This window comes from Talpa occidentalis, unplaced genomic scaffold (genome assembly GCF_014898055.3).
Source record: "Talpa occidentalis isolate TD23 unplaced genomic scaffold, MPIMG_talOcc4v2.1 talOcc4.12, whole genome shotgun sequence".
Taxonomy (NCBI): domain Eukaryota; kingdom Metazoa; phylum Chordata; class Mammalia; order Eulipotyphla; family Talpidae; genus Talpa; species Talpa occidentalis.
Window position 1 is genome coordinate 55,478,622 of NW_023601212.1, and position 134,081 is coordinate 55,612,702.

The window sequence follows — 134,081 nt, forward strand, 5'->3', positions numbered from 1 at the left end:
GCCTCTACAGCATGAGTTTGATTCCCTGCTGGCCAGGGAGCAACCCACATGGCGTAGCAGACCTCTCCTGACTCGCCCACTGCTCCCTTCAGCAGTGTACTTCAGTCAATCTGCCTGTTCTGTTCCCCACTCTGACTCTGGTGAATCTTCTCAGCAACCCCCACACTTCTGGCCTGTACTCCAGCTCTTGTATGCATAAATAAATAAATCTTTAAAAAAATAATTCATGAGGCTTGGAGGGTTTGTTACATAGCAATAGATAAGTGAAACAACCCCACTTCACATAAATTCTAAACCAGACCTGATTTCACTACATGTTAAATGGATTAAGTCAGGGATTTCATTATTACCCTAGAAAAGGAATGAATACTAATGTATTAATTTAAAATGAATAAATGTTATTATTGCTATTGGTAACATTTATAGCACTGCCAATTGCTTGAAATAGTCTGTTAATAATTTATAAACTTTTTTAATCAAAGAAGTATTGAATCATAGACCCCTGGGGTTAACAAGAACAACAAAAGGTCATTTAATCTATCCTTCATCTTCAAAGAGAATGACTTCTTATCCCAGCCAGTTAAGAATTCTCCTCCTCCTCTTCATTGTCATCCAAAAAAACTTTTAAAGCCTTGATCTGTTGATGTGTAAATGGAATTGTATTTGGCACTCGATAGGCCTTTAAAGATTTAATACATTGACAATGCAAAGACAAACCACACAGAAACAAAATCCAAAGTATTGCATGTATCAACAACTTTAAAAAATGGAGGTAGATATAGATACAAACTAGATGTGTCTGTCTATCTGTTTATATATCTATCCATCTATCATCTATCTATCTGTCTACCTCTCTATCTATCTCCATTTTGTAAAGCTGTTAGTACATACAGTACTTTGGATTTTATTATTATATATATATTACACACACATATGGTGTCTCTCTATACATGCAATGGGATGTACAAGTTCTGGGATGTAATGTCGGGCATGGTGACTACAGTTAACAATATTATATTATAGCTGGAAAGTAGATGTTAAATGTTCTCCTACAAAAAAGAAATGGTAATTGTGTGATGTGACAGAGGTGTTAGCAGATGTGATCATTTTGCAATATTTAAATGTATCAAATCAACAGTTGTATACCTTAAACTTACACAATGTTGTATGTAAATTATATCTCAACAAAGCTGGAGGAAAAAGAATATTGTTACATATAAATTTTTTTCTTCCAGTTTATCTATATGTATAGTTTCCAGCCATGTAGATACCAGGGATAGGTAAACTGTATAAGCATATGCATATGCATAAATAAGAGAAAAGATTTGGGGAAATGTGATAGGTCTCAAATACTTGAAGGGCTGTTTTATAGAAGAGAGGTTATATTTGTTCTGTGTAGGTAGTAGGTAGAACTAGGACCAGGGTGAAATAGGTGGAAGTTTCAGGGAGATACATTTCAGTTTATCTTTAGGAACCACTCTTTAACAACTTGAGCTCTTCAAAATAAATGGGCTGCCTCATGAAGAGACTGCAGAGGAGGTTTCATTAGGCCCCAGTGATCGTTAAGGTTCTTTTCAATCCTATGATGCCCAGTCACATGTTGTAAGGGCCAGGACTGGACACAGTGCAGGTTTTCTGATCCCATGCAGACCAGGTAAAGGAGGAGTCAGAGTCCTCAGTAGTTTTGCAGGTTTTTTATTTGGGGTTCACCAGGCATATGGCAGGCAGGGGTGCTGGCTGGGGGGCTGGGAGGCTGGCAGGCCTCCCAGCCCCCAGCAAGTCTTCACTCTATCTGGGCTCTCTAGCGTTCGTTCTGCTGCTTCTCAGCTTCTCTTTCGGCTTCTGCTTCGGCTTCTGCTTCGGCTTCTACTGCTGCTTTCTCGGCTTCTAGCATCCCTGTGACGCCGCCCTTAAAAAAGCACAGTCTTAGCTCAGCTGAATCCCATCTACCTATGCCCACACCCTAATCCAGGTGCCTGCCATCAGGCATGCATTCAGGACAAGGATCCATCATCTATCCTGATGGCGGGAGGGCAGAAAAGCCTGATATTTTCTTTACCCTACACATGTCAATATTAAACATATCAATATTTGTTGGGATGCAAAGAAAGATAATTGAATTTTATAGGCAAAGATTGTTAGCAGCAAGGTTGCTTTAGGTATGGATGGATTAGAGACCAGGGAAACTGTTAGGTCTCTATTGAAGCATGGGAGATTCTCTTAAGAAGGAGGGAGTATATGAGCAGAACCCTGAATATTGTCAGGGGAGTCACTTGGGAGCCATATTGGGGAGAATATGTATTGAAAAAGTCATAGCTAAAAAGGACATCCCAGAAATAGGTTAACTGGGTAAAACAGACGTGCCTGCCATAGCAGGGGTGGGGGGGTTGAGGCACAGGAGCTGATGCTATAATTAGTCAATTATAACCCAGTTTGTCCTGGGAAATAATTCTGAAACATTACATGAACATTTTAGATTTTGTTCATAATGAAGGAGAGGAGGCAAGAGAGCAAAGCCATGAGAGGAAGAAATATATTTGTTTTCGTGAATTGCTTGGTGCTAAGCAAGGGTGAGGAACTGTAGGGTAAGTAAAGTATCAGGTTTTTCCGCCCTCCCGCCATTAGGACAGATGACAGAATCTTGTGGTCCCAAATGCATGCCTGATGGCGGGCACCTGTAGGGTGTGGGCATATGTAGATGGGATTCACCTGTGCTGAGAGACTGGGCTTATAAGGGTGGCATCACAGGGACGCGAACAGAAGCAGAACTACGAGAAGAAGAACCACGAGAAGAAGAACCACGAGAAGCAAAGAGAATGCTGGAGAGCCCAGAAAGAGTGAAGACTTGTTGGGGGCTGGGAGGCCTACCACCTTCCTGGCCCCTCAGCACCCCTGCCTGCTGCTTACTCGGTAAATCCCGATAAAAACCTGCAAAAGCCACCGAGGGCTCCAGGTCTCCTCCTTTACCCCGTCTGCATATAATGATATGCAGAATGATAATGGCTCTGGCCATTCCTGCACCTTACAGAAACCTAGAAAGAAAAGGCTCTGATTATTGGAAAGATGAAGATGATGCCTATCTTTTCTGTGCCTTTTTGTTGGTGATGTGTCTGGTTTTTCATTCCAGCTCCAGGCTATTGCTTGGGTGAAGCTGTATTGAGCTATGATGCATTTTTTCACCTAATTTCTATTCCTACCTGGAGCTCACAGCTGCCCTTGATTCAGTTTAGGATGGTACTACTTGAGATTATTTTAAATATTTAAATATAATTATCAGACAAGTCACTTTGGCTTGGCTATATAGAGGTGAAATAATTTCCTATGCCTACTTAGATTTCTTCTTAGTCTCACCCCCATCCCAATTCTGAAAGTTCCCATTTCACTTTGAAAGTGAAAGAATGGAAAACATTACAAGATAATGCATATTTCTTAGGATATTTGCTTTCATCTAGATAGGATCTTAAAAATCAAGGGCAGAGGAAATTTCATATGCAAAACAAAGGTATTATGTAATACTTTACATGTGCAGGTAACTGGTGATAACCAGGTAGGAATGAGAAAAAAAGTATATGATTCTACAAGTTTTCATTGGTTGATGCTTTTGCTTTTATTAAATGTAGGCGGGTGAGTGGAGGAGAGCTTATCTGAATAAACATTGTAGAATTTATTCCATGATCTAAGTATATATTACTTGAAGAACTTAGGTTTGGAATAGGTAAAGAACTTCTGAGAATATAACATTTTTTCTACTAATGTGAGTGCTATATGCCACTTATATGCCTGTAGGGTAAGTAAATGATATCAGGCTTTTCTGCCCTCCCACCATTAGAATTGCTGATGGATCCTTGCAGTTCTGAATGCATGCCTGATGGCGGGCACCTGGAGTGGGGTGTGGGCATACGTAGGTGGATACACCTGTGCTGACAGACTGGGCTTATAAGGGCAGCATCACGGGGATGCCAGCAGAAGCAGAACCACAAGAGGAGCAGAGAACAAGGCCACGAGAAAATGCCCGAGAGCCCAGATAGAGTGGAGGCCTGCCAGCCTCCCGCCCCCGCAGCACCCCTGCCTGCTGTGTACCCAGTAAAATCCCAATAAAAGTCTGCAAAAGCCACCGAGGGCTTCCAGGACTGACTCCTCCTTCACCCCGTCTGCATATATTATAGAGATCCTGCACTGTGCCTATTCGTGCCGCTACAATGCCAAATGATTGTTGTAGAATTTAAAAAAAAATATATGAACTAAATTCCCACAAACCTTATAAGGCAGGAAGTAATATTATCATCACTTCACAAATAAGAAACTGAGGCTCAAAAAATTTATGTACTCATGTCCAAGAAAAATGACTAATAAGTATTAGAGCCCAGTTTTGAACCCATGCTATCTAGCTTGAGTTCCTCCTTAATCACTGCACCATACTTTGCTCATCAATGATCTAGCTTGCCTGAATTAGCAGAGAAACCAAATCATTATCCTCAAACAAAAATTCTCCTAGATAGTAAAAATCAACAAATTCTGTTTCTATGACCATCTTTACTCCTTGTGAATAATATTTTTCCAGTAGTTGCAAAGGTTTGAGACTTAAAAATTTGGCTGGAATGGTGAACAAGTATTTCAAATGCAGGAATGCTTTGATCCAAATGGAAAATTTGTATTCAATTCAGTCCTGAAATATAGTTTTTGTTCTCATTTGGGGGACAATTTCAATTATTTCTGGCCACACTCTGGATGTCAATGGAAAAAATTCAGAATGTTTGTATAGTAGAGAGAATCTGTCCTGTAGGGTCAGTTTGGTTCTGTGAGAGGTAGAAGAGAAATGTAGCCCCCTTTTCTCCCTAATCCTGTCATCCTGTGATGTTTTTGTACTTGCAAGGGTTCCCATCCTCTCAGTTTAATTTAAAGCAAATTTTTGGTGTGGTATCTGCAATAACTGATACTTTTTAATAAAGGAAATAGGGAAGGAAAAGAATTAGTAGGAGAATAACTACCAAATTCTTTGAAAATTAAGAATAACTGGATCAATATTAAGATGCAAGAATGTGCAGGGGGATAATGATGAATATTTATACGTATAAATGCATGTGTGTACATGTTTAGAAAATATTTTTCTTCTGCTTGAGTCACTCTCTTCAGACAATATAAGTTAAAGATGAGTAAAGTTCTGACTCAGACTCAGGGTCAAGGATTTTTTTTCCTCCTTTGTCATCAAAGGAAAACCTTACCGCGTGCACAGTATAGAAAGATTGTCAGTGTGAAGATTAGCTTTACTGCCAAACATTGCACTGCTAACAGAAACACATGGTTAGATGGTGAAGGAGTTAAAGAGAAATTCATGGTAACAATACATGCAATGGGACCACACCTGCTTTACCAATGAGACTACAGAGTGCAGACAACTGAAACGAGTGCATCTGAACATCACGAAATGATTTCAAAAAATTAACGATGAGAAAATAATGCACCTTTTTACTACCTTCAAGTTAATTTTGTATAATTTTAATTTTGACTCTAGGCCTGCTACCATGGCTTCTCCTGGGCTTTTTAGGGATCCTCACCTGGGTGGCAAGGATCAAAAACCTTGTGATGGTTCCCAATTGTGTTTACTAAAGACTGTGCCCCTGAGGCGCTCAGCCCCTCACGGATAGACTTGACAGGTGGAGGTGAGACAGGGAAGGCTGCAAACCGACCATCCCCCAAAGGCTGTAGCTCGTAGAGTCGAGCACGGGAGGGGTCGGCTAGGGCGGATTCCGGCGTGGGAGGCCGAGGCGCGTGGCACTAACCGAGCGGCCCCAGCAGCTGTGGACCCGCCAGCGAGGTGGGCACTGGGAGACCCACCCTGAGAGGAGGCGCGGGCGGCGCGGGGCCGGGGGCGGGGCGAGGCCGGCGCGGGGCGGGGCCTCTGGGAAGCCCGCCCCCTGAGTAGCGGAGGTGACTAGTCGGGTTGGGGGCGGGAGACGCTCTGCCCCACGCTCTCCCAGCGCTCGGTGGTTTAAAGATGGCGGCGGCGGCAGCAGCGGCAGCGTTGGGGGCGCGGAGCCGCGGGAGGGGGAGAGAAAAGGAGGGTCTGTGAGTCGCTGAGCGGCAGCGCGGCGGCCGCTGTGAGGAGTCCCGGTGCGGAGTAGCTGGGCCGGGGCCTGGGCTAGAAGGAAAGGCCGGAGCCGCGCCAGGAGCCCGAGGCCGGAGTCGAGGAGGAATGTGACCGGGGGTCGACGGGGGCGCGGGAGTACGCGAGCGCAGGGATGGGGCAGCAGGTGGGCCGCGTCGGGGAGGCTCCCGGGCTCCAGCAGCCGCAGCCCCGTGGGATCCGGGGCACCAGTGCAGCCAGGCCCTCCGGCCGCAGGCGGGACCTGGCTGGGCGCTCCACAGAGGCCGGCTTCAATATCTTCACCCAGCATGGTGAGTGTGAGCAGGAGCCCGCGTGAGGGCGTGGGGGAGGCCGGGGGAGGGCGCGGGGCGGGGTGGGCGTCAGACGGGCAGCCTAGGGGGTCGAGGGGTGGAGGGGTGCCCGAGAGTGGGCGCGGAATCTGCTGCCATCTGGGCCAGTCACGGGAGGCGAGTCACACCCCTCCCCCCTCCCGTCTCCAGCCTGGCTGGCAGCTCCCGGGGGCGGAGGAGGAGAGAGATGTGGTCTTAGGTGCCCTGGAAGGATTGTCCTCTGCCCTGGGACGCGACACCGTGTGTCTTGGAGGAAGGCTGTGGCCAGGGTCCTCGGGTGGGGGCGGGAGGGGATGAAGCGAGGTGTGAGCGTCATCCAGGTGGTGGTGGTATAAATCAGTCGTTAGCGGAGGGAACTTGAGTTGTGCCTGCAGGGATTGGGAAATAGGAACTGAATCTCACGAGGCAGGGGCGTATGAAATGTAGGTGTACATCAGTAGATGAGCAATTTTTAGGAGAGTGAATTGTGAACAGTGCCTTTCTAGGGGAAAGATGAGGGGAGTATCTCAGCACTTTCGGATTTTTTTTCAAATTGGGAATAGCTTTGCCAGACTAACTCACTCTTTGGAATAGGTCACAATTCTGAGGCTATCTAGCAGGGCTTAGAGATTGATGGGCATGGTTAGGACTTTGGTGTGGACATGAACGAGTTTTTTCTACCCTATGTGTACAGTGCATATATAGGTTGTATATCCTCTGTATAGCATGGAACCTATTACTTTACCCTCATTATCAATATATTTTTAGAATAGCTATTCCCAGACTCGCTTGATCATCCATCCTTATCAGAAAGAGAGCAGATACTTTAAGAATTTATGTGTCTTTATTAATTATTTACATGTACTACTGTGCTAGTATGTTATATAACATTAACATTTACAGAAATAGAATTTTAGAAAGGATGAGATGAAAAAATAAGTGTGAATTCTAGTATTTTCCCCCCTGTAGCCCAATGGATCCTTTTGCACTTCTTTTGAGGTGCTTTTGAGACTACTTTTCTAAAAGAAGGAAGATTGGAGAAGGGAAACACAAAATTGAGATTTCCTGAGAGGGGCTGGGGGAAAAAAAAAAGACTTTTCTGTAAAGACTGCATGACTGGCTTTGGATGAGAGGTAGCAAACTGGAGTTTGAGGCGGTATGTAGAAAGCAATAAAGGGAAAAATATACTACACAAAATATACCACACAATTTAGGGCAGAGGAGGAAGAAAGAAGTGTTAGTTCTTTGTTAGAAATGGAGTTTTGGCGGAAGTAATGATAGATGGCAGATTGCAAAGAGATGAACCCAAGGCGCTATGGCTATTAAATGGTGAGTGGTATCAGAGTTCTGTTTGGACTTTGAGAATAAGCTGAGTTGTTGATTAATGTAGGAGATATGGGTGATTTGGGAGCATTCACATCATTCAAACTTTACAGTCTGTTAAAGATGTGAGTGGACTTCTTTTCCAGGTATGTGAACATTTTATGAAGGTGCTATATGAGTTAGTTTTACATGGAATAATTTCCTAAAGCACAGGGGAAAGAATGGATGAATAATCAGGGATGAAATCATTCCTGTAACTTTGCTCTGATGGAAATGTTAATATGCATTAAACTTAGCCCTGTAGGCACTGGTGAGCCTCTGCCATCTTTTGCAGGACATAAGATTTTCAAAGGAGGAGGAAGTCATGCAGAATAGAATAGGAAGGGATTTTGAAGGATAGATAGTATTTGGATTTATGGAGCAAGAAAAAGAGGGCAGGGGGCCTCCCTCATGGCTCAAGGGGTTAAGTCGCAGCACTATGAAGCTATCCGCAGCCACTGCAGCTCAAGTTCCATCTTGGCTAGGGAGCTAACCCACATGATGCAGCAGACCTCTCCTGTCTCCTGCTGCTTTCCTCAGCAGTGTATTTTGGTGGATCTGCCTGTTCTGTTCCCCACTCTCTCTCTCTGGTGAATTCTCTTACACCCTGCACCTCTGGCCTACACCCCAGTTCTTGTATGCATAAATAAGTAAATCTTAAAAAAAAAAAGAAAAAAAGAGGGCAGGCTGGGTAGGAGAAAACTTGAGCATGAACAGTGGGAATGAACATATTGATAATTTGCTGATGGGATAGTGAAGAGGCATCTGTCAGGAATGAAGCAAGTTCCCTAGGAATGAATCCTGGAGCAAAAATGGTTAGAGTCAAATTCTGGTCCTGTCTCTGTCTGACTGGGTGATTTAGACACTATCTTTGCATTTCTTTATCTGTAAAATGAGGAGGTTGGATTGGATGATCTTTAGGGCACCTTTTGGATCTGAGATTTTGTTTCTCATTGAGAAGTAGTGGGGAGAGAACAACATTGAATACATTGAATGGGGCTGGGTTATGGAAAATCTGGCAGAGGAGTTTCCAAAATCAGTTTACCTGATTAGGCTAGTTTATAGGATACATCAGCAGACCCAAGTATGAAATGCTGAAAAACTAACCTTGAGTGGAGGCAATGGAAATAGAAAGGAAGGGTAAGTTGAAGGGATATTTTATATTCACTCAACTGTCAAAAGTTTTTTGAGCACCTGTAGGTACCTGGATCTGAGGAAGTTACTGTGAGCATAACTGAATTCCTGTCCTTGGGGAACTTAAAGGAGTTTAGGATTCTATAAAGAAGTTGAAAGAATAATGACTAACTTTGGGATACTTATTATGGACAGGAACTCTAGAGCCATTTTGCTTGGGTTTGAACCTTGGCTCAGCTCCTGATTACCTTTGTGACCTTGGGCAAGTTTTTTAACTTCTCTGTGCCTTGGATATTCCATTTGTAAATTGGGGGTGAGCCTATCTAGTTAATAAAAGTACCTATCTAGATTATTCCTAAGGACTAGTATGAAAAGAAAGGAATTAGCAAATAATATAGGTAAGAAAGGTGACATGAATACTGTTTTTAGACAAATGGGTGTTTAGAAACTTCTGTGGATTAGAAGTTTTCAACCTTGGCAGTATTGACATTTTGGGCTGGATCATTTTTAAATGTGGGGGATTGTCCTGTGCTTTATTGGCTCTCACAGCGTTCCTGGCCTGTACTCACTTGGTGCTAGCAGCACCCCTTTCCACAACGCCAGTGTGACAAGCAGAAATGTTTCCAGACACTGCTAAATCTCCCCTGGGAGGGATGGGGGGTAAAATTGCTTAGAAACCCATGGTAAATTCTGAATTGAATAAATAAGTGTATTAGATTCAAACATTCCTTCGTGGACCTATCATTTCACATTTACACAAAAATTCTGGATCTTTGAACTAGTGTCCAAATCACTGACTTTTGAGTATCAGTGTCAGGTATTTTTCAGTTTGAGATAGTAACATATCATTTCATATATGAATGTGAGGTCTACAAGCTGGGTTTACATTAGGTTAAAATGTAGATTAAATATTGTATTTAATTAGTACAGATATATGTATACTATAGAATGGTTATCAGTCCATCATTTTTCTTTAGAAAGAAGCAATAGTATTTTCTCATTAAAAATGAGAATGGTAGGCCTCCCCGGTGGCGCAGCGGTTGAGCGCTGGGTTGCGAAGCTGCCCGCGGCCTCTGTGCGCCCGTTCGATCCCCGGCTGCTCCCCGGCCACCGGAGGAGGGTCCCACATGGCGTGCAGACTTCTCCTGCCGCCCGCTGCTCCCCTCAGCAGTGTACTTCGGTCCTTCTGCCTGCTCTGCTCCCCGCTCTGGCTCTGGTGAATTCTCTCACCCTCCCGCGCTTCTGACTGTACCCAGTGCATGTATAAACAAAAAAACAAACAAACCAGCAAACAAATAAATAAATAAAGCATGCCTCTATAAAAAAAAAAAAAAAAAAAAAAAATAAAAATGAGAATGGTATTTTTTTCATTGTTACTATGTAGGCAAGCTGTTATAATAATTTGCCTTGCCAAAAGTGATTTTTGTGAATGTAATTGAGAAAAGGAATAAACATAATAGAGCTCTTTCGGTATGAAAAGGTAAGTACTGTCTGACTTTTGAACTCTGCTTTGAACTTTTTTGGTGAGCTGATGTTTTGTGACTAGTACTCTAGGGTTGAATACTTGTCTTTTTAATATTTGGTATACCTCATAACAGTTGAGCGATGCCACTTTATTACTTCCTTCTCTCATACATGTGCTGAAATACTATAAAAATTAACCTTAAATTATGAAGACACCCTCCCTCCCCCCAGCTTTTACTTTTATTTCCATTTATTTTATACTGAACTTATTCCGGGCCATAAGTTTTTGTTTTGTCAGTTTCTTCTGGGCTATCTTTTCCTTCTGTGCAACTTCCTTTTCTGGTTTAGGAACAATTTGCTCTTTCTCAGTGTGGATTATCTCTGTAGAAGGAAAGCTCATGTAGAGGTTAATCTGACCCATGAGCTCTGTAAATTCAGCTTTGTTCACCTGGATTTACTAATTGATGAGAAAATCTACCTCTCAACCCTGAAGTTCTGCATTACTCTCTGCCTTTTTAAGCACGTGCAGTAAACACTCAATGCTTTTTGGGCCACTGACCCTGCATCCAGTCCCACACTTTGGCAGGGACACACCTACCATCTGCATCATTGTAACAAGGGAATGGCACGCACTTTGTAGAGTGACACCCTTCAGATACTTGGTGGCTTTTTGGATATGCTTTTTGGCCGTTTTACAAGTGTTCTTAAAAGGAACTTGAAGATTTGAACCTCTTGATTTGCAGGATTCTGTTGGGTATTTCTGGTCAAGTGAGTAACAAACCATTTTCAGAGATCACCTAAGGTTGCTGACGGGAAGAAAGAAATTATGAAGTTTTGAATAATAAACATTTTCTCTTAAACTTTTCATTTTTAGTAGTCTGACTTATTTTGATCTATAGTTCATATTTTAATCTTTGAAAGATATTGGCACCCCAGGTTGAAATTGATACCATAGAATAGAGTAGGAAGCTGTTGCAAGTCAATTAGGTTTATCTATTAGTATGGTTGTCACTGATTCCTATAAGAACTAAACTTTGTAAAAAGAAATTGGCTGTTAGCTATTAATCTCCAAATCTGCTTAAATATAGACATGCATCTTGTCTCTATATTTAGTAAAGCACCAAAATAGGGCCTCCCTGGTGGCCTATGGGTTAAGTCTCAGCGCTATTACTGCAACAGAGCCTGAGTTTCTCCCTTACCATGGAGCTAATCCACATATGGCTCAGCAGATCTCTTCTGTCTCACCAGAGATAGAGTGGGGAGCAGAACAGGTGGATTTACTGAAATACGCTGCTAAGGGAAGCAGTGGGCATGACAGGAGAGGTCTGCTGTACCATGTATGGGTTAGCTCCCTGGCCATGGATGGAACTCAGGCCGTAGTGGTGATAGCTCTGAGACTTCACCCCTAGGCCACCAGGGAGGCCCTGTGGCTTTAAAACTTCTTATTAAAGACATGCTTTAGGAGGATTTTATATGCTTGATTTTGTGAATCTCATATATATATGTGTACATGTGGGATTTCAAAATAATATTAATTTCATCAATCTTAATAGATTTCTTCTAGAATAGGTAAATTGAAGTCTCATTGTAGATACTGTCACCAAATTATATAGTTCTCAAACTTTAGTGTGGAGAACTTCTTAAAAACAGATTTAGCAATATTCAGTTTCAGAGTTTCTGATTCAGGTCTGAAAATTTACATTTCTGACAAATTTCCAGGTATTGCTGATACTATTTGGGGGGCATATTTTGAAATCACTGGTTATTAAAAAGAACAGTGGATCAGGGGTGATTCAAATTATCAGTTGCATTAGAAAACAGTTTAAAACTATTTAAAAAGTACATTTTTTCTAATTCTAATGTCTGTATGTAAATGTCCATGTTTTGCCTTGGCCTAAGCGGTTTTTTCACCTCTAAAGGTTCTTAATGTTGACAGTGTGTTGAGAGGTGACACTTTGAAAGAATCTTGAGTTTCAGGGAAAAGGAATGGAGGGCACATAGGGAGCTGCTGACAGATTTAGCTCCAGTTGGGTGACCTTAGTTCCTAGAAGAAACTGTAAAGAAATAATTGCTACCTACTGAGTGCTGCCTGCTAGGCATATGCTAAGTTCTTAATATCTTTTTTCATTTAAACCCCATAAACCCAATTTGCTCAAACTGAAAAACATTACAGACTAGAGAAATTGGAATACCTATATCTGATTTTACAGTTTTTGTATATGATAGTGCACAATTGCCTTTTGTGTGTATATAAATGTATGTACAGAGGTTTTTAGGCTTTCTGAGCCTTTCTCTATTGAGTCCAGTGATGAGGTTTTCAGAATGGTCTGCCTGGGTTAGAACTGTATACTCTGGCTGCAAATTGAGATTTAGATATTATAGTCTAGTGAAGGGGACATTAGGCACTCATTGCTATTTGGAATCTCACCATAGTTTTGAACTACTGTCTTAAATCTCTGAGCTGGTATTACAGGTCTTATTTTAAGACTTGCATTTCCCTCTCTCTGTTGATAGAATACAACTCTCCTTTTCTCTTGACTTTTTGGAGAATTTCAAGATGATTTAACAGCTATCTGCGATATCATATTGGGCTACTTTAAGAGGAAGAATGCATTAAGCCATGCTTCTCTGTGAATGTGGAAGAGTATAAAATGTGAACTATACATATCCTCTAATTGATTTGATAGACCATACTGGTAGATGGTCTTTAGAGAAGTGATAATATTGTGTACTGATTGTGATTATTTTGTGTAAATGACTCTTGAATTTCTAGGGTTCTAGATTGTAAGGATTGATTTCATTACCTATACCTGCCATGTAATAGGTATTTTTAAGTAATTTGGGACACTTTTTTCCCTATATCCTTTTACATATTTCTTTAATAGTCATTGTCAGTTAAAACCATTGTCAGTTAAAACCTTTTAAAGGACTGTGTGTCTAAGAACCGTTTTACTTGATAAAACGGCACATGGAACTGTTTTTTCCCTCTGGAATAATGTAGATGTAAGAATTTATATGGTAGAGTGTTTGTTTTGAGGCTAACAATAAATTCTTCTAGGGAGACATTATCTTACAGAATGCTAATGTTAAAAATGAAGTACTCCAATGATCTTACATTGGAATTTGTGTAGCCACATAGAGTGCTATATTTAGTTTATTATTGCAATATTCTATTTATAAGGATGTCACCCCTCCCCCTTTTAGGTAATATGGCAGAACTAAACTTTCAGTTTAACACTACAGAGTGTTTTCTATGTTTATCCTACACTAATTGCCTATGTTAACATCTTGGAGAGGATTTTTAAGTGTAATTTAGACAGAATGATGCTTAAGTAGATGTTGGTGAACATCCTCATGAAACAGCTAGAAAACTAGTCTTGTTTCGTGTGTCTTTGTGTAAATATATATTTTGTATAGTAATTCCTGGTTACTCATCTCTGCTGTTTTGGATTTGATGTCAAATTTCAGTATGGAAATTTGTGGTCACTATACTAATTAGAAAAAATTTTAGTACTGTTTCCAATTGAACTTTTCAATAAAATGAATAGGTAAGTACAATTAGTAATAATAATATGATTCCAAATTTAATTGTGATTGTTTAAAAACATAAGAACTGTATTGGGTTCTCCTTCTGCCCTTTGGTTGGTGCGTTAAATGTGTTGAATCTGTAGTAGTATTGCCTGCTCCTCCATACTGAACTCTGCCAGTACTGGCTTTTTTTTTTTTTTTTTTAAAGATTTATTTTTATTTATTTATACAAGCACTGGGTACAGTCAGAAGCACGGGAGGGTGAGAGAATTCACCAGAGCCAGAGCGGGGAGCAGAGCAGGCAGAAGGACCGAAGTACACTGCTGAGGGGAGCAGCGGGCGGCAGGAGAGGTCTGCGCGCCATGTGGGACCCTCCTCCGGTGGCCGGGGAGCAGCCGGGGATCGAACCGGCGCTGCAGAGGCTGCGGGCAGCTTCGCAACCCAGCGCTCAACCGCTGCGCCACCTGGGAGGCCCGGTACTGGCTTTTGATCCAGCAGAACACAAAGCTCAGCAGGCCCTGGCCATTTATATTCCTTGGTTTGCTTTCTGAAGAGAGGGAGGGTTTAGAAACCTTTCACTTGATGTGGTCAAGGTCAAAGAAAATGTTCTGTGACTTAAGATAATATACAGTTTTTACATACAGTTTTGTTTACATGTGTCTGTGCTAATATTGAGTTAGGACTGAAGATTGCCACTTAGCATTTCGTGGTTCCAGATAATTACTAAAAAAACATTTCTCTAGAACTAGCAAAGCTAACAGGCACAATTTGCATCGCCCATCTGTTTCTTATAGGAAAGAATTCTTGATACATTAAGTTTTTTGTTGAAGTATCTCTCTTTAATTAATTTTGCATTTTGCATTTTTAATTACATAAAAATATATGAAGTGGTGTCTAAATGTTAAAATCAATACAGAAGCATGTAGACTAGTCTTGAAAGCAGTCTTTGATATTCCTACCCTGATCTTTATTTTCTTATTAGAGGACACTATCATGGTTTGATGTGTATTTTCCCAGGCCTTTCTATGTAGTTACATATTTATGAGTATACATAATAGTACTTCCCTTGTCATTTCATAAATGACATCATATTTTGTGAATTTTCCCCATAGACTTGTTTTTTGTACTTAATTTTTCTGAAAGATCTTTCTATGCCAGTATGTGTAGATTTCACATTCTTTTTCACTACCTTTGTAGTGTTTTCTTTCTCTCTATATATACATGCCATTTTTGCTTAGATATTATTATTGATGAATACTTATGTACAAAGTTATTTGAAAAGATATTTTTTTCCTAAAGATTATATTACCAACTTGAATCTATCTGAAAATTTACAAACATTTCTATATTGGAACCAACTTAATATTTTTCCATTGTGCTAATACTAATTAGTGAATCATTTATCAATTCCAACTTGTTTAAAGAGGACTATTTCATATATATTAAATTCTCAGATAAAAACTATGATTTCATTGCTCTTTACCTCCTTTTGCATAATACTACAATGATTTAACTATAAGCTTAATATATATATATATATATAGAGAGAGAGAGAGAGAGAGAGAGATGTAACTTTGCTTTATAATGCTGATATGTTTCAGGTGTGCATCATTAAAACTCAACTTGTGTATAAAGTGTATATATTTATCTGGATAGGGCCCCATGATTGTTTTCTTTTTTTGAAATGTATTTGGATGTCATTTGAATACTATATCTTCCAAAGATCTTGAGGACTAGGCTGTTAAGATTTAGAAATCTTGGTGGGGTTTTGATAAATGATTGTATTGAATTTTAGGTTAATTTGGGGGTGAATTGACATTGTTGGTTCATTCAGTTCTTGTATCTAAGAACATGGTGTCCCTTTGCCAATCTAGGGCATCTTTTGTGTCCTTAAGTAAAATATTTTCATTTTCTTCATATTGTTTTTTGGACTTTTCTTGTTAAGCTCATTCATGGACATTTTATTATTTTTGTTAAAACTTTTGTGTATTTCCTGCTTATTTCTTTTTTTTTATTTTATTATTTTTTAATAGAGGCATGTTTTATTTATTTATTTGTTTGTTTGTTTTGTTTATACATGCACTGGGCACAGTCAGAAGCGCAGGAGGGTGAGAGAATTCACCAGAGCCAGAGCGGGGAGCAGAGCAGGCAGAAGGACCGAAGTACACTGCTGAGGGGAGCAGCGGGCGGCAGGAGAGGTCTGCGTGCCATGTGAGACCCTCCTCCGGTGGCCGGGGAGCAGCTGGGGATTGAACTGGGGCCGCAGAGGCCACGGGCAGCTTCGCAACCCAGCGCTCAATCGCTGCGCCACCAGGGAGGCCCTAAGTGCTTATTTCTAATATATAGGATAGGAAAACTAATCACTTTTGTATGACAATTTTGGGTCTGCCTACATTACTGTACTCATACTGCATCTAATAATTTTTCATTTAATTCTCCTAGGTAGGCAGTCAAGTTTTTCTGCATTAGTAACTTTCTTTTTTTTTTTTTTTTTTTTAAAGATTTATTTATTTATTTATACAAGCACTGGGTACAGTCAGAAGCGTGGGAGGGTGAGAGAATTCACCAGAGCCAGAGCGGGGAACAGAACAGGCAGATTGATGAAATACACTGCTGAGGGGAGCAGCGGGCACAGCAGGAGAGGTCTGTGCGCCATGTGGGACTCTGACCGGTGGCCGGGATCGAACTGGCGCTGCAGAGGCTGCGGGCAGCTTCGCAGCCCCGTGCTCAACCGCTGTGCCACCAGGGGAGGCCCTGCATTAGTAACTTTCTATCAGCATTTTTATTAGTTTAAAACTAATGTTATTAGAAGAGCTTTTTTAAAATATGAATTATTCTGAACATGTTTAAGCTATTAGTATACATCCTCATCACATTTCTGTGATACATAATATACTATAAGACATTTGGTTGGAGGAGGTAGGGCATAGGTAAGAATAGGTTGCAAGGAAACATCATCTATCCTGGGCCTCCCCGGTGGCGCAGCGGTTGAGCACTGGGTTGCGAAGCTGCCCTCAGCCTCTGCAGTGCCGATTTGATCCCCGGCTGCCGGGCGAGGGTCCCACATGGCGCGCAGACCTCTCCTGCCGCCCGCTGCTCCCCTCAGCAGTGTATTTCGTTAGTCTGCCTGTTCTGTTCCCTGCTCTGGCTCTGGTGAATTCTCTCACCCTCCCGCGCTTCTGACTGTACCCAGTGCTTGTATAAATAAATAAATAAATCTTTAAAAAAAAAGATCATCTATCCTTATTTCTTTTTTTCCCCCTTATTTCTTAATGGAGTCTGGCTATTATTAATAGGAGTAACAGTACATGTTTTGCCCATTTTATGTAAAATACCAAACATACAGGTATCTAAAGTATATATGTATATATAATGTAATCATATGTGTACACATAATGTAAATGTATACATACACATAGAAAATACATATTACAAATGTGTTTTTAGAGAAATTTGCTGATACATTTTAATTAGGCAGTTAGAGAAATAGTTATGTCTCCACATTTTGTGTAAAGAAATGTGAGTACTGGTGGCATTTAGAATAAAGCATATAATCACTGATTAATTTATGTTCTTTTGTGTTGAGGGGAATGTTAAGTTTGGTAAATACATCCCTAATGTTGACAATTCATAGTTACAATTCTATATTAATAGTTGAGCACATTTGGTTAGAACTCATAGCATAGATTATGGCAAGTGTAAACCTTTTAGCAGTGGAAAAGTTTTCTGTGGATATTATAGAGGAGTTGTAGATTCTTTCCAGATTGTATCTAGACTTGGGTTTGTTTAGCTTTTGAATTGATGTATTTTTTTCATAACTGCTTATAATCTTAACTGTAAGACTAGATTCAGTGTGAGGTAAATAAAACTGTGAAACTGATTATTAACTTGAAGAAGGACTTGAGAAAGAATGTTTTCTTTATAAAATTGTTTGTCAGGAGTTAAGTTTCCGATTCCAATAAATTCTTGTTTTTTCATGGTATGAGAAGAAAGCATGTTTTTAAAAGGAAATATTTCAAACTTACAGAAAAGTCCAGCCTAGGGCCTCCCAGGGGTTAAAGTCTCAATGCTATCAAGCTATGGCCAGCCACTGTGGCATGAGTTTGATCCCCAGCCAGGGAGCTAACCCACCTGGCGTAGCATACCTCTCCTGTCTCGCCCACTGTTGCCCTCAGCGGTATATTTCAGTAAATCCATGTATTCTGCTCCCCATTCTGTCTCTGGTGAATCCTCTTACCCTCCGAACCTCTGGCCTACACCTCAGTTCTTGTATGCCTAAGTAAATAAAAATGAATCTTAAAAAAAGAAAGTAAAGCATGTAACATAAAAGAATACCCATATACCTGCTTTCCCTTCCATATTTATTCTACTTGTTATCGTGTGTATGCTGTGTGTGAGACAATTTATCGCTTTGTATAATTGATAGATTTTTCATACTTCTTTGCCAGATATATCATGCAGCTTTTTCTTATAGTATATGTTTTTAAGGTATATCCATGTTGAAGTAATGTAGTTCAGTGTTCCATTGTATAACTACAACAACTTAATCAGATATTTTTTCCTTATTGATGATAGGTTGTGTCTAATTTTACTAAATAGATGCTTGGAGTTTCTATTTGCTCTGATCAGAAAATTCTTTTTAGTTATTTTTTCATCAGAGAAATACATGCAGTTTAGTCAGTCAAAGGATATAATAAGGTTTGAAAGGGAAAAAAACAGCAGCCCCTATCTGTCACCCTTCCTAGAATGGCACTGTCTCTGTATGTAGCTACCAGCCATATGTAATTATGAACAAATACCCTTTGTCCTAATTGAGAAGAGCTGTGTTAAAATACACACTAGTTAAAAAAAAAAAAAAAAAAACTTAGTATGAAAAAAAGTTCTTGTATGCATAAATAAATAAATCTTTAAAAAAATAAAGAAAAGGGCCTTCCTGGTGGTGCAGATGTTGGGACGCAGCACTATGAAGCTATCTGCAGCCACTGCAGCATGAGTTCTATGCAAAACCAGGGAGGTGACCCACATGGCACAGAAGACCTCTCCTGTCTCACATGCTGCTCCCCTTGGCAGTGTATTTCAGTCAATCTGCCAGTTCTGTTCCCCACTCTTGTCCCTGGTGAATCCTCTCACCCCATATACCTCTGGCCTGTACCCCGTTTCTTGTATGCATAAATAAATAAATCTTTTTTAAAAAGTTAAAAAAAGTTTTCCTTTTTATTTTTCTCTGGTTTTATTGGGATATAATTGACATGTAACATTGTGTGAGTTTACAATTCAGCTGTTGATTTGATAGTTGTAAATTACAACGTGATTAACACCATAGGATTAGCTGACACCTCCATCTGGTCATATAACTATCATTTTTTTGGTATGTGTGGTGAGAACATTTATGATCTACAGCAAATTCTAGGTATATAATATAGTAGTATTAACTATACTCAACATGTTGTACATTAGAGCCCCAGATCTTACTCCTCTTAGAACTAGAAGTTTGTACCCTTTGGTAACATATATGTTAACATGTAGTATATATCTTATTCTGACTTATTTGGCTTAGCATAATGCCTTCAGGATTAATGCAAGTTTTCACTAATGGCAGGGTGTCCTCTCTCATGGCTCAGTAGTTTATTATAACACACACCTCACACCTTCTGTACTCATTATTTAAGTAAATTTGTTTATTCGTAATTTGTTTATGGTCACTTAGGTTTTCATAGTTTGGCTATTCTGTACAGTGCTGCAGCGAAAATAGGAGTGCAGATACCTCTTAGAGATCCTGTTTTCATTTCTTTTGTATGAATATCCAGAGGTGGAGTTGATCACATAGTAGTTCTACATTTAATTTTTTTAAGGAGCCTCCATACTTCTTTCCATAGTGATTATTCCACCAGTAGTGCACATGGGTTTCCTTTTCTCCACACCCTCACTCTTTTTAAATACATTTTTTTATGATGGCCATGCTAAGAGTTGTAAAGTGATGTCTTATTGTGGTTTTGATTTGCATTTCCGTGATGATTAGTGATGTTGTACCTTTTCATGTGCCTGTTGGCTATTTGTATGTCGTCTTTGGAAAAATTTCTATCTGTTCCTCTGCCCATTTTTAAAAAAAATTTATTATTTATGCACGCAAGAGCTGGGTACAGGCCAGAGATGCGGGAGGGTAAGAGGATTCACCAGAGACAGAGTGGGGAGTAGAACAGGCAGATTGACTGAAATACACTGCTGAGGGGAGCAGTGAGCAAGTCAGGAGAAATCTGCTTTGCCGTGTGGGTTGCTCCTTGGCTGGCCGGGGATGGAACTCATGCTGCAGAGGCTGTGGATTGCTTTCATAGTGCGGTGCTTAACCCCTTGCATCACCAGGGAGGCCCCCTCTGCCCATTTGTAAAGATTAGATTTCTTTTTCTTTACTATCAAGTTATATAAAGTTCTTTCTCTTAAAACATAGGAGCTTGATAGTAGTCCTAAAGGTTTATTTCTGAATCTTAACATATGACTACCTATGTCTTTGAATTTTGGTTTTCCTTCTAATTTAAGATATTTTGATTATTTCCCTGTTTCCACATTATTTGCCTTTTCTATTTCCTCTGATGTTCTTCTATTTATAGATTAATTTTTATTGATTTTTCCCTATATAATTGTTTTTTCATTATTATTGAATTTCATCAAATTTATTTTTGAGTTACTTGTGTTGAGCTATTATATACTGTGTTGTAGTTGGTTCTCTTAGCAGTTTATGTGGGTACATATATGTGAATAGGACTTTTGGTTATAAGTAATAGAGATCAACTCTAGATTATGTAATACACAGAAAATTTATATGGAGATTTATATGAAGTAGGGGCACGGGGTGCTAAAGGATAGGAATGCAGTTAGGTCAGCTAAGAAACATGAAATGGAGGACGATAGAAACTTTGGAAATATTTATTTATTGTCTCTTTTTCTCAATTTTTTTTTCCTTAGACATTCAATTCATATTACATGTCCCCATATTTTTATTTTTATTTTTTTTTAAAGATTTTTTTTTTTTATGCATACAACAACTGGAGTGTAGGTCACAGGTGAGGGAGGGGTGAGAGGATTCGCCAGAGACAGTGGGGAGCAGAAGAGGTGGAGCCACCGAAGTACACTGCTGAGGGGAGCAGTGGGCAAGACAGGAGAGGTTTGCTGGGCCATGAGGGTTAGCTCCCTGGCCTGGGATTGAACTCATGCTGCAGTGGATAGTGAACCCCTGCACCACCAGGGAGGCCCACACATATTTTTAAACCTCTGTTCCTGATCAAAAGGACAGTCTGTTCTAAACTTTAATTTGCTAGTCTTTTTTCCCAAATTCCCAGGAGCCAGTGTGATTGGAGGTCAGATCACTGATAACAGTTTCTCAACCTCTGTGATAATGACTTTTTTGGCTGAAATGATTCTTTGTTGTGGGGACTGTCCTGTGCATTGTGGGATGGTTAGCAGCATCTTTGGTGTCTGTCAACTATATGCCAAAAGCTTTCATTTCTAATTCATTTTGTAATTGTGGCGAGCAAAAATATCTCTAGATACTGCTGGAATCCTTTTGGGGGCTAAAGTCTTCCCTGGTTGAGAACCACTGACCTAGAATGTATTTGACCGCTGTGAGCCTACCACTGTCTGAGGACATCTCAGGAGAGTCATTACAAGTTTGTAGGCAGGTACTCAGAAAGCCTGGTAAATATTTCTCGTTTTTCTGTAGCAACTATAAATTTAAGACTTTTTAAAAATTTTGTTAGGTTTTCATTTAAAAATGTTTTTTCCCCTTCATTAAAAATATTTGCCATTAAGTATGTTTCTTATTAATATGAGTCTGCCAATTTTGGTCATTTCTTCGAATCTCTTATTTATCTTCCCTGAGAAAGTGTGTATATGTGAGGGTATGAGTTGTTTTTAAAATAAGATTTGTGATTTTTGTAGCCAGACAGGCATAGGTATGAAAATTTAGACTGGGACGAAGCCTTAGAAATCTCATATTCTAATGTACTTGATTTACAGATGCATGTTTAGGGGGACTGAAACAAGTTGATCATGGATGCAAAGCTTTGTATTGGAGCACAGAAATATTAGAACTTACCTTATTTAGTTTCTGGTTATCTTTTGCTGGTGTCTACTTTTTGCTTTGGGTGTTCTTTACATAATATTTGTTGAGCATTTATCTGGCACTCTGTGCTGTGTTATCTCATTTAATCCCTCTCCAATAAATGAAGAAAATGGGTCTCAAAAAAAGGCATGTGTAGCTCTAAAAGTTACGCTTCTAGCTGTTATGAATTGGTACTGACACAATGATATTGGAAGGACCAGGTGCTTATGTGCTGGATATTTATTCTGCTATTTCATTTAATCCTCAAAACAACCCTGGGAATGGTACATTCTGGTTTTATAGATGAAGGTGTTCAAGAGTGATTAAGTATCTTGCCTTAAGGTCACAGTCTTTGACTTAAATTTTATGTTTTTCCCAAGTCTTTGTTGCATCTAGGGGAAGATTCCTCTAAGGATGCTTTGCTGTCTTCCCAAAGCCTTCATGATAATAAAAAAGGATAAACAAAATTATACACAATTCCGCTTTAGTAAGGATTCATAAATTACTGTTTTGTTCATTTTGAAAGTAACCTTTCAAGTACCATTTTTATGCCTTAGATGCTTTTTAGAATTGAATTTAAAAGAAATAATAAAAGAAAGCTAGTTACTATTACCAGGAAAATATTTCTTAAAAACTAATATTTAAGAGGAATGACTTTGTGTTTACTGCCTGACTTTGATAGTAAACAATTTTTTTATATTTGTAATTCTTGAAGCATTTGGTTTTTTTAGTTGAATGCTTTCAATTATAACTCAGGCTAGAACTGTAACCATTTATGAGCAAGCTGTTAACAGCAAGAATTCTGTTAAACTATGTGGGTTTAGATCCTGGATTAAATTTATGATTTTGGTATCTTGACATAGTACAAAAAATTTAGAACCCAAAAAAACCTTAGAAATTATGTATTTGTGAACAAGTTATTTTCTATGTGTGTTTCCTTATCTTTAGAATAGTCATGCTAATGCATCTACCTTGTAGAGTTGTAAGAATCAAATTATTATTACATGTAAAATTGCAGAAAATGCATGGTGAATGTGAATTTCTCAAAAGGTGATAAGTTATTTTTTAAGTTGCCTTTCTAATTTTTTTAATGGTTGATGCACTTACAATTCAGATAATGTATTTAAAATAATTATGATAATGTTAAGATTGAGATCATTCTGAGGCCTTAATACAAGGTAATATATTGTTTTTAGACTTGTCCTGTGCCTAGTTTAATAACCAGATTGCTTCTGGATATATAAGTAATAATGTATAGTTCTATTTTGTTTTGGTGCAGTGTCAGCATTCGGATTGGGTATTTTCCGCCACCTAGATAAATCATAATCTTTCCTCTCTCACAAAGAACAGTTTGAAATTATCCTAAAGTACTTTCCCATTCATATAGATAGAAAAGCTATTTATAGGGACCTAAAGGGGGAAAAGAAGGGCAGTAGAGCTAACCCAGTGATGCTAACTCCAGAAGGTGGTGGTAGGGAATGGTATTGTATGTGGGTGATTTGGGCATCATGAAAGAATCATTGTATAGCTGGACCTCATGGAAACTGGAACTGGTAAATTTCTTTGCATATACTTCCAGAGATAATTATGTATAAACACGTGTGCATATATCTACACGTTTCCCATCTTTTTTTCTTAAAAAACACCAATAGAAGCATATTATATATGATTTTAAAACTCATACTGGAAATTTTTCCATCTCAATATAAAGAACTTGCTTTTTTTTTTTTTAAAAATGCATGCAAAGCATTTCATTGTATTAATGAATTATTTTGTATGCTATCTTCAAACCCTACTGCAGTGAAAAACCTTGTAGGTATCATTTTAAGCATGTGCTAGTGTAACCACAGAATAAATACCTTGAATTGGAATTGCTGACAGAAAGGATATAGGATTTCAAAATAAGAATTCATTGGATAAGCTATCATTATCTACCTTTTTGTATGTTAAAATCCTGTATGCATTTGATTCAATTTCTGGATTTTCTGTTCTATTGATTTGCCTGTCTGATTACATACCATTTTCGCAATTTTAATTATTTCACTTTCATATTAATTGCAGTATGGTATGGTAGTTCAGAATATAGACTTTTGGGTTGACTGTGCAGTTTTGAATCTCATCTTCAATACTTAAATGGATGCAGGTTACATAACAACTATAATTCTGTGTCCTTATTTGCAAAATGAAAATGATGATAATGCCTGTCTAATAAGGTGTTATGAAGATTAAGTGAGTTAAATTACATAAAGTGCTTTTAGTGGTATTTGTCATGTTATTTTGGTTTATAGCATTAGCTCTTTTTCCTATTTTTGCAGTGACCTGGGAGAGCTAGTTCTTTATTACTCTTCATTTTCAGAATATTCCTGGCTATTCTTCTTATTTATTTTTTTAATATTAACTTTAGGATCAGTTGGTCTGCCAGAATAGACTAGGTTATAAATTGGCAACAACAGCTCCCCTGCCACCCCAATCCCAGTGGATTAACACATCAACAATTTGTCACTCATACTGCACATTCAATGTGGATCACTGAGTTGGGGGTGGGGTTTGGCTGGCAGTAAGAAAAGGGCTGATATACCCCTTCATTTATCACTCAGAGACTCAGGCTGACAATTTGCCATCATCATTCTAGAATTCTACCTGTTGCTATTGCAGAGGAAGAGAGTGAGCAGTAAATCAAGTACTAGTGGGAACTTTAAAACCAGTAGATACTTAACATTGCTTTGTCATATACTTCCTTGGCCAAAACAAGTATGTACTCCTCACGTGGTGTAAAGGGGTTGGGGAAAGTGCAGTTTTGCTGTGTGGCTGCAATAGTGGTGAGAGTGGAAATGTAAAGAGAACTACCACTTTTTTTTTTTTTTTAAGATTTATTTATTTATACAAGAACTGAGGTACAGGCCAGAGGCATGGAAGGGTGAGAGAATTCACCAGAGACAGAGCAGGGAGCAGAACAGGGAGACGGACTGAAAGCACTGCTGAGGGGAGCAGTGGGCGAGACAGGAGAGGTCTGCCGTGCCATGTGGGTATCTCCCTGGCTGGCCGGGAATCAAACCCACGCCTCAGAGGCTGCGGACAGCTTCACAGTGCTGCACTCAACCTGCTGCGCCACCAGGGAGGCCCAAGAACTTCCACTTTTAACTCTACATTTGTATTATTTAGATTTTTTTTAAATAGTGAGCAAAACTTGTGTAAAAGAGCTATCTTAAGATACCCTACCACAGAGAATCCTCTAATCTGCTGTTCATACTAAATTAAAGAATGGATAATAAATGGCTTACCCAGAGCTGGAACATATGACTTGCTCAAACCCACTGTGCTTAACTAATATACCTCTCAGTGCATGGACTTCTGTGGACAGTTTTCTAACAGTAGAAGTGTTTTGTTGTTGCTCCTATTTGCAGTGAATGTAAAAAGAAAAAAAGGATCATCTTTGGGAAAATAATTGAAGTGAAAAATGAACTAAGAGCACCTCCCTGGTGGTGCAAGGGGTTAAGACACAACCTATGTAGCTGTCAGCAGCCACTGTAGCATGAGTTCAATCCCTGGCTGGCCAGGGAGCTACCCACATGGCGCGGCAGACCTTTCCTGAGTCTCTTGCTGCTCCCCTCAGCAGTGTATTTAAGTTCATTTGCCTGTTCTGTTCCCCACTCTGTCTCTGGTGAGTTTTCTCCCTGCAACCCGCACCTCTGGCCTATACCCCAGTTCTTGTATGCATAAATGAACAAATCTTTAAAAAAAATGAACTAAGAAAGTTAGATCTAAGGAAGTTGAGAGGACCTCAGTAAGACAGCCTGCACTGACAGGGAGGATGATAGTACATTCTAATTGGTTTCTAACTTGAAGATCTTTCCTGGAGTATTTAATTTTATTTATTTTTTAGCAGAGTTTTAAGGGGATAACTTACAAAGCCAGCAGAAGCATGGCTAAGTGTAAAACATTTGCATTTTACATTATTGTTTGCCTAAGTATAAGCCGTTTATTAAATACAAAGATCTTGCTTTGTCTTTAAGCTAGAAAAAAAAAAGTATAAGCCATTTACTTACTACTCTCTCCATTTCTTTAAAGGAAAAGGAAAAAATGAATTTTTCCTTATTAATACAGGAAAAGAAAATAAGAAAAAAATAAAACAATCCCCCAAATCTATCTTTCTATTTCGAGACAATAATCATTAAAGTTCTGCTTTATCCTTTTTAGTCTTCTTTCATGCATGTACTTTGTATTGTCAGCCAAAATGTATACAAAACTTTCGTGCAATTTAAAAAAAATTATCTTTTTTCATTTTATATATTTTGGATCTTGTAAATTTTAAAGGAAAAAGGTTTTTTTTAGCTCTTCTGAGAACTTCTTTTGCATTTACTCATCACAATGTTTAATATCCAATGCTTTCTGTCTTACAGTTTTTATTGTTTTTCCTGTTTATCCTCAGTTAGATTGAGTTCTTTGAAAGTTTATGTGTTTTTTATTCTGCCAAGCGCATTAAGTTTATTTAAGGACAGGACATATATTAATGGACGAGATTATAGGGGGAATAAAAGCAAAAGATAGTCCAGCAATTATTTCAGAATACAAATCAGTCACTAATTCGTTTGCAGTCCATCATAATTTGCTGATAAAGAACAAAGAAAATAACCATTTCATTTACATATTTTTAACATTCTTTTCTTGGAAGACGAAGTAAAATATTCATAAGATGTTAATCTTTTTACATGACCCTTTGAACAGAACATACTTAGTCTGAGGCATTAACTTTCTTGAAATAAAAAATGTGGAGGAGGACAGCAAGGTTATATTCTATTCCATGTAAAATGTCATGACTTCATTTCTTTCAAGAAGAAGGAAGCGTGGGTTTACTGTCTACTTTTTAGGTGGTGATTTATAAAAGACTAGTACTCCCACATTGTTAACTGCTAATTTGTAAACGTATGTATTAACTGGTAATATGTAGAAGTCTAATGGGACTGAGACCCACTGTTTTCTTTTCCTTCTTTAGAATATTAACAGCTACCAATTCTGTTAACAGTATAGATGATCAGTAATAATCTATAATGTTTTTCCTAATGTGCTACGGTTAATTTCTTCTCTTTTTTAAGCCTAAAAATGAACTTTTTTCTTTTCAGGTCTCTATTTTAGGACACATATCAAATCATAGTGTATCTAGTGTATATGTGTTTTGTAAAATAGTTTTGAAAGTTGAGCATAAGTAGCTGGTATGTTACAAAAAACTCAAATATCAAGAACTTATTTTAACTAGAATTTTGAGATTTATGGGGTTTTTTTTGTAACTTACTAGCTATTTATGTCCAACTTGAGTGTTTCACTGTACCTAAACTGTGCAAATAGCTTGGTTTCTGCTGAACACCTGCTTTCCTGGAGTGTGGAATTTTCATGTATGGTTGCCAGAGGGTACCCATATGACTAGCTCTCAAGGAAAACTTTGGACACTGAGTCTCTAATGTGTTCACCTGTCTGTAGAGAGCATATTACATATGTTATAATTAATTGCTGGAGAAGATTGAGTATATCTTCTGTGACCCCCTGGAAAAAGATGCTTGGTCACTTGTACCTGCTTTTCTCTGGACTTGGTTCCATGTACCTATTTCCTTTGCTGATTTAGCTTTATATCCTTTCACTTTAATAAATTATTGCTGTGAATACATCTATGTACTAAATCTTCTGAGTCCTCCTGGCTGGTATTGGGAACCCTATGATATAGCAGTGGGATCAGATAAATTTTTAACTGGAAGCCATCATGCTCACATAAAACCTTTACATGGAAACATCCAATGGATAGATGTCATTTTTTTGGTTTAAGTTGTGTCTAAATAGGGTGAAAGAGTAAAATGAAACTAAAAGTTTGGGGTCTGTAGGAGAGGGGAAAAAGCTCTTTGTTACTGAGAAACTAACTTCTGTCTAAGGTTCTATTTTTGTGTAAGTGGGTCTTGATGTCAGACTGTTTGTTAAAGTTCTGTACTTCATAGAAATATATTCTGATAGGAGAACTTTAAAATAAGACAGTAGATGTGACTTAAGAAAGCACTGTGATGTGGAAAGTACAGGATTTTAGAGTTAGGAAATTTTTGGTTAGAATTCTGATTTACTAAAAAAAAAAAAAAAAGAATCCTGGATTATTTCTTCAAATAAGGATGATAATGCCTGCTGTATTGAGCGGTTTAAATATTAAAGAAAATATTAAGTTTTTACTATGTCTTACACATAGTGACTCACAAATTGTACAGTTTTCCTGCCTTTCAAGATACAGAGGGAAAAAAAGAGGGGAGAAAGTTTGTCTCTCTTCTCCATTCTGGTTTGATATGAGGTTGCATAGGAAGAAAATGGGAAGAAAAATTAAGTAGTAGAAAATGAAATTAAGAACTAAGAGTTAGGAAGGAAATAGGTGAGGCATAGAAACATTTATGAATGTTTTCTCTATCTTTATGGTAAGGTTGTATTGAATTAGTTGATATATGGTTGTTAGTTTCAGTTAACAAATGCATCCAGTCTCTATTTTTGTCGTGAATACTTGTAGTTATTAATGAGACAATTTGGAGTAATAGATAGGCACACAGTCTATTAGAATCTTTAGTATTTAGAAAGATAGCATCTTAAAACTGAATTGCATAATTCTGGTATGTGTATTTTTTATAGCTTTTTTAATTTTTAGTTTCAAGACTTAGAAAAGTTGCAAGAATAGCATGAAGAGCTCTATGCTCTTTTACCCAGATCCCTAATTCTTAATGTTTTTTCATATTTCCTCCCTCTTCCTTTTTTCCATTTTCCTTAACCAAGAATGTATATCCCCCCAAAAGTGTATGTATCAAAATCATCTGTAAAACATCTTTACAAATTGTGTGACCCGGCAGCTCTTCTGCCTGCCTGGGACTATGCCGGTGCCTTTTTCCTAATAAACCTGTCTTTTTAAAATGGAAAAAAAAAAAAAAGAAAAAAAGGTATGTGACCCTGCTTATCCAAGCAGGTATATCCTGGAGGAAAAGCAAATACCCTCCCTGCTGATTAGGTACACAAGTTGAGAATTGATTCATAATAATGTGCTGGTGAGAATTTGAGAGAATTTATTTTAAGATTTTTTTTTTTAATTTATACAATAGCTGGGGTACAGGCCAGAGGCTTGGGAGGGTGAGAGGATTCACCAGAGACAGAGTGGGAAGCAGAACAGGCAGACAGACCAAAGCACTGCTGAGGGGAGCAGCGGGTGTGGCAGGAGTGCTCTGCCGCGCCTTGTGGGTATCTCCCTGGCCGGCTGGGAATCGAATCCGCACTGCAGAGGCTGCGGAGAGCTTCACAGCGCTGCACCTAACCTGCTGCACCACCCAGGAGGCCCGAGAGAATTTATTTTTTGTGGGGGCAGAGATGCCCTCAAAATCATAGGAGGCTGAATTGTAAAGCCTTGAAGTGTATCTGATTTAGTGTTCAACCTTTTCAGTTTATTATCCCCTGGGTTTTATTGTTGCTATTGAGAAGCTGGCTGAAAGTATATTTCAGTCTGTCATTTTTGTTTGGTGGTTTTATAAATCTTTTAGTATTCTGAATTTTTACTACAAAGTAACTAGGTATCAAATTCTCATTATTTATCTTGCTAGTGATTCTTTGTGCTCGCTGAAATTTCAGCAGTTCTGGAGAAATAGCAATTATATCTTTAGAAATATCAGCAATTATATCTTCAGATCTTGGCTTTTTCTCCCTTTCTTAACTACTTTTTCCCTGAGCATTGTTTAGGCATATATGTTGGACCTTTTCTTCTGTCTTTGTTTCTTTACCTCTCTTTTCTATATTTTCAGTTCTATCACGCTGCTCCATTTTGTATATTTCTTCAGAATGCTCTTTAGTTGGTCTAGTCAGCTGTTAATATGGTCATGGAACTTCTGATCTCACTTAATTTTCATTTTTGCAAGTTCTGTTTGATTTTCTTTAAAATCTGTCAAAACAATTGTAAAATACATACAATATAAAATTTACCATTTTTAACCATTTAAAAATGTATAGTTCAGTGGCATTAAGCACACACTGTGTAACCATTACCACCATCCATATCCAGAACACTTTTCATCTTGCAAAACTGAAATTTATTATTCTTGGTGATTGGCTCGTTTCATTTAACATCATGTGCTTGACATCCATGTGGTATGTAGCATGTGTCAAAATTTCCATCCTTTATAGGCTGAATGATATTTCATTGTATGCATGTACCATATTTTATCTAATCATTTGTTCATGTACCACTTGGATTGTTTTCCACCTTTGACTATTGTGAATAATACTGCTGTGAGCATACCTATGTTGCTATGAGATGCTGCTAATGTTGCTGTAAGATACCTCAAATACCTCTTTGAATCCCTGCTTTCACTTCTTTGGGACATATCCAGAAATGAAATTGTTAGATTATATGGTAATTCCAGTTAATCTGCCAGCTGCAGTCATCTGAAGGCTTGTCTGTGGCTGGAGGATCTGTTTCCAAGGTGACTCAAATGGCTGCCAGTGGAGGGCTATGTATGCCCCTTGTCATGTGGACCCCTCTGCAGGGATGTGAGTTTCCTTAGAAAATGACAACAAGCGCTTGCCAGAGCAAGTAATACTAGAGTGAACAAAGTGCCACATGACCTTTTTTAAATAAAAAAAAAAATTGAGCTTTTTTATTTTCTTACATTGTTCATTTTTGTACAATATTTGATTTCTTCTCTCAGGTGTAGTCTCCATGAATCCCCCACCGTCACATCCCCCATGAACTGTCATGGTAGTCCCTGGTGCTCTTTGCTCCCCGTTTTGACCCTGCTCCCCCCCTCCCTTGTACACCTCAGATCTATAGTTTGCCTGCTAGTTTTGTCCTTTTTTTTTTTTTTACCCTTTGTTTGGTTTCCCTATATTCCTCTGATAGATGAAACCATCTGATATTTTCCTTTTTCTTTCCAACTAATAATCCCCTCAAGCTCCATCTGTGTCGGCATGAGTTTATCTTTTTTGATTGCTCAATAGTATTCCATCATGTATATATATACATCGTGTATATGTATACATCTTTTGATCCGTTCATATATTTTTTTGGAATTTAAGTTGTTCTTATATTTTAGCTGTTGTAAATAGTATTGCAACAAACATAGGAGTGCAGGTTTCCTTTTGAATTAATGTTTTTGTGTCCTTTGGGTAGATTCTTAGGAGTGAAATCCGTGGATTAGATGGTTGGTCCATTTTTTGTAATTTGAGCAACCTCCACACAGCTTTTCATAGTGGTAGGACCAGTTTAAAATGTCACAGGACCTTTTGACCTAGCCCCCAAGTCACACAGCTTTATTTCTATCTTGTTCTGTTTGTTTAGACGTGAGTGCCTGATTCTATTCAAGGGTAGGGAATTCAGCTCCATCTCCTGAAGGGAGAGGTTTCAAAAAGATTTGCCAATGATAGATTATAACAACTCTAGTACTCTATTAATAGAGTGGTTTTTAACAACAAAATGAAACTAAGAAATAATCTTAGGTGATAGGAGCACATTTTCTGTCTTGATAGGTTTAATGTTGCTAACATTGGTGACTTGCATTGTTCTGGCTGGTTTACATACATACTACTAAAGCTTTCCAACAACCCTTTATGATAATAGAATTCTCTAAATAGTCTTCTAATAAACCAAGCAGCCATTACTTAAATAAACCAGTAAAAGGTGAGAAGTAGTGCTATGAGAAGCAATAATAGTGGAACTTTATCTAGTTGGGGAGGTTGGTGTTGACTTACTGAGATTTGAAGGATGGGTAGGAATATACGAAGTCAGTGGATAGGAGTGGGAAGTGTTTCAGAGAGGGAACAGAATGTGTAGGAAGCATGGTAGCATTATTTTCAGTTACATGTTCAATGTGTTCAAGCATGATGGAAAAAGTTTTGTATACTTTGCATTCTTCAGTAGATTTTGCTTAATTACTTGCAAAAATATGAATTGTCATTGTTTGTTTACAGGGTATTGAGGCCTTAAAATTTTTTTTAGTCATTCTTATTATTGCACATGTTACCAGAGGTTATTTGATATGTAAAAGAATTATTTCCAAGGCCCTATCAAATTCATTTTTGTTAACCACTAGCTCTTTAGAAAGCACTCTGCTTAATAGTCATACTTTGATTTTATCATTTTTATCGGTGAGGTAGTCCGGATTATTTCCATAATAACTTCCTTTGGTTTAAATTATATTATTAGAAAGCTATTAAGGAAAATTGGTTTTAAATTTCCAAATTCATGCTCATCTTAGGTTAAAAAAAAATTCTTGGAAGAACATTGGAAATAATATTTCATTAAGAAGCAGGTTTGTTTCTGTCTTGTAGGACCATGATTGAATTAAGAATTGTGAAATTTTAAAAAGCCAGTGTTACTTTTGTTTTGACCTTGGAACAAAAGATATTGATACATATAGAGTAGGATTTTAAGTAATAATATGATCAAAGACTAAAATTTAATAAGCAAAAAACCTGTTCCTCACCAGTCCACTAGGGGATACTCCAGTGCTTAGGAAGAAAAACTAGTTGCTACTGTAGTTAAATTATTTCCCACTCAACGCAGACCTTATCTCTGGTCTTGTCTCCTGTTCTCTTGCAAAATATTTCAATAAATCTGCTTTTTCTGTTCTCAAAGCAATGTTAATAACAACAACAAACAAAAACAAACTCCCACTTAATAAAATTATTACTTTTCTGTTTATGTGAATAAAAGTGAACTTTAAGGTATGGTTGGGCTATTAATTTGATAATATTTACCTGTGGAAGAATTTACCACATTTTCCAGCTTTATTAAAGTATAACAAATAGGAATTGAATATATTTAATTAAAACATGTTTGCTGTTTTGATAACATTGGTACAACATGCATGGTGTTTTGAGATATACATAGATGGTGAAATGAACATCACAAGCTGATTAACATATCACTTCACAGTTACTTCTTTTTGTTTCTGGTGAGAACACTTAAGCTCTATTCTCTTGGCAAATTTCCAGTATATAATAACATTAACTATATCACCATACTGTATATTAGATCTTCAGAATTTATTCCTTTTGTAAAACTGAAACTTTGTACTATTTGAACAATTTCTCCATTCTCCCTCTCTCTCTGCATTCTATTCTCTACAACTGAGTGTGGCTATTTTAGATTCCACATGTAAGTGAGATCATGGAATTTGCTGATTTTTAAAGTGTAGAAATTCATAATATGATTTATTGGTCATTTTTTGGGAGTGGTCTTGCCTCAAATTTTTGGAGCACTTCAGAAATTTTTTTTTTCTTTTTAGTACAGGAAAGTAATGATTCTCATTTATTTTGTAAGTTGTGCTCTTAATTGAAAGTTCAGAAAAGTTGATACTTGATTTGAGTTTGTTATAATTTTGTCCATTATATATATTATTCTAAACATTGTATCATATATGTTATTCTAAACATTTATCTTAGAAAGTGTGAAATGTGCACATGTAATGCAGACGATACATCATGATGCTATTAAAATAATTTAACATAGCTTAATATTATTTCTTTTTAGTAATTTAAGTAGACAAGATACCATATGATTTTATGTTCTAAAGAAAAATGTGTAAGCTATAGTCAAGTTTCAAGAAAAGAACTTAGGCTTTTGTATTTGTTATGGAAAAGCTGTCAAACATGGTATTTAAGAAAATAGTTAACCAGGACCTCCCCGGTGGCGCAGCGGTTGAGCGCTGGGTTGCGAAGCTGCCCGCAGCCTCTGCAGCGCCGGTTCGATCCCCGGTCACCGGGCAAGGATCCCACATGGCGCGCAGACCTCTCCTGCCGTCCACTGCTCCCCTCAGCAGTGTGCTTCGTCAGTCTGCCTGCTCTGTTCCCCGCTCTGGCTCTGGTGAATTCTCTCACCCTCCCGTGCTTCTGACTGTACCCAGTGCTTGTATAAATAAATAAATAAATAAATAAATAAATAAATAAATAAATTTAAAAAAAAAAAAAAAAAAAAAGAAAATAGTTAACCAAATGTCATTTATTTTTCTAACCCATTTTAAAATTTTTGTCTATGTGATATAAGAGTTTTGTTTGTACCAAATTCCTTTATATCTGGCAGATAGGTACTTAAAGATTAAGTGACTTGTCAGATTTTACTCAGTTCACCTGACTTCTGCTATTTATATCAAATTGATAAAGTCTTTTGCCATTTTGTCAGCATGATTTGGAAAAATGGTAGGGTTTTCAGGGATAGGAAAAAGTATTTTTGGGCCATCTTTCCAGCCCTTAGTCAGACAGGCGTGGAGACACTTCTGGGATTAACATCACCGTGGCTACCCCTGGAGACCAAATTCAGTTCAAACTTGTGGTGTTTGGTGATGGTGGCACTGGGAAAACTACATTCATGAAATGTCATTTGATTGGTGAATTTGAGAAGTGTGTAGCTACCTTGGGTTTTGAAGTCTATTCTCTTGTGTTCCAAACCAACAGAAGACATACTAAGTTCAGTGGGATATAGCTGGCAAGGTGAAATTTGGTGACCTGAAACAAATGGCTATTAATATACAACCCCAGTGCCATTGTAAGGTTTGATGTCCATTAAGAGTTATAAAAATGTACCTAACTGCATAATAACCTGATATGAGTATGTGAAAACACCCCTATTTGTGTTGTATGTTAACAAAGTGGTTTTTAAGAACAGAGAGGTTAAAGCAAAGTGTATTGTCTACCACCAAATCAAGAATCTTTAGTACTATGATATTTCTGCCAAAAGTAACGACAATTTTGAAAAGCCCTTTCTTTGACTTGGCTGGAAAACTAATTGGAGATTCTAACATCAAGTTCTTTGCCATGCCTGCTCTTGCCGCACCAGAAGTTGTCATGGACCCAGCCTTGGCTGTACAGTATGAGTATGATTTAGTGGGTACTTCAACAACTCTCTCCTGGATGAGGACAATGACCTGTGAGAGGATGAACCTGGAGCCCAGTGTCAGAAATCCATTTTCATAGGCAGCTGTCCTGTGATGTCAGTAATGCAGTGTGTTAACTGCTTTATTATGTAGCTAAGAGAACATGTGCTTTGGGATGCCGAAGGAGATGAATGGACTTTGGAGTGAATATGACAATGTAAAAAAACCTTCATTTTTTGGAACTGCTATTTAACTGTTTTGGAATGCTGTTGTTTCCTTTTCCTTCTCTTGTTTCAGATATAAGACTACTGTAGTCACATCAAGATATCCAGTGGTGAAATCTTGTAATCTTGTTTTTTACAATCACTTCCATTCCTTTTTGATTAGTCAGAATAAAGTTGTATTTTATTTATTTTTTAAACAATATTTGCTTCCCCCCACCCTAAAGTTGTATTTTAAATGTCTTTTAAAAAGTATATTTGTTCACTGAAGATAAAGGTAGTGTAGGAATTACTGCAAATTTGATTAGAGTTTGGTGTTAATTTTATATTAGAGAACCACAAAATAAAATTACCGAGGGTAATAATTATGACTTAAATATTCTATTGTGATAACGGTGTTGTGTGGAAGAACTGCATTTGACATTATGATATTGTAATTTTATGTTCCAAGTGAAATGGGGAAAGAGCTAGAATGTTAGGATAATGAGATCTTTTAGTTGTGCATCTTGGACAGGATGACTAGAATGGCCAAGACACCAGCTATGTGTACCTGTGGTAAAGAGAGCCAGAGAATTCCTCTTTTCCATAATTAGTACTGTACCTATTGAGTATAGTTAAATTCCCCTGCTATATGCAATGACTGATTAATAAGTGAAATATGACTGATTCATGCTTTGTTGTGTTTTGACTACGCAGGAAGGACAAAATGTCACACACTCATAGTTACCTTTTTGCTTCTAAACTTTTTTGTTTTCAATAAAGCGTGTGTTTCTTTTAAAGAAACATAAAAACAAAGGAAAAACCATTTATGATGCTGTTGCATTGGTCCAAACTTAACTTTCATATGACAGGTTCCAAATGATTGTAAAATTTAATAATTTCACTTGAGGGCATTATTGTTCATCTTTCATATTATACTATATAGATTATTTCTTAGTAATTTTGGGGAAAAATTCTTGTGATTTTTGTTTTTTAATCTTAAGAGTAGAGACTATGATGAGTAGAGAAATGATGTATTTCATACTATGATTAATAGTATGAAATAATAGTATTTCATAGTATTTCATACTATCATCATGTTGGAGCTCTTCTTTGAAAAGGGACTATCTTCATATGGCTTTCATGGCATTCAAGAGGAGTAATGTTTTTATAAGAGAACTAGGATGACTGCCTATCCAAGTATGGCATTTGTAATGAGTGACTGAATAGCTACTTCTACTTTTTCCACCCAGTCTATTCCCACCCAAACTTATTTCCAGGGTTAGGACTTTAAATTTTGGATGTACTGAGCATATCATGGGAAATTTTTGTTTTTGCCATCTTCGGTGGCTATTTCTGACAACAGTGTCCTTGACATACAGCACCAATAATTAGTGAAAGGCATTATTGTTCTTGCTGTTTGTTCTACTCTGAAGGAACTAGTGAATATAGCACACAAATTTCTAGTGACTAGGTGATTGCTAGTTAATATGATACAAACATAGGGGAACATTTAAGAGGAGAACATATAACTTCTTAGGTTCTGAGAAATTCCTCCCTAAAATTTTCTTTTTTTTTTTAGCTTTTTTTTTTTTTATTTTTTAAAGATTTAATTTATTTTATACAAGAACCGGGGTAGAGGCCAGATGCGCGGGAGGGTGAGAGGATTCACCAGAGACAGAGTAGGGAGCAGAACAGGCAGACTGACGAAATATACTGCTGAGGGGAGCAGCGGGCGAGGCAGGAGAGGTCTGCCACGCAATGTGGGGCCCTTGCCGGCCAGCCAGGATCGAACTGGCGCTGCAGAGGCTGTGGACAGTTTTACAGTGCAGCGCTCAACTGCCTGTGCCACAAAGGGAGGCCCACCTCCCTAAAATTTTCATTAAAACATTCCAGAACAATAGAATGCCATATTTTTGTCACTAGTACTGCATGTCTTGAAAATGCAGAATTGAACTGGAAAACTTATGTAATTGAATCATTGATAGTACTATTAAATTTACTTTTTACATTTTATTTTAATTTTGAAATGTTGACACATTAATATAGTTCAAAATTTAAGAGGTATACATTTAATTTCCCTGTTTTTCTCTCAGTCACACATTCTCTTCCATAGAGGCAATCAATATTCTCAGTTTAAATACACTATTCACATTTATTATTTAAAGGACTTCTTCAGTATGCATAAATAATTAAAGTTGATAGCATGGATTCTAGAGTTAGACTTTTTAAATTTTTCATTAACAGTTACTGAGCACTGGGCCTCCCCCGTGGCACAGCGGTTGAGCGCTGGATTGCAAAGCTGCCCGCGGCCTCTGCCGCGCCGGTTCGGCCCCCGGCTGCTCCCCGGCCACTGGAGGAGGGTCCCACATGGCGCGCAGACCTCTCCTGCCGCCCGCTGCTCCCCTCAGCAGTGTACTTCGGTCCTTCTGTCTGCCTGCTCTGCTCCCCACTCTGGCTCTGGTGAATTCTCTCACCCTCCCGCGCTTCTGACTGTACCCAGTGCTTGTATAAATATAAATAAATAAATCTTTAAAAAAAAAAAAAAGTTACTGAGCACCTATCAGGCACTTTTTTGGCACTGGGAATACAGCACTGAACAAATGAAACACCCTGCCTTCATGGAGATTATATTGTGATTGGAGACAGGCATTGGATGCTTATTTACTATATCACGTGGAGGTTAGTTCTAAGAGAAAAGCTAAGCTGGGTTAAAGGACAGAATGATAGGGAGATGCTCTTTTGTATAGGATGGTCAGAAAAAAATCTGATTGTGTGATGTTTTAACGGTGAATTGAGCAATTTGAAGAAGTGAAATTTATGACTTTCGAGGGGAAGGTATACTAGGAAGAGGATTGTTGAAGACAACATTCTGAAGAATATATATTTTTAAAGATTTATTTATACAAGAGCGAGGATATAGGCCAGATGCGCGGAAGGGTGAGAGGATTCACCAGAGACAGAACGAGGAACAGAACAGGCAGACAGACGAAATACACTGCTGAAGGGGAGGAGGGGCGAGACAGGAGAGGTCTGCCTCGCCATGTGGGTTGCTCCAAGGCCGCTGGCAGGGATGAACTGGCTCTGCAGAGGCTGCGGACAGCTTCACAGCACTGCGCTCAACTGCCTGTGCCACCAGGGAGGCCCTGAAGAATATTTTTAAAGCAGAGGCATTTATCCTTCAACAATGGTGGAGGAGGCTAGACTGAAGAGATAAGACTAGAGGGGATTGACCCAGAGGGAAATGCTAGGAGATGTAGAAGAAAGAAGGTAGAGAAAGTTGTGTGTTGTGTGAAGGGTGTTGCTGAGGACCAGTTTGTAGAAGGAACAGTTTGTATACCATTGTAAGGAATTAGGATTTTACTCCAAGTGGGGTGGGGGGAGGGTTAAATTTAAAAGATTCAGCCTGGTGGTTTTGTGCAAAATATACTGGGGCAAGAATGAAAGCAGACCAGTTAAGGGTTTAAAATGTCCATAGAATTTGAAACACTGTGCTAGGTACATTGAACTTTATCAAATGCAGTCATAGCTCCCTGAGATTTGACTTCTACCGCATTGAAGAATACAGTAAGAAATAAAAAGGAATTCATCTTGAATATTTACATTTTTAAATGGTAACTTTAGGAATTGTAGTTAAATTTTGTAATGATTTAAATTTGTTTGTTTAGATTCCCCCAAGTATCCCTTGCATATTGAAAAATATAAAACTATATACCTCTACCAAATAGAAAAACCAAGAGTCTAATAGCCTTTTATAGGTATATACAATAATTTTTTTCTTAGGCCTTCCAAAAAAGGCTGTGTTGCAAAATACTGACAAATTAATATTGGGTACTATTTTTTCGTCTCCAGTTTGACCAAGTGACATTTTGATTTTGAAACTACTTTGGTTTCTACAGAGACACTTGAAGCAAACAGTTGCTAATGATGAAAATAAAGGAAATATAAAGATGTCAACATGAAAAATTTAAACTTCTGAGTGACTGAATAATAGGTCTGAATTTGCTAGCAAATGTTCTGTATCTGACATTGTGAAAAAGACTTGCATCATGAGAAACAAATCTGAAATTTGAGTATGTTAGAATTCTTAATTTCTAAGTGGAAGAATAGAGGCACTTTGAATCAAAAATGGAATCATAGATAAAGGAGACATAAGGAACAGAGATGTAAAGATGTATGAAATAGGCAAAATGGAGCATACTGAATGTGTTAGAGGAAGGGGAATGGAAAATGAAAGTGAGGGAAAACCTAACATATCAAGAGTTTAAGAAAAATTTAAAATAAGGAATGTTGGTTCCAATCAAATTAGGGGGAGCATGTTGAAATGACAAAAGTAGTCATATACATACACTCCAAAAGAATTCTGAAAATGAATTTCAAGACTATTACACATTATGTAGTTGCAGCCTAGAAAAGCATCGATAGTTTACTCTTAATTTCTATTGACTTGATTGCTTGTATAGGTTTCCTCAAATAGGATTAAAAAGTAGCTATCAAGAGTTTCAAGTTGATGCTTTGAAAAGGTGATTTTTCGTACTTAGAATGCTTAACGGTTGTGGCTTTATCCAGAGTAGGGAGTGTGCATTCTCATTAAGTTCTCATTAAGGGTTTTTTTCTTCCTTGCCACAATCTTTATCTACAACTTTCAATCAAAAATGGTATAATGTTACCTTTAACTACAATTTCCATAATCATTTATTTTTATTTCTAATTAAGAGTATAATACCTTAGGTTGGTTCATAGAATCATGGATTTTTGAGCTGAATATAACCTTAGAATAACTCATCCCGTGCCTCTTCATTTTTCAAATGGAGAAATGGAAACAATCATATCTAGCTAGAAGGGAGAAAAGATTAAAACTTAGTTTTTCTGATTTTTGGTTCACTGTTCTTCCATTTTGCTTTGTGTTTGTATTATAGTTTTTGACTATTCAGTTGTACTTTTATCAAGACAAGATTTTCTTTTTGTGAAAAATTGCTGCTTTGTGATTAATCCACTTGAATGCTCTGTGCATACATGTAAAGATGCTGTCTTTATATTGAAAACCTAACAGCCTGTGATTATCTTCCTCTAAGTAAAAGTCAACCTGTAATTTTTAGGAATGTTATTTATTTACACCTCTTAATTGTGAGCTTTCTGGTTGTTCTTACTACTTTATTTACTTTGATTTGAGTTAGCATTTTGCATAAATTTATTTAGAAATTTATGCAAATATAAGTGGAAATTTTTTGTTAAAAGCTTGTAACATTGATGAGAAGTTAAGAGCATTATTAATTTTAATAAGAAGGACCAGTTTAACTTTATAGGGTGTCTGATTTATGGACTATTTTATGATACTGACCACTATTTTATTTGAGGTACAATTAACTGGAAGTAGATTATGATTTGCTGCTAAGAATTGTTGGGACAGTTGAGTTAAATAGTAATAGATGCTTTTAGTAACATTTTAATTTGCTTAACAGTTTAAATGGAGACAGTATTATTACAATTTTTATATTTTAATTATTGCTCACATCTGTTGACATTTAAATTTAGCAAGTCATATTTTTACAGATTATAGAAACAGACTTTATTAATTCCTAACAGAATATTTAGTTTACAAAACCTTGATCATAAGGCTGTTATAATATCCTAATGTGTGTTGAATTATGAAGTGATAAATTGGTATATATAATGATTCCAGCTGCCTAGAACACACACAGTGTGTTCTTTATGGAAGACTTGTGAGAGAAATTGCTTTCCCCTTCAGTGTTTCATCATAATCAGAGGTAAACGTAACTAGCTATACTGACAGTTGGGGAGAAAGTCACAGCTATCAGTGAAAACTCATAACCAGCTTCTGTGTCTTTTAAAATGATGTGCACATGCCATTATCTTTGATCATGAATTTTAACCAATATCATCCTGGGTAATATTGTGTTTCTTCATTAGTCATATCCAGTTTAATTCTAAAAACTTTTTATAGGAGAAAAACGTGTGCCCATCTCATTTACTTGTGAGATTTTAACTGTGAAACACATTACAAAAATCATTTGCAGTTATCGATAGGTATAGCACAGTATTGCTTTGTAGATAATTTTCAGTAAAAAGAACAAATAAGCAATCAGTTTCTCCTGAAACTGTATAAAACCATTGCCTGTTATATAGTAAATATAGTGAAAGACCAGGCATGTTTAGCATCTATGTATTATTAGATACAGTATTTTTTATAGTTTAAAAATTTAGACATTGTATTATTTTCTTATTTTTGAGATATTTTTCCTGTCCCTTGCTTATTAATATATTTTTAAATGTATTTTTATTTATTTATGCATACAAGAACTGGGGTACAGGCCAGAGGTACAGGAGGTAAGAGGATTCACCAGAGACAGAGTGGGGAGCAGAACAGGCAAATCTACTGAAATACACTGCTGAGGGGAGCAGCAGGTGAGGCAGGAGAGGTCTGCTGAGCCATGTGGGCTATCTTCCTGGCCGGGGATCATGTTGCAGTGGCTGGTGATAGTTTGATAGCACTGACTTTAACCCCTGTGCCACAAGGGAGACCCTGCTTATTAACATTTTGATGCAATAATTTTCTTGTAATATCATACTTTTTTTAAATTTTTTTTTTAAGATTTATTTATTTATACAAGAACCGGGTACAGGCCAGATGCACAGGAGGGTGAGAGGATTCACCAGAGACAGAATGGGGAACACGAACAGGCAGACTGATGAAATACACTGCTGTGGGGAGCAGAGGGCACAACAGGAGATGTCTGCCGCGCCTCGTGGGACCCTCGCCGGCTGGCCGGGCAGGATTGAACCCATGCTGCAGAGGCTGCAGACAGCTTCACAGCGCAGCGCTTAACCACTTGCGCCAGCAGGGGAGGCCCTGTAATATCATACTTAAGAAAAATTAATGTTTAATGTATTATATATCTTATTTTGGTTTGTAAGTTTTTTTTTTTTTTTTAAAGATTTATTTATTATTTTATGCAAGCACTGGGTACAGTCAGAAGCGCAGGAGGGTGAGAGAATTCACCAGAGTCAGAGCGGGGAGCAGAGCAGGCAGACAGACAAAGGACACTGCTGAGGGGAGCAGCGGGCATGCCAGGAGAGGTCTGCGCACCATGTGGGACCCTTGCCGGCGGCCGGGGATCGAACCAGCGCTGCAGAGGCTGCAGGCAGCTTCGCAGCCCAGCGCTCAACCTCTGTGCCACCAGGGAGGCCCTGGTTTGTAAGTTTTATCCTAACTCTATACTGTAGATGTCTTAAAATAGGTTTTTTTGGTAGATGTGTTTTAAGTTACTGAATCTGGTTAAACTTCAGTTTCCCTGTTAATAAAATGGTGATAATACTAGTGCTTAACTCACAGGATTGTAAAGATTTATCCTCTTTGTTCAGTACTTTTTGAGTCTCCTTTTCCATAAAATGTAGCTTGCATTGCATCTGAATAATTTTTTCTTAGTCTGTTTCGTGCTCATAAACTGTAAGAATCCAAAAGCCTGTTTTCATTTTGTACTGTCTCTGTTCTTTTTAGTTCTTCTGCCAATGTTTCTGCTAGTACAGTAAGTCCCCACTTAGCATAGTTGATAGGTCCTTGGGAACTGCAACTTTCAGAAAACAGGTCCTCAAATAACATAGTTTTATGTATACTATTGGCTAGGATTCTTGTTTTTCTCATCAATGTTACAACAAAGTAACAAAGTGAAACGATGTTATTTGAGCCCCACTGTACAATTTTCGTATATAGAAGTGATAGAAGTTACAGCATTTTAGTATATATTTCGTATGCTCATGGAAATGATCTGGGAGAGAGAGAGGGAAATTCATGGTACCAGAAGAGTGAATTGTGGGAGCTGATAATTGAGTTGATAGTGGGTATTGTAGCTAGTGCACAAGAGAAGGGATTTGCTTGAGAAAAAGAATAGATAGTACATTTAGGAATACAGAGCATATATGTGTCAATAGATGCTGATAATGTGGTTGGATATGTAGTTGTCATTCCTGGAAATTCTCTTCTGATTGCTTGAATTTTCCAAGCAAAGTGGGATTGGGAAAGGGGTTGAAGATTAGGAGGAAATAGAACCTGAAATTGCCATTTAGAGAACTAGGAGAGTGATTGAATTAGGCATATGTAGCATGGTTACCAGGCAGAATTAAAGACTTACTTGAGGTTAAAGCTGACACTAGTCAACTTGGTTGTGTGCTTCTCCCCTCTGTGCGTTTTGCAAAGTGTGTGTCAAAGCAAGAGAAGAACAAGTGATTATAATGATAGATCCTGGGATGTAAACTTGGGTAAGGAAAGAAGAGAGCACTTCAAGGGGTGAGGTACTGTGAAAAGATAGTTGAGTCAGTAGATTGGAGGTCTTGGTTGGATCAAATGATGGTAGTAGTTCATGTACCAGAAGGATAAGTAAGATGGAAGATGTATTCAAAAGTCATTGTGTGAAATTGAGATTATTGAGAGAGTGCTTTGCAATGTGTGACTTGAGGTTGAACTATATTTAGGTCTTTGATCTTCACAATAATCCTATGCTATAGTAAGCATATTCACGTTTTTAAAAAATCTGTTTCTTTTATTAACTTTTATTAGCCTTTATTTTGATCCTAAAACATGAGGTAGGTACTCAATGAATTATCCTCATGTTACAGATATAGAAACCGAGGTACTGAGAATTTACATGACTGGCACCATGTAACGACAGAGCTGTGATTTGGTGACTGTCTGGCTTCAAAGCCTTCACAAATTTAGTAATCTGCTTTTCTCTCATTATTGTTCATGTTTTATACATGGAAAAACTAAAGCTTAGAGAGGTTGGACAGTTTTCCCAAGTCCCATGCTAGTAAGTTGGCCACCTAGGACTGAGAATCTTACTGTGATTCTTTGTATTTGTTCATCTACCATACCAGCTAGTGATTCGTTGTTATCTACTTTTTGAACCTAAATGGCAGCCTCAAGTCTAGACTTTTGAGAAATGTACATGAACAAAATTTTCCTTTTTGGGAACCTTTAGAGACTAACTTTGGGGTAAGGCTGATGTTAGAGAGGTTCATTACTACTATTGTTACCTAACTGATGCTGTCAAACACATACATGTGTGCGCACATGCATACACGTTAGGGGCTTAAATATGACAATTTTCTTTAAATTCCCTTTTGTAAGGGGGCTTAAGGTGGGTGGGGGGACAGGACACCTAGGAATGTATTATTCTTTCAGCAGCATGCCTGAACAGACAGCTGTGCTCTTTAGAATGTCTGCCCAAATCCATGTACATTCTTTATGGTGGTTGTTTGTACTATCATGAGTTTCTAGGAAAAGAAAGTTGACTGTTGAATGTCCACTTGGGAAGTGATTCTGCTCTCTTCCCCCAAAAGATAGTAATTATCATACTTTTCCTTTGTGTTTTTAATACATTTAGCTTTGTGGTGGGGGGTCAGACTCTGAAGAGTTCTTTGAGTTAAGGAAGAATTGAGAGAATTATAATGACAAACAGTGCCATTTTCAGTGTTTGCCAGAGTAGAAAAATGATATGCCTTAACTTCAAGTGTGCTTTCTTTTTCTAAAGATTGTTTTTAATTGTGGTAAAATACACACAGAATAAAATACACCATCTTATCAGATAATGTTTTAATATACTCTAGTTTTATTTTGCTCGTATAGTAATTTTATTTAAAATAGGAGTATTTTAGTAAATCTGCCTGATGCTCCTCACTCTGTCTCTCACCACGCCACACCTCTGGCCTATACCCCAGCTCTTCTATGCAAAAATAATAAAATATATAATGAAGTTGGATGGTATTTTAAAAAATAAAATGAGTAGTACTCTGTGGATGACTCTTACTGTACTTTGGTCAGAAAACTTCCTTTTCGCCTGTTATTTCTCTTCCATCTTCTAACTGCAACTGAAATTCTTTACCTGATTAGAGTGGAGTCTGATGACAATACAAGGGTAGAGAAGTGGTAAATCTTTGGCCGCAAATGTTCCCTCACAGTATCTGTGCAACATGGGTTGTATTTAGCTTATCCTGTTCTTTCCCTATGGAGCCTTCCTGTCAGCTCCTCAGAGAGCATGTCAAAGTGTACACAGAGTCCCTCAGTGTTGTGAATAAGCTCTTGAAAACTGATTTTAAGTGAAATGACATATCAAACAAGATTTAAGTTGCCATTGCATATTTCTAGTTACAAAAACATCTGTAAACTTCTTAGACCCAAAACACTCCTAATATTAGGCAATCATTTGTATCAGTCAATCAATCAGTCAATGTTCTGTTTATTCCAGTTCAGGATCTTAGGTAGCCAGAACCTATCCAGGGCGCTCAGGGTGAAAGGTGTGCACCAGCCCTGGAGAGGACGCCCTTCCATCAGGGGCATATTCACACACGTGTGCTCACTCCAACTGGGACAGTTGAGACATAGCAGTTGAGATGAATGTGCACATCTTGGGATGTGGGAGGAAGCCAGAGTACCCAGAAAAACCCACGCAGACATCGGGAAAAGATGCAAATTCCACACAGTGGCCCTAGTGGGAATGGAATTTCTTTTCTCTCATCAGTGTTATAATGACATTATATTAAAAGAAATGAGTTTGTTCAAGGACCTGCTGTGTATCCAACTCTGATTCTTGTTATTACTTTAACAGGTTTCATTGATTTCTTACCATCTTTAGGATGAGGTCTAAGCTCCTTAGCAGAGCATCCAAGGCTTTTCCTCTGGTGCCTGTCTACTTCCATGCATCCTTTCTAGGCTTCATCTGTACTGAAACACGTGTAGTGTCTGACACATAGCAGGTGGCCCAGAAATATTTCTTGAATGATTGAATATATGTTACAATATTTTATTTTTTAATACATTTTTTCCATTTATTTTTTATTTATGCAATAGCTGGGATACAGGTCAGAGGCCGAGTGGGAGGGTGAGAGGATTCACCAGAGACAGAGTAGGGAGCAGAACAGGCAGACAGACCAAAGCACTGCTGAGGGGAGCAGAGGATGCAACAGGAGAGATCTGCCGTGCCATGTGGAATCTCCCTGGCCGCCCGGGAATCCAACCTGCGCTGCAGAGGGTGCGGACAGCTTCACAGTGCTGTGATCAACCTGCTGCACCACCAGGGAGGCTCCTGTTACAATATTTTACATGTTAACATGCTTTTATTCTATTGTTAACTCTTGACTTAAAGACTTAGGCCAAGAATGCTCTTTTGAGAGACCTCTGCTTTTATCTGTACTAATAGCATTGTTGTTTATGATACCAAAACATTCAGGCCACATCTCTGTATATAATAGCTGATATACTTTTCTGTTTCTCTCATTAGAATGTGGGGTTATTGGGGGCAAGGGATTATGACTTAATTACCTTGTACCCCTGGTCTTGGGCTTGTGTTTCATAGACTACTTACGTTATAAAAAGCATTCAAGGTACCTGTTGTTCTTGTTTCTTGATATTTATATTATGTAATGTTATATATTGACTGTTCCTGGATTTTAAAATTTCATTTCTTTGCTTCCTAAAGTGAAAATTGCTTAGATACTTGATTTATGAAATAATCAGTATTCTAATGAATATATATCTTACTTTTTTTTAAAGATTTTTTTTAAGGATTTATTTATATAAGCACTGGGGTACAAGCCAGAGGCTTGTACCGTGAACGGTGATTTGGGATGTTGGTCATAATTAGTATAGTATGATTGTGTACTGTGATTTGGGATGTTGGTAGGGGGATTGAAGAATTGCAGACTTCATCTTCATGTGGAGGAATTAGCGGAGCAATTGATAGTTGGGTAAGATTATGTAAGCATTCCACTTCTAGATAAGTGCAGCAGAGTTTGTACATTTTATATTGGTGACTCATTAAATTGTTCCTAAGATGTAGCTGTGGTTAATGTACTTGTGTTTCCTAATTTTCACTCTCTTTTATCAGTGTTGCTTTTCTTTTATACTCTTGACATCAAAAGTTGTACCACCTCGGTATGCCTTAGAATTAATGACTTAGTCAGTGGGTAATGTTATTCCTGTAAGAAATCTATTTTAAGATAATCTTTTTTTCCAGAATCTTAATCATTTTGCCATATGTTTTGCATTTCTGTTTCAGTTTTTTGTTGTGATATCATTTAAGTGAAACAATAGTTACGGAAACTAAAAGCATACTAAAAATTTCTTGATTTTTTTTTTTTTGGCATGGATTTAAGTACCATAAAGATTTATTTTATAAAAAACAATGGCTTAAAAACCTACATTTATATATTTTTATTTTGTCAAAATTTTTATGTAGATTTATTTAAATAATTAAAAAATAATAAATTAGGGTGTGAGATTGAAGACATCTCTGATTGCCTTTTTTCCTAGTGTAGGCCTGCCTTTGTATGCCAGAGCTGCTTACCTTTACAGCTGCTTACCTATATGGTCGTTTATGGATTCAGTCTTTCAAAACAATTTTTTGGTATTGTTGTAAAATATACAACATAAAATTTGACATTTTAACCATTTTTAAGTGTACAATTCAGTGGTATTAATTGCATTCATACTATTATGCAACCAATCATCACCACTATTTCCAAGATTTTTTCAATGACGTACGTGGAAAATGTCACCAGTGTTCAATAACTCCCCATTTCTCCCTTCTCACAGTCCTTGATAGTCTTTAATCTGCTTTCTGTCTTTGAATTTGCCTATTTTAGGTATTTCATATAAGTGAACTATGCAGTATTTGTCATTTTGAATGCAGCTTATTTCATCAATCTTAGTGTTTTTAGGGTTTATTCATATTATAGCATATCAGAACTTAATTCCTTTTGATAGCTGTTTGTATTACTACGTTTTGTGTTTTTCCCTTTTTCCCCCCATTTCCTGATGAGTACTTAGGTGGTTTTCACCTTGAGCTATTGTCAGAATGTATTTTGAGGAATCACCAAACTGTTTCTACAGGGTCTATACCATTTTATATCTTTACCTGAAACGTATGGGAATTCATTCTTCGGAGATTATTCTATCTACAAGTTCTTTAAGTAGTTATATCACCTTGGGTGAGTCTCTTAACCTCTGGATTTCAGTTACTTTGGCCTTGAACTTGAGCTTGAATTATTATATAAAGTTTCTTCTCTCTCTAAAATTCTGTGAATTGCCATGATATTTACACTGGCAGTTCTGATCTCTCCTATCCCTTTAAAAAGAGCAATTTGACTATATAATGGGAGCAGAACATTTATATGCCTCATGATACAAATAGACTCAACTTTCCAAATATTTTCTGATTCTTATTTGTTAGATATGAGCCACTTTGTAAAAGTTAGTTTATTGAAGATTTTCAGGTACATTAATATTGAAGTATAAGCTTCTATTAATTTGTACTTTGGCTACAAAAATTATAACCTGGACAGAAATTTACATTTTTGACACAATCTGTGTCAAAAAAGGTCTTGCTACACACTATTTTACATTAGTAATAGACATAAGATTTACATATATATATATAAAATTATCAAAGTTATATAAATATATCATATCTAATATGAGGAATCACATAATAAAATACTTAACACTCATAAGAAAACAGGTTGTGGGCCTCCCCTGGTGGCGCAGTGGTTGAGCACTGGGCTGCGAGGCTGCCCGCGGCCTCTGCAGCTCTGGTTCGATCCCCAGCCACCGGTGAGGGTCCCACATGGCGCGCAGACCTCTCCTGCTGCCTGCTGCTCCCCTCAGCAGTGTATTTTGTCCTTCTGCCTGTTCTGTTCCCTGCTCTGGCTCTAGTGAATTCTCACCCTTCCGCGCTTCTGGCTGTACCCAGTGCTCATAGAAATAAATAAATAAATCTTTAAAAAAAAAAAGAAAACAGGTTGTTTTTAAGAGTGTAGCACCATTTGCATAAAGGTAATTATTTTTAGATGCTTAATGAAATAAAGGGGAGAAAGGAATCAAGGATAACTGTAAACTTAAACCCAACAGACTAGTAGTTGTTCTCATTATGAAGAAATAGAAAATTTGAAGTAGAAGTGAATGCACAAGAATTTAAGTCAGTACAAGCTTTAATACAGTTGTTACTTTCAGTAGAATTTTGGCACATTGGAACTTGAATCTTTTATTGCCAAAATTTGTTCCAGTCTATGTAATTATGTCCCTGATGTTGTGTGTGTGCGGGTGTGTGCGCGCCCATGCAGGAATATTTGCATACCACTTCAAATGACATACCAGAATGTATTAAACATACAATAAATAGGAAGACCAGAAGTCTCCAATTCTGTGTTATGGACATTCTGTAGGAAGACCACAACATCCCAATAGGCCATAATGGGCTAAGGAAAATAAGTTTAAGTAGGAAATTTTCCCTTGGCTACCGGTGACTGATCAGGGAAAACTACGAGTACTATATCCTCACCAAGATCCCATTTTTAATTTGCTTTTGTAACCTGTTAATACACATTCTACCCCAGCTTTGCAAGAAAAGGGTGTATTTATATGTAGGTATTTTTAAAAGTTGATTTTAGCACACACTTTAAAAAAAGGATAGTTCCTGAAAATAAGATTTGTGGAAGAAAATAGGTATAGCCCTGGAGGCGCAGGAATTAAAGACAGCACTATCAAGCTATCGGCAGCAGCCGCTGCAGCACGAGTTCAATCCCCAGCTGGCCAGGGAGCCACCCACATGGTGCAGCAGACCTCTCCTCACTCGCCCACTGCTCCCCTCAGCAGTATATTTCTGTCAATCTGCCTGTTCTGTTCCCTACTCTGTCTCTGGTGAGTCCTCTCACCCCCCACACCCCTGGCCTGTACCTCAGCTCTTGCATACATAAATAAATCTTTTTTTTTTTTTTTATAGAGGCATGTTTTATTATTTATTTATTTATTTGTTCGTTTTTGTTTATACATGCACTGGGTACAGTCAGAAGCGCGGGAGGGTGAGAGAATTCACCAGAGCCAGAGCGGGGAGCAGAGCAGGCAGAAGGACCGAAGTACACTGCTGAGGGGAGCAGCGGGCTGCAGGAGAGGTCTGCGCGCCATGTGGGACCCTCCTTCGGTGGCCGGGGAGCAGCTGGGGATTGAACCGGCACCGCAGAGGCCGCGGGCAGCTTCGCAACCCAGCACTCAACCGCTGCGCCACCGGGGAGGCCCCATAAATAAATCTTTAAAAAAAAATAGTTATAGCCTATTCTCATCAATTGCAATTGCATGGATTAATTGCTGTTAAATGAATGACTAGGTGTTAAACTCAAGATTTCCTATTTTCCTATTTATTTACGTTTCAGTAGATATGGAACAAAGCATGGTAATAACTGATTATCTTTTTCAATTCTGCATTTAGTCCTAGGGCAAGATACTCCCAAAGACTGACAGCTTCCTTGAGGATGACTGTAGTTGGAAGGGGATGGTATGTCATGACTATTCTTGGAACTTGACTTGGCTGCTGCTTTGCTGCTTTGGCAGAAACCAGAAGGGTTGGGCAGGATCTCAGGGCATCTTTGAAATAATCAAGATGCTTAGTGTAGCAGTCCAAATTGTGACTAGTTGTCAGTCTTCTTATAGTGTTGGTTTTTTTCCTAATGTTTTATAGTCTTTAATCCTTGTTTTTATCAGTAATAGAAGCTTGTTTCTCATTAGTTTATCTTTTCTCCTAGGCCTGGATATTCAAGCTCTTTTTTCCTATTGGTTTACTCCTAAACTTGACTCATTAAAATCAGAGATTTGTTTCTGAAAAATGGCTCCACTGCTTGTTTTTGTGCAATAGGAAAATCTAACACTAAAAACTAAAACATTGGCTGTTAATAAGAGCATTATTACTTTCGTTTTCTTCAATAGCACATAAATAATACAGGTGTGATTTCCATCATTTCCCAATGCAAGATATTTTTAGAACTTTAAGAACTCTTTTATGCATGTAGTTAAAAGGGAGTGATTATTTTGATCAATTTCATATAACCTTTTGCATATGGTAGGGACTATGGTAAGAATTTGTCTAGCCTGTAATTGCCTTTATTAATTTGTTCATCATTCCTTTTCATCAGCCTTTACGTCTTACTGCCCAGGGCATGAGCTCACATTCCCATTTATTAGACTTAACAAGACAGTGGCATGCTGGACAGTAGTAAAACTTCTTAGGATATCTGTCTGCCAAGAGACTAAAATTAAGAGCTAGATGTTTATTCCTTAAGGACATCCATTTAAGGAGAGTTGTTCCCTCCTCCCATCCCATCCTCAGACAGCTAATTTATTTCTTTTAGGTAGCTTCAAACCTGTCTGGTCTTATATTCTCAGTAAGCCACCAGATACTTACTAAGCCTTTACTATTGTGAAACCTTTTGGCAATGGAAGTCTGTTCTGTCAGCTTTAAGTGACAAGTGGTGACTGTTCTGTTCTGTAGCAGGAGAGAAACACAAGGCCAATTCAAGGGATTCAGAGAATAGGGTAAAAGAACTAGCCAAACATCTATCACCCTGGTTAACACTCTGCCCCCTGTTTATTTTTTATCTGGCTTTCATATCCTTAACTTCTGCTGCGGTGGTCTTGTATGTTTTCTACCTTACCTGTTAATGTCCCCAAAACACGCCCCCACTCCAATCCCAAGCACATCTCAATAGCTTTCCTCCTATTCTTGAAATAAAAAGTGCTCTAAGAAATTTCACAGGGAGTAACAAAAGGGATAAGCACAAAGGTCGTCTAGGGATAATCTCTTTTCATATTTCTCCACCTTCATTTTGCTTAAAAACAGAATAGCTGAAGGGTATAAAAAATTTGTAGACATTTTAAGATTGCACTGTAGGCTGAATGAAGTAATAATCTTATTTATGAATACTTCATATATAATTCATATATTTCAAACTAATTTTCAGGTATATATATACGGGTGTAGGCAGTTTTACTAAGGAATATCAAAGAGGAACTATTCTATAGGAAAGGCTGTGGGTTCATTATGGGTTTGCAGGTGTGGGGGTGGGACAAGCTGCTGCTTTGATTCAAGGTGAGGAGGTGGAGAAGGGAGGCTGTCATATTCCCAGGACATGCAGGGTAAGGAGAGTGAAAGTCAGAGGGAGACAAAGAGAACCTGTTGGGAGTCAAGGGAGGCTCTGCATCTGCTTATACATAGGTTAGCATATTAAAGATGCACTAATAATATAAAAGGGGTTTTCCCCCTGTTACTTGAAATTCGATATGAGCATATGTACACTATAATATGACAAAAGTGCTGGTTTAACAGGATATTCAAAACATTTTTCTTGCAATAATCTCCTGCTTCATGATATTTTTTGAGAGAGTATCTAAATTATTCTTTTTAAAAAGTACTTACTTTGCTTTTATATAAACACATATCTAGTCAGTGTTCAAATTGTTAGGGGAGTGGATACTCATGGATCTGGGTGTGTACGTCAGTTGAAGAATAACAGCCTCCATACCAAACGTGAGAGCAAGCAAGTGTGGATTTGTTGAAGCAAGAGGAAAGAACTCTTGACACCAGGAGGTGGCCCAAGGGAGGATGCCCGCTTACTCCAGCCGTGTCCATGACTATATACTGTCAGACTTCTTGTTGCCCAATGTGCCAGACTATTGATTAAGCACTAGGTGGCTGGGAAATTTCGTGTTGGTTGTTTTTCTTTCCCTTTTTTTTTTTTTTAAGATTTATTTATGCATATAAGAACTGGGGTACAGGCCAGAGGTATGAAGGGTGAGAGGACTCACCAGAGACAGAATGGGAAACAGAATAGCAGACTGAAATACATTGCTGAGGGAAGCAGCGGGCCAGACAGGAGAGGTCTCCTGCGCCATGTGGGTCATCTCCCTGGCTGGCGATACAACTTGTGTTGCAGTGGTTGCAAATAGCGTTATAGTGCTGCGCCTTAACCGTTTGCACCACCAGGAAGGCCCCTCTTTTATTTTTTAAAAGATTTATTTTTAGGGCCTCCCCTGGTGGCGCAGATGGTTGAGCGCAGCACTGTGAATCTGTCCGCAGCCTCTGCAGTGCTGGTTAGATCCCGGCCTGCCGGCGAGGGTCCCACATAGCACAGCAGACCTCTCCTGCCTCTCTCACTGCTCCCCTCAGCAGTGTATTTCGTCAATCTGCCTGTTCTGTTCCCGGCTCTGTCTTTGGTGAATCCTCTCACCCTCCCACACATCTGGCCTGTACCCCAGTTCTTGTATAAATAAATAAATAAATCTTAAAAAAAAGATTAATTTTTATTTTTACATAGAAGAGCTAGGTGTAGGCCAGAAGTGGTGAGAGGATTCACCAGAGACAGAGTGGGGAGACAAGAAAGGTCTGCTGTGCCATGTGGGTCACCTCCCTAGCTGGGGATCAAACTCGTGCTGTAGTGGCTGTGGATAGCTTCATAGTGTTGAGACTTAACCCCTGTGCCACAAGAGAGGCTCCTGGTTGTTTTTCTGTTCCCTAATTATCCTGTAACCAGATCTTATTCTAGGTAGTGGCTCACTGAGCAACATTTCAGTAAAACACTTCTGTTTTCCTGGGAGCTGTATTGTTACTTCTTTTCCTATATTGTTTAAAATCACTGTCCTGTGTCACAGCCTTTCCTGTTCCCCAAAATTCACCTGGTCTCAATTCCTCTCAAAATATCATTCTTTTTCATTTTATTTGAATTATTACCCAGATAAAATCTCTTTTCACATTGATGTACTTAATACTTGGTATAATAGTATTTCTAATGGGAATACATATATTTCTTTTGATCTGTAAGTTCTCTGCTTCGCTCTTGATATTATTTTACATAAAGCAAAGGTTATTCATTCTAAAAAACCATGAAAAGCCTTTATAGCTTTAAAGTTTGTTGCTGTGTTACTGTATGAAAGGAATTACTTCCTAGAGCATGCTTTCAAATTTCTTGATGTTTTTAGAAGAATGCATATGAAAGTTTTTTTTAGCTAAGAATTTTCTTTATAACATGATTTGTTATAGTTTCTAAATGTCCAGATGAGGGTTGTTATATCCATATTTTCCACTACAAAGTTCACCGTAGTATTTTGGGTGGACACTTGTCTGACCTTGTTAATTTAGTTTCATCAGAAGAGGTTTGCTTGTGTTGTGGTCAGAATTAAAACAGATCGAGCTTATATGTATTTACATTAGGAATAGACTCAATTTTATGTTATGGCATGATCTGAGTAACACCAGCAGGGTCTCTGTGCCTACTTATTAATGCTTAAAATTCTTTCTTTGAGGAAATTTATTTTTAACTGTCTATCCTATTAATGTGCAAATATTACTATAGTTGGGGTGGTGGGATTCAGTGTAATTATTTACAAATTAATATCTGTTAATGAATTTAGTGCCATTAAAGTCTTAGTAAAAGTTATTTGTCAGATTGTATTTAAGTTGTAAAGAGTAAGGCTTTAGCCCACAATTATTCCAGAGGCTTTGCCTGGAGGGACAGTCCTTATGTGTATTATTATATGTGTGCATACAGAGTGGTGGGAGTACCCTGTGGGGTATGGGTAGGTATCGTGGACGAATTCACAAGAGACCAGGGAAGAGGAGCATCTACTCACCAAGGGCACCTTTATGATCTTCCCTAGGATAAGGTCTGACTAAGTAGTTCCTTTTTCTTGAAGTGTAGCATGTAGCAACTTTTTCATTTGAAAATGCTGGTAATCTGTTATTTATTCTTGTTTGTTATTTTTTTTTTTTTAACTTCGCCATCAATTATTTGAGTTCTAATTTTGTAATTAGTTTTAGGGAGAAGAAAGGTATTTGTGAATGTGCTTGGAATTGTTTTTTCTTTTTTTGATCTCCTTGGGGAAATGTCAGCAGTCACTAAAGAACATGTGTGACCAATGGCAGTTAGGTTTTATTTTTCCAGAAAGTAGAAAATAAATAATGCAAGAGTTTTCTGAGTACATGAAAATATAAATGTGCAAACTCATTCTTTGACATTTCACAAAATTTGACATTTCATACAAAATTTATTTCTATTTCTTTGTACTTACGCATAGCATAATTAAGTACATATACTTTATTTCATAATAGTGTAAAATGAACTTATTCTGACCAAATCTGTAACTTCTCAAGAGTAGAATGTCTATATTGTTCATCTTTGTATTTCCAGTAGTACCTAGCGAACTGTTAAACCCTGCTTTAAGTGTCCAGCATGTGATGCATTATTAAGGGACTAGTGAAATTATCTGTGATTCTGTGCAGATGGCCAATACTTATATAGCCAGTTACCAATCATTATATTAGAGCTATCGGCTTTTGATCTGAGTAGTTGTTCAAAAAATTTGCGTGAATAAGAATTTCCATTTGTGTGACTTAAGTTCTCACTTCCTATTTAATACTTTGTTACTGTGAAGTACAATTGTGTTGGGGATTTGTATGTATATATACATTTTTAGAGAAGCAATTAAAATAATCTACTTTGTTACCAGGTTTTCTAGAGTTGGATAGAATTAAAACAATGTTCAGCCTACATTTGACTTTCCCTGCTTGTATTTTTCATAACTGCTTAAAGTCCTTTGGTTTTGACTTGTTATGCTCTTCTTGGTATGCCTGTTGTTAAAACCCCCTTTTTTTGTGTGTGCAAAAGTGCTTATTCTTGTTTGTATTGTACTTTAATTATTTTCATTTGGAATTACTCTTTAGAAGTTATATTTTTCTGTCTCAACTGTCACAAAAATCAAGAAAAGCAGAAAATGGGAGAAAATTCTAACTTGGAGATCTTTTAGTACATTCTAGTATAGCCAAACAAATCTGAAACTAGTTTCCAGATGAAATTAGTCTGTATCATCCTCTGTGAGTCCACACAATTTGAAGCTTTAATAGCTGGCCTCCTAAGTCACCCTAGTTAATGTCCATAGCAGTGATCATCAAACATTTTTGTTCACATATTGGTTTGTCGGAAAAGTCATGATGTATTTTTTCTAAGTTTTTCAAAGCAAAAATGCTTCACGACTTATCCAACAACCCAATATTTGCTAAAGGAATTTCTAAAAGATACAGTTGAACAAAGGGAAATGTCTGTAAACGGATAGCATGAGAGAGGTCTCTCTTTTATTATCTTCTATAAACAGGTAGTAATTACATGAATATATACATGTATCAAATTTCATAGAACTAAAAATAGCTGTCCACTCTTGCACTTGTTTTGGGTGACATCTAAAAACTTGTGGCAAGTTTAAATAATTATAAATTATTTAATTTTGAAAGATGAGATTTAAGACAGAATTATTACTACATTAAGAAAAATGTATCCAGAAATCTAGATGCCACAGTGATTTATAACTTAGACTGGCCATTTTAAAAAGTACATGAACAGACTCATTTTTAACTGCTAAAAGCAGTAAATTATTCCTGTTTTTCTTTGTATTTCTGTTCCAATGCGCTTATAGAATTTTATCTTAATGTATTTTATTGATCACCTAATTACCATATGATCGGTCTCTGTGCCTAAGATAGGGGCTACAAATCGAAATTGAATTGAATTTAGTTTGTTTAAAAATTTTATGGATTTGGGATTTTGACTACTGGTTTATAAACAAAATGATATAAATATAATATATTTTTGATAGAATGTGTTTCCAGTAAACAATTACTCGATCAGCTGAGTTTGACTGGGATCAGCTGTATTTGTCTCTAAGCTTGCAGGTCGGCTCTGAGTGTCTGATAATCTTGTGGAGAGAGTTAAGTACAAGAGGGGTGAAATACATGAAGCCTGTTTAGGCCCCAAATTAAAATTGGCACACCACCCACATTGGTAGGGAGAGAAAGTCACATGACTAAGCCCAATACCAGTGGGACAGGGAATTGCCTTATGTATAGAGACTGCCAGATCTTTTGGCTGAAGATGTGGATGTATAATTCTACAGCAGGGAAGAATGAAAAAACTGGGAACAATAAATCCAACCTATTCTGTGCATCTTTTAATGAGTTTTTTTTTTTTTTTGGTTTGTATATGTTTACTAGAATGCGGTATCTGAATCAAGATCTGAAGCAGTAGGAGTTAACCAGGCAAACTGAGAGTGGAGAAAATGGGTAGAAATATTTGGGGCCTAGGGAATAATATTTGCCAAAATAAAAGAGGGTTTGGAGAACTACAGAATTCATTATCTCCAAAGCATGAGTTAAGAGGTCAGGTGTTTGCCAAAAGACAAAGGGCAGGAGAGTAAAGCTAAGGTAATACTGCAAAAGTACTTTTATGTCCTAGAAGGGTGATTAGACTGTAACTTGAATGCAATGGAGAAATCATTGGAAGGTTTTAAACAGGGCAGTGACGTGATCATATTTTCTTGTGTTCTACAAAAAAAACGGTCATCTTTGGCTGTTTATGCATATTGAATTGATGTTAGATAAGACCAGAGACTGAGAGACCAGTGAGACCATTGCAAAAACCTAGGTGAAGAGGGGCCTCCCTAGAGGTGTAAGGGGTTTAACACTGCACTGTGAAGCAGTCCGCAGCTTCTGCGGCACAAATTCGATTCCTGGCTGGCCAGGGAGATTCCCACATGGGGAGGCAGACCTCTCCTGTCTTGCCCGCTCCTTTCAGCAGTGTACTTTGGTCAGTCTGCCTGTTCTGCTCCCCACTGTGTCTCTGGTGAATCCTCTCACCCCCTGCACCTCTGGCCTGTACTCCAGCTTGTATGCATAAATAAATAAATCTTAAAAAAAAAAACCAAAAAAACAAAAACCTAGGTGAAGAAGGAAGGTTGTCTAAACTAAGGGAGTGGAGTTCAGACCAGAAAGATCCCTTGAGGCATAGAAAACTCATTTGAACTGTTTTCAGCCAATGAGGACGTTGGTCACATTCTCTCATTTATATATAATTTGAATGTTAGAACAGAAAGAGTTTTTCAGTTAACATATGTTCTGAAATCTTTTTAAGTTTATAAAACTGAATGTTAGAAGTGTATATTAAAAATGATTTGGAAATAGCAAAATTTAATACAGATGGATTATTTTTATCCAGGATATGTCCTTTGAATTCTTTGGAAAAGAGTTAATAAATATGTTGTTTTATTAAGGGTAGAGAAACACTATCTCAGCGATCTATTGTGTGTTGTGTGTGTTTTTTATTTCCTTGCTTTATTTGTCCCTCCCCCAGAAAATTAAAAATACGTTTGGGGGGGGGAATCCTCTCCAAATTGTTACTGCTTTTTAATGGGTTTTAATTGCCAATGAGGTAAATCTGAAATTCCTAGTGTAGCTTTAAAAGTTTTTCCCAGATCCTCTCCTTTTATGTACATGCATGCACTGCATAAAAATAAACAGAAATTGTGGGTTCACGCTTTCTTTTTTTTTTTTTTCATTTTCTAGAATGTATTTAACTGCTTACTTTCATTAATCACCCTTTACTTGGAATGTTGTTTTTTTATTTTTTTACTACATATTTCATATGTGTTAGTACAGATTTCATCTCCCCAATTTACTGATATATTGCTGTTTGCTTGTTGTGCTTGGCACAAAGTGGATGTTCAATATATATTTGGATAATTTATATATTAATGAATTATTTTAGAATTACCTCTGAATTATTTTCTTTATGTACACACAGACACAATCGTATACGTTCCATGCACAGAAACTATAGAGTATATGTATGTTTGTGAATAAACAGTTGTTGCATGCTTCCATAGTCTCAGTGAAACAGCTGATTGCTCAGATTACAGAAGATTGTATTATAGATCTTTAGGAATGATCTAGTTTTGTTTGTGAGTCCTTCCCCAGGAATGTCAGCTTTGAGCTTGCATTGAAGTCATTGTACCAGGTGCTAGCTACATTGACTTTGGGAATTCCATGAGGGAAAGAGGATTGGCACATTCCTTTCATCCCTTAGATATTTCATTATCTTTTGCCTAAACAACACAAGCAATGATGTGTTCTTGCTAAAATGCAAAGATCTTGGAATGCTGAGTTCCACACATTTTATGTGGTTAGGAAGAATCTTACTTTGTTCTAAACTTTTGTCATAGTTTTGAACAGAAGGGGATTAGATCTAAAATAAGTGTGGTAGGTGACATGCATCTGAGGAGGTGTGATACTATGCCTCTGGACCACATACAGTATTGTAAACCAGTTTTACCACAATAAAACAAACAAAAAAAAGAGGCGCCTCCCTGGTGGTGCAGGGGTTAAAGTCTCAACACTATTAAGCTGTTGCCAGCCACTGCAACATGAGTTTGATCTCCAGCCAGGGAGCTAACCCACGTGAGGAGGCAGACCTCTCCTGTCTCGCCTGCTGCTCCCCTTAACAGTGCATTTTAGTAGATCTGCCTGTTCGGCTCCTCGCTCTGTCTCTGGTGAATCTTCTCACCCCCAGCACCTTTGGCTTAGGCCCCAGTTTCTTTCTTTCTTTTTTTTTTAAGATTTATTTATTTATGCAAGAACTGGGGTACAGTCAGAGGCACCGGAGGGTGAAAGAATTCACCAGAGACAGAGCAAGGAGCAGAACAGGCAGATGGACCAAGAACACTGCTGAGGGGAGCAGTGGGCGAGACAGGAGAGATCTGCCTCGCCATGTGGGAATCTCCCTCGCTGGCTGGGAATCGAACTGGTGCTGTGGATGCAGCGGACAGCTTCACAGCGTGGTGCTCAACCTGCTGTGCCACCAGGGAGGCCCAGGCCCAAGTTCTTGTATGCATAAATAAATAAATCTTTTTTAAAAATATGTGGAATATTTAGATTTAAGTTAAATTGCAAATTTTTATCATAGGTGTTGCCTGTGTTCTGTGATGTGATATTCATTGCATTTTTAAAAAAATATTTATGCATAGAAGAACTGGGGTATAGCCAGAGGTGTTGGGGATGGGGGTGAGAGAATTCACCAGAGACAGAATGGGGAGCAGAACAGGTGGATTTACTGAAATACACTGCTGAGGGGAGCAGTAAGCAAGACAGGAGAGTTCTGCTATGTCATATGTGGGTTAGCTACTGGTTGGTATTGAACTTAGGTTGTAGCGGTGATAACACTGAGACTTAATGCTTACTCCATCAGGGAGGCCCCGCCATTGTATGTTTTTTAAATTTGTTTTTATATAACTGGTGTGAAAATGTACTATAACCCATTTTTTGCCTTTTTCCTCTTCATTTTTTATTTTTAAAATTATTGTGCAATAAAAATGACTTCCTATTTGTTGTACAGTTCTAACACCTATAGATTCATGCAGTCCTTATGATCAGCAAAATCTATCATCCCCAAAAAACTTTCTTGGGCAATTCTTCTGTAATCACATCTTTTTCACATTCGTATTCTCTGGCAACCACTTTTTTTTTTTTTTTTTTAACATTGTGGTTTTATCTTTTAAACGGTGAGGCTCTCCTTTGCCTGTTTTTAATGAGTTTTTTTTCTTGCCTGTTTTAGTGAGTTGCCTCAACTCATTTTTGTTTGACCTTTGCATGTCCTCAATTATTTTTCTTGTTCTCATCAGTTCTTATTTTCTCATTAAAAGACAGCGTCACAGGACTTGAGAAACAGACTAGTAGCTGGGTTTTAAATATGGTGTCCTCTATAATCTGGTGATCTTGGACAAGTTGTTTACCTCACAAGATTGTTACGAAAATTAAACAGTTCTAATTGTGTATAAAGTGTTTGACACATAGCCTAAGCTTTCTCTTCCTCTTCAGTTCATATCCCAAGAGTGCTTTCCCTGGAATAATCTAATCTTTTCGAGATGTTCAGTGAAGAGACCAAGAAAAAAACCCTGAGTTTTATTGTATATTGTAGCTGCTTTTTGGAGTCTCTCTCTCCCCCATCACCCCTGTGTATGTGTCTATATATATAGGCACACACATACACACAAATACACACACATACGCACGTATAATTTTTGAGCAAAACTGGTTCTTTGCTTTTTACAAGGTTGAGTTGCAGAAATTCCTTGTTTTTTCTGTATTCCCGATTCAATATTGCCTGTCAAAATCAGACAGACAGGAAACCTGAAGATACTTTTTACTTGCATCTCTAATGGAAACTTTGACAGCAGACTTGAAGACAGTATATTAATGATTCTAATAATTTAGAATTTTCTTTGTTATAGGACTTGTTTTATTTAGCATTTTCTAATCTGATTTAACTATGGAATACTTGACCTGTGACATCTATTTAACCTATTTTTATGGAGCACACTTTGGGAAAGAGTGACATGATAAATATTATTTATCACATACATAGATTTAGTTTTTAAGTCTTGAAATAAACATTTTAAATGTGTATTAACTCATCTTGAAATGGGCTTATGTAACTTATAGTATCCTCGTTTTAAAAGTGTTAGCTGTTTTTGATTCCTTATCCTTGTTTCTAAGGAAGTTTTATGCGGTGGTTTGAAAGTTTGATTCCTGGACCAGTAGCATCAGTATCACCCCTGGATGATAAAATGCAAATTGCTGGCTCCCACCCTAGACCAACTGAATCAGAAATGTAGAGTGAGGCCCCATAATCTGTTTTGCAACATATCCTTCAGTTAATTCTGGTGTGTGCCAAAATTGGAGCATCTATTCACTATAGAGAATCATTTAATTTGGGGTTTTGTTAGCAGAGCAACAAATCTGAGAAGATTCAGATAATGTAGGTCTGGCTAGGATTAACCAAAACTACTTTTTGTACTATCTGTTGATGTTGAAAAGCTTCGTAAAATATATTAGAGCACTAATACCACAGATTGGTTTATTTTATTGCTTTAGACAATGGCAAAATTATACAAAAGTTTGCAAAATCAATTCACTGGGAAGCTACCAGCAAGTTGATGGTAGAGTGGGAAAGGAAAGAGAACATAAGAATACTTCACATATAGCAAAGGTGTTTTATGACTCATTTATACATGTTTGTATGCAGGGGTACATTGGGGGCATAAAGGGAGAAGAGGAAGGAACACTGGATCAGAGTCTGAAAACTTGGGTTTGAGTACCACTCAGGATTTTCATCAAAACCCTATATATCATAGAATTGCTGTAAGAATTAAATCAGTGATTTTTAACTGGGAGTGACTGACCCTCCAAGGGACATTTGACATGCCTTTTGAGATACTTTTGGCTGCCACAACTGGAGATTTTGTGCTACTGGCATTTATGGCTAGAGGACTGGAATGCTGTTAAATATCGTATACTGCATGTACCAGTGCCCCACAGTGAAGAATTATATGGCCAGTGTCAGTAGTGTCATGGTTGAACTCTAGATTCAGTGATTGTATTTTAAAAATTATAAACTGTCATATAAGGCACATTGTATTTTATTATTAAGAGTAATACTTCTTTTAAAAAGACTTTAAACACTTAAACATCCCAGTATTATCTTTTAAAGATGAATTTTTATTCTTCTAGGGAAGGTGAAGGAAACAGCAAATCTTTATTATCTTGGACAAGTTATTTACCTAATAAAGTATTATGAGAATTAGATGTGTATTGATATGGTAATTAGATATGCATTGATACATATTCCAAAAGACTTTTTCAGTTTCAGTAATATTTTGATATATAGAAATGGTGTTGAAGAGCATTTGGGTAAGAAATTATTTTGTAGCAATACAGGAAACCTCAGGGAAGACTGTATTTAAACACATTACATCAGTTCAGACGAAGAGCTTAATTCTGTGTGAGTCTACGCTAATCAAGTATAAAAAAAAGTAGCTTCCCATGACTTTAATCAGGATGCCATGACAGCTACAAAGTAATAAACCTTGGTTACAAAAATAACCAGAATTGAAAAATTTTGACTAGATGGACACAATCCAGACCATATTTTCTAGCTCTTAAACAAATTAATCTTTTTAATTCATGGTCAGAAAATCAAGAAATTATCAGAACCACAAATCCCATCATGAACAGCTGCTACTGATAATTTATGAAATAAGCTTTCTGAGGCATGTGCATTGGCTTTGGGAAAATTTATGATTACTGCTGAGAGTAAGTGGCAGCTTTTGCAGTTTCCTTTGATGAAATGTACTGGTTGAAAACACAGGTATGCTATTCTAATTAGTTGTAAATGTCATCTTATGTCTGATTAGGTGAATGGAGGTTAACCCACTTGGGGAGTCTGGCTCCCTTCAGATTCCCCAGAAGATAAGAAAAGGACTTTTTTCCAGTTGTTTTTGAGCCTCTCTATTGCTTGAGAGAACCTGAAATGGTGAAAGGAGTATGGGCTGAAATTAAATAAGACCTAAGGTTTGGAATCCTAACTTCACAAAGTAGCTCTGGAACTTGAATTTCAAGTTACTTAACATTTTTGAGCATATGTACATTGTTGATAATAATGCCTGTCCTTCAGGGCTGCAGGCAGTGATATTGTAAATTATAATACATAAATGAAAGTGTAAAGTACTGGTGCATATTTTGCTCCGTAAAGGTCAGCTATTATTACCAAGTTCCAAATCTTTAATTATTGGAATTGGTGGATTATTTTTTAATTTTGGCCTTAAAGATACAAAATATTATGAGTATATATTAGAGAATATGTTTTAAGAACAAAATAAGGGAAAAATGGATAAAAATACATGAAAACATGATGGGATCATGATTGCTTTTAGTTGTCTTCATTACTGTGGGTTTAGATTTTAGAAGATGGGCAAATATTCTGTAAGTAAGAAAAAATGTCAGCACAGATGAAATACATGTTCTAGGAGAATGGATATGAATAAGACTATTCTGCCCGTTACAAGGACCAGGACTGGGACCAGACATACTGTATTTTTCTATATTGTGTGATAATTCCTCCTTCCAAATAACAATACCAAAATAAAAATCCTTATAATGGTGATGCAGTGTAGTTACAAACTATTTTAGGTGAAGAGAAAAAAATGTTTAAGAACATTGAGAAGAAGAGATGAAATATGAGTTGTGTTACATGATGAGTTCACTAGGTAACTGGAAAGAAGAGGATTTTAGGAAGAGAGAATTGACATGTATGAAAATTAAACAAGTTGATCCGTTCAGAGAAATCCTGGTAGAATTGTAGATAGATGAAGCTTAAGGTATAAGAAATAATGGCAAATGTAAGGATGGAGAGCGAAGCAAGTGCCAGATCATGGCGGATCTTTCTTATACCATACTAAGGAATTTGGAACTTAACTCTGCAGTAGAGAGTTTATCAAAGATTTTAAGTTGGAATATAAACTTGAGGTTTATGCTTTCAGACTATCATAGAGGCAGTGTAGATATTATACTGGAATGGTGTGAGCCTGTGAGACAAGTCAGAAAGATCAGGTAGGTGAATGCTATAGCTGTTCAGGTAAGGAAATAGGGCGTGAATTGGGCCAGGGTTAAAGGATGTAGAGGAATGGTGGATTTGAGAGAGATTTAAGGACTAGAACCTACAGGATAAAGGGAATTAGGAAAGGAAGAGGGGTCTGAAATGATGAGACACAAAGAGAGAAACTACAAGTAGGAACTAAAAGGTTTTTGGCCCTTTTGTTATATCTTAGTTTATGTATGTGTAAAGTGTCACTTGAACTGTTGCTTTGGACAGTGATCTGGGTTGCTTGGATTTGGGAGCCATGATAGGCAAGAAAAAATACTCCCTCAAAAGGTATCTGATTGTATCTCTGGAACCTGTAAATGTTACCTCATATGGCAAAAAGAGGAGGGAACTGTCTTTATAGATGTGATAGGGAGAGTATCATACATTATCCAAGTGAACCCTAAATGCAGTGATATGTGTCCTTGAAAGAGAAAGATCTTAAGGGGGACTTTCTCTCGTGCACTCACACACTCTCTCTCTCTCTCTCTCTCTCTCTCTCTCTCTCTCTCTCACACACACACACACACACACACACACACCTTGGTATGAATGTAAAGCAGAGAGAAAGTTGAAGATACTGACCTTGAAGATTGGGGTGATGGGCCACAAACCAGAGGATGCTGATAGTCACCAAAGGCTGACAGGCAAGGAATGGATTCTCTTCTAGAGCTGAAGGAAGCTGAGGCCTTGCTGACACCTAATGGTAATGATTTTGAACTTCTGACCTCCAGAACTATGGGATAATGCATTTCTGTTATTTTAAGCCATTTTAATTTATGGCAATTAAACCACAGGAAACTAATATAGAAGTCAGTAGTTTAGTTTATAATTAAAAGTAATGGCTGTGAATCACTTTGCTAGGGAGGATGAAGAAATAAGAAGAGGAATGAGGATGGAAGTTTCTGTTATCTGTGAGGTCCAAACATAACAAGAAATATGGAGAAAAGCAAAAGAAAACAGACCATTTTTCAAATGTTTTTATTATTCCTTAAAGTTTTTACACATTAAAATTGTACTTGTAGCAAAGATTATCAAACTCCACTCATTGTCAGAGACCCTTGTGATATTAGTGAAAAACCAGTTCCTCATGTAAAACACTACCTATACTTGCTAGTTTGTTGGCCAGCCAGTGGCCTCAACTCCAAGCTCTTAACAGTGTGCAATTCAAAAGATATCTTTAACTCTGTTGCTCTCCATTCCAAGATCAGGCCGTTATCATCTCAGCGTAGTTTACTTACTTTAACTGTAAGCAGTCTGTCAGGAGTTCTTTAGACCAGTCTTTATGCCATCAATGTGATGTTCTCACAAATTGAGAATGTTTTCTTATTGCTTACTGTGACAAGTCTGACTCTTCAGGTCTGGATGACAAGGATGTTTGTCATTTGGTTCACAAATATCTCACATTATTTTATGTACATGCACATACATTTCTAGGCTTTTCTCCTAATGAGGACAAGTTGCTCAGCAACAAACTCATGGAGCTGGTTTAATGAATTAGCCACTCTCCTCAGAGTGGATTTCTAAATGTTCACAGAAAATACAACTAAGTGGAGAAATTGTTTTCTGAAAATCCTCAGAGAGAGCCTTTTATGTGGCTTTAGGAAATCTTTTCGTGAGTTGTTTGGGTTAGAGCTTGAGCCCACAATAGGGCCTGCCAAACTCCCTGCTGGGGTGTGTGAATCTGCTTTCCTGCAGAGCCTTTTGCCAAGTCAGGGTTCCAGATTTAGGGCCATAGATGAATTGTTGAGGTCCACAGAAGAGGCATTAAGTACATGCAGTCCTCCTTTCTGCTTTCCCTTCTTCCTCAGTGTAGGCTCAGGCTTCTCTCTACTGACTTTTGAACACATATTTAAAGAGTGTTATTTTGAAAGAGTATTTATTACATAGTCTATCCAGATCCCCACATATCTCCGCTTGACCTTGAAATTTAAATACTCAATACTTTTTCTAAGTTTTTGTTACATTGTTGTCATTTGTCCTGCTTAGAAAAATGCGCTCTTCCTTTTTTGTAATAGAAGATTTTGAATCCAAAGTATCTGGGGTGTCATTACTAAGGTTGAAAACTCAGTCCTTATTCCTTGCCCAGCAGGCAAGTTTGGAGGCTTGGATAAAGGGATCAGTAAGGTTGCTATGGACCATAAGATCTAATATCTTGACCATGAATGCAGAAGCAGGGCCAGGACACATTTTGTATCAAAGCTCATCTATCACCTAAAGCCAGACATCCCAGCAGATAATAGGTTATAGAAGAGAGCCTTAAGCCCTCCCTGGTATGCAGCCATAGACCTCTCTGGTCTCACACCCTGCTCTCTGATAGTGTATTTCAATAAATCTGCCTTTACTGTTCGTTACACCTCTGGCCTCACCCTGATTTTCTCCCCACTATACAAAGTGTTGACATCTATAGTTCTGTAATTAGAGAAAGTGCCTACTCTACAGGAGCAAAGGTAGTTGTTTGTACCCTTTGGAGGATTTGGATGGTATAGGGCTTGCATTCTCAACGGTTGATAATAATTTAGATATTTGCAATGGTTTATGACTCTCCAGAGCTGAATGCTACTCTAAGGAATCTTTCAGTTTTTAATTTTTCTTGTTAGAAATTGAATTAAATTGAATTAAATACAAATTAATTAAATTTGTATTTTTTAATTTAAGTTTAATTTTAATACTTAAAGTAGTGTTAATGAAAAAAGTTGAAACTGATGTTGAAAAAGGGAAAAGATGCAGTTGTATGCTTTTTGGTGTGACAAAGTCTCAGTGGGATTTTCAAAATGAGTTAATATTTTTATCAGTTATTAGAAGAGCACTTTGCTGGATCTCATTGGATAGGGAGGCATAATGGTCTGTGACTGTAGAAACTTCAGTCTTATTGGAGAAAAAAATTTTAAAAAAAGAAGTAATAAATTATAGTAAAACATATTGACAATGTCCCAAGTTAGTATAATAGGTCCTATTTTAGGCACAGGATGCTCTGAATTTATGCAAAGGAAGAAATTACTTAATTTGAAATCTTCAGAGAGGCCAGGTTCAAGGAGAATCTAGGAATTTGAAAGATATATAAGATTTGGATAGGGAGAAATCCTGGTTGAAATGCCATTTTGATTTTTTTCTTCTGGTAATAAACTGAAACGTGAGAGCATATGAGTGCTACAGAGATATCCTATAACTACTGTTGGCAACTAACCTAAGAAGTTAATCTTGCTAAAAGTTTAGAGGCTCATTGGTGGTTATTTTTCCTTTGGCATCTCTGATTTTCTGTTAGCCTTACCAAATCTTCCAACTTGAGTCCTGCAAGTTTATCTTTACCATTTAATAGATTATTTTGAAAGTAGGAAAGCACCCCTTTTAGACTATAGAAAGAATCAAGATATTGAGTCATGGTGTCAAATTCTCCACTAAACATCTTATATTTGTTTAATCTGATTTAAGAATTCCATAAAGTACTTACATTTCTTTTCCTGTTTGACAAATGAAAATTGTAACCTCAAGTATTTAAATAACCAAAACTTTTTGAATGGCAGGGCCTTCCTTTGCTTAACACAGAGCCTGAGCTCTTGGGCTTAAAAAAAAAAGAAGGGGGAGGGGGAGGCATTAACAACAGATTTGGTAGTCTTTTTGTCATGAGAATCCAATTTTGTTGTTAAAGCACTGAGTCCACAAGAAAGTTAGAGAGGTGAATGCTGAGAGTAAACTAGCATAGAGTGGAAGTGATGCTCTCCTTCCTTAGACTTTCCAGCTGCTGTGTTAAGGGGTCAGGGACAAGGGTTAATAACAGACAGAGCTGTCCCAGCTGCCACCTTAGAGATCATCTGGTTCTACACTAGCTTTATTTATTTATTTTTTAAAATCTAATAATAATGGAGTTGCACGTATTTTAGAGTCTGTTAGATCCTGAAACATTAAAGGATGTCTGTCTTAGAAATACCTCTCTGTGTCTAGGTCTCTGTAATGCTCTCTGTTTCATAATGGTATGAAAAAGAGGATAATAGGTGGTCTGTTGTGTGATAGTTCTTTTGGGGTGGCTCTCCACTTTAAGAGTTACCTTGCTATTAAAAAAACATGACAGCTCCGTTGTTTGTGAGGTGTTTGAAATTGATTGCCTGCATAGGGAAGTATCAAACTTTTATTTTGGTCACATTTAATGATAAGTGCCACTAGGAATTACATTTTGAATATTTCCCTTTTGTTGACTTCAGTTTACTGCCTAAGCCATTAAGTTGCAAAATAATAACTAAAGACAGCCAAAGAAATGGGAAGTGTTTTACCTCAGTAGGAATACATTCAAATGCAGTGTTTTACCTTACTAGCAGTGAGTTGTGAATTTAAATTAACAAGTTACTCATGTTTGCTTTTAAAATTTAAAAAACATATATAAACACTCATGAAGTGAGCATTCATACATAGCTGATGAATATAAAGAAGTAAAAATTTTTTGGAAAGTGGTTTGGAAATATGTATCATGAGTCTTAAAAATGTCCTTTGGCCAGAAGATTTGTCCTAATGAGGTAACTTTAGAGAAAAATTGGGAGGTACAAAAGCTGTATAAGTTGTTTGGTAATAAGTCCAAATTGGAAATGATTGTGCTTCTGCAACATGGAATGTGTGAGGATCTTTATAAGAATGTGGGAAATTTTTTCTGTATAGTTTATAAAAACAATGAATAATTTTTTGTGCTCTGTAACATCACAATAGTAGTTGATTCTATTGATCATCCTTCATCTCAGCCTAAGTCTCTGCTTGTTTCCTCTTACTTCTGTTACTGGGACATTCATTCCTGGTCAGGGAACCAGAACTATATACTGGGTAAAACTGAGGGGTGCCCAGGGACCCCAAACTGTTAGGGTTTGAAAAAACCTTTCCCATTCTACATAGTCCTTCATACAACCACCACACACATCAAAGCAAAATAATGCTAGTGTGCTCAAAGATCTTTAGCTGATGAGAAATTCAAAGAGGGGAGAGAGAGAAGAGAAGCGAAGTGAGAAGATGAAGGAGTTCTAGAAACAGATTATCAACTAAAATCTGAAATTATTCTCCTATGGGCATTGCTTTAGCTAAATTGGCCAGGCCCAGAGCCAACTAGCCAAAACCCCAAAGCAGAGCTGCCAAGAGAGTGAATCCAAGGCACATACTGGCAGGAAAGCCAGGCAGGACCCAAAGAGCTGGGAGAGAAGGAGAGAGCCAGACTTCAAAGTCTAGCATTCAAACTGAATCCACCAGAGGCATGGCCACCCCTACCTCAGCCTGTTCCACACAATGGTTGTGTGATTCCTTTCTGCATCCCAGAAGCCCCTCCATCCCCTTCCTCTGTTAATTCGACTGCTGGGAGTTGTAGTTACATGTTGGATGTGTGAAGATGGGGGTGGAGTTTTTTATGTCATTTACTGACTGAGATTACCGAGATGGCCAAGCAGAGCCTACCTAACTCCAACACTTCCTTACTGATTGTTCTCGTACTCTCCTTCGCTTCCTCCTCTTCTCTTTTTGCTCTCAAAACGTGGGAGTTCTTTAGGTCTTAGTTCTGGATCCTGCACTTATTTTTTTTTTTTTTTCCATAATGACGTATGGTAAAACTGACTTTTGGGTTTAGAATTCCGTGAATTTTTATCCATATGAAAACTTGTGTAACCATCATCCAGTTCCCTTGTGCTAGTGTTGTAGTCACAGCTTTGATACCCATCACCCCTAACAACCACAGTGGTTTTGTCTTTTGGAGAATGTAACCTTTTGATACAAATGTCTTTTGGGAAACTTAGAATACTGCTTTTGAGAGCCAACAAATTGTGTGTATCCATATATCCTTTTTTATTGCTGAGTAGTATTCCATTATATGGGCGTTTATTTTTTTTGTCACTCTATTAGGTGTATAGTGATAACTCATTGTGGGTTTAACTTGCTTTTTTTTTATTGACAGCTGATGTTGAGCATATTTGCTAGTTCCTACATCCTTTTTGGAGACTTCATTTGGTGAAGAGACTGATATTTTTGAGTTTGAGAGATTTTTATATATTCTGGTTATGTATTCTTAGAGATACTGCTTACAAATACTTTCTTCTGTCTATAGCTTAGCTTTTTATTCTTCTAACAGGATCTTTCAAAGAACAAAAGTCTGGTTTGGTTTGGTTTTCCACTTTTTATGCATTATTAAAAGTAGCTTTATTGAGTGATTTCACATTCCATATACCTTCTATTTTAAAACATATAATTCAAGGATTTTTAAAAAAATGTATGGAATTGTGTGACCCTCACCACAATCCAGTTTTATAGCATTTCCATCATGAGGTCCCTTGCATTATCCAAGTAGTTTGTGTGGAACCAAGCTTAGCCGGGGTTTCGCCATTTTGTATATCCTCCACCTTGCTATGTTAGTCCTTGTCCAGCCGCATTCCGGAGATAGTTTCAGCAGTCACAACCCTCACTCCACTTGGTGACGAAAAAGCAGACCACCCCAGCCGCCAATGAGGGCAGTCCTGTCCATAAATGGGACAGCATCTCTAACCGTCCAATCAGTTTGAAACTAACCGCGCGCGCCAAAATGCCTTTGTAGTAGCCAATGAGTAATTCAGCTTCTTGCAAAGTTCACGCCACTCGCGACCCTATAAGATACCCCTGCTTCCTCTGTTCGGGGCTCTCGACCTCTGCCGTTGCATCGGTGTGTGTCGAGGGCCCGGTCTCGAGCCCGTAATAAACTCCCTTTTGCATTTGCATCAGCTGTCTTTGGATTCTTGGAGGCTATGCTCGCCGAGTCTGCTGATCTTGGGCACAACAGTTTGTTAGTGTTACTACCCAAGTCCCAGGTAACCACTAAACTGCATGTGCTTTCTCTCTGCTCTTTTTGAATTTTCATATGAATGGATCATGTAATATGTAGATTTTTAATCTGACTTCTTTCACAAAGCTTAATATTTTTAATGCTTTATGAAAATACATCCATATATAGAATTTATCCATTTAAAATATATATATTTCAGTGGTCTTAGTATATTCAGAGTTCTTCAACCATCAGCACAATCTAATTTTAGAACATTTTCATCACCACAAAAAGAAACCCCATAGCCATTAGCAATCATTCCATATCCCAGACCCCCATCAGCCATGAGCTAACACTAAGGTACTTTCTGTCTCTGAATTTACTTATTCTAGACAGCTTGTGACTTTCTTTTAGATACCCTGTAGTTGGATCATAATGCATATTCATTTTGATAATTTGCCTTTTTTTTTTTTTTAGGAAAGATTTTTATTTGTAGACACAAATGGTGAGATAATTTGCCTTTTTATTGTGTTAAGACCATTTTCATTTAATGTAACTGTTGATATGTTTAGATTTTTACTAACCATTTTATTTTTTCTGTTCCTCTTTTTATCCTTTCTTGCCTTCTCTTGGATTATTAACTTGTTTTTTTAATATTCCATTATAACTTAAGTGTGATGTGTTTTGGGCTAGATCTCTGTGTGAGCTTTATAAGGTTGCTCTAGAGATTTCAATATACATATTAAACTTTCACACTCATCTTCATTATTTCATCATTTCAGGTGAAATAGAAAACCTTAACATCATGCAGTTTTATTTTCCCTCTTTATGTTACCTTTGTTATATATTATAGCTACATATATTGGAGAGTCTTGATAGATGGTATTGTACTTTTTACTTGCGACCATGAAACATATTTTAAAGAATCCAAGAGGAAAAGAATTTTGTCCAGATAATTACTGTTTTTGTTTTTCTTCCTTTGCTCCTAATGTTCCAGAGTTTCCTTCTGGATCGTTTCCTTTCTGTCTGAAGAACTTCCTTTAACAGTTCTTTTAAAGCAGGTCTGTGAGTGATGAGATCGTCCCTTCAACTGAGAATATTTTTATTTCATCTTCATTCTGAAGGAATATTTTCTGTAGATTTGGAATTTTGGGTTGGCAGTCTTTTAGCACTGAGGATAATGTTTTTTTCACTTCTTTTTAGCCTTCATGGTTTCAAATAAATCTTTATATTTTAATCATTGTTTCCCTGTAGGAATGGTCCTGTACTTTTGTATTAACTCTTTTCTACTTAAAGATCCCATCTAGATCCTTTGCTTTAAATGTATCCTGGGATCATCTTAGAGCTACAGATTTATATATCAAGGTGTTTAATTATATCCCTCAAATTTGCTTATCTATAGTGGAATTTTTGAACTTAACGTGGCCACCTACCCAGTTATTCAAGCCCTGCAGCCTGGCAGCCATTTCATTTTCTCCTTTCTCTTATAGAACATCTGAGTAATCTGTTAAATACTATCAATTTCCTCTCCAAATTGTTCTTTAAGTTCTTTCACTCATCTTTGTCTTCACTGACACTGTTCTAGTCCAAGCCAACACAATCCCATTCTTAAACTGCTGAGTATTTTCCCATTTCTAATTTTGTTCCCCATCTAATGATTTTTTTCACCCAATTGTCAGAATGGTCTTCTACAAAACGGAGGTCAGAACATAGGACCTCCTGCTTAAAATTGTTCAATGGATGTCTGTTGTACTTGGATTAGAATCCTAAATCCTTATGTGCTTAGTCTGGCTGGCCCTGTCCATCTTACTGTTAACTTGGTTTGATATTCCTCTTCTGACTTCTTTGTACTATAGCCACACTTTTCATTTCTTCTACATACCAGATTCTTAACAACATCAGGGTTTTTGCAGTTGGCTACATTCTGTTTAGATCCTTTTTGGCTTCTGACCTCTGCTTAAGGGTCTACCTTCTGAAAAGTAGTGAAATTCCCCACCACAATTTATTATTTTTATCTTTTATGGACTTTATTTCTTGGCCTAGTACTTAATATATCCTGCCTAACAGTGCTATGCACATAGTAGCTTGTCAGTAAATATCAGTTGAATGAATAAAACCTCATGCAGATTGAAAGGGCCAAATGCAGTGATCAGTATTTTAATAGTAAGTGAGGACATAGAAGTGGATGGTCTGTCATTGGCTTTATAAGTCCCAAATTTTCTGAGCATATATCACTTTTATGGACCAAAAAAAACTTAAAAAAATGAAAATATGCCTAATGCTTCTGTTGAGTTTTGTCTTTTTAGGTTTTAATACATCAATTTTGGGGGTGGCGGGATTATTTTTTCATGCATACTTCTGTTTTCTGTTTCTCTGAAATGTTTAAAAGGTATTAGCTTAGATAGTTAAAAGCATAGAATCACAAAAGAATACTCATAATTTCTTTATATTATATACTTACATATTTTTATAGTGTCTTTTCTTAATTTTTCTAGTTTTCTAATTTAGATACTGTAATCCTTTAAATTTAATTTCCTGCAGGGCTGCATTGTACCACCTTTATAGGCCTTTAATGACTTTGCTTACTTTTTTCCTAAACCTCTCCTAATTTCTACTGTGGGGGTTTTCTGCTTTTACTTTTTTCATGGAACTGTGACTACAACCAAGCAGTGCTTAATGTTAAGGGTGTTCTTGAATGTCCTATCATTATCCTAACTCTTCTTGCCCACAAATTATAAATAGAAATATAATTATTTCTATGAACTTTAAATGTTTTATGCAATGAAATAACAAAACTAAAACTTAAAATGCAGAACCTAAAAATTAAAATTAAAGATAAACATTAATGTATAGTATTAGCAGGTCTCAAAGTTTTATTTGATAAAATTAATTTGTGCAGTGAACATCAGTAGTAGCTTTCATAGAGTAAAAGTTCAGTGATTTTTCTTCTGAGTTTTTTAAACTAAAAAAGTCCATAATCCTATTGTATTTCTGAGAAGATATAGTAGACATAATTTCCCTATTCTTCCCTCTACATATAACTAAGGCCCATGGACATTATATATAAAGCAAACATAACAAAACTCTGAAAGATAAAGAAGACAGATTACTGTAGCATTAGAAGGGTTAGTGGTAAGTTTCCTATGTTTTTTTTCCCTTGCCTCATATGTTCTAAACTTGAAATTGAAGACAGCAGCAACCTGGAAATGCTAAAGAGTACAGACAAAAAAAAAAAAACCATTAGAAAATGCTGTAGATCATCAACAAAAAGAAATATAAACATCAACAACAACAAAAAAAAGAAATATAAAAACCATATGATAATATCAATAGATGCTGAGAAAGCTTTTGACAAAGTGCAACACCCATTCATGATAAAAGCCCTTGAAATTCTTGGGATACAAGGAACATACCTTAACATCATAAAGGCCATCTATGACAAGCCAACAGCCAGTATCATTCTCAATGGTGAAAAGCTGAAAGCAATTCCATTAAGATCTGGAACAAGACAAGGATGTCCACTCTCACCACTGCTTTTCAATATAATACTGGAAGTCCTAGCCAGGGCAATAAGACAAGAGAAAGACATCCAAGGAATCCAAATAGGAAAAGAAGAAGTCAAACTATCACTATTTGCAGACGATATGATATTATACATAGAGAACCCCAAAAACTCCACAGAAAAGCTAATTCAACTCATCAATCAGTTCAGTAAAGTGGCAGGATACAAAATCAACACGCAAAAGTCAGTAGCCTTCCTATACACAAACAATAAATCTGAAGAAGAAGAAATCAAAAAAACCATCCCTTTCGTTATTGAAACAAAAAAAATCAAATATTTGGGAATAAATCTAACAAAAGAGGTAAAGGACCTATACAAAGAAAACTATAAAACACTGTTAAAAGAAATAGAAGAAGACACAAAGAAATGGAGAGACATCCCCTGCTCATGGATTGGAAGAATAAACATTATTAAAATGGCCATCCTTCCAAAAGCAATATACAGATTCAATGCTATTCCAATCAAAATTTCAATGTCATTCTTCAAAGAAATAGAACAATTATTGATGAAATTCATATGGAATCACAAAAAACCCCGAATAGCCAAAGCTCTCCTGAAAAAAAAAGAAGGGAATGGAGGCATCACACTCCCAGACTTCAAACTCTACTACAAAGCCATAATCATCAAAACTGCATGGTATTGGAACAAGAACAGACATACAGACCAATGGAATCGAATAGAAAATCCAGAAATAAACCCACAGATTTATGGTCAACTAATCTTTGACAAAGGAGCAAAAACTATGCATTGGAGCAAAGAAAGTTTGTTCAATAAATGGTGCTGGGAAAACTGGGTCGCTACATGCAAAAGAATGAAGCTTGACCACTACCTCACACCATACACAAAAATCAACTCAAAATGGATTAAAGAACTAGACATAAGACCTGAAACCATAAAATATATAGAAGGAAATATAGGCGAAACACTACGTGATTTGCACATCAAAGACATCTTTACAGACACATCACCCAAAGCAGTGATAGTGAAGGCGAAGATAAATAGATGGGACTACATCAAATTAAAGAGCTTCTGCACAGCAAAAGAGACAATAACAAAAACAAAGAGAAACCCCACCAACTGGGAGAACATTTTTGCACCCAACACTAATGATAAAGGACTGATCACAAAAATCTGCAAAGAGCTGATGAGACTCAACAACAACAAAGAAAACAATCCAGTCAAAAAATGGGCAGAAGAGCTAAAAAGAAACTTCTCTGAAGAGGAAATGCAAATGGCCAACAGGCATATGAAAAAATGTTCAACATCACTTGTCATCAGGGAAATGCAAATCAAAACTACCATGAGATACATTCTTACACCAGTGAGAATGGCACATATTAAAAAAACTAGCAACAACAAATGTTGGCGAGGGTGTGGAGAAAAAGGAACTCTTCTGCACTGTTGGTGGGAGTGCAAACTGGTCCAACCACTGTGGAAAGCTGTGTGGAGATTTCTGGACCTACTAAACATAGAGCTTCCATATGATCCAGCAATTCCACTCCTAGGAATTTACCCAAAGGACACAGAAACATCAATTCCAAAGAACACCTGCACCCCTATGTTTATAGCAGCACTGTGTACAATAGCTAAGCTTTGGAAACAACCCAAATGCCCAAAAATAGATGACTGGATCAAGAAGATGTGGTACATATATACCATGGAATATTACTCAGCATTCAAAAAAGATAAACACATGCAATTTGCAGCAACATGGATGGCGCTGGAAGGGATCATGCTCAGTGAAATAAGCCAAAAAGAAAAAGAAAAATACCGGATGGTCTCACTCATAGCAGGAATCTAGAAAACTTAAATAAGGGACCAGGAAAATGAATAACTATAAGAAAGTGAAAATCAAAATCAACAAAAAACTATGAACCAGAGACACTTTTAGGGGGGCGGGGGCGGGAGGGGAGGGATTGGGGTCAGAATGGGGGGGCTGCAATTGTATGGGGAATATAACAATAAAATTTATTATCTAATAAAAAAAAAAAAAAGAAAATGCTGTAGTCTCTAGCCAAAGGAATAGGATAGGGGAACCTAACAATGTAGAAAAATTAATTTTATAAAACCTTGTTTCTTCCAGGGCCTCCCCTGGTGGCGCAGCAGTTGAGCCGCTGGGCTGCGAGGCTGTCCGCAGCCTCTGCAGCGCCGGTTTGTTCCCCAGCCGCTGGCGAGGGTCCCACAAAAAAAAAAAACCAAAACAAAAAAAAAAAAAAAAACCTTGTTTCTTCCATACCTGTCTTCTAAGATACCATGTGACAGAATGGAAAGTGCAAATAAAGCATCTGCTTAACAAAAGATGGTGTTTTTAGAGAGAGTCCATGAACAGTTGTTTTTAGTTGAGTTACTTCAAAGAAAACAGTATTTATTGGAAGTCTAGAATTTGCACTTTTAGTAGAAATTCGAATTTAGTAAAATTAGGAACCACCATTGTGACCATGAAAGCTTCGTAGTACTTAAAAAAAGTTTCTGAGGTCCTCCCTGGTGGTGCAGGGGTTAAAGACAATACTATCAAGCTATCACCAGCCACTGCAGCACAAGTTGGATCCCCGAAGGCCAAGGAGCTGACCCACATGGCTCAGCAGACCTCGCCTGCTACTCCCCTCAGTGGTGTATTTCAGTGGATCTGCCTGTTCTGCTCCCTGCTCTTTCTGGTGAATCCTCTCACTCCCTGCATCTCTGGCTTACACCCCAGTTCCTGTATGCATAAATAAATAAATCTTAAAAAACTTTTTTAAAAAAAGATTATTTATTTTTACAAGCACTGGGTACAGTCGGAAGCGTGGGAGGATGAGAGAATTCACCAGCCAGAGCAGAGAGCAGAACAGGCAGACTAATGAAATACACTGCTGAGGGGAGCAGCGGGCGGCAAGAGAGGTCTGCACACCATGTGGGACCCTCGCCTGGCGGCCGGGGATTGAACTGGCGCTGCAGAGGCTGCGGGCAGCTTTGCAACCCAGCGCTCAACCGCTGAACCACCGGGGAGGCCCCCCCAAAAAAGTTTTCTGATGAGATTGGTAGGGATAGTAATGAATATGACAGTAATGAATAGGAATATGATAGAAGTGAATATGAATGATAGCAATGAGAATGATAGTAATGAATCTGACCAGTAATGAATATTGAATATACAATAATCAATATTGCATAATGGAATATTTCATTATTCAGTGAGCTAATATTTCTGTTGTGAGATGTTAAAAAATTAAAAGTATAATATAGACCATTCCATGGGTGAGGAAGACAGATGGGGTATGAGCACAGGTGATTTGGTGGAGGGAATTCAATAAAAGAGAAAAGGAAAAAATGGGGGGTGTGATAAATCAACAAATGTTAGCTTGACAGAGTATAAAAATTTTACTTAGCATGGTTTCAGATTTTATTATACAACTAATATTTTAAAGACTTATTTTTTTTTTAAAGATTTATTTTTATTTATTTATACAAGCACTGGGTACAGTCAGAAGCGCGGGAGGGTGAGAGAACCCACCAGAGCCAGAGCGGGGAGCAGAGCAGGCAGAAGGACCGAAGCACACTGCTGAGGGGAGCAGCGGGTGGCAGGAGAGGTCTGCGTGCCATGTGGGACCCTCCTCTGGTGGCTGGGGAGCAGCCGGGGATCGAACTGGCACTGCAGAGGCTGCGGGCAGCTTCGCAACCCAGCGCTCAACCGCTGCGCCACCGGGGAGGCCCTTTAAAGACTTTTAAAAGCTTGTCAAGTTTTGGTTATTTAAGACTATCCATAGCAATCTAAAAGAATACTAATATATATCTTCCTTTTATACCATCATATCTGTGTGCAATAAGATTTTTATATATTTAATAAAAATAACATCACAATAGATCAAATGCCAAATGAGGATTCCGTTATCTTTGGCCAAATATTAAAGAAATTGCAAAAAAAAGATGAGTTAGGGCCTCACCGGTGGTGCAGCGGTTGAGCGCTGGGTTGCAAAGCTGCCCATGAGCAGACCTCTCCTGCCGACCACTGCTCCCCTCAGCAGTGTACTTCGTCAATCTGCCTGCTCTGCTCTCCCCTCTTGCTCTGGTGAATTCTCTCACCCTCCCGTGCTTCTGACTGTACCCAGTGCTTGTATAAATAAATAAATAAATAAATCTTTAAAAAAAAAAAAAAAAAAAAAAAGATGAGTTAGTCATACCTCTTCATTTTCTTTTGAAAAGTGGTTACTTTTAATAATTACATTATTTATATTAACATAATGGGTTTGTTTTAAAATTTATAAATATTGTTAAACTTCCTCTTTTAATCTCAAATGTAATAAATAATGATAAGGAGAGATCTTTGTAGACCTCAAAGCATGTTTTTCTTCTTTTTTTTGTTAAAACAACAAGTAGAGGAGGAGAAAAGGGGGGAGAGCAAAGCAAGTAGGGACCCCATGGACTATGGAGGTCTGTGGATGCCTTGGTAAATGGGCCTTGTAGGGTAACTAAACTTCATATACAATGTTATAAGCCATTGTTACTGCATAAAATAAATTACAATAAAGGGTTGGGGGAATTTTCATTGTAAAACATACATAACAAAATTTATTTTATAAACTCCTTTCTAATAAGTGAAATTAGACATTTGTCTTCCCGTATCTGGGCTATTTCATTTGGAATAGTTTTAAAAGCCCATCTGTGTTGCAGCATAGATCAAAGTTTTGTTCCTTATTATGGCTGAATAATAGTTAATTGTATGTATACCACATTTTGTTTATCCATCTCTTTATCCCTGATTATAATAATATAGGAATATTTGAAAATGTAGCTGTTAATTATTGGTAACTTATACTTACTGATCAAATAGTATGTCATATGATACAGAATATAGATATGTATAGGATATAGATTATGGAGTTCCTATCTCTTAAATTTTTTATAATCTAGGGGAAGGAGAAATTCAGCTTGGAATTTGAAATTCTGAGTCATTAATGAGGTAACTGTTAGTAATTTTTAAGTCTTGTTTTCTCCATGATGTTGACATTAATGACTAGAACAGTTCATTTCAATGAAGATGTTAAGCTTTGTTTCTTAAACTGATATTTACCTCAAAGTCATTCCTTCTCTAATAGGCTACAATTTTTTTTTCAAAGATTTATTTATTTATGCATATAAGAACTGGGATGTAGACCAGAGGTAGGGGTGTGGTGGTGAGAGGATTCACCAGAGACAGAATGGGGAGCAAAACAGGCTGGTCTACTGAAATACACTGCTGTAGGGAGCAACAGGTGAGACAGGCAAAGTCTGCTGTGCCTTCTGGGTTAGCTCCCTGGCTGGAAATTGAACTCATGCCACAGTGGCTTTGGATAGCTTAATAATGCTGTGACTTAACCCCTGAGCCACAAGGGAGGCACCAATATAATTTTATGTTCCAGCTTTATTGAAGGCTTTTTCATTCCTGTTATCCGCTCATTTCATCCTCTTACTCTTGTTGACCTAGAACCTAGAAGAGTGGCTGGTACATTGTAGGTGCTTAATAAATATCAAACCAATGAATATTCTCAGCTGTACTGTTATAGGTATCTTTGTATTATTTTTGCAAATTATGCAATGAAAGTCATCTGTTATTTGTAAATTTTGCTAGTTTAATTCTCATGAGGTACTCTCATCTTCACTCTACAATTTTAACTTTATCCCTTATATGTTAACAAAGATAAGGCTTTTGCTTATAAAAGCTTAACATTCAAAACTTTACAGCACCTTTGTGCCTTGTGTTTAATCTTTACTAAAGCTATAGAACCAAATGTTAGTAAAGGCAGTCATTTCCTGGGTCTGTGCTTATGAATCAGTTTGTAACTATTTGTTTGGCTTTGGATTTGTGGTTTCTTGAACTAATTTAAGTGATGCAAAAGATGAGTCTGCTTAGGCGTTTCCTCTCTTTTAAAAGTGTGTTTGGGTTTTGCCAAGGAAACTACTTTGCCACTCTTATCACCTACTTGGGAATGAAATACATCTATAGTACTGATTCTTAAACTTTTTTTATTTGTTACGCATATGTGTGTTGGATTTTACTTTATTTGTGTTTTGAAGATATTTCCTGAGGTTTTGAAGTAACTCCATTTTGAGTCAGTCTTCCTAATCACCAGTCATTTTCCTTCCAGTTACTCTCCACCCACTTTGAAACTTGTAAATGCTTACCCTTCTGTTGGTTTCTTCTGGCCACTGAGTGTATGAGTAAACGTCACACATGTGGTATTGCTTGTCAGAGAGTGGAATTCTGAACTTCCTCTTTACATAGCACAGTTTAACTTCGTGCTTCTGGGCAGAGGATGGTCCTTGGGACAGTTCTGCTTCCACCTCAGAGTTATGGCAGAGATCAGGACCCATCTCTCTGCTGCTTATGCAGTGAGGCCTCAGAATCTACTCTACCCAACTTGACAGGTATGGTTCAGATTTGATCATTTGGGAAAAGGTAAATAGATAATCACAGCAACTCATTATGAATGGAGATTTCAAAAAATCTTATCTGTCACTGTTACTGCTTTCCACTTGGTCAGTGAAGTTTTATGTGCTTTTTTTTCTTCCCAATGGTATTTCTTAGTAGGTCCTCAATCAATACTTAGTGAGAGAAACAAATAATTTGTTATGTGGTTTTAGGCTACATGTGACATACAGATATGACGAACTTATACTATATTGAGTACTGTTGAATATTTTATCTAACCACCTAATACAGTTTTGAAAAGAGGCATTAAAAAGTATTAGCTTAGAGAATATACAGTTAGATAAAGTAGAATTCGGCAAGATAAAGTAGAATTCTGGCAAGATAGAGTTTGTAAAATACTTGGGAATGGCGAAACTGAAAATTTTGTATTTTAATTTCTCCAATTATTACCTGACAAATTTCTTATTAAACCGATAAAGTTATTGATAACTTATTGGTAAAAAGTTTTTAAATAAAATTAAGCATTAAATTTAGGACTTACCGCTGAATTTGTTTCATTCTGGATTTTAATTAGTTTAATCCTGATAATTGACCTAGCACAAGCTACTATTTCTGTTTTGCTTTACTTTTATTGTATCCTGCTAGAATTATCAGTAGAGAAAATAATAAAATTACCTAATAATCATAATGTATTTCTGCTGTCTGTATTCCACAAGTGATAATCAGAGTCTTCAAGACAATAGACATCTTAAATCCATGATTTGCCTAGGTAGCATGACTGACAAAAGATAGTAATTCACTACGTAAGGTATCTAAGGTACCTAATATATGGTAGTCACTTCACGTTGTTCAAAAGTAAAACATTCCCAGCCTACACTCTTGCATTGGGCGGGTACTGTACATCTGAGTCATCCAGATTTGTCTGTCTTAAGTGAAGAGAGAAAGTGGCATAGAATAGACCCACTAGTTAACACTGTGGCATTTACTTGTTCTTCCTTTACCTTTTTTGTTTTTTGTCTTTTGTTTTTTGTTTTTTGCTTTATTCCTTAACTTGTTCTCTTTAACTTTTTGTGATTTAACACATGTTCATTTTCAGCCCCAGGAAAATGTTAGGATGTTTTCTCTTTGAAAAATTTTCCCCCTCCTCCCTTTTTTTCCTGGTGCTATAGGGTAGGATTGTGTTAAAGTGGATATCCTGTACAGACAGCTTATATAGGAAGTTTACTCTTAGTCCTATGAGAACAAAGAGTGAGTGGGAAGAAAGAAGAAAGGAAGGAAATATATTTTGACTTGAATAAAAAGATGGTAGAACCAGCAATGGGAATAAGAATGGGGGAAAGCATTGTTTTTCAAGTTGTAGATCTTTTAGTATTTTCACCTCAAAAGTGGCTTTTATCCCATATGTATTATTTTATATATTTATGAAATAAATAGTATGGTATGATTTGACCTGTATGATCTTTAAAGTTTACATAAAATCTTGCCATAGAGTTCATTACCTTTTTTTATTTTGTCAAGTAACATGGTTTTTAAGACATTGACCTGCTTTTAGTGATCTTATTTTGAACTTGATGATTTCTCTCCAGTACTGATAAACCATATCTTGAAGACATGTCTTTGCACATTGACAGTCTGTCACTCTACTGTGTCACTTTGCTGTCATCAGTGCAGAATTCTTGTTCAGCCAATTTCAATACTTTCTCTCCTCTGAAACCTTTTCTGACTCCAAACTTTTTTTCTGTTCTATTGTATCATAGCATACTCTCCTAGTATACCAGTGTTGCATGATTCATGTATTCAGTATCTTTTTTTGAGAGCCTTTTATATCTGTGTACTGTTCTGGGTGCTTGAAATTTATCAGTGAATAAAGCAGATAAAAATCCCTGTCCTTATAAAATTGATATTCTGGTGGTAGAAATTAAATAATATACATGAATATAATAGACAATTAAACTACATATTTTGTGGTAATAAGAACTATAAAGAGCAATAAATTAAGAAAGGAGATATGGGACCTGTGGAAGTATTGTCAGGAACACACATTTTGAAATACGATAGTCAGAGAATGCCATACTGAGAGGATGGCATTTGAGTGAAATGTCATGGATATCTTGGGGAAGAATGTTTTAGGCAGAAGGAAAGTCAGTATTAAGGTCCTGAGGCAGGTGTGTGCCAGACATGTTCAAATAATAACAGGGAAGCCAGTGGTCAGAATGAGGTAAACTAGAAGGGAACAGTAACAAGATGAATCAGGCAAGATAAATTGCAAAAGGCCTTGTAGGCCTTATAAGGGCTTTAGATTTTACTCTAAGATAGGGTGCCTTCAAAGAATTTTGAGCAGAGTGATAACACAAGTATGACTTTTGCTTTTAAAAGCTGCCTGGTTGTTAAGAATTGACAGTAGAAACAAAGCTAGAAGCATGGAGATATATTAGGAGTCTAGTGAAATAATTTAGGTAGGAGATGATGGTGGTACAGAGTAGAAATGGAGAAGGTGAGAAAATAATAGATTCTAGATATATTTTGGAAGGCAATAGGGTTTTGTAATGTATTGAAAGTGGTATATGAATTCAATAAAGGAGTTGTGAATGATTTCAAGGGTTTTTTGTTCCCCCCAGCTTCATTGACATAATTGATATAATAATGTACAAGTTTAAGGTATACAGTGTATTGATTTGTACACTTAGATACTGCAAAATGATTTCTTCTACATTAGCTAATACTTGTATCACTCATGTAATTATTTCTTTTTTGTGGTAAGAAACATTTAAAATCTACTCTCTTAGTAACTTTCAAGTATATAATAAAGTATTAACTTTAATCACAAATTATGTTAGACATTAGCCAGAACTTACTCATATTATAGCTAGTAGTTTGTACTCAAGCTTTCAAAGTTTTTGGTCTGAGCATCTGAAAAGAAGGAATTGTCGTTAACCAAGATGGGGAATTCTGTGGAGAAGCAAACTGGGGAGAGTAGTTGTTTTATCCAAGACCAAATAGTGCCATTAGTGATTTATAATCTTTATAATCTTCATTTTCTTTATTTTTTTTTAAATTTTTGCATAGAAGAACCAGGGTATAGGCCAGAGACGTAGGGGAGGTGAGAGGATTCATCAGAGACAGTGTGGGGAGCAGAACAGGTGGATTTACTGAAACACACTGCTAAGGGAAGCTATGGGTGAGACAGGAGAGGTCTGCTGTGCCATATGTGGGTTAGCTCCCTGGCAGGGGATCAAACTCAGGCTGAAGAGGTGATAGTGCTGATACTTAACCCCTAGGCAACTTTGAAGACCCATAATCTTCATTTTCTGATGCCCAGTACAGTGCTGAGTGTACAGTGCATGTTCACTAAAATTACTAGTTTAATTGATCTTAAGTTTTAAAATACTAGATTTCACAAAATGAGATATAGATGCATGGCATTTGCTATCTTTAGCCATAATATGCTTTAGGAGTTGACTTTAGTGGCTTAACTATTTAATATTTCTAATTTGGTCAGTGATGGTTACTTGTCATTCTTGTAGTGCTTTGTTACTCTTAATTTTTATTCTTCTTACAATTTCAAATAAGGAATACTTCTATCTAAAAAAGAAGGAAGTTTACTCTTGTTTCACAATTAATCAGGCAATAAAAATCACAAAACATTGTCATGTGTTACCACTATCACTAGCAAGAAACATTCATCATTGTTTCATGTGATGAATCGGGTTAATGGATCCTGTGATGTTCAGTTTAGAGCCAAATAAATATTTTCTGTATTTCTTTTTAACAGTTCTTTTCATTTTAATAAAGGTTTGGCATTTTGTGGCCCCGTGCAAATTCTGCTAGAGTAGATATTTTTCACTAGAATAAAGAAAAACATAGTACATGTGACCAGACTGAAGAATGTTTTATATAATATGGCATTTTGTTTATTTGGTAATCCTGATTAGTTAGCTAAGTACATAATACAGCTGTTCCCATTCACTCTAACCTTGCATTTAAACAAAGAGCAATGCATTTGTTTCAAACTCACTTTTCAGGGCATCTGGACATGTCTTCAGGTTTGCTGTAATATTCTTAATGCAAAACAAAATTTAATTAGCTTTGAAGTTTTAAAGATATGGTCCTTTTAAGAGGAGATAAGAATGTGTGTTAAAGGGAAACAAACTAAAACTGTTAGATTTACAGGTCAGCCCACAACAAGAATTTCTGTTATATCTTATAGACAGTTAAGAAGCCATTTTTGAAACATTGGCTAAGGTGATTGTAAGATTGAAACATATCTCATTACGCCCTGTCACATTTTTTGTGTAATTTTGTCATTCATTAGTTTACAGTTATTGAACACATATTTCATAACTTGCTAGAAAAAAGTTACAGTTCTTATGCCAAGAAGCACATGTGAATGAAGTTTGGGAAACATAAATTAAGGATGTTATAAAGACAGAGGATAGTAATGCAGCAGGTATACTTTTTTTGAGAGATTTATTTACTTATGCATAGAAGAACTGGGGTGTCGGTCAGAGGTACTGGGGGTGAGAAGATTCACCAGAGACAGAGTGGGGAGCAGAACAGGTGGATCTAATGAAATACCCTGCTGACAGGAGCAGTGCGTGAGACAGGAAAAGTCTGCTGTGCATTTATATGTGGGTTAGCTCCCAGGCAAGGGTGAAAGCATGAGAGCACAGAGACCACCAGGGAGGCCCAGCTATAATTTTTTTTTAATATTTTATATAATTCTTACATCATTTTTCATTTTTGCACAATATATGGATTTTCATTTTGGTTATATTCCCCATACAATTGTACCCCCCGCCCCCCTTATTTTGACCCTAATCCTTCTTCTCACCCTCATCCCCTGTAGTGTGTCTCTGGTTTATAGTTGCTTGTTGATTTTGATTTTTACTTTGTATTAATTAGTCTTTTTCCTGGTCCCTTATTTAGGTTTTCTAAATTCCTGCTATGAGTGAGACCATCCGGTATTTTTCTTTTTCTTTCTGACTTTTTTTGCTGAGCATGATTCTTTCTAGCTCCATCCATGTTGCTGCAAACTGCATGTGTTTATCTTTTTTGATTGCTGAGTAATATTCCATTGTATATATATACACCACATCTTCTTGATCCAGTCATCTATTTTTGGGCATTTGGTTGTTTCCATCCAGCTATAATGTTTTTGAAAACACACACAGAGGAAGAATATGGGACATTTCTTAGGGGAGGTTATATTGGAGCTGAGTGTTATAAAATGAGTAGAAGCCACTCAGTGAAAATGAGGGTGGAATGGGAGCCCATTTCATGTAGACTGAACTGTGTGAACAAAAGGCAAAAACATAGGAACGGACAGCGCTCAAAATTTGAGGGCTAGAGTGGGCATAGGTGTGGAGTGAGGAGAGGTGAAGCTGAAGAAATAGATAAAAACTTGATCACGAAAGACCTTGATGGCCATGTTAAAGAGATTTTAGCTTGTTGGTGAACTTTTGAATAGTCTTAAGAAGAGTTGACATGGTCAAATTTTTGTTTTAAATAGATCACTTTGCCAGCTGTGTGGAGGATGGATTTGAGGGAGACAAGACTGGAGGCTGTAGTCCAGGTGAGAGATGATGGATATCTGAACTAAGGAATTGGCAGTAGAGATGGAGAGGAGGAAATGGATTTGAAAAGACATCAAGCTATAGATTCATTGGTTTTTCACCTTCAAATATGCTAAAACCAATTTTAAATTAAAAAATGATTTGAGGGAGAGAGAAAAAGAGTGTTACATGGCATAGGCAGTTGGATAATGGCTGATAGCCACTAAAAACAATCCCAGTGATCAAGAAAATTGCTACTGGAAAAAGTGGTTTTTTTTTTTTTGGTTTTGTTCTGTTTGGTTGTGTTTTTTTTTTTTTTTTTTTTTTTTAATAAACTTTATCTGGGCCATGAGAAGCAGGTGGTTTAACTAAGATGGTATAGGGATCACCTATTTGTATCCTTGACTAAATTTATGAAATGTGAAGCCTGTGGAAGATACTATAACTCACATTATTACATGTGGCAGAAATTCAATAAATACCTATTGTTAGTGATATTTAATAGCTGTCAATTAAGCTATTACTACTTTATAAAAATGTTTCACCTTGGAGAAGAAAAGAGTTATGAATTTTTTTTCATTAAAACAATGAATAACTACAAGCTGTTGTATTATAAACAATGCATAGTAGCAAAGTATTTTGGAATGCCAAGAATATTTTATAATAAGCCAAAGCCTGTTTTTTTCCTGTTGTTTTAACATAATTTTAGGATTTTTCCATATATAAATGAAGGGTCTGGATTTATACAGTATGTACATATTTCTTAAAATCTATTTTCTCTTTTCCAAAATTTGTTTTATATGGGGTATAAAGGAAGGAAGGATATTTGAGATGACTTATAAAATATAGCTTTTCCTTCCTAAAACCACTTCCACCACAACAGAATATCCTATGTTTTATAAAATGAATCACCACTTTTTTTGGGGGGGGGGATAATTTTTCTTGAGAAAAATGTTTTAAGTTGCTATTCATTTATTCCTGATTAGGATGATGGGGGATTGCATTTAAATCATAGCTAAATGCTTATTTTGTGTCCTTTTATCTGTCTTACTATTTTTTTTAATAAAAAAAAGTACTTGGGAAACTGTCACTTGCTCATTCTTCATGACTCCACACTGTTTATGTATAGCATTCAAATGGATTTCCAACTGTTCAACTTATTGTGAATTCCTTCTTCTTTTTATGTCTTTCAGAAGCCTTACACCGCCCTTATGGTTGTGATGTTGAACCCCAGGCACTGAATGAAGCCATCAGATGGAGCTCCAAGGAGAACTTGCTTGGAGCCACTGAGAGTGACCCTAATCTATTTGTTGCACTTTATGATTTTGTAGCAAGTGGTGATAACACACTCAGTATCACTAAAGGTGAGCTTCTGTGAAACATCATCTCACTTTTTAGTTTTCATTAGTGGTTAAGAATAAAAGGATTGTGGTCTAGATTCTGCCTTCGACTAGCGCAAATCACTAGGTAATTTGGGCCCAGATACTTTTGGTTCAGTTTTTTTTTTTTAAAGCAGTATATGAGATAATCTTACTCTTCTACTTTATTGGGTTTATTAAGGATAAAATGAGATAAAGCTCTTTAGAAAAACACCACATAATATGTACATAAATTTACCTCATTTTCAGAATTCTGTACTATCTATAATATGCCAGCATTCATCTGCCACAAAGGTCAGGTTTACTGTCCATCTCTTCTCATGGAACTGTGGCCAATTCAGATGAGTCATGTTGCTGGACTCCAGTGCTACTAATATTATCCCTGGGCTGACCACCTAGCTGAGGAACCATTCATTATTAGTCTGCAGCAAGATTAAGAACATGCACCCAAAATATAAACTGACTCCATAACTGCTATTTATTACTTAATGCAGCTGGCATTTTTAGCCTGAAGAAAGTAGTTTAGTGATTCAGAATTTCATGATTCTGTCACAAAGCATCTTATCTTGTTGTGAAGCAGCTTTGAATAGCACTAGCCTAGACAACTTGTCTCTCATTTGTGTTTATATATAAGTGTTGGTGAAAGGAATAATAAGAAAGGTTTCTACTGTAATATTCTCAAGAGTAGTAGTTTATTGCAGTAGTAAATTCTTATAAAAGGAACACTAAGAACAAGACCAAGTAAAATCACCCACTGTTGGTTTTTTGAACAAGTACAGAAAATGTGGAACTTTTATGAGAATTAAATAGGAGTTTGGTGCATTCTCATTGTGTACATTGTATACATGAATTAGATTGCAATCTGTTTACAAGCTTTTTCTTACCTTTGAACCTATAAAAGCTATTTACTATGAAAAACTGTATTTTAGGATAGTTTTTAACTAAATGAAATTGTAACTTAAATGATTATTTATTGAACATACACTTTTTGTTTGTAAGGTTCATGATGAGGTATCAAATGGGAGCAGATATACCAATTTGGCAGGCCTCCAAAAAAAGATCATTACCCTTATAAAACTTTTTTTATATGTATCAATTTTTAAAATCTAGCCAATTTCATCAAAAGCAGAAATCCTTAAAAGATTTGTCAAAATGGCATATAGATCTGTCCAAGAGTGAGTAATGTCATACATGCAAGCGCAGGAGATTTAAAAAGTATAGGAATTGTAAAGTGCTTTAATAGGTAGTGTTATTTTTATTTAAAGATTTTGGATAGTTTGGGGTTGAGTAGCAGTAGGGGTAGTGTTTATGGATATGTAAGAGTTTATGTATATGTATGCATTGGAAGGAAAATTTTACACAAAGTTTTAGGATTAAAACAAAGAACTTCAAAGAAATTCTTTGCAGTTATCATTTTGGGCTGCAGCACATTCTTTTACCTTTACTGATACTTCAGTGGAGAAGTTGATGAGGCAGTGACTCAGAACATTGTTTCCTAGATCTAATTTTCATGTCAGTATTTTCCAAAATAGCTCAGTCACCAAGAAAACACTGATAAGGAAAGTCTGTTGATTCCTCAGTTACCATTTATGGCAACTGCTGGTTTGCAGCTCAAAGAATGCTTTATCTTATCACCAATGGTGCTTCCTTTTAAAACCAACAAGACGCCAGATTTTAATTAATTGATTTTTTTTATTGTGGTAGCATTGATATGTAAGTTTGATTTTATTTTAAAGGTGTAGGATCTCCCTTTTCAGTTGTCATCGAACCACACCTACCACCAAAGCACCCATAGTCCTCCACCTTAGTCCATTGGGCACTCTCCCCACTTTGTTTTCACCCTTTTCTGCCCCTCTCTGGTAGCTTCAGCCCTATAGTCAGATTTCTAGGTTTTGTTTTTGGTTTAATTTTAGCTGACTCTTTGTCTTGTTTCTCTATACTCCACAAGTAACTGATACCTCCCAGTATTTGTCTTTTTTCCTTTGATGCCAAGTTTTTCTACCAGGTCCTTATTAATGTAAAAAAGAAGTCATGCTAAAGCTATTTTATTATTTTAAAAGACAAGAAAATATATTTTTAAAGTAAAATTTCATTATTTGTTTTAGTTCATTCTTCTATGACTATTTTGTTGGAATTAAAAAACGAAGTTCTCCAGGATATTTTTGTCAATAGGTCCAATGTTTATATCCCCACTAGTCATCCCTGTTATATTCCATGTTACTCGAAACTTCCATAATAAAAATATCCTCCTAACTGCCAAAAAGAGAGGAAAACAAAACTTAGGTTGTTTCACTATATCCTAATTATGATGACCTGTCATTAATTTTTTGTAAGGAAGCAACAATAATAAACTTAGTGAGTACTTAATCTTTACTACTTCTTGTTCTTGTCTGGAGTAATAAAGAAAGTAACAAGTTTTAGTTTTTCTAGTCATACTAAATTTTTTTTCCTGCAATATGGTTGGTGAGTATTTTTCTGCACACATTACCACCACACATTCCTCTCACTGTACATATGTATATATTTTTTTTAAAGATTTATTTATGCATACAAGAACTGGGGTATAGGCCAGAGGTGTGGGGGGTGAGAGGATTCAGCAGAGACAGAGTGGGGAGCAGAACAGGCAGACTGACTGAAATAGACTGCTGAGGGGAGCAGCGAACGAGACAGGAGAGGTCTGCTGTGCCATATGGGTTGCTCCCTGGCAGGCCGGGCATCGAACTCGTGCTGCAGAGGCTGTGGATAGTTTCATAGTGCTGTGCTTAACCCCTTACACCACCAGGGAGGCCCCATATGTATATTTTAAATATGTGTATGTGTAGAAAAGTACATGCTTTTGTGTGTTTTTCCTCACTGAGTGTCTCACATCGAGGTGTCATACATTTCCATACACCACTGAAAAAAAATTCCATGGCTGCCAGTACAAGGAGTTCGAGTTTTTCCTCAGTAGCCTTAGTTTGATAACTACTGGATCATGTGTTTTTTTTATTGATTTGGCTTTCTTCTGCTTTCTGACACTCAAGAAGTAGGTGTGAACTCTGTGGGAAGGCTTTTATTTCTTAGAGATAGGAGCCAAAGGCAGTATAAAGATTTTTTGGATTATCAGTTATTACTAATTATCTCTTTCACCTTGCCTGTTTTGCTGGAAAAGCAATTTGTCTTGTGAGGGAGTCTAAACTTGATATTCACAACTTTAATAGAGAAGTCAAAGACATTGAAGTTTATATATAGTAAGGATAGTCTGAGTAACATGAGTCTCAGGTTCTAACTTCAGATTTCCCTTCCCACACACTGATTTTAGAGAAATGAATGGCAGTGATTCATTCTTGATGGGGAAAGGGAAGGAAATTGGGGAACTATCACTTTTAAATTTTGAGTCCTGGAAAAGATTGTGCTTTGGGAGTTCTCACTGTCCACCTCCACTCCCAGTTTTCTATTTGAAAAGTTTGTTAAAAGTTTTGTAATCTGTACTTTATGTTTTTTTTTTAACATTGGTACTTTTGTTGCCTTAGTGCCAAGTGAAATTTAGAAGTAACATATTTCACATATTATTCTTGTTGTTAACATTAAGTAATATATAAAATATATTCCTTGACAAAATATTTTGAGGTAAAAGTTAATTCCCTTTTTCTTTTGATGAGAAGAATTGTTATTTTCCATTCATTTCAGTAACCTTTCTAACTTCATATGTTACCTTATGCCATTCATGGAGTTTCCAGAGTCATTTTTTAAGTGGTATGTTAAAAAAAACAAAAACCTGTAGTAAATGCCAGAAAGTCATTTCTTTGTTTCTTTTGTAAACCTACAAACTAAAGAGCCCAATCAAGATATGGTGAGCTGCTAAGTTTTCATTATTAAAAAAATTTTGTTGGCATAAAAGTTCTTGATTCATTTTCTCAGTGAGTTTAAAGCTTGACAATAGACTTCTTCTGTTTGAAGTAAAGGCTTTTCTTTCATTCTATGATTACCTCATGGCTAGGTGAAAAGCTGCGAGTGCTTGGTTACAACCAGAATGGTGAATGGAGTGAAGTTCGCTCTAAGAATGGCCAAGGTTGGGTGCCAAGCAACTACATCACTCCAGTGAACAGCCTGGAAAAACATTCCTGGTACCATGGGCCTGTGTCACGCAGTGCAGCCGAGTATCTACTCAGCAGTCTAATCAATGGCAGTTTCCTAGTTCGAGAAAGTGAGAGCAGTCCCGGGCAACTGTCCATCTCGCTGAGGTATGAAGGGCGTGTGTATCACTACAGGATCAATACCACCACAGATGGCAAGGTAAGACTGGCTGGCAGCTGCCTGTAGGCGCTGCTCTTTAGAAACAATACTTAGAATGACTAAAGTATATATTTCTTATGTCTGACATGAAAATAAAGTAATAGCTCAGGTGAGTTTAGACTGTTATATATCTTAGAGCTTGCTCTTTCAAAAGAACTTGGTAATGGAAGCTCCATATGATCCAGCAGTTGCACTCCTAGGTATTTACCCAAAGGACACAGAATCATTAATTCCAAAGGGCACCTGCACCCCTCTGTTTATAGCAGCACTATTTACAATAGCAAAGCTATGGAAACAACCCAAATGCCCAAAAATAGATGACTGGATCAAGAAGATGTGGTCCATATACACAATGGAATATTACTCATCAAAAAGATAAACACATGTAGTGTGCAGCAACATGGATGGAGCTGGAAGGGATCATGCTCAGCGAAAAAAGTCAGAAAGAAAAAGAAAAATACCGGATGGTCTCACTCATAGCAGGAATCTAGAAAACCTAAATAAGGGACCAGGAAAAAGACTAATTAATACAAAGTAAAAATCAAAATCAACAAGCAACTATAAACCAGAGACACACTATTGGGGGGGGGGTGGAATGAAAGAGGGATTAGGGTCAAAATAAAGGGGGGTGGGAATTGCATGGGGAATATAACCAAGAAGAAAATACATACATTGTGCAAAAATGAAAAATGATGTAAAAAATATATAAAATAAAGTCATTGAACTGAAAAAAAAAAAAAAAAGAATTTGGTAATGGAAATGAAAAACAGTATTCTAGCAGTAGTTCAGTGGTGAGGTAGTGAAGATAAAGAATAAAAGAAGCTTGTATAAGTAGCTTCCCAGTCGTCAAATGTACAGATACACATCTAATATGTTACATAAGAATTTCTAAATTAAACTTTGTCTTTGAAAATTACATTAATCTCTATCAGAAAGTTTGCAGAGTAAGAATGTAAACTTCTGAGACTGTTGATCATTTATGTATATTAATATAATACGTCAGTCAGTCAGTGAGCAATTTACATGTTGGAAAGGCCAACCTCATTAGAACGGTTGTGTTACTGTTTTACTCCATAAGCTGTAAAGCTTAGGCATATGTTATTCTGCTTAACTGTAAATCATTTATTTATTTTTAAATTTATATATATTTTTTACCTCATTGTTCAGTTTTGTACAATGTATGCTTGTGTGCTTTCTCCTTTTAGATGTATTCCTGTAAAATTCCCACCACCAAGTCACCCATGAACTATCACCATAGTCCCTTATGCTCTTCTCTCCCGTTTTGGTCCCTCTGACTCTCCCTCCTTTGCAGAATGTCTGTGATTTATGTTGCCTGCTAATTTTGTTTTTTTGTTTTTTGGTTTTTTTTTTTGTATTATTAGTGTTAAATATGATTTTTTTTTTCCTGATCCCTTATTTGGTTTCCCCTAAGGACTGTAAATTTAGATAGAATCATTTCTTCCAATCTCTTCCTCAGTGTTATCTGCATAGTAAGGGAAAAACAGCCTTTGGAGCAAACAGACCTGGGTTGCTTTGTAATGCCACTACTTATTTTGTTAACTTCGTGACCTGCCTCACTTTCCTCCCCCTCTTTACTGACTAAATGAAATTTATTTACATATTGTTTGTGACTGCTTTCTCTTTACTACAGTAGAGTTGAGTGGGTGTGACAGAGATCCTTGACCACGAGTCTAAAATATTTGCTGTCTTGCCCTTTACAGAAAAGGTTGCTGACCCCTATCATAGATGAATTTCACACACATAAAGCTGAGTAAAAGGGATTAGGAATTGCCAGGAGATGGGAGTGGGAAGGACTGCTAATGTATATGAGGTCTTTTTTGGGGATAATGAAAATTTTCTAGAGTTAGGTGGTGGGACAACATTGTGAATATATTAAAACCACTGAATTTTATACTCGAAATGGTAAGTATTATGGCATGTGAATTATACTACAATAAAAAAAGTTCAGTGACAGAAGCAGATACAAAACAATATATATTGTATTACTCCATTTGCCTGTAGTTCCGAATGCAGGCAAAGTTAAACTAAGTAGGTACCTTTGCAGGGGTACATTACTGAGGACACAAGGGAGGCTTTTAGGGTATTGGCGATGTTACCATTCTCTGTGTGGGAGTTGTTTACATAGATGAGTTCATTTTGTAAAAATCATCTTGTCTCCATTGTTTAAATTGAAAGCTTTTCTGTTTACAATAAAAAAGAAAATTTTCTATTTACAGTAAAATATTTTGTCTTTAAAAAAACAAGCTTCCTTGGCAGATAAGGCTTGAAGAATGCTATTTAACTGTATACTTCTTATTGCTTATCACAAATTAACACTACTTTGTTAACAATTCTGAAATAAAATTGTGTCTCTTTTTTAAATAGCCTAGCTCTCACAAGCACATTCTACTTAAATATAAATTATGAGATATTTGACCACCCTCTCCCTAACAAAAAATCAAAACTAGTGGTAATGGATTTTCAAATTATGTTCTGTACAAGCTTCTGAGATTGTCTTCATAAACTTTTACAGGAAACCAAGTCCCCTTCTTGCCACAGTCATGTTGCTAAAAAATACTGGGAGATGAATGATCTTGATAATATAGAGAGATATTTTGGAAGCTTTTCTTCCAGGATTAGAGCAAATTTAGGAAACAGAAGAGTGACTTAAATGAGATTTAACTGAAGTTGTTTTCCTTTGCTACTTATCACTTGATTCTTTCGAGTTCCTCAATAAAGTAACCTCCAAGGTTCGTGTCTTCAGATTCTTTAAGTAGTAGTGGGCTTTTAAAAAAGATTCCTGACCTCTTTTCCAGTTGATTTAGCTTTTCTCCTGCTTTCTCACCAGGTGTATGTAACTGCTGAGAGCCGCTTCAGCACCTTGGCAGAGCTTGTTCACCATCACTCCACAGTGGCTGACGGGCTGGTGACAACATTACACTACCCTGCACCCAAGTGTAATAAGCCTACAGTCTATGGTGTGTCCCCCATCCATGACAAATGGGAAATGGAACGAACAGATATTACCATGAAGCACAAACTTGGGGGTGGTCAGTATGGAGAAGTTTACGTTGGTGTCTGGAAGAAATATAGCCTGACAGTTGCTGTGAAAACATTGAAGGTGGGTTGCTGAGAATTACAGTTTTCAGGCATCCTTTTCTTTTGTGCTGAATCACTTGGAAATATCAGCATGTCCTTCTTTAACTTTGGAACACTTCCACCCACTGGTGCCAAGTGCACCAGCAAATTGTGATGATTAACCCTAGTACCATTAGCCCCAGTACCATTGCTGACAGTGCAGGGGCAGATTATTCATTGCAATACAGTGAAACCCATATGTATGGAAGGATTGTCTTTGGGGGCTGTTGCTAAACATCTTAGTGGGAGGTTAGAAGCAAATTATAAGTTATAAAAGCAAAACAAGCAGTTGTTCCCTGAGAACGACCTCTGCTGGATAGAACTGTTCAGGCTTTGTTTGAGAAGCATGAGTTCTCTCTAATTCTATCCTTTATCTGCCTGCCTCTTGTTCCTCCCATCTCCATGATGAGAGTAGATCACTTATTCTTAATATTCACAGAAATCTTTTTTCCTGATGCCACTCTCTCTCTTTGTTAAGCATCACAGCATCAAATTACAGGGTTGTCACTCATTCCATTTTCTGAAGATTCTCCCATATGCCTTGCATATAGTTCTGGCATATCACTCATAAGTTCTTCTCTTCAGCTGTGAGTAGTAGTTGTTTAAAGTAAGTGCTAAGTAAGTATATTCTGAGTGTGAAACAATATGCAAGACCTTGCAAACATGCATTGCTCCTTAAGGAGCATATGATCTAAGCAGAAAGACAAATATGTAAACAGCTAACTACTCTGTTTCCTCTTTCAAAGGTTGAGATTTCTAGAAAAGTCAATACCAGAGTACTGAGTTATCAATCCAAGTCTCCTCTCTTTCAATTGTGATAGGATTTGATTGCCTAAATTTGCCACCCCTGCTACTTTTTAGTCATTTAAACTATTGGATATGTTTGAGGACATTTTTTCTTTCTTAAACATCTGTAGAGCATATTAGGTTGTAATGAAATTTCTTGATGTATATGCTAAGTTGACTGAAATTATTAAGAAGGGGGTTTGTCCCACTGCTTTTTTTTTCTTTTTTATCTTTCCCCATTTCAGGAAGATACCATGGAGGTGGAGGAGTTCCTAAAAGAAGCTGCAGTGATGAAGGAAATTAAGCATCCTAACTTGGTACAATTATTAGGTGAGGAGACATGAACTGCATTTTTTCTCAAAGATGCTTGTCTCTCAACCCTGTTACCTCCAAATTCTTCTTTTGAATCACTGTGTTGGAAGTTGCAAGTGTGAATCTAATAAATGGTTATCATTTTAATCAGTAAACTATGTTTTTAAAGATTGCCCAGTAAACAGTGGCCTGGATTTGTTGCAATATATGTAGTTGTCCCAGGTTCAAAGTTCAGAATCATTCATAATGATACCAAACCAAAAAGTGTCACGAAATATTTTTATAAAATAGACAGTTAACAAAGGTCTATTGTAAATAAGCAGATAAAAAATTGTGACTACTTCCCTCAGTTTACATTTGTAAGAAGGAAATGCTGTGCTGGTGATGGACTGACTTCTCACTAATACAGGTACCAAAGAAACCTTTTTGACTCTGCCCATTTGAAAATAGAACTAGTTTCTTTGGTGGTTCAAATTACACCAAACTATTCCAAAGAAAATAGTTTCCTGTTGATTCTTTTCAAGAAATCTGCTATATATTAGTGCTGTCTTTTGCTATGGAAACAATTATCCTATTTTTATAAAATGTTATTACAGGCTGGACTTAGATAATTTTCCACATGTACAATTGCTGTTACTTTGAGATAAGTATTATTAGCATGCAATTGAGGATAGGAATCATGGACATATATAGAACTCTAGAAATTTCAGTCTTCCTGACCCCTTATGGAATTATTACAAGTAAATGATTTTGCCTAAAAAGGCAAATATTCAAATGTATGTGAATTTCCAGAGAATGATATAATAGAAGTTGAGATTCCTTTATTAACCAACTTCTTTGTTCAGTTATATTCAGAGAATGTGATGGCAATAAAGGAAAAGTATATTGCTGCACTAGACTTTTTAAATTGTCAGTTATTCTTGCTAAAGTGATTTGGAGTGTGTGATATATGCTAAGAAAATTAGTTCTATTCTTGAACTGGCAGGTGTGTGTACTTTGGAGCCACCGTTTTACATCGTGACTGAATACATGCCATATGGGAACTTGCTTGATTATCTCCGAGAATGCAACCGAGAAGAGGTGACAGCAGTTGTGCTGCTTTATATGGCCACTCAGATCTCTTCTGCAATGGAGTATTTGGAGAAGAAGAATTTCATCCATAGGTGTGTACAACCTTATGTATATCTGACCATATAGCTTGATATGTCAATAAAGGAAAGAATGTGAGAATCTTCTCAAATTTTCAAATGATTCAGGGTTCATTTTAATATCACTTCCAACTTGTAAACCTGCTATACTTTGATTAAAGAATTTGTGAGATGCCTTGCTATTCTCAAAACAAAGTTCTTTTTTTTCCCTGGGAGTATATATAGGATTCTTTTGCTCCATCTAGTGGCTTAATTTTAAAAATAGCCTTTTGTTTGAGTAAAGAACTTAAAGCCTTGTAGTAAAACCTGTTACTCACCTTTGAAGCCTGTCCCAATGTACTTATAAATAGAAACTTATTTTCTGAAGCCTGCTTTATTCTCTCGATGAGTACTGTACATGTGATATATCATTAGTGGCTTTCTATCATGTTAACAATTATCATAAAATGCTACCATATCTGTCAGCACTTATCAACTCTGCATGTAGCCCGAGGAACTGAGAATAGAACATTTATGACCCTTTTCATCATTTCTGAATGGATTTACATTAGGGTTCTCTTTACCACAGAGATCTTGCAGCTCGAAACTGCCTAGTGGGAGAAAACCATGTGGTAAAAGTGGCAGACTTTGGCTTAAGTAGATTGATGACTGGAGACACCTATACTGCTCACGCTGGAGCCAAATTTCCCATTAAATGGACAGCACCAGAAAGTCTTGCCTATAATACCTTCTCAATTAAATCTGACGTTTGGGGTAAGTTTGGGATTTGTTTTTTTCTGTGTGTCATTTTATTTTCATTACATATGGCTCTTAATTCTTTAGAACTTTTGTTTTTTATGGTAAATATCCTCCCCCTTTCCTCATTCTTCTTCAGTCATTCAGCAAGCATTTATTAAATAACAACTGTTCACCGGGTATTATGGTACCCAGCATAGAAGGAAATGTAAAGAAGAAAATGTCCATGTCTTCAAACAGCTCGCAGTAGAGACCTCATTTTGCATTAGTGTTCTACTGACCCTCTCTATAAAGCTCCCTGTTTTCTGTAATAGGTTTCCAGAGCACTCTGACACAAAGTGGCATTTTCTTTTTAAGGGAGACATGAAGTTTCATCTTCAATTTGTCCTTTTGCTGATTTTACTTTCTACAGCTTTGAAAAAACAATGTGTCTTAGAAGCTCAATGGACTGAATAATTTTGGAAATTTGGATTGTAGGACAGTAGAAATAGTTGTCGGATTTTAAGTCACTTTTTACCAGAAATCTCAAACTCAGATATTTGTGATTATGACAAATCAAGTGATTTCTTATATGAATTTTATCTGCTTTCAAGTAAATTCATTTTTACATTACACTTTTCATATTAGCTGACTTTAAAACTGAAGCTCATTAAATAGATCATAGATTGTTCTAACAATTGTTTGGCTATACCCCCAGATTACATATTGTAGTTTATTCTCCCTTGAAGCAAAGGAAATCTACTTTGAAATTGAGAAATTTAAAGAAAATAGAAAATCTTCATGAGATTAAGTCTGAAGCATTATTGTGGCCTGTATCTTAGAAGAGCAAGTCATGCTTTAAGAATTGGTGTGCTCCAAGAAATAGAAGAATATACTGATATTGTAACAGTGTGAATGTTATCCAAAATTTGAAAGAGAAATTACCTAGTGGTATAAAATAAATAATAAAGAAGAAACAGTAAGCTCTTTTTTTTTGTCCCTTATGCAGCTTTTGGGGTACTTTTGTGGGAAATTGCTACATATGGAATGTCACCATATCCAGGTATTGACCTATCTCAGGTCTATGATCTATTAGAAAAAGGATATCGAATGGAACAGCCTGAGGGATGCCCCCCTAAGGTTTATGAACTTATGAGAGCATGTAAGTATCTTTGTATATTTATTTTAATTTTGAAGGTTTCAGTCAATTCAGGATAATTAAAAAAAAATGGAAGCATTTTCCTTTCAATGTTACATTGACTACAACCCCATGACATAAATGTTGTTAATTGATCAGCCAGTTGGCATATCGATATGAAATGGGTAAATTGCAACTTATTGAAATCATAAGAATAGCTGCCTGTCACCCAACCATTGGCTCAATTTCCCCAAAACATTTGCATATTTAATGGGATAATAAAAATTGGGTTTGAAGATTAGATGGGGGGAGGGCTTCTTTTAACTAGATAAAAATGACTGCTAAAGACTGGAAAATAAACATCTCTGACTTTTTCATCATTGATTAAAGAATTAAATTGTGGTTATATTTGAACATGCCTTCTATTTTTCATTGAGCACTAGTGTTGCCAACTACTTTGTCAAATGTAAGTTCCAGGCTCCTCCTTTCTGATATCTTGTTATAGCTCCAAATATGTACAGCTGATTATTTAAAGGGTTACAGTGAGTTTGGGGAGATGTTTTTACTTCATTTTCCTAGTGGAAGAAAACTAATTTTCTAAGCCATCTCCTTACCCCTTCTCATCTTACTAGTGGGAGGACTGGGGGTTCAAGCGGCATAGAAAGACCAGCGCTGGTAACTGGGTTTATTCCATATCTTGGATCTGAAACTGAGAAATGGTTGCCTTACTATTGCTGTGAATATGCCGTAACTCTGCCTTTAATGTTTCCCTTTTTGTTACATAGGCTGGAAGTGGAGCCCTGCTGACAGGCCCTCCTTTTCTGAAACACATCAAGCTTTTGAGACCATGTTTCATGACTCCAGCATTTCTGAAGGTGAGACTCTGGCTACTTACTGGTGGTGCCTAGTTTTCAGTGATGGTGGTGGTAATAGCAATTCAGAAATGATAGACTCTTGTAGCTTAGCATTCTATGTCAGGATATTGAATTAATTCTTAGACTTTATTCTTGTTTTCTTATTTTTGTATGTGTGTGATTTCTTAAAAATATATATATTTATTGAGGTAACATATGCATACACCATTGTTAATGTTTTGGAGCTGTTCGGTTTATACCTGTGCAGATGTTTGTTATTACACCATGCCCACCACCAAAACTCAAATAATCCTCCACCATAGTTCATTGGGTCTCCTCCACCTTTTGCTATTTTTAAATGTCCCTTTATCTCATACTTTTGATATTGAGATCTCATGTTTTAATATTAAAATCATAATTAGAAATTAATTATATCTCTTCATAAAGAGAATAAGTTCACTATTTAAGCATCAACACCTATGATAGAGGAAAAACTGAGTATGAAAAGTATTCCAGGGCCTCCTTGGCACAGGGGTAAAAGTCAGTGCTATCAAGCTACCAGCAGTCACTGCAGCATGAGTTCGATCCTCGGTCAGGGAGCTGACCCACATGGCACAGCAGACCTCTCCTATCTTGCCCACTGCTCCCCTCAGCAGTATATTTCAATATCTGCCTGTTCTGCTCCCCACTCTGTCTCTGGTGAATCCTCTCACCCCCCTTACCTCTGGCTTACACCTCAGTTCTTATATGCATAAATAAAAATAAATCGGGGCCTCCCTGGTGGCGCAAGGGCTTAAGATGCAACCTATGAAGCTATCTGCAGCCACTGCAGCATGAGTTTGATCCCCAGCCAGAGAGCTACCCACATGGCACAGCAGACCTCTCCTGACTTGCCCTTTACTCCCCTCAGCTGTGTATTTCAGTCAGTCTGCTTGTTCTGTTCCCCATTCTTGTCTCTGGTGAAGCTCTCACCGTTTCCCGCCCCCCCACACACACCTCCAGCCTGCACCCCAGTTTTTGTATGCATAAATAAATCTTAAAAAATAAATAAAAATAAATCTTTTTTTTTTTTTTTTTTAAAGTAGTCCAACTCACCAAACCCAAACCAGACCTACAAAAGGAGAACCTGATCATAAAAGCAATATCCAGAAATTCCATTTTGGGAACTAGATCTAAAGTAAATAAGAGAATGAACAAAGATTTAGCTACAAAGATGTTTCATCAGAGTGTAGTTTATAAAGTTGAAAAATTAAGAACAATTTAAGTATCTATTGGGTTATATATAATTGAATATTTTAAATGATATTCTTAAATATATTAACATGGAAAAGAATTTAGAGTGAGCATTTTAACTTAAGGTATGAGTAGTTAGAACCTTTTGCTTACTAAAAACAAGTAATTGGACACATACAGGCAGTTTCCTAATTTTGTATAAAATATCTCTAAAATTAGGGGCCTCCCTGGTGGCTCAAGGGGTTAAGTCTCAGCACTCTTAAGCTGTCCACAGCCACTGCAGCACGAGTTCGATCCCCAGCCAGGGAGCTAAGCCATATAGTGCAGCAGACCTCTCCTGTTTCACCCACTGCTCCCCTCAGCAGTGTATTTCAGTCGGTCTGCCTGTTCAGTTCCCCACTTTGTCTCTGGTGAATCCTTCCACCCCTCAAACTGCTGACCTGTACCCCAGTTCTTATATGCATAAATAAATAAATCTTAAACTCAAATTATCTACAAAAGCCAAAAGATAAAATTACTTGTTAATAAAGACTATTCTTAGCTAATAACACAGAAGTCTTAATTACACTTGCATATTAGACGCTTACAGTTGCAGAATTTTATACATATTTTTCCTTTCATTTATAACAAACACAAAGTTATGTCTTAAGTTCAAGTTTAAAATGTTAGAAGAGGAAATCAGACAAGTTGACTTTTTTTGGTCTGTTTCCTTTAGTGATTTATCATATCAGGTAAGAAGAAAGAGGGAAAGTACTCCAGCAAAGTTGAGAGAAAAGTATTTTTATCTTAGTCCTCTCATATAGGGAACTTCAGGTTGGGAAGGCTCAACTGGCCCTTTGACCTAGACTGAGCTGCTCCCTGTAATAGCACTCCTGTGTGTTTTATTTCTCATGTGGTCTAAGTGGTAAAAGTCATAGGCTTCCATTTCATTGATATTCTGTGTCAATTTTCAACTTTTGTTAAATCCTTAGTTAAATAGTTCTGTTTCTCTTGAAAATGTTACGTTCTTTTACAAAATCAACCTTATCAATTTTCAAAACCAACTTTAATTCATAATTGCTAAACAAGAAATGTAACATTCTGCACACATTATATTAAGCCTATAATCTGGCAAACACTAAACTAGGTCTGAGAGTCTCCGAGATAAGGCACAGTTTCAAACTTTCATCAGCAATAAGGGAGATTTTATAGGCTTATAACCAAATGGAAAAGCGAGAATGGTGTTAACCTCAGGATCATTAAAGCCACACACTCAAGTAATGTCAGGTCTTCTTTTCCCTTTTCCTCTCCTACCTTCTGCTACTTCTGCATCTCTGATCTCATCCTCAAAATCCTCCAAGTGACACAGATGTCAACATCCTTGAGGTCATATCTTTATAACTCGTGTCTGTTTCCACATTGCTCTGTATGGTAGTGTAAGAAAGAAACTCATTGGCACGAGTTGGATTGTGTGCGATGTGCTCACTCTTGTGGGAATTTAATTTTTTAAATAATTACCCCAAAAGCTATAAAATAATTACAAATTTCACAATTTAATTGATCATATTTGCTTTATTTTTATTTAGAAGTAAAAGCCACAAAACCCCTGGCTAAATTTAGTCAACCAAGATTTGCTAATGAAGTAAACATTTTTTCAGGAACCTTATTTGTTTCATTTGCATGAAATAGAAAGGATTGTTTTTACCTTCCTTTTTGGTGCAAAATACAACCTGAAAATAAGAATATCTGCAGATAGCTGTTCTGTTCAATCTCTAAGCAAGCACTTAGTAAATCAGGATAGCCAAGTGACCAATAAGCATGTGAAACCATGCTCAGCATCAGAGAAGTTCAAAATAAAACAATGAGCTACCATTGCATACCTCCCAGTGTGGCTGAAATTAAAATCAAAGCAGAAAAACCTGATAACAGCAAACTTTGGCAAGCATGCAGAAGAGCAGCCAGAACTTTTATGTAGTGCTAGTGGATGTATGTATTGATACAGCCGTTTTGGGGAGACGTTTTGGTGGGACCCAGTACCCTGTGAACACCAGTCTTGTTCCTAGATACATACCCAACAGACATACATATGTGAAATAAAGCAAGAGACTCTTGTGAAACAAGAGACTCAGTAGGATATTCCTAGCAACATATTCATAATAATGCAAAACTAGAAACAACCTAAATATCCATCAAAATGAGACTGGGTAATTTGGTATATTCAAACATTTCAAAAATGAACAACAGCAAGGAGGAAAAAAACCTCTGCCATATGCAACAACATGCATGACTGTACAGATAGATTATTAAGCAAAAGAATCCAGATATACAAGAGTACATACTCTGAGTCCATTATATGTTTTAGTACTCTATTCTCCAGTTCTTTCTTTGTTGTGTGCCTTTTCTGAAAAGCTAAACTCCTTTTTCTCTGTCATGAAATTGTTATCAGTCCCCTTGTCTTCCTCACAGAGGTAGCAGAGGAGCTTGGGAGAGCCGCCTCCTCCTCATCTGTTGTTCCATATCTGCCCCGATTACCTATACTTCCTTCCAAGACCCGGACACTGAAGAAGCAAGAGAACAAGGAGAACATTGAAGGGATACAAGATGCTACAGAAAATTCTGCTTCTAGTTCAGCACCAGGTATGGGTCCACAGGCAGGTAGAATCAAAATAGGGCTTTAGTGAGAAAAGTGCCTCATTTAAAGAACCATGGAGCACAATGCTTTTATTTCCATTTTCCTGTTCATCTTCACTGAGGAAAGTAAGGCATCGGTTTTACTTGCCACTCTGGTCCTTGACTCTGCATTGCCAGTGTTAGAAGTCCTGATGGGTCCATTTAACATTCAGTTGTACCTCCTGCTCCATTTCCTTAACCCTTGATTCCCAAATAAATAATTACTGTTCATAATATTATAGTTCTGGTAGAAACTTCTTCACTGGACCTCATTGATGAGACTCTGTTACCCTATAGTTTTCATTTAGAGAAAAGATGAATGCTGGGTATTTTTCCTATTTATAACCACATTGCATTTGGGACACTAATCAGTCTGAAATGATAATGCATTTACTAATTTCCTGAGTCCTGCCATCACCTGACATTTATTCCATGTTGACAAAACTCTGTAGTTCAGCCTTAGTAACTCAAGTATAATGGAATCACTTCTTATCGTTCACATTACTGATTGGCCATTTCTTACTAGGATTCATTAGAAGTGCACAAGCCCCCAGTGGGTCCCCAGCATTGCCTCGAAAGCAGAGAGACAAGTCACCCAGCAGCCTCTTGGAAGATGCCAAAGAGACATGCTTTACCAGGGATAGGAAGGGAGGCTTCTTCAGTTCCTTCATGAAAAAGAGAAATGCACCCACACCCCCTAAACGCAGCAGCTCCTTCCGAGAAATGGAGAATCAGCCCCACAAGAAATATGAACTGACGGGTAACTTCTCATCTGTTGCTTCTCTGCAGCATGCTGATGGGTTCTCTTTCACTCCTGCCCAGCAAGAGGCGAATCTGGTACCACCCAAGTGCTATGGGGGGAGCTTTGCCCAGAGGAACCTCTGTAATGACGATGGTGGTGGGGGTGGGGGCAGTGGCACTGCTGGGGGTGGCTGGTCTGGTATCACAGGCTTCTTTACACCTCGCTTAATCAAAAAGACACTGGGCTTACGAGCAGGTAAACCCACAGCCAGTGATGAGAATTCCAAGCCTTTTCCAAGGTCAAACTCTACATCTTCCATGTCCTCAGGGCTTCCAGAGCAGGATAGGATGGCAATGACCCTTCCCAGGAACTGCCAGAGGTCCAAACTCCAGCTGGAAAGGACAGTGTCCACCTCTTCCCAGCCAGAAGAGAATGTAGACAGGGCCAATGACATGCTTCCAAAAAAACCAGAGGAAGGTGCTGCTCCAACCAGGGAGAGACCAAAAGCCAAACTTCTGCCCAGAGGAGCCACGGCTCTTCCTCTCAGAACCCCCTCTGGGGATCCAGCCATTACTGAGAAGGACTCTCCAGGGCTAGGGGTGTCAGGCGTGGTAGCCGCCCCAAAGAGCAAGGAGAGGAATGGGGGGGCAAGACTTGGCATGGCTGGAGTCCCAGAGGATGGCGAACAGGCAGGCTGGTCTTCTCCAGCCAAGGCTGCAGCAGTCCTCCCAACCACTCACAACCACAAAGTGCCAGTCCTTATCTCACCCACTCTGAAGCACACGCCAGCTGACGTGCAGCTCATTGGCACAGACTCTCAGGGGAATAAATTCAAGCTCTTATCTGAGCATCAGGTTACATCCTCTGGAGACAAGGACCGACCCCGACGGGTAAAACCAAAGTGTGCCCCACCCCCACCACCAGTGATGAGACTACTGCAGCATCCGTCCATGAGCTCAGACCCCACAGAAGAGCCAACTGCCCCCACTGCAGGACAGCCCACGCCAGAAATACAAGAAGGAGGGAAAAAGGCAGCTCCCGGGGCGGTGGCCATGAGTGGGAAAGCTGGGAGGCCAGTGATGCCTCCTCCTCAAGTGCCTCTGCCCACTTCGTCCATCTCGCCAGCCAAAATGGCCAATGGCACAGCAGGTACTAAAGTGGCTCTGAGAAAAACCAAACAGGCAGCTGAGAAAATCTCAGCAGACAAAATCAGCAAAGAGGCCCTGCTGGAATGTGCTGACCTACTGTCCAGTGCCATCACGGAACCTGTGCCTAACAGTCAACTGGTAGACACTGGACACCAGCTGCTCGACTACTGCTCAGGCTACGTGGACTGCATCCCTCAAACTCGCAACAAATTTGCCTTCCGAGAGGCTGTAAGCAAACTGGAACTTAGCCTGCAGGAGCTGCAGGTGTCTTCAGCAGCTGCTGGTGTCCCTGGGGCAAACCCTGTCCTTAATAACTTATTATCATGTGTACAGGAAATCAGTGATGTGGTGCAGAGGTAGCCACTGCCGGCCTACTGGGAAGATGCACACATTATTTGAGGGAAGAGGAAGAGGGACTTGTTTTCCTGTGTTTTGTTTTTTTAAAAAATGAAAGACTGATACTTGAGTGTGTTTATGTGAAGTACCTCAGCTCCCTGAGTTCTCACGTTTACAGGTTCATCTCAGAAATCACATAGGAGAGGAAAATTAGATGGGGACAGGGCACTTGTGAATGGGATTAGAAGCTGCACAGGAATATCAAGGAGCATGTGTATGTTGTGCCACGAAGAACCAAATCCAGCCCATTCTTACCCAGAATGGTGGGAGGTGGTTAGACTGGGCTGCTCTCAGAAAGGCCCTGGGAACTGTGCCCAGACAGTGGGGGGCTGCAGCGCTCATCCCACACCACACAGGAAGGAGGTGACCTGGGCTCCAGCAGGTACTAGTGGTGATTGTATCCAGCTCACCAAATGAGTTTGGTGGGGAGAAAAGGCGATGGGAATGTACTAAGGGAAGTGTTACGCAGGCTGTGGGAAGCCACTGATGGTCCTGCTTCCACAAGGTCACTGCTGCTGCAGTATGAACTGCAAAAATCAAATTGCTAGAAATCAAAACTGGGAAAGGTGGCCCTGTCTGGGTACTCGTGTCCTGTTTTCCATTGGAGTGTTAATTGCTGCGGAAAGTAGAGAATGCCGGGAAGCATAGTCAGGGAGATTGAAAGCTCCTCCTGAGATCTTGACTGATAAGCAGAAGTTACTTCTCCCAGTCAAGTCTTGTTTTCCTGCTTGTTGGTGCCTGTCTGTACACTATAGACAGAGGCGTCCCTTTCGTGGTTCTTCTCTGCCCTTTGCTAGACGGGCAGGCTGTTTTCCTTGACTCCTGGCAGCATTCATGGCACTAATCAACAATGTTTTTGAAATTAGTGGGTCACACACAGGTTCTCACTGGGGAATCCTTTTCTGATACAGTGCCCCTGCATAGTGACATACTGGCCAACGACTCAGCTGCTGTATATTTCTTTATCACTAAAGTACCAGGGCAAGGGTCTCTTCCCGAAACCCAACCCCCAGGCCCAAAGCCTGTGATTGAGAGGACAAGGTGGCTTGGTCCCAACGGCTTGCTCTTTACTTCCCCCCTCCTGTATCACTCAGACCCAAGTTAGGGAGAAGCATTCTCTCACTCTCTGGATTTCAAATGAATTACCTCCAGATTCACCCTTGCTTTTTCTCCTCTCGCTTATCCTCCCCTGCCGCAGCCATGCTTGTTTGTAGAGATCGTGTTGGGAATATTCTTCGATACTTATTTTGTCATTTCACCTCTTTCAGGAATGCATAGCTGAAGGATCAGGTCATTTCCTGGGAACCCCAGGTAGATAATGGAACCCTAATGACTTAACCCTCAAATATGTCTTGCTCTTGAAAAAAAAGCCTTTTCTTTCCTTACTCGGTTATAATTATGGAAGTTAATTAGGATCACATGGAACCAAATCTAATTGAGATACTAATATTCTTCTATCTGGTTTAATTCTTATTGCCACTTCATTCTCTCTTTAAAGCTTTATCATCCCCTACCCCCCAGAAGAACTCAATACAAACACACACACACACACACACACACACACACACACACACATTTTTCCTCCCAAAGGAATTTTAATTTAGGGAGATGGCATTCAGCATTGATGAAGAGTGAGCTTTCTTCCTGACTTACTCTATCGATCCACTGTCAAGACACAGTCCCATCTCTTAATCTATTAAATGAAAGTAGTAATACATGTTCTCAAGGGTGTTTTGCAAGTAAGTGTGTAGCTATCCCTTTGAGAGCCTCTCTGGATAGTTTTTTAGCGCAGTGTTGTTATGGTAAATGATTTTTCATGCTCTGCTTAAGAGCAGAAGTAAAATTTACAATTGCTGACATTGTATTAATTGGGCTAGAATACTAAAGGGGGAAGGATATGAACCTATGTTTTGGATAACATTTGGCATTTTTGCCCAAGGAGGAAGTTTTGTTTCCATTAGAAAGGAAACCTTGATTCTTACATGGTCGCTCCAAAGCTCACCCAGGCCAAGCGAAGGATCAGATGGGAGGAGACAGTATCACACATTTCATGCAGGCGTTGGGCGGTCCCTGTCTGTAAATAACCTACAAATGCAGCACAGGCAACTAGTGATCTGGTTAATCTCCTGTGACTGAAAGATAGTTTCCTTTAACTGTTTTCCAACATTTCTCCTCCCACCTTCTTTGTCCCTCCCCTTCATCATACACTTCCATAAACTTGAAATTGTTTTAGCAGTTAGCCTTTTAAGGGTGGGGCAGGGAAAGCTAAAACTTTATAGAACATGATGCTGCTGCTTTAAGTTTATCCCTTTCATTGTGGGATGCAAGTTGGGGGATTCTAATTGCTTTTCAGGGGAATTTTTTTTTTTTTTTTTTTTTTTTAAGGAAGGGATCTATTTTTCCCTTGAGAGTTCTGAAAATAAGCCTTGGAGGAACACTACTGAGTGTATTTGTGCTCCCTGGTTTTCTCACCCAAGAACAGACTTGAGGGTGAGGGTTTTGTCTTACTCAGGGGCAGCACCTGGCTCTGTCTTGCCTGCTGCAGGTGCTCAATAAGTTCATGAATAGGTTTTTCTTAACACTGTAAGAGTAGCAGTGACTATTGTAGCACACCCCATCCACATGATGCTTGAACTGTGTGACTTCAGGAGTTGAGGGCTCAGGGTTCAGGTTAAAGAGGCACTGTCAACTTATTATGAAAATATAACAAGTTTTCCTATTTTCTACTTGAACCAGATTTTTAAAAATTAACCTGTAAATGTAAAAGTTTGAATTCAAAACAGAGAAAATTGCTTGTAGAAACAAAAAGTAGAGTGATTCTATCTTGTTTAAAAGCAAAGCAGGAGCAAAAGCCCTTCAACAAGGTGGTGAAAAATTTCTAAAGCTGTTATATATGTGCATATCTTTGGACTACCACAGCTTGAATCCTTTCATTTACAGATATGATTTCAGTGTAGATTTCTTGTCTTAGTGTTTCATCTAATACATCTTGATTGTGAATACATCTTGATTGTGTTTTACATGAAGTATATTCTTAAAAGACTTTGTGTAAAATTAAAATGTAATATTTTCCTACACACTTCCTTCTTGATATTCAGAGATATAGCCTTAAAAAATATGGCCCTAAGAAATTCAGTGTTTGTCCAGAAGACCACTGTACATTGAGGTCATTTAATAGTGGAAACCCTGTCCTAGCTGCACTTTGGGATTTAAATTAGAATTTTCTTACAACTTAAATGAAAGTTGGCTAGTAAAATAGTACCCAGTTAATAAACCATGCTGACTTTGCTAAGGCACAGCCCATATTTATTAAAGTAATACCATGGGGATTTTGAATTTAAAGATGCTACATAGTGATTAAGAGTTCAGACCCTAAAGCCTGTCCAGAGGCCCATCATTTAACCTTCCTGAGCCTTAGTTTCCTTATTGGAAAACATGGATAATAATAGTAACTACCTCAGGGTTGTTGTAAGGATTAAATGAGATAATGTTAGTATACTTAGCTGTGTGCCTGGCATATAATGAGCACTCCATAAATGTTTACTACTACTACCACCACCACCACATAGTCCAGTGAGTCTTAGCCAGGGATGTGCAACAAAATCCCCTGGGGTTTAAAAAAAACAAAAAAACAAAAAAAGCAAAAGCCTGATATATTGTCCTTACCCCAGGTCAGAATTGCCAGTGGGGTGGGGGTCACAGCCAGTGTGTTTACCAAGAATCCCAGCACTGTTATTTATAGCTTAAGGAATTGGAAGAGAGAGGATGGTCAATTATTTCTCCGTTATCTATCACAGCAGTTCATTGGTGACAGAGCCAGGGCTCGAGTTTGGGTCTCTTGACTTTCTGATTGTGGGGTCTTTCCACCATTCCTGCTGCCTTGTGAGACACTGTAATGAAAAAAAGTGGCTCAGCTAGACAATCAGTCTGCATGGTGCTGCACTTTCTAAAGCACATGCTTCTGGCACACTCTAACCTCATGGGGCTTGAATGTTGAGTGATGGCAACACTAGAGAAGCAGCACTCAGTAGACTTCAGTAACTTAAATTATATGGGGTCCTTCTCTTGGATAGATCTCCGCAACATCGCAGTCTGCACTTTGTAATAAAGAAATACCAACATAAGTTTTAAGAAACCTAGTCCTACATTCCTTTTTCTTAAAAAAAAAAAAATCCTAAAAACCTTTATTCTGTATTATTTTAATGACTGAGATATAATGTATATGAAAGCACTTTGAGAAAAGTATCCAATGTAATATAATTCTAAGGTTGTATTAATGTCTATTTAGAAGATAAAACAGTTGGTTAGATGCCAGTTGGCATAATCTCTAATCTGTGGGGGACCTGAAGATGCAGATATATAAACAGTCACCTTGGTAATTTATCACATTTATAAATATGAAACTGCTAAATGAATATGTGCAGGTATAGTAAATGTTTTGCTAAATAAAATGGTAGCTCAGTGCTGAATGACTTCAGAAAACTAGGGACCAACCTTCTGGTTTAATTATATAATCTTTTAAAAGTAGCCATGTGTGTTTACTCCAGAACAAAGAAGCTCTTCCAGGGACCTTGGTTCAAGGAGAATGAGGCCCTCTGATCCTTGAACATTTGTCCACTACATGTTCAGCTGCTTTGTATTTGGTGGGAGCTGACTCGTTACCTGTTAATGTTGACAGTGTCTTTTTAAACCTATGTCCTGCTTAGTTTCGTTGGTTGTTTTTTTTTTTGGGGGGGGGGTGTTGGGAGTGTGGGATGGCGGGGACATTAGCCCTGGAAACAGTGCACTTTGGAAATTACTTTTCTAGGATTTCCTACCAGTTACAAATGACTTGACATTCATCTGTGTTTATTTTTTTTTCTAAGAAGAGTAGCTGGTCATAACTCACCTATGAGATTATAAAATACCCAAGAGTAAACTGCATTGGTGGCCACTTGAGAATTGTAGCTATGCTCTGACCTCTTCTATTCCCTTCCACTTTGTTACTGATGTCATCACTGCTATCCATCTGTGCCCCCACAGGAGTTCACATTGGGCTTAGAGGGTTGGCAATGATTTTGTTCTTGATGACTTTGGGGTTTCATCATCTTGCTTGTGTTAACTTGTGCTACTTGGATGTGGGGGTCCATCCCTGGCTCTAAATATCTGTTGTGCCCAGTCCTCTTTATGTAGGTGGGTCTCTGGATATGTTTCCTCTTATGTATGAATAGACCCCAGCTGTCTCTCTGTGTTTGCTTCTATTAAGACTGTAAGCTCATCGTCTATAAATGCCTGCTTCAGTTTAGGATATTTGGGAACAGGAGAGAAAGGGAACGGCAGCTCCAAGGGAGCCTCTAGCTTGCTTACAAAGGCAGCACTAAGGTCCTATGTCACAGCCCAGGGAAGTTGCTGCTAGTCATAGCCCTACTTGCTAGTCAGAGAGGAGAGACCTTGGGCTGGTTCTAAAACTTGTGCACTCTCAACAATCAAGATATTTGTATACATTGGGTAAGAGTCCAGCTTTCCAACTACCAGACTTTAAAAATTCTAATGCAAGGCTTTTGCATTACTTGGCAAACCAGTAGTGCCTGGAATAACAGAATTACTCTCATAGCTGGAACCTTACTGCCATTCCCTGCTCCTGTATTACCAGGGAAGCATGGGTGGGTTTCCGAACTGTGGAGTGGGCTGCACCCTGCTCCAGACCATCCTCCTGGATAACTCTTAACACCAAGCTGATTTTTTATGAGGTTTATACTATCCAAAAGGAAAATTTCTTCTCATCCACCCATCTGGGTATCTATTCTACCCCAGGATAATGTGCTCAGGATCCTAAGGTATCTGTTCTGCCCTGAGACAATATGTGCAAGATAATAGGTCCTTAGTTTCTAGTACTATCTAGATCCTAAAGATAGGAAATGAGGGAAGGCTCCTTCTTGTGATAATTAGGGCAAGATGACCCCATGCTTCCCCCAGGAGAAGTCCTAGGCAGGTCATCACGACTCTAAGCTGACTTAGAGTGGCAGAGAGTGCTCCTAGAAAACTGTCTCTTCCAAGATGGGTTTCATGAGTTTTGCAAAGAAGAACCTTGTGGGTGGGTCTGCTTTTGCATGGTTGCCGAAGTAGATTATAGAACTGGCGTAAATGAACTTTATGGGTAGCAGTGGCTCAAAGCCTGTCAATGAGGGTCCTCACTTCAGATACTCTCCGCCAACGTGGGGTGCTGATTTCAAAGAGGGCTATTTTCTCTATCCCGCTGGTTAAATGGGGGAGGGACACTCTCTTAAGTGTCACTCTCCTTCCCTCCAAGTGCATGCATTTCTTTGCTCCTACTAATAATGAAAAAAATATGAAACTGTTTAACTTTCCTAGAAAATTATATCCTTTTTCTTCCCCATTGCTGAATGACCTGAACCAGTGGCAAAGCCCAGCTTACTCAGCCCGAGGTCACAAATGATATTTGAGTGGATCTTCAAACCTGCAGACCATCTAAGAGAAAAGAGCCTAGCAGTGTCCTCGCATCACACCCTGTTCACGCCCTCTGTCTGTTCTGTGAGTCTTTGTTTATCACTGTGATTGAAAGCAGCAAGTTACTGGATCTTATTTGTCACTCCCAGCTACTGAACTTGTACACACAGGACTTGAGGTCTCAAGTATTCTGGTTCCTAAGAGAATGATTGTGGGCTTTTCAAATGCTAGCAGTCTCTAAGAAAGGGAGTAGAGGGGGGTTTTATGGTTGAAGCTTGCTTAGATTTGCTTCTGAGCCTCAGGATAGGAGTTTTAAATCATGTAAAATTAAGCACCATAAACTTTACTTGCAGAATGGGACTTAAGGTTAATAAAATTTTCACATACATACTTAATTTTCAGCAGTTTTCATACCACAATCACACAGGTATGCCAAACTTACTCTCAAATCAGAAGATAATCCAGGATCCTACGTTGCCCTAGGATCATCCTGGTGAATCTCAAATGCTCCTCTGTCCAGTGCAGAAGTATTGAACCGTATGATGTGAGTGATGAGAATGCCCGTAGACAAAGATGTTCTGGCTGATGAGAGCCAGGAAAAAACCAACCTTCCTGCATTTTGACAAACCATTTTTCATGGTGGGTGTGGTTCATGAATTTCATTATGAGAGAAATTTTCTGAGATCCTAAGAAATCACTTTGATTAGGCTGATTATCCTTCAGAGAAACTAATATTCAGAAACTAGAAAGGACATTGAGGTACTCATCTTACAGTTCTTTAGGGCGTATGTTTGAAAACTGTCAGATCTCAGTCTGTATCTGAGGGTACATGTTAGGTCCACGTTATGTACATATACCGTTGTGCTAAGAAAGGAGGGGAGAAGGTGGGAGAGGAGTAAATCATCTTTCCCTGTGGTGAATAGAAGCTGTGCCCTGGTTGGTGTGTTTGCCATGAACAGGCTGACTGAGCTGTTAAGGCATGTCCTGAATAGATCCCATATTTTCCCTTCTTTGCAATCTGATTCAGTCATGACTATCAGTGGAGAAACCTGTTTTACACACCCTTGGCAAAAAGAAGTTTGAACATTTCATAGTGTTTGACAGAACTCTGTCCTAAAACATGATTCAGATTCTTTTTAAACTTATCAAACTTTTATACCAAAGGTCACGCTTGCAGGTGTGAGCGAGGTGGGTGCAGGGGGTGAGGTCTGGCGGGCCTGGCACTGTGCGCATCACTGAGGGGGCACAGCGAGACAATATGGGACTTAACTGAAAACACATCAATCATGGGTCACACTACCAGTGTTGTCAGGTATCTGTTCTTAATTGTTATTGTAATATATTTTCAGTTGTTTTGTTTTTCTAATTTAATTCTCATCCTGTTGTCTGACTGTGAACTGCTAACAGTGTTAAACTTGATGTAAATAAATGAGGCCCTTGTAAGGGGAATGCTGTCTGCCTGTTGTCTCACAAGGTTTGCCAACTTGTGTTTTAAATAAAGGTTGCAATATTTTATTGGCAAACTAGGTTTGTGAATTGGAGTGTTCCTCCCATAATTTGAACAGACAGAAAATGTAAATAGAATTTTTCTCTGCATAAAATAGATATCTGTATGGTAAAGAAGCTGATTTTAGCAAACATCCTTGGCACATTCTCTAGATGTCTGCTATGGGGGCAAATGCTCATCCTCTGATGGATTACATTTTTGAAAATGGCCAAGGACAACATTTGGAGCCTAACTGGTTCGTAAGGTATGTGTGCGCGTGTGCCTCCATCCAACATAAGGGGACTGGAAAATGAGTAATTCTCTCAAAGTCAATTCTGAGAGGACTAAGTTAAATCTTGTAAAAATGTTTTGAGCCAAAGTAGCATTAATAAGAGTAAGTGTAGAACCTCACAGGAAATAGTCTAGTTCAACTTGGTATTTAATTTAAAAAATCAGTGCTTTTAGAAGTAATGTTTTAATTAGGTGTCAGTGGGATATAATTAGCGGTGCATACGGGACGCCCATCAGAATGGCAGTTAAGCATTGGCTTACGCACCTCAAACTCCCCCTTCAGTCGTCCTCCCTGTTTTTATTTTAGGATATCGTGCTCTTTATAAAAGATGAACTCACTATCCGCTCCACAATCCTTGAGGTAGGTACAGTTATGCTTACTTTTACTACAGGGGAAACCACGGTTAAACTGAGATGAATGGCTTTCCTGTGGTCTTACAGGTAAGTGGCCGAACTATATAGCTTTCCGGGCTGGGCCCTCTGGCTTGAGTGTTCTGCGCTACTGTGTGCTGCTTATCTTGGTTGCTGAGGTTTTAACAGGTTCAAACCCTGTATTTATGACATTGAACATGGCTGGCCAATGCTAAAAGGATGTCAGCTATTTTGTGACTGAGACCTAACGGTATGGAAGGCGCCTTTTAAGGTGTACATAGAGTTTAGAGTTGGGTGTCTAATCTGCATATTCTTCCCAAGATGTTGAGCCGGAGGCAGTTAGCCAGCAGCTATATAGCTCGCCCCATTTTTCTGTGCAGTTGGGCCAGGTTTACTTTTATCTCATGAGTGATATAAAACTAAGTTCCATTAATTCGAGTGTTTTGAGCAGGTATTCCTAGTCTTGTGACAGTTATTTGAGTAAATGAGAGCAATAAACTGTTAAATGGTAGAGAGTGTTCTATCTCACCAGGGCTAAAGGTGATGACAAATCTAAAAAGATCCATGTGTTAGTCCAGAAAAAGGACACAATGAGCACCCTCTGTGTACATGTTTACACAGGGCCTTTCAGTTCTCAAAAATGGATGTTTTTCTCTATCTAGCTGAAGCATGGAGCACAGGAGTGCAGTTTTCATTTAGAAGAGCAATGTGCTGTGGAAGCCTCATCAGTTAGGTGGAAATAACCTAGCTCAACTAATGTGGTCCCAAAAGGAAACTCATTTTACCCTGTCAGCACCAGTAAACACCCCCATCCCCACCAGTAACTGGCATTTCGAATGTTGCGGAGTGAGCACAATTACTAGGTCTCAATAAGAAAGTAAACTAAGGGATTTAGAAAAATACAAAATTTTAATCTGTACGTATAAGTGTCATGTCTTCCAGGCCCTTATATCTGCAGAAGAGTAACAGCCTACACACTACCATGATTATCTTAAGAATTCTTCCTCTGTGCACTTTTTACTTTTGCTTGAGATTCTGCTGATCCTCTGCTCACAGAAACTGCTTGGCTTCCCTCTGGGACCAACTTAAAAGCTAACCCACGGCCTGCACACCCACAGTGTACCCCCTGTGCTGGTAAGCAGAACTTTAATCCTTCCTTCTCTGTCTGTCACTTAAGATCCAGCAGTTTCAGGCCCGACATCCTAGTCCAGGCATCTGCAGATAGGAGCTGAGGTGTGAATAAGCCCTTGCAGTTTGTCTCCCATAGGGCTTTCTCTACTCACCTGGCCCACATTTTAAGGCACTATGTGATCTTAAGAGTTGGATCTATTTCTGATTTAAAGCCTGCCTTTTTCATGCCACTTGTGTGTTAGTGACTGCTGGATGCCAGCGTCATTCTCCCATCCCTTATGGTCCTGTTCCTGGAAAGAAGGCAGCTTCAGAAAGTCTTTGTCCACCCCTCAAGGTAAGAAATAATTAATTCTCTGAGAGATAGACTTGCATCCCTGAGAAGAGAAGAGTTTCTCTTTCTTGGGGACATAGATCATCATCTTGGCAATTTCATCGAGTGCCTCTTCTGTGTATAGAAGCTCCTGGCTCAGGAAAGCATCGCGTGCACACAGCCTCACATGGCGGTATTCCAGTGGCAGGAAGGGGACGAAGAAGTCAATCAGGTTTTCCTTCACAATACAGCTGTGGCCAAAGCCACTGTCTGAAATCAAAACCCAGAATTACGTGGCGTCTAACCTGGGGTTGAACCTAACCCTAAAGCCTTGTCAAGGTTTTATGTCAGATCAACTCCAGAAGTCTCTGTCAAGAAGTATCGAGTTGTCTTTCATGAAAAGAATGTCCGGGTTAACTAGATATGCATGCTGGTTAACTAGGTAGTCACGGGACTACCTACCTGACGGTTTCCTTTGATGGCAGAACCCTACCTATGACTGGAGGCTGACCCATTGACGTTCTCATGGGGGAAACCACTATGCTCTTTCAAAAAGCATTTTTCAGAAAAGGAGTTCAGCTTGTTTTCTTGTGCCTACCTGGAGTGACAGATGAGTTCATGGTGTGTCCTCAGTGCTCTGCCCACCCCATAACTAAACAAGCCTGTCACCCCATGGCTCTTACCAGAGTCTTATTTTCTGTGTGGTTAGGAGTCAATTACCTGTGGACTCCATGATCTCAGTCTGGAGGTGGGGCTCTAAATATTCAATAGTAATTGCTTCTCGGGACCATCCAGCCTTAAGTAGATTAAGGACCACCTCAGTGATGACTTTGCCTCCAAGGTTACTGAAAAGAGACAATTGCTTGTTAACAGATTTCTGTATTTAGTTTCTAAGTGGGTAACTTCATTATTTAAGTCACTGTATTGAAGACTGGACAAAAGTTGGAGGTTGAGGGACCTGGGTTTTCCCTCCCCCAGGAGATTTTCTAACACCCAGAGATTTGTACAAGAAAGACATTATCTTGCTTTACCACCTACCCTCTATCTAGCTCCCTGTTGACCAACACTGAGACTGCTGGGAGCACAAAGATGTATGATGCAGCTCTTCCCCTTGACTTCAGTGTAGAATAAGAGGCATGTGTGTATGCAATTCTAGGGCAACGTGGCAAATGCTAATGGCAGGAACAAGGCCCAAGGAGAAGGCTTCAGAGGGAAAATGAAGCTTCTGAGTAAATGCAGACAGTGTAATCATCAGACATGAGGCAGGGAAGATAGGCCACAGCTCGTGTGAGAAAATCTTAGAACATCTCACGGATTTTTAGGTTGTGGAGAATCACTGAAGGGTTTTGAATTTAGGAAGTAAGCCTGATCAGGTCACCCTTCACCTATAAGATCATTCTAGAGCTGCAGAGATTGGATTGAAGAGTCATGGCATAGCTGCAGAAAGCTAGTCAGGGAGCCCTCTGCAATAGTTCATGTGTTGAGGTGATGGAGAGGATTTAAGAATTAGTTAGGAGGACGGTAATATAAATTGACAAGAGTAGGTGGCTTACAAGAAAATGTTGAAAGGAGCTCTTTTATCTGAATGGAAAAAAAAAATGAGCAAGGCAATTAATAGATAGAACCATCAAGAAACACCCTAAATATAAATGGATTGAACTCAACAACCAAAAGTTAGAGTGGCCAGATGGGTTAAAAAACAAAACCCAACTATATTTTGCTTAATCACATAAGCTGTAAAAACAGACTTAAAGCGGTAAAGTACTCCAAGCCAACAGAAAATTTAAAAAGGCAGAAACCACTACACTTATATAAGACAGACTTCTAGGCAAAGCAGGTAATGTGACAAAGGTGGACACTACTTAGTGACAAAAGGATCAGTACAACAGGAAGATGACAGTAAGTGAACAGGCCTAAAGGGACACTAGACAGCAAGCAATAATAGGGGACTTTGACACTCCACTTAGAGCAATGGGCAAATCATCTAGAAACAAACAAAAGGGCCATGAACAATGAGTTAGATGAGATGGAGTTGACATTCACAGAGCAGTCTACTCAAAAGCAACAGAATACACTTTTTTTTTCAAGTGTACGTGGATCATTCCCAAGGATAGACTATACTGTGGGACAAAAAAAAATGAGTCAATTTATGAGAATTGAACACATCTTTTGGGCATGAAATTAGAAATGAATCAAAAGGGGGGAGGGAAAACCAAAAATTTGTGGAGAATAAACAATATGCTACCGAACAACTCTTAAGTCAATAAGGACGTGCAAGGAAGGCAGAATGTATGGCTGGCAGGAAAGATAGTATAAAGGCAGCAGGATGGAGACAAACATACATCCATCCACTCTGCCTTCCAGCTATACGTCCTGCAATCCTGACTGCCATCTTGCCTTCCTGGCATCCCGCCATTCCCCATCCATCCACCCACCTAACCTAATACCTACCATCAAACATCCATCTTGCCTGCCATCCTACCTGCATCATGCCATCCAGCCACACTGCCACCCATTCTGCAGTCCTATCATCCATCACTTCCTGCTATCCTGGATTCCATCTTGCCATCCCTCTCTCCTTGTTCCCCCTCCCTTCATCAATCAAAACCTGCAATCTTACAATCTATCCTGCCATCCGACCATCCATGGATTGATGGCAGGATTATTGGATGGCAGATAGGCAAGATGGATATTTGGATGGACGGATGGCACGAAGACCGTCTATTCATCCTGCTATCCTTCACTCCTGCTCAGAGTTCCCCTAACACCTGCACACAGGAAAGCAGTTTCCAAGATGCTGCTGCTGCCCTCCCTACACCCCCGCCCCTTCCATGGTGCAGGAGGGTCCACAGGCAGGTCATCTGTGTGCACAAGAGTGACCACAATTGCATCAGCTGAGGCAGGTCCTAAGAGGGTCCTAAGAGCCAAGGGATTTCCCTACCTGCGCTCTCCACAGGAGGCAAAGGCATGTCTTCATAGACATGCTGGGTGGGGTTGGAGGTAGGCCAGTGGTGTTCACTCACCAGACACTTAGGAGCAGAAGCTTAGTCTGTGTATAACACTAGCGCATATCAGGTGTTAAATATTTATTGAATAAATGGGCATCTCTGTACATGTGTTTACATGATCTCTACCTCCCATCTGAATTTCTCTTATGCTTCATCCTCTAGTCAGTTTCTCTCTTCCTCATGTAAAAGGCTTTTATCTCACCAGCCAAGACAAAACCTAGGCCTGTTCTCTAAGTGCACGCAAGCCCCCCCCCCCCCCCCCCCCCCAGTATTCAGCAACTGCAACCTGGTTCCAACATCCATCTTTAGACCAGTTTTACCTTCCCAGAGCATCTCCGTTCCTTTCCATATCCTCCCAGCCCCCCTCCTGACTGGAAGGTCTGAAGGTGCCTCTAGGACAACACCTGTAATCTCACTAGCTCTTGGCCCTGAGACCCCTGAGGAAGGAGACTTGACAGCCACTCTGATAACAAACCCTACCCTATTTGTCTTTCCTAAAGAATATAAACTTAGGGGGCCTCCCTGGTGGCACAAGGGGTTAAGCACCGCACTATGAAGCAATCTGCAGCCTCTGCAGCATGAATTCGATCCCCAGGTGCCCAAGGAGCAACCCACATGGTGTAGCAGACCTCTCCTGCCTCGCCCACTGCTCCCCACTCTGTCTCTGGTGAATCCTCTCACCCCGCCCCCCACACCTCTGGCCTGTACCCCAGTTCTTGTAAGCATAAATAAATCTTTAAAAACATTAAAAAAAAGAATATAAACTTGACACAATCATTAGTTTCTTGTACCAGAAAACTGACGTCACCTTTAGCAGTTAACGCACATTTACAAACACTTTCTGCGTACTGGTATATAAGAACTATGATTCCACATTTTCATATAGCGCTTTTAAAATTTCAAAGCCCTTTCTATCCTTTTCCTGACAACAGCCCAAAGAGCACAGGTGTTAAAATGACCCCCGTCACTTTATACCTTCAATGAGAAGAGGCGACAGCTTGGAGCTCCGTGTTCCTGTCCTGCCCTGAGATCCCATTCCTAATAAAGCCTTCTACATTTGGTGCTGTTAAAGTTGGTTTTGTGCTGCCCCTGTGGGCTCCAGATTCCTTCAACCAAGATTAGAAAGACTCGAAGTGGCCCCTATCCCACTGCACACTGTATTCCCTGCTTCAGCAGCTGCTTCCACACTTCTGCCTCCACACAGCAAAGGCACTGTCAGCCTGGCCCAGCGCTCCCTACAGTTGCACTTAGGCCTTTTGTCACCACTGGCTCTCGCAGGCCACACCAGAGTCACTGGAACAAGAGGCCACTTCCTTGTTGCTGAAGCCTGTGTGGCCTGTGTCCCCAGGCAGTGGAGGCCAGCAGGGTGGCTCGTCCCTGGATCCTGCCTCCACTGTCTACCTGCCAGTGACCACGTGGCCTCGGTCAGCCACAAAGGCCAGGTCACTGGGGGAAAAGGCAGGGCTGGAGGGGACAAAGTTGCTGACAGCAGGTTAATGACCAAAAAGTTTGCCTAGAGATAATAGGGACACCTGGCTCATATGAGGAAATCCTGGTACCTGGACGGGGAAGGTGTTCTGATCTGAAAGCCAGGTGGGAAAGTCAATGCAGGCACCACTCCAGGCACTGCCCAAGATCCATGAGGCCTAAGTTTGGGGAAGATTGGCCATGGTCATGAGGCAAAAGCTACCTCAGGCCTGGGAAAAGGAGAGGGAGGAAGCTATATGCAAAGTCAAAGATTCCTGCAAGATAGCCCATGAGTTAGTGAGCCTGGGCCTCTGGACTGCCTCAGAAATAGTGCCAAATAATATAGAACCCAGGGGGAAGAACGGCAAGAATTTATTGCCCTCGTCTCATGAATTTGAGCACTCAAATTCTATCAGAAAATCTTTCAGCTTTCCTTTTAAAATCATCACGGGAGGGCGCCCTGCCCTCTTTTGCAGCACATTGTAGAGTCCCCTACACCTTACTTACAGACCAGGAAAGGCTAGAGAACCTAGATATAAACCCACACATAAATGGCCAATGAGTTTATGATAAAGGAGCTATGAATATACAGTGGGGAAAGGCAAGTGTCTTCAATAAACGGTGCTGGAAAAAAGACAACCACATGCAAAAGAATGGAGCTGGGCCACTATATAATGCCATACACAAAAACTAACTCAAAACAGATTGAAGGCCTCAACAGAAAACTGATGCCATAAAACTAGAAGAAAAAACAAGTGGTAAGCCCCTTGACATAGATCTTGGCAGTGATTTTTTGGATTTGACACTGAAAGCAAAGTGACAAAAGCAATAATGAACAAGCAGAATCATAACAAACTAAAACTGCACAGCAAAGAGAACTATCCACAAAATGAAAATACAAACTATCGAATGGGGTTAATATCCAAAAAATACAAAGAATTCCTACAACTCAATATGAAATTCAATTCACATTACATTAAGTAAACAAGTGAACTAAGTTAGAAAAAAGCAAACACCATATGATCTTACTTATATGTGGAGTCTTTAAAAAAACAACAAAAAACCCAGAAGCCATGTGCATCCCTGTAGAGAGCAGAGGATCTGAATAGACATTTTTCTAAAGGAGGCATGCAGATGGCGAACAAGTACATGAAAGGTACTTGACATAACTAATTGTCAGGAAAATACAAATCAAAATGACAATGAAATATCATCTTACACCTGCTAGAAAGTTAGAAAAACAAGAGATAACAAGTGTTGGCAAGGAGATGGAGAAAAGGGAATTTGCACTTATACGCACTGTTGGTGTGAATGGAAATTGATGCAGCCACTATGGAAAACAATATGGAGGTTCCTCAAAGAATTAAAAAGAATTCCCACAGGACCCACAAAAACACTAAAAAAGATCTACACCTGCATGTTCATTGCAGCATTATGGAAAGATATGAAGTAACCTCAGATATGAAGATAACTTAAATATCCGCTGATGAATGACTGGATAAAGAAATCGCAGAGTGTGTATACATATATAGACACACAGAAGAATATTATGTACAAGGCCTCCCTGGTGGTGCAAGGGGTTAAGCACAGTGCGGTGAAGCTATCTCCAGTCTCTGCAGCGTGAGTTCGATCCCTGGCCAGGGAGGTGACCCACATGGCACAGCAGACCTCCTGTCTCGCCCGCTGCTCCCCTCAGCAGTGTGTTTCAGTCAGTCTGCCTGTTCTGCTCCCCACTCTGTCTCTGGTGAATCCTCTCACGCCCCATACCTCTGGCCTGTACCCCAGTTCTTGTATGCAGAAATAAATCTTTTAAAAAAATTATATATACATACAAAGGAAATATTCATCTCTAAAAGAAGGAAACCTTGCCATTTGTGAAGGTGGATGGACCATGAGGACATTACATTAAGTGAACAAGTGAACTAAGAAAAAAGCAAACACCATATTATATGTGGAGCCTTAAAATAAAAACAAAAAAACAAACCCCCAGAAGCCATGCTCGTACATACAGAGAACAGACAGAGGTTGCCGGAGGTGTGAGGTGGGCAAAATGAGTGAAGGGAGTTAGAAGGTACAAACCTCCCAGTATAAAATAAATCCAAGGGATGTAAAGTGAGTGGATTTTAAAAGTTCTTATCACAAGAAAAACCATTTTGCAACTATGTACGGTGACACGTGTTACCTACTTAACATTTAGCAACTAGACAAATATGTTTTACATCTGAAACATGACAGCAATGCAATTGAAAAGACCATGAATGCCTTTCTAAGATGGGGGCGGGGGACAGCAGTGTAGGAGTGGTGCCTCCCTGAGGAGGCCAAGCCTGAGCGAGCCTCACAATCTAGAGAATCACCTGCGTGGGGGAAGCTGAATGAGGGGCAGCTGGTGCTGGAGCAGGTGACCTGGCCTGCGCTGTGAGTGGTGGGGCAGTCCTGCAGAAGTACCTTGGTAGAATCAGGGCAGCAGGAGAGAGGCCTAAGGGTACGGCTTTTTTTTTTATTGATTTCACATGTAGCTTAGGACAGTGTGGAAGCTCCACTGCCCACTAACATCCCAGGGAACAGCTCCTAAACCTGGCACATACAGCACCTGGTCAGAGGGTTCTAACGCTGCCCCCACTCCCTCCCTCCCCCTCCCCCCCAGCCCTTCTGACTAGTTCTTCAGTCCTCACCTGAGAAAAAGAAAGATGGTTCTTGGGGTCTTGGCCCTGTGTGCCTCCGGCTCTCGGCGTTCCAGGTATGGCCAGAGGGCCTCCAGCAGTCCGGGGTGCAGTTTCTCGGCTTCATCAAAAATGAACAGGGTCTGGTGGCAGCGCTCCTGCGTCTTCCTGATCTGGTCTGTCAGCTTCTCCTGCACAGGATACAGGGAGATGCTGGGACCAATTGGTGGTGGCACACTCCCTCCCTCCAGGGCCAGGACAAATGAGGCACTGACTTCCCCAGGGATTTAGCAACAGATTGGCTGGGGCTGGGCTCCACCCTAGAACGACCAATCCAAAAGCTCCTCAGAGGCATGCGTGGCCAAGTTTCCCAGCTGATTGTTGTGTACCCTCAGGTTTGAAAACCAAACAGGTGGGGCGAGTCTAGGCAGGAGCGGGCCTGCCTACCCTTGGGAATAAGCCCAGGTCCCAGTCTTCCTCCTCCCCCTCCAGGATGAGGTCCCCTCTCGGAACTAACCATTGATTCATCCTCCCCAAGGCGTAGGACAGTCAGGCGCTAATATCAGGGTGACAGGCAGAGAGAGGCTCAAGTACCCCAAGGCAGCCAGTGCCCAGTCCTGAAATCCAGGCTGGGCTGAGATCTTAGGAGAGAAGCCTCAGGAAGACCTATGTGGGATGCAGTCAACTCACAGCTGGGGTTCTCCACCCCAGCTAAGAGAACAAGCTTTCATTTGAAAAGATGCAGCTTTGCAAGGTTCACTAGGCAGGACCAGCTCCTGCCCCAGGCAGGGCCGGTACTCCCTGGCCACCTCTAGCTTCCCTGGCCTCTAACTTCAGCTCCTGTCACCCAAGTGTGTGTGTGCAAGGCTGTGCAGTCAGTTTTCACATGGGGAGGCAGACCTCCACAATAGTTTTGCCGCAGTCCAAGCCAGCTAGTTCTTTCTGGAAGATTCCAGCTGACCAGCCACTTGCTCTTAGGAAACTGGCCTTCCCCCTGCCCTCCAAGGCCATTTCCAGGTGACACAGACAGTCTCTGTCCTCCAGCTAACATAATATTCCCAGGTTAACACACTCCAAATATATTTGGAACTGAAAGGCAAAGACAGACACATTGCCATCTGCAGTGGATTTTGGTCATCTGGCTGGTTTCCGATACTACCGGTCTGAATAGAAGGGCCCCAAATATCAGAGTGGCAAAGATAATTTGTCCACCCATTTGGCATATAATGAGCAGTTTGGGGAAGGCGCGAAAAACCACTTATATCTGTCCATTAAACAACAATAACAACAATGAAAAAAAAATAGAGGGAAGACTAAGGAAGTACACCGAAGTGCTAACTATGGTGTGTCTCTTTGGGGAGATTTTGATAAAGTTTCTGTTTCTGGGCCTCCCTGGTGGCTCAAAGGGTTAAGACACAGCACTATGAAGCTACCCGCAGCCACTGTAGCATGAGTTCGATCCCCAGTCAGGGAGGTGGCCCACAGGGCACAGCAAACCTCTCCTGTCGCGCCCACTGCTCCCCTGAGCAGTGTATTTCAGTTGATCTTCCTGTTCTGTTCTGCACTCTCTCTGGTGATTCCTCTCACCCTCCACACATCTGGCCTGTATCCCAGTTCTGTATGCATAAAATATATCTTAAAAAAAAAAAAAAGCTTTTCTCTCTGCTCCACATTTCCTGTGACATTTCCACTACTTCCCTAACAGCTAAATGAATAATACTTGGAATCTCTGTTTAAGCTCAGTGTCTGGCTGGTATGTACACAGAGCTTGGGACATAGGCTTTTCTCCACAGGCCCAGTGCCTCATCTGTGTGTACGAGATATCTCTCTAGGTTACAGGTTCTGTCCCAAAGGCCATCTGCTCCGCCTCCCTATCCCCAAGGTTTCTCCAGCACCTACCTCCTTATAAGGAAGGGCTGGCTTCAGGGCCTCCTTTACAGCAGAGGCCTCCTCCTTGGGTTATTAAGGCCTCATTCCTGCCCCAGGCCCACTGGCAGGACTCACCTTGTACATGTCCACATATTTGGGGTGAGGAAAGTGGAGTGTAGCAATAAACACTTGGACACAGTCACTGTTCAGCCCATCCCGGTACAGGCTCTCTGCCAGCAGCCTTGCCACGAAGTTCTTGCCTGTGCCAGACCAACCATGGAATGAAAGCACCAGGGCTTTGTCTGGCCGGGGCAGCTCTAAGTAGCTTCTCACAGTTCTCAGGACCAGCTCCCCAGCCAGATGCTGGCCATGCAGTCGCTCCTTCAGATCTGCCTCGAGACCTGTGAGCAAGAAAGAGGCCACTCAGGCTCAGTGCCCACCTCTGCCTTGCTCTGACGTGGGATCGTTTATTCATCCTGTTTGGCCTCAGATCAAGAAAACCACAGGGCAGAACTTGAAACGGCTGGGATTCAAGGGCTAGTTTCTGAAGTTTGGGAAATCAAGATTGAATTTAGGGAGAGAATGGACCCTCTCTTTCTGCATGGTCTGATGACATCCCAGAATGGTTGGTAGAGTTCTATTTGAAGGAGGAACCCAATTTCCCACGCCCATGAGGTTGTTCCCACCCTGGAGTTTCAGGACCCCTAAATATTTTATGGAGATATTTATTCATTTAAATTCATCCTATTTAGGGGCTTCCCTGATGGCACAGGGGTTAAAGACACAGCGTTATCAAGCTGTCCCTAGCCACCGCAGCACGAGTTTGATCCTGGCCAACCAGGGAGCTACCCACATGGCGCAGCAGACCTCTCCTGTTTACGCTGCTGCTCCCCGAAGCAGTGTATTTCGGTCAGTCTGCCTGTTCTGCTCCTCACTCTGTCTCTGGCGAATCCTCAGCCCCGCACCTCTGGCCTATACCCCAGTTCTTGTATGCATAAATAAGTCTTTTAATAAATAAATAAATACATCCTGTTTAGTCTGCTAGTCTGCTCAGAGCCTTTGCTAGGCCTGACTTCCTTCTCATCTCAGCCAGTGGGTTGCAGTGTTTGGTGACCCAGCTATTGGAGCAATGGTGGAGTTGAGTAGTGAGTACTACCAGGAAGTCCCCTCCCCACAGATCCAGCCCCTTAGGGCCATACAAGGTCCAACCTGAGAAGTTGTTGGAGATCCTGCAGTCCCCACTGTCACAGCAGTCCCGGAAGGTGCAGTACCATGTGGTCAGGATATCAAGGTACTGCTGGCCCAACAGAGGAAGGCTCCAGCCTGCAAAAGGAGAGCTGTGAGTATGGGGCACTCCAGGAAGTACCTCCCTGAAGAACTCGTGTTGCCCAATTGATGTGACCGAGGAGTGTTCTTCCCATCCTTTGCTCTCCCTCAGAGCCCACTGCACACACTTCACTCCTGGGTCATCCCTGCACCTTCTCAGGGCATGGGCAGGAGTGGGCACCTCCGGATTTTGAGGAAATAGATGGCACTGAGATGCAGTGCCAACAAAGTCTCAATCAGTCGAATAAATATGCCCATAACAATGTATGCTAGAAGTGTGGGATTCCCAGACCCCTCCTGCAAAAAGTTTGCACCTAGTAGGGGCACACACAGTAGCAGGCAGTGATCATTCTGTCTGATTGTTTTGGATTCTAAAATCATCTGATCACAGTCAGCTCCAAGTGCCTGGAGTCGACAGGAATTTTGACAAAATTTGACAAAATTCCTTTGTCAAATGTCAGTTTGAATATACCCAGCCTTAGCAAAAAAAAAAACAAAAACCATTTACTGGAATTTAGAAATCTTTAGACTTAAGTGAACAATGTGTATAGCACCAATATAGATGCTTATTATGGATCACTACCACTGGACCCAGAATTATCTACAGGGACAGGAAGGAACTCGGAGATCATGTGGTCGATGACAGTGATGTGACAAAACCTGCCACACAATTTGTCAGTGACAGAGCCAGAACCAGAACTCAGCTCCGAAAGAAAAAAAAAAAAAACCACAAAAACCAAGTCCAGAGTGAGGCTGCCAGTCCCGACTCCGCTTCCACCAGAGGCACTGTAGAGGGCGCCTGGGGGCGTCCACCTGGGACATTCCTTAGAGTCGTCCAGAAGGGGAGGGAGGGCAGTTCCTAGGCTGGGAGACGGCCCAGTGAATGCAGCTCCTGGGAGTCAGAACCCGCGAGGTGGGAACCAGCGCGACCTGTCCGTGGGCAGGGGACGCAGGGGCGCTCGGGTGCCCAGGCCCCAGAGGCCGTCCCAGCACACGGCAGGGCCAGAGCAGAGTGAACAGGAAAGCTGGTGGCTCAGGCACCAGACCGAGGCCTAGATCACGACGCCCAGCAGGAGAGGAGCCGTCACCCCGGGGCCCCAACTCCCCCTGCCGGTGCACCTGCCCCCTCCGAGCTGTGGCCGGCGATCAGGTCTTACCCTTCGATTGTGCAGTGGCTGCCGCGTCCTCCTCACGCTCCCTCAGCCACAGGCGGCTGCTAAAGAGCGTCCAGTACCGCCTGGAGAGGGCAGCGGCCTCCCGCAGCTGCTCCCGTAGGCCCTGGACGCCGGGCCAGGCTCGGCCCGAGCCCGCCTCTTCGGCGCCTGCGCCCGGCCTGTCCGCGCCGAGCTGCCCCGACGCGCGCGCGAGCAGCAGCGGGAAGCAGAGCCAGAGCAGGCGGCGCGGGCCGCGGAGCATGGCGCGCGGGTCCCGTCGTCGCGCCTCGCCCGCAATTTAAGTCCCGCGGGCGGTGCAGGTTCTTCCGACCGGTGGGTGGGGACTGGCGTTGCCAAGGGAACCGCAGTTGGGTGGGGCGAACACGTGACCCAGAGCGAGCCGGGCCCGCAGGAACCAAAACCGTCTGCTGACCAGAGGGTATCCGCGGCCTTCGTAGGCACCGCCCACCCACGGGGCTGGCTCCTAGGAAAGTCTATTTTGGGGTGAATGTGGTTACAGAGGTGAAGCCAGGCCTTGAAATGCCACTGTCACTCTACTGCTCTGATGGCACCCATTTGTGCCCTGCAGACCAGCTTCCTGCCAACCTGTTAGATGAAACCAGGACAACCACCTCGCCCAAATCACGGAACTGAGCGGCGCCCTGGGTCTGAGATGCAGGGGCGTGGTTTCTGTAGGGAAATAAAACCCCAGCAAAGAACAGCTGTTCTCCTGTCGCGAGTGCACCAAAGCAAGAGGAAGCTGGGATTTGGAAACCCTGGAGTCATGAGAAAAGATGAGTCCTCTGGTCAATATCCTATTTCATGAAAAGCTTGGGCTGAATCGTTTGCCCTTTCTTGGCTGAATTTGCAGCTTTCAAGTGCAGATGAACTATGAGCGTCAGACACCCCTAGTGAAAGACTTGAATCTCTTGGGAGTTTCTTTCTCTTTAACATAAACATGGAACAAGCTTGTTAGATTTCAGAAGAACTTAATGCATTTTTCAAAGTCACCTGAGTTATCGATGCCACAGGCCTCGGGGCTATTTAGTCCTAGGAGGAAACTGGGAGTTGACCAAAGCCATGTACACAGTAGCTCTGAGGTTGGCCTCTCCTGACAGTGAGATGAATGCTAGCGTCATATCTCACAGACGTCACAGGTAACATCCCAGTCTCTCAGCTCACAGACACTGCCAGGTCTGCTCCTTCCTCCAGCTAGATTCGCTCTGGCCTTTCATCCAGAAAGCCAGAACAGTTAAATGCCAGTTCATGGTAACTGGAGAATTAAAAGGAATGTTATATATGTATTTGTCTGAACCTCTCAGATGTTAAAACTGAACCAAAACCTTCCATGGAGCAGTGGCCAGTAGCATATTGCACAGTATTACATGTTGTAAATACAATCAAGCTCATGAAACCCTTCAGAGGGCAGTTAACAAGGGACACCATTGTGCTTATTTGGAAATTGAAAACATCAGCTCCTCCAGACACTGCTTGAGCATGAATGGTGGTCTAGTATAGAACTTTAGGATGGCCCATACAAGTTTCCATGTATGTCATCGGTGGGGTTATTTACCTGTTCCTGTGGTCCTTTACTTACCCATAAAGTGGGCACCTCAAAAGAATACCGGGAAGATGAAGAGCTAATTGTAACATACTGACTTTTGTTATTGTATATGCCCTGGAGACAGCTCTGGAGACAGCTCTAGATGGTCTCCAGGAGGCTTGGATGACTGTATTTATACTAGTGAGGTTTATAGGTAAATCTGTGATAAAAAATTACTAGTATTAACACAAGTTTCTTTTTAAAATCCAAGTTTTAAGAATGTAGAAATAATTCTCTATTTGTAACCTCCGTGTAGGGCTAACTGCTAATTCCTGAAATGCCTTTTTGTGGATTTAGCATTTCATTGTAAACAAAATAGGCAGTTCTTGGACAAACAATTTGATTTTGAGAAAATATTTTTTCCCTAAAAAAGTATAGGTAAACACCATTCAGTCCCACAGAGAAACAATGAATCCACATACCACTTTTAAAACAAACCTCTAGTTTGTTTTAACTGTGGAGATTGCTCAAGCCTAGAGACTGCCAGTTATAACTCTTAGAAGTAAAATCTGATGGATGCTGGGGACATCTATGGGCTATTGTGAAAACTGCAGGCAGCTGGATTCCTCAGCCAGCAAACCCTTCAGTGCTGCTACTCAAGTGTGGTTCAAGGACCAGTGACATTGGTATCATCCAGGAGCTTTTTAGAAATGTACTCTTACGTCCCAAACTTAACCAAAATCTGCAAGGTCTTTGTAAGCGAAAAACGGGCCCACAACACCTTTACTGAGATCATCTGAATAGGACCTAATTTTGCAAAAGCATCTCCCAACCCTGCTGAAGGCAGTCAGAGCACTTCTGCTTTCAACACAGTCTGAGTAAAAAGCAAGTCTTTATCTCCAAATAAACTTGGCAAGTAAAAAACACTCTGAAAACATACAATGAATCTGTCATAGCTCATCTTATATACCTGTGGTTTTCTTTGACATCCACACCATAGAGCAACTGAGTTATCATGGACTGACACTGTCCTCTCAAGACACAGGCCACCCTGGATGAAAACCAGGAAGCCCTGGAAGAGATCACTTCTGGTGACACACACATGTACACGCCTGGGTCAATGCAGGGCCTGCCTACCACTCTCCCTTCCAAGCCCCCACCATTCTGTCCAGCTCCTTATTTTCCCTGTAATCAATTCACCTAATTCCCTAGGCATTTGTTGCTTCAGCAGTTCTCTCTTGCTAGGATTGGCTCTTTGAGGAAAAGGACAGTCACTATGATCCTGATGCACCCACAGCTCCCAGCACAATGCCCAAATGTCTGCTCAGCCAACTTCACAAACTGTAACCGAATAGACAGTCCCTTAAGAAGCCCACCCTTGTTGATCCAGTAGTCATGACTATCTTTTTATGAAAAGAGGGCTATTAAAAAGTCACCTTTTATAGGCAAATACACTGGGTAAATTCATGCATAAGAGAACCATGGCCCCTCCCTGCTCCCAGCTACCTCCTCAACCTTTCATTTCAGTCTCTGATATGGCTGAGAAGCAAAGGAAGACAGAAATCTCACCTGGAAAATGATCGAATATATGTACTGAGTCACTAAGGAACATGTACAAGGTCCAGTCTCCCAGCAGTCAGGTACAAATGACAAAAGCTGGCACAAACAAAATAATAAAAATCAAGTAAAAAAATTTTAAGAACACTGCCTTTTTGAGGTTTCTGATGCTGGATTTCCATTTCAAAAGGCAAACATCTGGATTTTCTAAGAATTACATTCAAAGCAACTGTCTTTTCTTCCATACAAAGACAAGTTCTTTGGGATTCTTCACCTCTACAGAAGCTTCAAGTGTGGAGTTAACTACAGAATATATAAAAGGCACCTAAGAATTATCCTGTGAAAAATGTTGGTGTAGTTGGAATTCTGGCATGAGCTTTTTGAAGACGAGTGAGAAAGCGTACAGGTCTTATCCATCAGATAGATACTGTGAAACAACGCATGTAGAAGTGGGTGCAGACGATGTTAACTTGTCTTTTGTCCCCTAATAAAACAGATAGGAAATTGTAACAGAAAAGAATGGCAATATCCTGCAAAATGAAAAAAACAGAGTAAGAGGAAAAGATAACATCAATACTTATTAAAATCTTTATTAATTTTCTTTTTTTTTTCCAGAGTTGAAACCCAAAGAACACATTAGAAATTTAGGCGCATATCTGTCTTGTCTGGTATCTTACCAAGCATAACCTCAACTTTGTGCAATAGCTCTAAGAGGAAATCCTTGGTAGATTGAAAGAGAGGGTACTGGTTCCCAAACTTCCCCTTAAGCAAATAAATTACCTTCCCAGTAAGTTATTCCCTATACCCCCCCACCCAAACATTTTATGTTTGTAACACCTTAGTTCTTTGTAAACCTGGACAGTGCAGTGCCGAGGCCCTACCTTTTCAACCTAGAGTCAAGGAATCCAAGGGAGAAAAACCGGCCCTCCCCTGAATGACAGGTCTCTCAAAGTTAGGTCTACCTGGTGCACTCACGTGTCCAGCTGGGTTGCTCAGTAGGTGTCTGCTGAATGAATAGTCTTTATGTCACTTAGGGTCCACTTTAAGGGACTGACAAGAAAACATTTTACTAGCTTCAAGTTTTTTAGCAACATAAGTTCTTTAGCAACATAAGTCAGTGTTTCCCTGTGTCAAAATAAATACATTTTTTTCTTGCTAGAATACATATATGACTATGTACACACATATACATTTACTCCTGTTTCCTGAAGCTCAAGCTCACAGGATGACTCATATAAGACGCTCACTGACAGGTGCTGTGTTACCATCACTGAGGGGTGGTCATTTACTGGTCAAACAAAGCATACAGGGACCACTGAGAAGAGAGGCTGAAGGAAGATAGCAGGTGGAAAGGGAAGGCCAGAAGCCTGTTTGTTTTTTTTTTTTAAGAAAAGATGAAAATCTTTGAAAGAACATGTTGCCTTCAGGTGACATTGAAAAGCTGCCATGTATAGGGTCATCTTATATAATATGCAATGAACATACCTGAATTCTTCCATTTCCTCCTAAAATTTCATTTGGCATATTAATCCTGAGTTCAAACAGGGAGAAATGCCTTATTAATAATATATTATTGAACAATACTCTTGAGCAAATTAGATCCTATTATTTTTCTTACACAGAAAATTATTTACACCCAAACTCATAATATAGTCTCATATTAAAGAACAATTTTAGAATGAAACCACTATACTCCTATTTCAAACTTTGGAATGAACATATTTACCATGTGGGAGGACAGGAAAGGGCAGTCAGTTCCGATTTTCCTAATTTTATAATATTAAAATGTATCTACCTTTAGCTATCAGCCAAGCACACCCAACTTAGGGGTGGCCAAAAACCTTTCCAAACACTTGACTGTAATAGTGCCAGATTTTATCAATAATAAACCAGAAAGAGCACAGAGTGACAAAACTTAAAAAAAGATAGCTACCTCTTTTTTCAAACACAATTGTGTTTGTAAATTTTAGGGCTGCAAGCTTGCAGCTGGTTTTCTCCAAGATACACCTAAACAGTTTTCCAGCTTAATCCAATTCTGACTTAGAACGCCAATTTATCCTCTCAGTGTCAGGTCACACCACTCTACTTACACTCTACAGTGTAAGTCCAACTTTAATGACTCCATCTCTGAATTCCTTTTAAGAGAATGAAATATTTTCTACAGTGTTTTGAGAAAAACATTGATACATTTTCAAAGCAGCTTTTCCTCGCCTCTGTTTTTCCTTAGCAGAATCTTCTGCCCTCAACATTGAGTTAAGTTCCCAGTCTGAGAACAGTTTTTATCTGTTCCACTGTGGTACACTAAAGGGATGATGTATTTGAAAGAACACTAATCCATAATTTAGTTCAACTAACATTTTCTGGAAAGCGGTGCTGACAGGAGACCTCCCTACCCTCCCACCTGCTGGTTCCCTGCAAGCACCAGCCCAGCTGTTCTCAAGCCTGACTGTGGGTGTCACTGGACACAAACAGTAAATGGTCTAAAAATTGGAATCCATGCCTCCTTTTGTTAATACTATTTTACTGTTTTGTGCTAATATCTGTTTTCTTAAATTCCATCCCTTTTTTAAATAACTTAATCCATTCTTGTGTACATCTCAATGTATAGAAAGTACAAAAGTATCCTAATTTCATGCTATTTTAAAGTAGTTAAAAGTTACTCAGTCATCTCTCAATGCAAGAAAATTGGGGCATAAATTCAAACTTTTTGAAAGGGTGGCTGCCTAAAACTGGTCTCCACTGACTGGCATTAAATGTGTTCAACCACACTGATAAAACATTAGTCTCTGTTGAACCAAAGGACAAATCTGGGACACTTAAGACAAAATGCAGGGGAGAAGACCCAGCTGAGTTCACGGTGTGTGGGCACACGCCTGTCCTCCGCTGACCCTGTGTTATATCAGCTGCTGCTATGTTAGAACCACTTGGCCAGAACACAGAACTAAGCCTGTGTTTTAGCGACCTGAAATGTGCGAATGCTAAAAGGAGACAGAGGAACAACACTAAATATAGGTTTAGAACACCAAACAAAATTAAATGAGGGAGTTAAGTTTTGACATAAAAATCTTAAGGCTCTTCCTGGTAACCTCCTTAATTTTAAGGCTC

General features: G+C 38.8%; 2 protein-coding genes and 1 non-coding gene across 10 annotated transcripts; 1 reads left to right on the forward strand and 2 right to left on the reverse strand.

The window, feature by feature from the left end:
* Positions 1-5,979: 5,979 nt before the first annotated feature.
* On the forward strand, positions 5,980-106,440 carry ABL2 (ABL proto-oncogene 2, non-receptor tyrosine kinase). Of its 8 annotated transcripts, none has more exons than XM_037506388.2 (13): positions 6,022-6,396; positions 86,401-86,463; positions 87,637-87,807; positions 91,802-92,097; positions 94,946-95,218; positions 96,267-96,351; positions 97,319-97,496; positions 98,050-98,234; positions 99,205-99,357; positions 100,119-100,208; positions 103,866-104,036; positions 104,596-104,829; positions 105,139-106,440. In XM_037506388.2, the coding sequence occupies exons 1-13, from the start codon at positions 6,240-6,242 to the stop codon at positions 106,317-106,319; spliced, it is 3,237 nt and encodes a 1,078-aa protein (XP_037362285.1). In that variant the 5' UTR covers positions 6,022-6,239; the 3' UTR covers positions 106,320-106,440. The 8 variants fall into 8 exon arrangements, with proteins under 8 accessions (XP_037362283.1, XP_037362281.1, XP_037362285.1 ...); XM_037506389.2 differs by lacking the exon at positions 6,022-6,396 and adding an exon at positions 80,526-80,887; XM_037506384.2 differs by having other exon boundaries at positions 6,021-6,396; positions 104,596-106,440.
* Positions 65,208-65,357, reverse strand: LOC119242424 (small nucleolar RNA SNORA62/SNORA6 family). Its single transcript, XR_005124437.1, has one exon. It is a non-coding gene; the product is annotated as a small nucleolar RNA SNORA62/SNORA6 family (small nucleolar RNA).
* Positions 106,441-114,419: 7,979 nt separating the features above from the next.
* On the reverse strand, positions 114,420-128,138 carry TOR3A (torsin family 3 member A). Its single transcript, XM_037506392.1, has 6 exons — positions 127,880-128,138; positions 126,606-126,719; positions 125,532-125,797; positions 123,540-123,718; positions 117,113-117,237; positions 114,420-116,662 (listed from the first exon to the last, which is right to left on the reverse strand). The coding sequence occupies exons 1-6, from the start codon at positions 128,136-128,138 to the stop codon at positions 116,412-116,414; spliced, it is 1,194 nt and encodes a 397-aa protein (XP_037362289.1). The 3' UTR covers positions 114,420-116,411.
* Between the last annotated feature and the right edge of the window lie 5,943 nt (positions 128,139-134,081).

What these genes read in the sequence shown, in the direction of transcription:
- ABL2 (XM_037506384.2), top strand. Translation starts at nt 6,240, where the DNA reads ATGGGGCAGCAGGTGGGCCGCGTCGGGGAGGCTCCCGGGCTCCAGCAG. An exon ending in GACTGGAGGCTGTAGTCCAG is followed by an intron (nt 86,464 to 87,636) that starts GTGAGAGATGAT and finishes TATGTCTTTCAG; the next exon opens with AAGCCTTACACCGCCCTTAT. An exon ending in CACACTCAGTATCACTAAAG is followed by an intron (nt 87,808 to 91,801) that starts GTGAGCTTCTGT and finishes CCTCATGGCTAG; the next exon opens with GTGAAAAGCTGCGAGTGCTT.
- TOR3A (XM_037506392.1), bottom strand. Translation starts at nt 128,138, where the DNA reads ATGCTCCGCGGCCCGCGCCGCCTGCTCTGGCTCTGCTTCCCGCTGCTG. An exon ending in AGCCACTGCACAATCGAAGG is followed by an intron (nt 126,720 to 127,879) that starts GTAAGACCTGAT and finishes CTCCTTTTGCAG; the next exon opens with GCTGGAGCCTTCCTCTGTTG. An exon ending in ACCATCTTTCTTTTTCTCAG is followed by an intron (nt 117,238 to 123,539) that starts GTGAGGACTGAA and finishes GTCTCTTTTCAG; the next exon opens with TAACCTTGGAGGCAAAGTCA.